A 144,179-nucleotide genomic window follows, 5' to 3' on the forward strand; every position below is an offset into this window, starting at 1 on the left:
TTGTTGCTTTAGTTTTGGGGGATATTTTTATTCATTGTGGTGGGGAGCATTTTCTATTCTATAATTTGCTTCAGAATCAGACCCTTCTACTTCCATCTTTTATTTCTCTCAATGTTGGATCCTTCTATGATCTAGTTCATGCCACACAACTATCACACCTAGAAGACATAGATGACCAAGCTTCTCATGTCAAGAGGCTTATGGTCCTACCTCGATGCGAACCAACTAGCTCTTATGCACCCTTATGAGGTTCTTTAGCATAGAAACAAAATGGATGAAGCCATGGGATTGATTACACTGAACATCTCTAATAGTCTACTATTTCATTTGGATGGTTTGACCACTCCACGGGCTATTTGGACCAAATTCCACCCGTTGTTTGGCATAGTGAATGAGTTCTGTGCACTACAACTTGATGCAGAGTTGACTTCTTTAACACCAGCCAACTTTCCCACTATTGAAGACTTCTTGATGAAGTTGAAATCTTTGCGTATAGTCTTGCAGGGATGTGGTAAAAAAAAATTGATGATGAGTGTATTTTTTTGATACTCTCAAAGTTGTGAGGATAGTATCAGATCTTTTCTTCCACGTTCTACTCCACCATGGATGCCTTGGGTAACATACATCAGATGCCCTCATTTGAGACATTTTGTGATTGATTGGCATGGGAATAGGCTAAGATCCAACAAGTGGATGCCTTTGGCTCTTCTAGCCAAGCATTGGTTGCTCAGATTTCTCAGGGGAAACCAAAATAGAAAACCAAACCAAAGAAAGATGCACCAAAAAATGATGCCAATCCTCCAGCTAACCTGTCCAAGGGTAAATCTACTTCAAATTCTACTGAGTCTACCTCCAAGACTAAGAAGAAATCAATTGAGACCTGAAATTTTTGTGGAAATGATGGACATCCCATTTCTAGGTGTTGGAAATGTTTGGAGGCTTTAGAGGAAGCCATGTAGGAGCATCACATTTCAGCTCCTAAGTCTGCATCCCCCCCTGTAGGGAAAGTTCATGCTCTTACTGCATGAGCTATGACTTTTGGGCCTACTTGGATTCTTGATTCTAATGCCTCTCACCATATGAAAAACACTCAACAGTTGGTCACCTCACTTACCCCTTCTCCTACAACCCAGATTGCTATTGGGAACTCATCACATCTTTCCATCATGGGTTCTGGTTCTATTGCATTAGCTGGGGGCTCTCTTTAGGATGTTCTTCTTATCCCTAAAATTTCAACAAATCTATTGTCTATATATCAAATTTTCCACTCTAGCTCTGGTAAGATAGTTGAGTTCTCACCATATGATTTGGTTATCTGAGACTTACATGATTCTGAGATGATTGTGGCTACTGGGAGTGTTGATTCTGCATCTCACCTCTATAGATTTGATGGATTTGAGTCTTCTAATGACATATGTTCATGTCTTGTTGCACATGCAAATTCAGTAAGCAGACTTTGGCATGAGTGTTTTGGTCACGTAAATTATAGATATCTTCAGCAGATGAGCACATAGGCACTTGTTCTTGGGCTTCCCCGGATTTCCTGTATAGATGGTGTTTGTCAAGGTTGTGCTCTTGGCAAAAAGCATAGGGATCCTTTTCTACATGGATGAGCCACTCATGCTTTGGCATGACTGGAGTTGATTCATAGTGACCTCATGTCATTTATCACTCCTTCTTTTTTAGGTGCTAGATATCTACTTACTTTCATTGATGACTTCTCCAGATGTGTATGGGTGTAATTTTTAAAGTACAAGTCTGATGTCTTCAAGACATTTGTTGAGAAGTAATTTGGTCTTTCTATTCGATGGATACACACAGATAATGGGGGGGGAGTATGTGAACCAAGCTTTCAAGGATTTTTTCTTTGAATATGGTCTTCAACATCAGTTTTCAATGCCCTACACCCCTCAGCAAAATTGTGTGGCCAAGAGGAAGAATAGAACCCTTCAGGATATGGCTAATTGTATGATTCAGTCTAGGTCCATGGATTCATATTTTTGGGCAAAGGCTATCAATTGTGCTAACTACATTCAGAATCAAACTCCTCATAAGGTTGTTTTAAATATGACTCCTGAGGAGGCTTGGTCTCATGTCAAGCGTGATGTATCTTCATTCCAAGTTTTTGGTAGTGAAGCATGGACATTTATACCTAATGCTCAGAGGAGAGAAATGGAGTGGAAGAGCTAACACCTCATTTTTTTTGGCTACTATGAGGATGTTAAGGCCTACATATTGTTTGATCCTGATTCTCATGAGGTCCTATTTCAACAGGATGTCCAGTTTGATGAGCGCCTTCCTGCAGTAGATACCCCACATTTAGAGTCTACTTCACTACCACCACTCCCTCATCTCTTCCAGTCTCTTTTTTGAATGATGAGGATGATGATCATGTTGATCTCCATTTACCTCCACCACAAGATCCTCCCCAGATGCCTAAATGGGCTCAAGCTATAGTTGAGGCTGCAGGATCACTAGCTAGTGACCCTACCACTTCCCATCGCACCTGTTCACATATTGCAGGTTCTTGTCTTCTTAGTCATGCTATTTGTGATGATCCTCAAAATTTTGTAGCAGCGAAAAGAAATCTTGAGTGGGATAGTGCAATGGAGAAGTATTCTTCATTGATGAAGAATCATACTTGGGATCTTTGTTCTCTTCCTAAGGGAAGAAAGGTTGTTTGATGCAAATGGTTGTATCGTACTAATTTTGCTACTAATAGTTCCATTGATAAGTGCAAGGCCCATCTTGTTGTGAAGGGTTTTTCACAAGTTGAGGTTATTGATTACATTGAGACATTTGCCCCTATCGCCAAGATGAACTCTATTCGCCTTGTCTTATCCCTCATAACTTCACTAGGATGGCCCATTTTTTAGATGGATGTGAAGAGTGCATTCTTGCATGGTGATCTTACTGAGGAGATTTACATGGAGCAACCTTAGGGATTTGTACATGATTCCACCTTGGTTTGCAAAATTTTCCACTCATTGTATGGTCTCAAATAGGCCCCTCAGGCTTGGTATGAGAAGATGAACTATTTTCTACTTTCTATAGGCTTCACTCATTGCCATTCTGATCCTACAATCTACATTCAGTGTCTTGAGGCTAAGGTTTTGATCCTTGTGCTATATGTTGATGATCTTCTTCTCATAGGTAGCTCATCCTCTATGATTAAGGATTTTCAAATAGCATTGATGAACCAGTTTGAGATGACCAATCTTGGCCTACTACACTATTTTCTTGGTCTCCAGATTGTTTAGTCCCCTATTGGAATCTTTGTTTACCAGCAGAAGTATGCTCTTGACATGCTTCAACACTTTGACATGCTTCATTGCAAGCCTGCTCCTACACCTTTTCATTCAGGTGTTACTTTGTCTATCTCTTGCACTTTTCCTTTAGTGGATCCCACTTTGTACCAACAGTTGGTTGGCAGCTTGTTGTACCTGACACACACTCATCCTGATCTCTCCTTTGTAGTGGGTCTTGTCTCTCGATTCTCCCATGAGCCTCATGAGAGTCATTGGCAAGCTGCCAAGCATATCTTGAGATAAATTCAGGGCACCTTGATGTATGGCATTCATTACATAGTAGGGACTCCTCACATTTTTGTCTACACTAATTCAAATTGGGTCGGTGATGTCAATGATCAAAAGTCTACTTCTGGCTTTGTTTTCTATCTTGGCTCTGGTCCTATCACATGGTCATGCAAGAAGCAGAGGCTCATACACTTTTATCTATAGAGGTTGAGTATCAAGCCCTAGTGCTTGCTAGTTAGGAGATTTTATGGCTTCAGTAGTTGATGACTGAGTTTTCTTTTCCTCCTGATCATCCCACTATTTTGTGGTGTGATAATCAGAGTTCTATTCATATTTTCCACAACTTGATGGAGCATCAATGTACTAAACACATTGAGCTTCATATTCATTTCATTAATCATTTGATACAGGATAATTTTCTCTCATTGGAGTACATTTCCACTGATTCACAGGTTGCCGACATCTTCACGAAGTCATTTGCATCGTCTCACTATCTTTAGTTGCAGTCTATGCTTGGGATTAGGAAAGTTGTCCTTGGGGGGTCTTCTTGAGGCCTTCTGATGCAGAGCATCTTTTAAATCAACCAAATAATAGGATCCATGCTGATCCCTTCAAAATCCATTAAATAAACTCCATAATTAGAGGCATCTTACAAGGTAGAACAAAACATTTTCCAACACAAAAATATCAACCTTCCTCCATTCACATATCCTGATTTCTATATCAGATTTCATCTTTCATAACTTTCAATATATAATATTTCTTTCCAAACCCTTTGAAGGAATTGTTAAAAACTAGGTATAGTCAAACATATTCAAATATGGTATCATCCAATAAACCAATTACAAGTTATGGTCTTTGTATCAAGACCCATTTTCTCTGTCATAAACTAGAACCAAAACTGGTAACCCTTCCTAGAGCATCACATAAAATTCACAAAAAAAATTCAAATAAGCCCAAACCAATTCCACATCATCCATTTGTGAGTCTAGTTTCCAAATCTGTAAGCTATTAATTTATCCAATACATAAATCAATGTATAAGCACAAATCTTTGCCTGCAACACCATTGAAGGCATTTAAAAACCAGTTTTCACTCAAATCTTCATAACTTTCACAAATCTATATAAAAACAACCCAAACCAAAAGGAAATTAAAGTTAATTCATGTATATTTCTAATGAATATTTTTATAGGTCTTTATTTTCCAAAATATTCCTGTACCAAACATTTCAATCTGACTGTAGTTGGGCATTCTCAAATCTGCAATTTATAAGCTTTGCCAAAACTTGCATAACTTCTTCATTTCTAAATGAAAAAAATCAAAAACAAAGCCAAAATAAATTTTATTCACTTCTCTATCCAAATATACAAAATTTACATGGTTTCCAGGCTGTACATGGTCGTACAAGACCTGGAACCAACACTAAAACATAAAACAAATCAAAATAACAACTCAAAATATTACCAAATTTGTTTCAAAATGTATCTATTCCTTTAATTAATGCTTTGGTTCGACCTTACATCTATTTTTATAGATTTTTTAGTTGGTTATAACTTCCAAACCACCCTTTAAACTAACCCTTCACATTCTTTTGACCCTTTTGCATTCTTGACAATGTTATATGCATTTTATGCATTTTTACATTTCAACTTTCATACAAACCCAACCTAGACCAACATTATGACCCAAATGACTTTAGATGGATGTCAATAGATCCATTCACCAATTAAATAAACATTTTTACATTATTTATCATATTAAGACCTCCTTTGACAACTTATTACAAATGGCTTCTCTAGCTTTTATATCTTTGTCTTCTTGAAATTTAGGTGCCTCTGCACCACCTTCCTTCCTTCATGTTTGTTTCAGCATGTTTATTCTAACTCTTTTTGGAGAGGGGTTTTTACCATTAGGTTTTCTCTTTTGTCTCTGGTTCACAGAGATTTCCTTGTATTAGGTACCTAATCAGGCTTTGTTGTCAGGACCCATTTTTTCTACTTTCATAGCTTTTCTAGGTTAGCTTCCTCCTAAGCTTCACTTAAGGGGGGGTGTTGGAGTATATTATTTATTACTCTAGGTGCTTAAGCTCTCTTAGGTGCATATAATTAATATTTTATATTAATTATATTGTGAAAATCTAGCTTTCTTTCCTTTAGGGTTTTGTTCACCTTAAAAGGTTGAACTTTTGTATTTTGTTTTCATAACTTAGAATACATTTTTTGCTCTCACATTTCTGAGAGCTTCTAAGCTTTACTTTTTCCATTTTCTAGCTTCTCTTCATTGCAGGATATTTGCATGTAGGTGTTCTTAAGGGTCTGTGAAGTTGGATTTCTCAGCTTCTACAATAATGTCAAAACTTCTGATCTAATAAAAACATATTCATTAGATGCCATTAAAAATCATAGGTTGTTGTACCTAATAATTTAGAGGGTAGTGATAGAATACATACACTAACCCATTTATTGGTAAACATCTTTTTTTCTCTCTCCAAATATTGGGTATTAAAGAGTCAGGTTATAAAATATAATAGGAGGACAAATTGTTAACCAACAAGAGATTTTTGTATATATCTCTTTGTATTGAAGAACTATATATTGCATTGCATTTTTGGGCAATGGGTTCATCTTACATACATTTTGTATTTTTATATATCAACTCCTAATAGGTTGCAGACTTCTAACAAGGCATAGTCCCCTAACAAAGATTGAGACACTATAAGGATGTAATAGACCCCTAACAGGGTCAATATATTTCACAAGATACTTGTGATTAGTGGAATATTTTGTGGGTACCATCCCCACTAGGGTTTTCCCTTGGTCAGGGTTTTCCTAGTTTAAAAAATATGGTTTTATGATTTCTCTTATTACATGGTTATGTTTAGTTTTTAGCATAGTCAATTTGCTTTCTTATGCATGTTATAAAGTTGTTAAAGATATCTAGTTTTGGGCTAAAGTTTGTGAAATACTAATTTACCCTCCCTCCTCCTCCTAGTATTTCATATTTCTAAGAATTGGTAGTAGAGCACAATTACTCATAGAAGGCTTAACAACTCGAGTAGGATCCCTATGGATGTGGAGCAGTTAAAAAAGGACCTAGATTCTTCTCTTGAGTAGATTGCTATTCTTACTAAAGAAAGAGATGGTTTGTAATAAAGATATGAAGATGCTAAAGACTACATTGGAAAATTGAAAGATAAGATAGATCATCTGAAATCAAAGAAAGAGCCTAAATATCATATCAAGGAAAATGATGAAGTTTCAATACTAAATTAATAAAATGAGATCCTAAAGCATGAACTTAAGATTACAAATCTAAATTTGAGCCTAAAAAATAATGATAGTAAAGTTGAGTCAAATTTGAAATCTGAGAATGCAAACCTAAGATCCAACCTTACCAAAATGATATATGAGTTTGATTCTACCAAGTTCTAGTATGCAAAACTTATGAAGTATAAATTATTGTGAAAGGAGAGTTAACCCAATCTAAGCAACAACTTAAGAAATTATGTTCTAGCAGTAAGAAGATTAATGAATGAATGTCTTTTTAGAAACCTTCTTATGATAAGATTGTTCTTGGATATTTATTTGAGAAAATTAAGCTAAGAGATATAAAGAAACAAAGTACCATTCTCTTAAAAAGCATTATCCTATGTTGGTTTAAAAATATCTAAATAAGAATGAGTCAAATCAATCTGATGATGCACCTAAGGAAGTTGAGCAAGTCAAGAAACCTAAACAAGTTGATGAACCTAAACAACCTAAGATAACTAAATATGCTAAAGAAGTGACATATGACCTAAAAGGTATATTTTATGAATGTAATAAAATTGTTCATATGAAAAGGGACAACATAGGAAATTCATTTAAACCAGTTACTAATTAGCATTGTTATAATCCTAATGGATTTGGTCATAGAGAAGATAATTATAAGAAACCTAAATTTGATAATAGACATAGAAATAGTAGAATGTTTGGAGGTACTAACAATACAAGAAGAAGATCTGATGAAGGAAACAATAGAATTAGATGTTGGAAATATAAGATGGGCTAGGTTACTAAGAGGGGAGGGGTGAATTAGGAACCAATAAAACTTATTCTTAATTCACCAATTAATCCTTCATGTGTATTCTAATCTAATTGCATGCATGAAAAATTGAAAGTATTAAAACATTCATAACACTTTAACAAAGATATGGTGACCTAGAAACCATCCAAATAGAAAGTAAAACTAGGTTGGGGATGACACCCACAAGCTTTAGTACTAAGCTATAAAGTTGGTTGATTAAGGCTTACAATTGATCACTTCTGATGATCTACCCTATTAGGAGCAATAATGACTACTAGGTCCACCTTATAAAAGGATTTACAAAACATACAATGAAGTATGCACTCAGTAAAAATATTTGCAAAAGACTATTAAGTCTACCTTGTGAAAGGATTTAACTATTCCACCAATTAGGATGGACTAATGGCCAATCTCTGATCTATAACTTTGATTTGTTGGTTGAGATTCCTTTAAACTGTAATGATCACCTTGTTGTGATAGATAAATCTTTGTTGCTCCTTATACTACTTGTATCCCTCTTTCTTCACACTTACACTTTTACACATATCTTTCCATATTCATATCATAATACTTTGGATGTGATATAATACATTACATATATACCAATCCAATTCATAAATCATCAAATTTAGCTATAATACAAGTTTCACCAAAATAAACAAAGTCAGCCCAGTTGTTGGAACTTAGGTTCTAAAGACTAACTTGGTGAGGTTTTAATACTTGGCAACCATTGTTGACACTTGAGATTGTCATGCTCTTGGTAGATGTAGAATCTTGGTTCATACTAATCACTTTCGAGTAGTCTAAACTTGGCTAGCATTGGTGACTCGATGAACACTACAAAACTTGACATATAAACTAAATCACTTGGTTAACACATCCTGGCTTGATCAACATTAGATTCACATCACTAATGTTTCAAAACACTAGAGAACTTAGTTTTCACTATGCAACTTGGTAAACACTATGAAGCTTGATTTACATTGATAATCATCAACTCGATAGATACTGCTCGGTGTGAATTGAATATTATTTCTTTTAGTTGATAGCAATTAAAGAGCTTGGTAGAACCTAAATTACCTGCTTAATATAGTAAACTAGAATATAAGCTTGGTAGTTGATAACCATTTGATTAAGTGTGTGAACTAATCAAGAAACTTGACCATAATGTCAAAAATCTCCCCCTTTAGCATTAGTGTCAAAAACACTTATCAATTAGAAAAACTAAATTCCCAAAATTTTAAGTTCAAAAAAATCTTTAGTCTGCATCCTATGTGTTTAACTCAGTAACATACTCTATTTTTGAGATTTTTCAAAATTGCTTTTGTAAGAGATGTTTTCTAATTATCTGTATGTGTATATGTACAATATTATGATGCTCCCCCATACATATATATGCATTTTACTTCCTATATATATCATGTCTTTATATTACATCTTCTCCCCCTTTATTCCATCTTCTCATTTTCTTCCCCTTTTTGACATTAATTCCAAAGGTATATGCTACATGGTAACATCAAAATGTGACAAGAAGTCAAAATATACCTTCAAAATCAATGACATTTTCTTCTCCCAATTTTCTTGTAACACCTTGCTTGCATGTAATGCAATCTATACTCCTACTGATAACTCCATCATGTGATCAGCTATGGAAAAGTTATTATCATAGATGAGAGTTTTGGCATGTTCAATGTGTTTCTACAATGCATCCATATTTAGAAGAATAATTCTTTGAATGTATAAAAGTGTGGCCCTAATCTTGGTTTCTTCCCTTAATAATTTGGCCTACATATTAGTCAGAAATCTGATCTTTGAATAATGAGAAGAATTTTAGCTTTGGTCAAGTGACAATTAGTGTACACTTGCCTTTCAATCTTCATTTATCTTAGATAGTTTATCTTTGATTTCCTAAGCAAAGATAGATGTATCACATAATTTTTTGAATAATAAAGTAACATTATTCATAGAGGTTTCCAATGAACTAAGAATAGAAGACAAGTCTACTTGATATATAGAAATTTTCTATGCAACTAGCTCCAATACTTTATTCTCAAATTTCTTGTCTTCTCTCTGTAGAAACTTTTCTTCCCAATTCAAATATTCATTTAATTTCTAAATAATTTGTACTAACTAAACTAAAATAGGTTTTATACTATCAACCTCAGTATTGAGTGCATCTACAACTATGTTATTTGCATCTTCTAGCACTTGATTTTCTCTTATTTTCTCTTTTATAAGCCTCTATTGCTTAGCTTTCTTATACAATAGTTCACCTACTATATGCATTTGATCAAGATTGAAAGTATAGATATCCCAATTTGGGATAACTATATCCTCATCAAGATCAATGTCTTCTTCTTTACCTTTGTCCTTGCTTGAAACTTTGGTACTTGGTTGATGCTTGCTCTCAATTGTCCTTGTACAAACTATTTGTACACTTGGGATTGTAACAATAGTAGAAATAGAAGGACTAGTAAAAAAAGTAGATATTGTACTAATAGTAGGAATACCTGGTTTCTATGTAGCCAAATCTAATGAAGGAGGACTCAGTAGATGAAGTTTTGACCACTTCATTAAATGTAGTACTTAGCTAAATAGGTGCAAACATTGGTTGGGTGCATATAATTGCAGTGGTTGCAACAACCAACTTAGTAGAAGCTTTATTTGAGCTTGATGGCTTTAAATCTTTTCTTAGAAAGTGAGGAAATGCAGCCATAATTGCCACTACAATCTTCTTTAGGTCAGTTTCCTCAGTACTCTAAATCTTATGGAGATTCTCCTTAGTAGCTTCCTATTCTTGCTCCTTATCATCCTAAACATCATCTATTTCTATATCTTCCTCATTATTATTGTCCTTTTCCTTGTTGTCATCTTCATCATAATCTATATCACTGACATGAACAAAAAAATCACTCTTTTGATGAAGATTGTAGATATTTTTCCATGTAGTAGTAGATGACTTCACCACATTCAATGTGTTTCACCAATATCATGCAAGTGTAGAATTTTAAAGTAAATTTTTCTTCATTTTTCTTCATGGAATCTTTTACTTCTTTATCATTAAGCCTTGACATGAGCTACCTCAGAGTCTATTCAAATATATCTTTTGTAGTCCTTTTAGCATGTTCCCATCTAGGCTTGATTCTTTCCATAAGCTCATTGGGAATTTGTTGTACAAGTTGATTAGGTGAATATTTCCATTTACCCAACTTGGACATAATCATGTCTTCAACTTTCTTCCTCTCATATACATTCCTAGTCTCATATTTGAGAGATTTAAATTTTTTCATGCCATCTCCTACATCAATATCTTTTATTTTTTCTTGAAATTTAGGTGAAGTTCTTTTGAAAAGTTTTAATTTCCTTCTAGATTTGGATGCTCTTCTAGTGAATACTATAGTAGATGCCTTGGTAGGTTTGGTTATGATAACCTTACCTATCTTCCTTATTGGCTCTTCTTCTTCTTATTTAGTTTCTTCTACCTCATATTATGCATCATCTTCTTCCACGTTGTCTCCTTTTCCTTATGTCAATAGGAGAGTAGAACTTGTTTGCCTCAATTTTTCTATCCTCTTCTTTCCTTTGCTAACTACTTGATGAAGCTTAATTTCAAGTTCTATTTTGGCTTTAGCTTCATAATAAGTACCAAAATATGTAGCCTTGAGACCTACAAGTTCATTTAGTAGTGCCTCAATCATATCCTTGGTGTCATCAATTTTAACCTCATAGCTTAGAGGCTTAACCCACACCACTCTAGGTTTGACTACTTGAACGAATACCTTATCACTATCTACCATGAAACATACATCATCCTTGTAATCTTTGACAAGTTTCTTAGGAATTCTAAATCTGTTATTCATCTTTTCCTTGAATGAATCAAAATAATTGTCCATGATATTGACAAAGTTCTCACCCATCTCTTCTACATACTCATTAATCTAATTTAATATTGGTACATCTTTTCTCCATATGATTGAACCTTTTGAAGGGAAAAAAATTTACACAAAGAAGAATAAACAAGTTAAGAGTGAATCAAACTTACACAAGTTATTCTTTGAAGTTTTGATGCTCTCCATGTTCTTGTTGAATTGAATTAATATTAGTTTGGCAAGGTCGAAGGACATGTTTTTCTTTACCACCTTGAGAGCTTGATCAACTACCTCACATGACACACTATTGAGATGATTGGAGCTATAGATCTTATGTTCTATCACATAGATTCTAAATTTCAACTCCATGTCAATTACACTATTGATCTTCATACCTCTTCCATCCCATTTGGCAAGATTTTTTCTTTCCAATTCTACCTAACTTAAGGTTTTGGTAGTCTTTAACTTGTTCAACATTGGGAACCCTATGATTTGATGAATCATTTTCTTCACTGTTGGAATAAGCTGCTCTAACCATAGTTGCCCATTGTCTACATGCCTAAGGATAAACCTTCCCCATTTTATCTAGAAGTGTTGATGCTTGGATTTTAATGAACCATTCACATATAAAATTTCTAGAGCCTCATCCATATCTAGGTTTCCAATGTCTTGGATTGAACAGTGAAAATGTGAGCAAATATCATTAATAATTAGTAACTTTGGTGTAATCTATGACTAAGCTCCAATTGGATCAAGTTTTTTTGTAAGTGTTAGACTTAACTTGAAGCCTAGTTCCTTCCAATCAACTCCTCAAACCAACATCTTAGATCCTTTCTTTCTTTTTCTACTGGAGGATGCCATGATTGGTAAGGTTTATGAATAATTTTAGAAATAAAAATGCATATATTTCTTGGAAGAACATAAATCACTCTTTACAAATAGCTCTTCTTAAATTCACAGTGATAAATGAATTTGATTCCATTCCTTTTAACAAATTTCACTTTTTGATCACCATAAATACTTGGTACGATTGCTTATTCAATGATAGACTATCTTCAACTTGGTTTGAGCTTAGTGCTTGGTAGAATCATTCATGACTTGGTGTCCACATAGTGATTTAGTTTATTCAAACCTTGCTTGACAAGGTCTTGTAACCTGACCTAGCTCGGTAAGGCCCAATTTTTCTTTAGACGCTTAGTGATCCCTTTGAATCTTGAATGCTAGTATAGATCTTTCCTTCTAGCTAACTAGAATTGATGTAAGATGTATTCTTTACAATCTTAATTCTAGTTTTCCCTATGGGAGATCAATTAAAAATACTTGAGTCACCCAATTTTTGAGTTACATGTGCTTCATGGCTCGGACTTGCATTCTTAGAAGACTCTGGAATCCATTGCTAACTCATCTATTTCCTAATGTTGTTGGTCTTGGCTTTCTTTTTTTCTTTTTTTCTTAGCAAGGTTTCCAAGTTCTATACAAATAAAACATCTTCTAGTGGTGTCTCTTGTTCGCATGTGTTTTTTTACACAATTTTCTCCAATGTGTCCATATTCTCCATAGTAGTGACATCTACACCATGTCTTGTAGTCCCAACCAAATATAGCATTAACAATTTGTTCTACTAGGTTCAATATCTTGGTTTTGCATTTAGAAGATTTATGCCCATGCTTCTTACATTTGTGACGTTTACCTTCAAATTTTGATTTCTCCTTGCATTCATTAGCTCTATGACCATGCTTATTGCAATTATAACATTTTCCATTGCATTTAGCTTTACCATTACTCCAACATTTTTTTGATGTATGACCTAACTTACTATAGTGATTGCAAGTAGGTCTTTGATTCTTTTGAGCTCCTTTCTTGGATGATTCACCTTCTATGTATCTTAACCCTGCTTTGCATTTCTATCTATATTGACTTTTCTCATTCAATTGATTCATGTTTGCTTGAGATTCTATCATCCTCTCATTGGTTTTCTTTTTAGTGTTCACATCATTTTACAATATTTCATTTTGTAATCTTAGATTCATCATTTCTTCATTTGCATTAGTAAGATGATCAATGAAGTCTATCTATTGAAGGGATAGATGTTGAATTTCATTGTTCTTTTCTTCTATCTCTTCTTTTTCCTTTTCTTTTTCTTCCATGACTTTGCACAATCTTACTTACTAAATTTCTTGTTCTCTTTATAGCTTTCTAACTTCTTTTTGAAGGTTACCATTATTTTCTAATAGTTCTCTGATTGCCTCATTAGCTTCATCTGAATTACTTTATAAATAGATATCTTCAATTGTTTCTTTAGTGTAAAGTTTTTCGTTCATCTGTACTACAAGATTTTTTCTTCTTTTCAAGGATTGAGAGACTTTCTCCTTTTCTTTCTTAAGTTACCCAATAGCCAATTCCAAATCCATCTTTTCATTGTCAGTAGCCTTATCAAGTCTGAATAGCTCCATTGTCTCTGATCTTTGCTCAAGTTGTTAAACTTTTCTTTGAGAACCATAAAGCTCTAACACCAATTGTTGGAAATATATGATAAGCTAGGTTATGGAGAGGGGAGAGGTGAATCAAGAACCAATAAAGATTTTTCTTAATTCACCAATTAATCCTTCATATATATTCTAGTCTAATTTCATGAATGAATTGAAAGTATTAAAACATGCATAACACTTTAACACAAGATATGGTGACATAGAAACCTTTCGAATAGAAAGTAAAATTGGGGTGGGGATGATACCTACAAGCTTTAGTACTATAGTATAAAGTTTGTGGGCTAAGGCTTACAATAGATCACTTCTGGTGATCTTCCCTATTAAGAGCACTAAGGACAATTAGGTCCACCTTGTAAAATGATTAGCAAAACATACAATGAAGTATGCACTCAATAAAGAGACTTGCAAAAGACTGTTAAGTCTACCTTGTGAAAGGATTTAACTATTCCATCTATTAGGATGAACTAGTGGTAGATCTCTCATTTGTAACTTTGATTTGTTGGTTAAGATTCCTTTGGAGTGTAATGATCACCTTGCTATGATAGATAAATATTTGTTACTCCTTATACTACGTGTAGCCTTCTTACTTCACACTCTTGCTCTTATACATAAATTTCCTTATTCATATCATACTACTTTGGATGTGATACAATACATTACATATATACCAATCCAAATCATAAATCATCAAAGTCAACTATAATACAAGTTTTACCAAAATACATAGTTAGGCTAACTACTGGAATTTGGGTTCTAAAGACTAACTCAATGAGGTTATGATACTCAGCAACCATTTTTTTTTACTCAAAATTGTCATGCTCTTGGTAGTTGTAGAAGCTCAATTCCTACTAATCACTTCCAAGTAATTTAAACTTGATGAACACTGGTGACTTGATGAACACTTCAAAACTTGGCATATAAATTGAATCACTTGGTTGTCACATCCTAGATTGGCAAAGACTAGATTCACATTACTAATTTTGTGCACTTGGTAAACACTAGAGAAATTGGTTTGCATTGTGCAACTTTGTAAACATTATGAAGCTCAGTTTACACTAATAATCATCGACTTGGTAGATATTGCTCGGTGCAAACTGAATTCAATTTTTGGAAATTGATAGAAACTGAAGAACTTGGTAGAACCTAAATTCTTGGTTAATAAAATATACTACAAGATAAGCTCAATAGTTACTAACCATTTGATTAAGTGCGTATCACTACTAAAAAAAATTAACCATAATGTCAACATGAGAAGCAACATTATGTGTTACAAGTACAACAACTTTGGATATATTGTTATAAATTATAAAGCACTTGTTAACTAGCCTAGACCTAGATTCAGAAACAATGTACCAATATGCTAGCTATGTAACAACTTTGGTCATATAGAAAGATTTTGTAGAATGGAAATGAGGAAAAATACAAGGAATCCAAATTTAAGAAGGAATGTGAATAGAAAAGGTAGGAGAAATGATATCACTAATGATACCTAGAAAGAAAACCTAAGAGAACATGTAGAAGATTTCAAAAAAGTATTTGGAAAAGAAAAAGATCAATCAAGTTCACATGTGGTTTTGTAAGAGAATTCAAATGAAGTACCTAAAGGAAGATTGAAGTTAGTTTTAGTGATTGATTCATCCTACTTGAATTAAGCACTTTTTTTTTTTTTTTTAAAGCATTAGAAAGGTAGAAGAAATGTTAGAGAAAGAGTAAAGGTATGCATAGTTAGTATGAGGTAAAACATGATGCTTTGAAGCTATGGTTAAGATTACAAATGATTTGGAGTTTAGATGTAGATAATGGAAAGAAACATGTCTCCTAGTAATTAGAAACAACTTTTTTTAAATTATATACTTGCACAAATAATAGAGTAGGTAAATTGAAAGGATTTAAGGATTAGAATCAATATTTTTAGAATAATTTGAATGTGCAAAATATTGAGGAGAAAATTAAGAGTAAATCCAAGGAAATCTACATATATTTGAAGTAAATTCACCATAAAAATCCTACTTCCACAAAAAATGAGGTATTTTATGATTTGTGAAGTTTAAACCATATCTAACCCCTAGAAGGCAATTCTACCATTACATTTTCAAGAATACTAGATGGAGTTTTATATTTGGAGGATATTGGTAGTTATGTTAAAATAAAATTTGATTTTATAGGAGAGGGAAGTATAGAAAATGATTTTGACTTCATATATCAAAAGAACAAAAGTCTTAAAGATGGATTCAAATACCTAGAACACAATGACCTAGTTAAATACACATTCACTTATGAGTTTGACAATGAGGAGTGGACCAAGATCATACTGAGTATAATTTATGATGGAAATTTTTATTAGGAGATAATGTGGTAGAAATCTCAGATAACCTTATTCATGAGGTCACCAGTCTATGTAATGAAGGAGCTATACATGTGAATGAAAAGAATATAAAGAAAGTTATTTTGGAAATCACAAAATTAGTATACAATGGGAGAGGAATTATCATTAGAAAGATAAACCAAGATGATTTTAGATTTGTGAGAAGAATCAAAGCCACTAACATTTTTTCTAGCTCTAGGGAAAATTACATGGCAACAAGATTTATACATGCAACTTACAAAATGTGCATTGAAAGATAAAACATTAATTAAAGAAAGATTCTGATAGTGCAGTTGGTAGAAAACTTGGAGAGATTAAAGAAAGTTAGAAACATTCAATTTAGGTTCTCATCTTTGATTAGACACATGTTTTTTCACCTAATCAAGAGATTTCCATTTAGGCTTGTATCAGAACTCTTGAACAGTGATAATGTTAGCATAAATGTTGATGGTAATCCTTTAGGGGAGTATCCTAAGAATTTATAGAACATGTGGGAGACTTTTAGCATGATTGAAATGTTGCTTCCATGAGTGTATTTATCATTGAGGTCAACATAGTATGGTTTCTATAAAGGTTAGAAAAGTAGCAGACAAAGATTGAGGTCATATAGATAGATAATTGATGATTAGTTCAAGTGTGGTTAAGGATGTGTTATACACTATGTCTCAATTATGTGGTTAAGTGCACATCAATAAAGTCAAATATATGTAGGAGATATGGTTGATTTACAAAAATTAGTACATGAATAGAGTTCTTGAGAAGAAACTTTTTTATGAATGAATTGTATCTCTTAACAGGGGTAGAATCATGATATGTGAGGTTAGACAATGATAGTAGATAGCCTAATGATGATTTTAGTGAGTGCACAAGGTTTGAGGTTGCACATGTGAGAATGTGTAAAGATTGTGAGCTAATAGTATTGTGTAAATATTTTATAATTAATTATATTAATAAGGTCCTATTATAATTAATTAGGACAGCCTCAAGGATGACTCAAGGAATTTTTTTGAGGACATCATATAGAGGAAGGAGATTTTCCTTGTTTGGTAGAGTATCAAGTGTGTAGATTTTGTAAAAAAGAGAAGAGTATTTTGTAAATGCAAGTAAGTGATCCAAGGAATTATTGGATGCAAAGTTGGTGATATAGCATTAAGATAAAAAGGAGAGAATTATGGTTGATAGGACAGATGAAGAGGAAGTAAAAGTATAGTTCATTTCTTTTATTCTAAAAGGAATAATAGAAAGATCATTTGGATAGTGTGTTTAGTCACCTTCCCCTAAAGCTATTTAGATAGTGGGTCCATCTACCTTCTTTAACTACTAACAACATTGACACAACTCCTTATAGCGTTGGAATCCCCTAACAGGGATTCAAAGTCTCCTAACAAGGAATGATATGTACTAAATATATTTCATTAGATCCTAATAGAGTTCATCCTCTAATAAGGAACATTTATATAAGTACATCATTTTGTGGATATCATCCCCACCAAGGTTTTCCCTCTGATCAAGGGTTTCCTTGGTTAACATATATGGTGTCATTATGTATGATTGTCTTGTTATGGTATTTTATTATATTATTCACATGCTTAAAGGTTAATGAGGTAGATAATTATTATAATAGTTGGATAATTGATTCACCCACCCTCCACTTTAAGTTATACTAGTGGACTTTATTTTCTAACAATTAGTATCAAAGCCTCATGTCCTTGAAGAGAAAACTTAATAGCTTTGTGTGATCAATGATGGATACCTTCAGAAAAGAAAGTTCTAAGTCAAATGGAGTTAACTTCAACACTCAAAAGATGAATTTCTTTGGTGATATATAAGAATTATATATAGAATAGAAGATTAAGTTTCTAGATCCATATTTTTGTTATATACAAAAGAATATACCTACTAATGCAAGCACGAGTGAAGATAGATATAGATTTGAAGAAGATGAGAAGATTGAAGAAGGAATTTATCTACTAATGAAAAGAGAGTTAGAAGGTATGAAAAAATTTGTTTGTTGGACATATAAAGAATTTCATCATTTTTCATCCAAATGTCCTAAGAAAGTAAGAAAAACTAGAAATAATTCACTTCCTGAAGATGATGAATAATTTAAAGAAAGTATGGAAATATTCTTGAATGATAGTGATGATGAGGATAATGAGGCTGATTTGGTTAAGGAAGAGGAACTCAAAGAAGAGATAGCTTTAGTGACTATTGTTAATCCAAAGACATTAATCAAGATAATATTGAAATTTTCTTTGAGACTGACAATGTAATGTCCCCTTTTTGGGACATTAAAAATATTTAAGTCTTATTATATATAATATTAAAATTGACTATGAGAGCATAGAATCAAATTATTAAAATAGAAATTTAATGTTATAAAGAGGGAAAAAGGTCAAGGAGGAATAAGACAAAATGCTAGAGTGAAGTTGAAGAGTCACAAGGGAATAGGATGAAAGCCAGAGGGGAGTCGAAGAATCTTAGTTTGTGTATTAAAAAGGGAAAGAAGCTCATTCCTGGACATGCTTGATTTATTATTTCATATTTCAGTTCTCTCTTGTGAGAGTATTTGGAAAGCTTTATCTTTCAACTAGTATGAGGACATAGCCCCTCATGCTGACAGATAGTGGATACAAACCCATTGTCCAAGGAGACATCAGTTTAGGTGTTTCATATGTGCTTACAAGTTCTTATTATATTATTCCAATCTAACCATTAATCTATATTTAAAATTTAATTTGTTAGTGTTGGTTATTGTATTGCTATTCTATAATGCAAAACATGTTTTAAGGAGTTTATGAGTGTTTTTTGATTTTATCATTATGGGTCTATAATGCATTTCTATATGCTTGAAATCATGAATATTATTCTGAAAATCATGGGTTTATATTTAATGGAGAATCTATGAGTTTCTATTGTTGTTTGTAATACATATGCCTATGGTTTAAATCTTGAATTTTAGTTTTAATTGGGTAAATATCTAGGGAATATTTCCTAGGTTTTATATCATTGGTTTTATAATGTAACTTCACAATTTTATGCTCTGAATGTTATTCAGAGAGAAGGGAAATCAAGTAAATATTTGAATAAAGATATTTCAGTGGTATTAGAGCTTCAAAAATACCAACCTGTAAGGTTAAGAAAAATAACTAAAGAAGCTCCAAGTTTGGTAAAATTTCATCAAATAATCAAATTTGGAAGGACTTGGGTTAATCCAGAAATATTATTAAAGAATTTAATATTGTTTTATCTAAGGTTTTGTACTCTAAATATGACTCTCAAAACCTTGAAGGAGTAAATGAAGTTGACAATGCTAGAATGGATATTTTCTATAGATAGTTATGCCAAAGTGTATGTACTGGAAAAACACAAGCCAATGAAGATTTTATAACTGTCCAAACTTTTTGTGTTGTAGCAATTTAGGATTTACTATTTTTGTAAATCATGTATTGTCAAGCTCTAAAAATAGAGGAATCTATTTATGCACAAATAATAAATGAAAAGAAGAGGTAAGAAATAGAGCTATTTCATTAATGGAACGAAAAAGTTGTAGAGCATAATGTTGCTGCAAAATACAAGAAGAGAATAACCAAGAAGAACCTATTTATAACTGCCTTTATAGATATTAGGAATAACTCTAATTAAAAGTAGATTTCAAACCCCAACCAAGTTGGAGTTGAGTTGTAGAGAAGGAAATAACCAAGAATCAAAAAGAAATTTGATCATGAATTGTACTTTCTTGTGGAAGTGATAGGAAGAGTGAAAAATAATGTATTGAGCTATAAGAGATCAAATCACAAAGATCTAGTCATTTCATGCAATAAAGAGGCATGGAGTGCAATGGTGTCATGCAAACAAGGCTGAAAAAGTTTCTCAACATTGAAGAATGGGCCCTGATAGCTTGTCATGGCTACAAGAAGATGATTCACATTTCTATAGAAAATTGTAGGAGTGGATAACATGACATGTTAACCACCTAAAAAAAGTAGGGTTAACTGCATGAGGAAATCTAGTTTTCCCTGGAATGAATGCTAGCCAACAATATAGATATTCCCTTTGAAATGAATGGCCCATATGCAACAAGAATCTCCCTCAACAATAGATTTAAACATAGTCGTCAATCAAGATTCTCCCTTCAAAATGGGTGGCTAAGCTATACCAAGAAGATCCCAAAGATGTGCCAAATCTAATGACTGCCATATTTTCACAAAGGGCCATGGCAACAATGCAAAAATGTGAGAGCCATCAAATCAAATAATCTTAGCAAAGAGGGAAGTAGATAGCATAAAAGGTGGGTTCCTCTACCATGTGGTGTAATTTTGCACTTTAGAGCCTCATAGAAACACTACAGTATGAAGAAATGTCAAAATGGAGACATATGGAAGCATCTTGTGTTCTCATCAAGATGGGCAGATAGCATGCAAAAATATAAGATTCATTGATGCGGTTTTCTATTTGACATAATGGATGTTGATCTTTTAATATTTCATTGAATCACTACCATTGATCTGTGCATGTGCATATTGGGTTGACTTAATTGTCGAAGATGAGACATGACCACCCAAAGACATGTGGCATGATTTCAAGTTTTGGAGCATTGAAAATGTGGATTAAACTAGTATGAATATGCAAAATGCAGCTATGTTAACAAGAATGAGAGTATTTTGTAAAGAAAACTAATTAATATGTGATTTAAGCTATTGCAAAGAAACTAAACTACTATGCAATATGATTCTATGCTAGCATGTGATGGATGAGACAATTAGATGAGAAGTAGAAGTTCTCCATAATAGCTCTTCAAGAATTTGAATGATAGACCTGCAACATAACAGTACTCAAGAGTGTGGATCCTTTGACAAGGGGAGAGCTCTTTCTTTTAAAGTCATATGGATGATAGAGATCAAGGTCAAAATGATAGATGATAAAGGGTGGAGTTTGAAAATAGGAGTGATCCATGTGCACATAGAAGTCAACCAATAAAATAGAAGTTAACTTCCCATATAAGACAAAATTCACAAAGCCTTTTCTTTTAATTTGTAAAATAGAAAAAGGGCTTTATGTGTGCACATTAAATGTGTTAGAAGAATGGGGGCTTTTATTTAATTAAAAGAAGAGATGTTCTTTTAATAAAATCATGAACTTGGGATAGCATAGTCAAAATTATAAGTTATAATTAAATTAATTGATTTTAGCAATTTGGTCTAGGAAAATGGTGAATTAATTTAGCCAAAATACTAAGAAGGGGGCTAATAGAATAGGTGACCATTTTTAGGTGACTAAATTTTTCCTCTTTGAATAATGCATGATTGATCTAGAAACACATTACATCAAAGAAAATGGAAGCCAAGTAGGTAGTAATAGATAGAGATATCTAACTCTAAAGAATGAAATGCAGAAAGAGATGGCAAATCCTAAATGTATAGCTTGATAGAAATAGTACTAAACACTAGGAAAGATATGATGATAGAACTCAAGAATAATGCTAACACCAAGCAAAGTAGATAGATCGAGAGAAAATAAAAAGATCAAACATATGCTCCTAAGAAATAGATAGTTGTAGCAAGTAATGATAGAGTATTTCTACCCCCTCATGATCAAAATTGAAATGAGGTAAGGGTCATGCAAAAATGAGCTAGATATGAGTAAATCAAGATATAAAAAATTACATGATGATAGATAGATGATTAGAATCAAAGAGTGACCATAAAGAAATGATAGAATGCCCCAGTTTGACCAAAGTTGGCCATGAGGGATAAAGTACAAAAATTAGGTCAAATCAAGTAGAAAGGTAATGTGAATTGAAGAAGATATGAAGTGTAGAAATGATGAAGATATGGAGACATGAAGATGCCCTAGCAAAGATTTAGAGATTAGACCTCAAACGGTCAGCTAATTGCATAAAAGAAGGTAGAATTTTAAAATGTGATTTTGACTATCAAGATGAACTTAGATTTTGATTTCAATCCCAAAAATGGATCCAAGACATCAAAATTAGCTAGGAGTGTGCATAAATCTAAGGAGTTTTAAAAATGGGTCAAAATTAGGTCAAAAGGCTATATAAAGTGTCATTTTCAAATCATTTTATCTTTTGCATTTTTTGAGAGCTTGTGAGTGGTTGAGAGATCATTGTGACTTTGGCAAACATTTTGACTCCACCAACACTATTTTAGGCACAACTAGTTACGCAATCAACCAGCCTACTACAAGGCACCAGTAATTTTTTGACTTTTTCCACTTTTTTGAACATTTATGACCTTTTTTTTGCACATTTTAGGGGTTAAATACAGAATATCATATGATATTTTAAAAAGTATCACACAAGTACTTTAAAAATATCATGCAATACTTCACATTCAAAATTTTATACCACATCTCATTTAAGGTTTATTGTATTAGCCATACCCAAACATTGCTCAAACTGATGCAAAATGTTGCCTAGGAAAAATGTATCACACTGATATATTAAAAAATATTGCACCACATTTGATCAGCATATTGTGTCACTTGTATATAGAAAGAAATGTTGCATAGTTTGTTTTTTGTATTATTTTGGTTGAATTTTGCATGTTTGAGCATTGTTTGGCAATGTTACTACTATTATTTTGTCATTGTTCTACAGATGGTGTTTCTAGGACTTCATTTAAGGATTTACCTCAAACAAAATTAACAATTACATGAAAATATAAAAAATATCAGGAAATAATAGATCACATAGAGAAGAGCACAAGACACCAAGACTTAACATGGTTTACCCAATCCCTAGGCTAGATCCACCAAACAATAAGTCCAATATTATTACCATCTAGTGATTACAACCTAATTACAATTTTTAATCCCTTACAACTCAATACCACCACAAGAAGAAATTTTGCATCACTCAACAATAAAAGATACCTAACCCTAAGCCATTTTATTCAAGTATTTATGCCACTTTTGGGTTTACAACATGTCATCCATATGTAGGCCATACATTGGCCACAACATTGGCTATGACCCAAAAATTTATGCAGTATTTACACTACTTTCTAGATCAATCCCCACAAACTAGCAATATCCCACTTGGGGATTGATCAAACTCCACATTAAACAACAATCTTCACTTGGAGACTGATCATATATCTATAGTGCTACTCCATGAGGCTCCCACTGGATCAAACCACCTAGGAATTGGCTATTCTTTTTATTCTGTTAAGTCTAGAAGACCAACCGAAGCTAAAGAGAAGTTTAGCTTCTCCCTTGTCACTACCTTTGTCAACATATTTGTTGGATTGTCATCTTTATGTATCTTGTCTAGCTTTAACTATCCATCATCCAAAACTAAATGAATGAAATTGTGTTACAACTAAATGTGTTGTTTCTCTGAATGCAAAGTAGGATTCTTCATAAGATGAATGGCACTCTAACTATCTATAAAAAAATAATTATCCCTCTAAGGGTGTCCTAATTCTTCAAAAAATAATTGAATTCATATCGTCTCCTTGGCTACCTTTGTAGTGCATAAAGCATTAACCTTTTGCAAATGAGAAACTTAGCTTACTACTACCCCACCAACACTAAATACATAAACTATAGTACTCCACTCAGTATCAATATCTGCTACCAAATTTGAGTCAACATATCACTGTAAATTAGTAGTAGAGCCCCCAAAATGTAGACACTTACTGGATGTTCCTCTCAAATATTTGAGAATCCATTTTACACATCCTAATGCTCAAGCCCTAGATGACTCATATACCTACTAATGACTCCCACTACATGTAAAATATCTAGCCTTGTACATACCATAGCATACATCAAACTTCCTATAGATGAAGCATAAGGTACCTTAGACATCGTATCCTCCTTTTCTTATGTCTTTGGACACATCTCCTTAGTCAACTTCAAATGATCAGGTAAAGATGTGTTAATAACATTAGCATTCTCCATAGAGAAATGTTGCAAGACCTTTGCAATATAATAAACTTGAGATAAAGTCAATATTTTTTTCTTCCTATCTCTTCAAATCTTCATACCAAGGATTTTTTTGCTGCATCCAAATCCTTCATAGAAAATGCATGTGCTAACATTTTAGCCCCTTAATATGATCCATGTTAGACCCAACTACAAGCATATCATCAATATATAAATATAAAATACTATAGTTCTCATCATCCAACCTCTTAAAATAAATGCAATGATCTAAATGACACCTACTATATCCATTTTCATGCATAAAACTATCAAATTTTAGATACCATTGCTGAGGTACTTGCTTCAAGCCATATAAACTTTTCATCAATCTACACACTACGTTCTCCTTACTCTTGACCTCGAATCCCTCTAGCTATGCCATATATATTTGTTCATCCAAATCACCATGAAAGAAGGTTGTTTTAATATCAAGATATTCCAAATACAAATTTTCAATAGCCACAATACTTAAAATAGTATGGATAGAAGTCATTTTTACAACAAGAGAGAATATCTCATCAAAATCAATGCCTTTTTTATGTGCAAATCCTTTTACAACTAGCCTGGCTTTAAATATTTTCTTACCTCCATCCTCTTCTTTCAACCTATAAAGCCATTTATTCTATAAAGCCCATTTACTTGTAGGCAACTAACATAAATCCCAAGTCTTGTTTTTTAGCAAGGAGTTCACTTTGTCTACCTTTGTAGACTCCCACTGAATCTTAGTATCCACCTACATAGCTCCATCATAAAAATTTGATTCACCAACATTAGTAAGTAAAATAAAATAGAAATAGGAAAAAAATATTTTTGGAGGTCTACTTAGCCTTGTTGATTGTCTAAAATTCACTGGTGTGTGTGGTATTTTTTGTTGCAGTTTTTGCACATCATGAGGAAGTGTTGAAGCATCTTCTTTTGGATTATCATCTAGCACTACATAATCATCTTCTCTCTTCTCACGTTGCTGCAAAAACTCTTTAAACAACACTTCCTCATTGAATATGACATCCACGCTTCTTACAAATTTTATGATTTTTAAAATCCCAAAGCCATATAACCGAATTCATCAATGTCATATCCAACAAATATACATTTCTTTGACTTAGCTTCCAACTTGCTTCTATTTTCAGAATCTATATGAACAATTGCTTCACAATTGAAGGTCTTTCAAAAAGAATAACTCACCTTCTTACTAGTCCATGCTTCCTCTGGAATACCATTGATCTATATTAAGAATTTAGATTGCAATACCTACTGTAGAACCTGTAATATTGTGAATTAATTGAAAAATCATTAAAATTCCACAATAGATGATTTGCAAGCCAAAAATGATCCATTCCATTCAAAAATAGAGTTTATACAAGTATGATGGATCCCAAGGATCATCACTATCCCTTGGAAATGAAAATGAAGATTCCACAAGATAATTAATTACAAAATAAATCCAAACAACTATAAAAACTACAAAAATCTAAACTAAAAAATGTGTCTACTTGTAGAAGTCATAACTTTCTACTCATAGCTCAAAAATGCAAACCATTAGAATTTCTAGAAAGGTCTTCTGAAGTTCTACATTTTGGGTTCAAAATCTTAAGTGTAGCACTATGAATTCTTGGCCCTGCTAAAGCTTAGAAATGCCCCAAAGGCCTCTAAAAGTTCAAAATACTAGAGCATAAAAAATACCAAAAAAATAGATTTTAGTATTTTCTCATTTTGCTTGTGCCAACATCTTCTACATTGTCCTGGACTATGTTTTGATCAACATAGCCCAAGGGAGTAGAAGGACCTCTATTAATAAAATATGTAGTAGTATTGACAGCCTCCACTAACATCTTTAAGGGTATCCCAACATGTAACCTCATGCTCCTTGCATGCTCCATTATAGTCTTGTTCATGCATTTAGCCACTCCACTTTTCTGTGGAGTCCTTGGAATAGTTCTATGTCTATGAATACCATTAGTGGAGAAATAATCTTCAAATTCATGACTTCAATACTTACCACCATTATCATATTTGAGACATTTTAATTTCTTACAAGTCTCATTTTCAACCAACAATTTCCATTTCTTAAAAATTTGAAATACATCATATTTATGTCTAAGGAAATAAATCCACATTTCTAGTTTCATCATCAATAAATCTAACATAATAATGAGAGCCACCAAGATAATATACCTAATCTGGTCCCCATACATCTATATGCACAAGCTCTAATCTCTCACTTTTATTTTCCTTCCTAGTCTTCACAAAACTCACTCTTTTTTTTCTATACTCATAACTTTCATAGAAATCCATATTAACACATTTCAGACCTGGTAAAACTTCCTTTTAATGAATTACTTTCTTACCTTTCTCACTCATATGCCCAATTCTAGTTTTTTATATCACTATATCAGAATCTATAGAAATTGTTTGTTCTCCCTACTCAACTACAAAAACTATTCCTAAACATTCATTTTTCTCTAAAAAAATCAAAGTAGAATTAATAGTATTACCTATACAAAGATATAATGTGCCTACTTTCACACCTTTTTCTACTACAAGGGAATCTTTTGAAGTCTTTCAAATTTTATTATTAAAATTAAGTACACAAATGCTCATCATCGAGTTGCCCTATTTAAATTATATTCCTACTCAGCCTTGGAACATGTTTTATCTCATGTCATAGCCAATGATTCCCATTCTGCAACTTAATCTTAACTTTTCCATTTCCAACAATCTGACAAGGTTCATTATCGCCCTAATAAAAAATCCCAAAATCCCCTTGGAAATAATCAATGAATTAAAATCTATGAGGTGTAGCATGAAATGAAGCATTAGAATCTAAAACCCATAAAAAATCAATACTTTCTAAAGATAGAAGCTAAGCATCCTCTTTAGATTTGTTACTTACCACATTTGCATCCTTGTTCCCTTCTATTTTATCTCCTTCATTGTTCTTTTGAGTCCAAAAATCTTTCTTCTTATGCCCTAGTTTCTCATAGTACTAACTATTTCTTGGTCCTCTATATTGAGACCTCTTTTCTTTTGACTTTCCTCTTGATTTCCCATGATTTCTAGAATTATTTCCTCTCTTAGTCATTCCACCTCTACTTTGTGCATTCAAAGAACTTCCTAATGTAGATCCACCTAAGGTTTTCCTACAATCTTCCTCACTCAAAATAACATTTATCACATCATCATATTGTAGGGTATTGGATCTAGAGATAGAATTACTAATAGTCATTACCAAGCCATTCTAGCTTTCAGGTAAAGAACACAAAATCGAGAGAGCCCTAATCTCTTCATCAAAATTAATACCCACAAAAGATAACTGACTAGTAACCATATTAAAATCATTAAAATGATCTACAATAGATACACCTTCTTCCATTTTCATATTAAATAAATGCTTCATGAGAAATACCTTATTTGAAGTAGAGGGCTCTTCATACAATGTCACTAGGGTTTTCATCAGCTCTTTCATCATCTTCACTTGTGTAATGCTAAATGTCACTAATGGTGCAAAGAATAAACAAATTCTTCCAAGTTATTTTCTATCTAAAAGATCTTAGTCCTCATTTTTCATAGTTCCTTGGTTCTTAGTTTTTCCTTCCAATGGCTTCTATAAATCCTTCTAATAAAGATAATCCTCCATTTGCATTTTCTATAACTGAAAGTTTTTCCCATTAAACTTGTCAAAATTCAACTTACCCTCATTTTCCACCACTCCCACTCAATCATGGGACTCCCACTCAACTGTGAGACTTTTCTCCAGAGGATAATTGAAAGACAACCTCACTTTGATACCACTTGTTAGGATTAACCTCAGATAGAAATAATAATTACATGCAAATATAAAGAATATCGAGAAATAATAAATCACACAGAGAAAACACAAGACACCAAGATTTAACATGGTTCACCCAATCCCTAGGCTATATCCACCATACAATAAGTCCAATATTATTATGATCCAATGATTACAACTTGATTACAATCCATAATCCCTTACAGCTCAATACCACCACAAGAACCAATTTTGCATCACACAACAACAAAAGATACCTAACCCTAGGCCCTTTTACACAAGTATTTATGCCACTTTAGGTTTACACCATGTCAGCCATATGTCGGCCATACATTGGCCACAACATTGGCCATGGTATAATACTTCCTTGATTAGTTACCACAAACTAACACTTCATATCAAAGCCCCCAAATTTTTGGGTTGTGGGTTTTATGGTACCTTACTGATGGTGAGAATGTCACCATATCGAGCATGGGATTGAGATGGGTCATTGCGGATGCCCCACATATGGGTGAACCATGGGTTGTTGACTTTGCTAGCTAAGAGATGGAATAGTGAGCATAACACCTTTCACTTGCCTACTAGAGAGGAAATGATCACCATAGTAGCACCCTGCCATGGTGATTTGGTGAGTTCTATGTTTGATTTCTCTTTTATGTTTTTAGTGTTTTGATATTGATGTGAGGTATACTGATGCAAGGTTTGGTTATATGTCACTTCTATATTATGATAAAACCTTGATAAAGGGGAGAGAAGTGATGCAAGAGATGTTCCATGATGTCACCATTTTAGACCTCCATCTGAGTTGGGAGCAACTCATTGATGAGTATGGTGAGGATTACCTACTTCCATGTTTTCTATGTTCTTTAGTTGCTCAGGCTTTGGAGACTGATAGGAGCCAGAAGGGCTTCCCACTGGGATGGTGCATATTAGTGGTAGATCTGATTGCCTAGCCTCAGAGAATAGCATAGGGACTATCCATACTTGTAGATATATATCATGAGTTGCATGAGGTAGTATACCATGGTGGTCACTCTTGGGCATGTGGAGTGGTGCTAGCATAGATATGGGCATGGGAGCACATTGTTGTCATCTAACCACAAGTTTAGCCACAAGAGTGTAGCCAACCCTACATCTTTAGATATACAAGGTTTGTACCATAGACCCATAGAAAAGATACCACATATTATTGATAGATTCTATATGATCTAATAGAATTCATGTGGTGAAAATACTGAGAGTGCTATAGATGGTCTGACTCTGGGAGCTGGACTATATGCAGTGCAGTAAACCACTCTTAGGTAGGCATTTAGAGATAGTGGAGTGTTTCATGATTAGAAAGGTATGGCTATAGTTGGAAAGCTATAGATGGGCTCAGTAGAGATGATGACTTATGCTAAGTTCCATATAGATGAGACACGAGGTTGGCTACCCATGCTAGATTATTAAACAATCATTCAGGAGACAAAAACTTTGATATGGACACCTTGGGATTATCATCCAAATGTAGCAAATGTAGGGGAACACCCAATATATTCATGTGAGATGCAAAGGCATCCATTCCCTTGGTTAACACATCTAGATTCTCTACCTATAGTAGGAGGACATGGAGGAGATGATGGTAGAGGTAGAGGTGAAGGGGTGAGATGGTTGGAGGTCAGGAGTAGTTCCTAATCAAGGGGGAGATTGATGGAGGTCAAGAGTAGGCTATGAAGGAGGAGGAGGACGATGATAGAGAATGGTGTGGGTGGAGGCATAAGAAAAGTAGCTAGCCAAGGGGGATAGTGACTATAATGTTAGGATGGAGATGCTAGAGGTAGAGCTACAAGTAACTCAAGTGACCATTGTTGTGCAGGACTAGTAGCTAGTGGATATACAGGCAGAGACTGAAAGACAAGAGTGATCTCTTGGAGATGATTTAGTAGAGGTCGGACAACAGATTTCATTGCTTGCATGTCATGAATTCTAAGTCAAAGTATAGCTCTAGTACAAGTGTGTTAACAAAGATGTCAATTTTCTTAGCTTCAAGAATTTGTCAAGGGTACCTAGACTATAGGGATCTACATCTCTGAAGGTGTATTGCAAAAAGTTCTCCATGTTTTTTTTTGATCTGACATAAGTCCAATACCACTATAGGATGTTGAGTGTTATAAGATTATTGTTCAATAAAACTTTGTGCAAGCTTGTCAAATGTTTTTAGAGGGGGAGTCAATTTTGTGAACCACTCCATAACTTGTCCTCTTGGAATCCTAGGAAACAAACACATAAGATAGGACTCTACATGCATGAAATCCATGCTAATAGCATAGAAATTCCTCACATGATCACTCCTAGTTTCAAACTCCACCCTTGATCCTCAAACATCTTGATTTTGATCTCTACTATTTGTGCAACTTTAAAAGAAAAAGCTCTCCCCTTTTCAAAGGATCCATACTCTTGAGTATTGTTAAGCTACAGGTTTATCATTCAAATTCTTGAAGACATATCATGGTGAACTTCTACTTCTCATCTCATTCTCTCATCTATCACATGCTATCTTAGAATCATATTGCATAATAGTTTAGTTTCTTCACAATAGTACACTAAATTTGCAAGTATGAAGGATCTCATTTGAAGGATCTCATTTGAGCCTTAGATATACTCTTCTTGCTAGAAAACCATACAATGGGAGGTTTTCTTACAGACAAGATGTAAGAATACAAATGTTCACAAAGAATGCCTCAAGAATGCAATGCAAATATGGATTAAAATAGTATGAATATGAAAAATGTAGCTATGTTAACAAGAATGAGAGTATGACAAACCAAACTAATTACTATGTGATTTAAGCTATTGCAAAGAAACTAAAATACTATGCAATATGATTCTAAGCTAGTATGTAATGGATGAGAGAATGAGATGAGAAGTAGAAGTTCTCTCCACAATAGCTCTTCAAGAATATGAATGATAAACCTATAGCATAACAGTACTTAAGAGTGTGGATCCTTAGACAAGGGGAGAGCTCTTTCTTTTAAAGTTGTATAGATGGTAGAGATGAAGGTCAAAATGATGGATGAAAAGTTTGAAAATATGAATGATCTATGTGGACACACAAGTCAACCAATAAAATAGAAGTTGACTTCCCATATAAGAAAAAAGTCACAAAGCCTTTTCTTTTAATTTGTAAAATAGAAAAGGGGATTTATGTGTGCACATCAAGTGGGTTAGAAGAATGGGGGCTTTTATTTAATTAAAAGGGGACATGTTATTTTAATCAAATAATGAACTTAGGATAACATAGTCAAAACTATAGGTTATAATTAAATTAATTGATTTTAGCAGTTTGGTCTAGGAAAATGATGAATTAATCTAGCCAAAATGTTGAAAAGGGGGTTAATAGTCTAGGTGACCATTTGCAGGTGATTATAGCATGATCCAACTCAAGTAAGAGAAAAACATTTTAACTTAACAAAAGAAGAAAGTGCAACTTAATTAAGGAACAAAATGAGCCAACTCAGTGCCCACGTAATAGAAAGGACCAACCACCCAAGTGTTAGGATTAAACATGGATAGAAATAATAATTACATGAAAATATAAAAAATATCAAAAACTAATAAATCACATAAAAGAGAACACAAGACACCAAGATTCAATGTGGTTCACCCAATCCCTGGGCTATGCCCACCAAAATAGAAAGTCCAGTATTATTATAATCTAGTGATTACAACCTAATTACAATCTATAATCCCTTACAACTCAATACCATTGCAAAAAGAAATTTTCACATCACACATTATGAAAACCCTAACCCTAAGCCTTTTTATAAAATATTTTTGTCACTTTAGGGTTGTAATTAATTACATGTCGGCCCAAAATTCTTGATAAAATAATTATGATGTTTAGTACTCCACTAATAATTCACCACAAATTAACAATCTCCCACTTGGGGACTGATTAGGCTCCACACTAAATAACAATCTCTGAATTGGAGACTGATCTTGTAGCACTATCGCTACTACATGGGACTCCCACTAGATCAAACAACCCTTAACTCTATTGTTCTTTTATACTATTTAGTCTAGAAGGCCAACTAAAGTTGAAGAGGAGTTTAACTTCTCCCTTATCACTACCTTTATAGACACATCTGCTATATTTTCATCTCTATGTATCTTGTCCAACTTTAATTGTTTCATTGTCTATAACTAACTAAATAAAATGGTACTACAACTATATGTGTTTTGTCTTTGAGTTCAAAGTAGATTTTTTTGCAAGATGAATGGCACTCTAACTTTCTATAAATAAATAATTATCCCTCTATGGGTGTCCTAATTCTTAAAAGAAGAAATAAAGCCATATAATCTCCTTGGATTCCTCTATAGCAGCAACATACTCTACATCTGTAGTGTGTAAAACATTAACCTTCTACAATTGAGAAACCCATCTCACTATTGCCCCATCAACAATAACTACATAGCCTATAGTACTCTACCTAGTATCAATATCCCCTACCAAATCTAAGTCAACATATCCCTATAAATCAATAGTAGAGCTCTCAAAATGTAGACACTTATTAGATGTTCCTCTCAAATATATGAGAATTCATTTTACTGTATTCTAATTCTCAATTCTTGGATGACTCATGTACCTATAAATTATTCCCATTGCATGTAGAATATCTAGCTACATACATACCATAGCATACATCAAGCTTCCTATAGTTGAAGCATAAGATATCTTAGAAATCTTATCCTCCTCTTCTTGTGTCTTGGGACACATCTCCTTAGTCAACTTCAAGTGACCAAGTAAAGGTGTGCTAATAGCTTTAGCATTTTTCATAGAGAAGCATTGCAATACCTTCTCAATATAATCAACCTGAGATAATGTCATTTTTTTTTGTTCCTATCTCTACAAATTTTCATGCAAAGGATTTGTTTTTCTACCCCCAAATCCTTAATAGAAAATGAATGTGCTAACTGGCTTTTGAGACCCTTAATGTAATCTATGTTAGACCTAGCTACAAGCATATCATCAACATATAAGCATAAAATAATGTAGTTGTCATATTCCAACCTCTTAAAATAAACACAATGATCTAAATGAAACCTACCATATACATGCTTATGCATAAAAATGTCAAATTTAAGATAATATTGACAAGGTGCTTGTTTCAAGCTATATAAACTTTTCTGCAACCTACACACTAAGTTCTCCTTACCTTTGACTTAAATCTCTACTATTGTTCCATATATATCTCTTCATCCAAATTACCATGATGAAAGGTGTTGAAAATAATTGGTTAATAATGTATAGTCTTTGATGTTACACAAAATGTTATATATTTTCTAGTCATTGCATGTCAAGCTCACTCGGGTGATTATGAAAGTTTCTTATGTCTGTTGAGCATTACAGAGTTTGCAAGTTTATAAGGAAGTAACTACCAAGTTCACTTGGGCGTCGAAGATAAGATCAAAAAAGTTGAGTTTTAACCGAGTTCACTCGGGTAACAAAGGATATGTTAGACGGAACTAGTTTTAATCGAGCTCACTCGATTACCAAAGGAACTTTGTGAAGATGTAGTGTTAACCAAGTTCACTTGGTTAACACAGGACAATCATTTTTGAGTTAGTTTCTACCAAAGGGGGTCATCTATCAAAGGATTTTCTTGCTTTGGCATATTAAGTTCAATGAATTTTTTTATTGGTTCTAGCCGATTGAAGAGATGAATATTAATTATTCTAAGTTATATCCAAGCTGACTTGAAAATGCATAAGGTATAAATATAAGATCAAGTTGAGGATTGAATGTGTGAAAAGTGAATTTAAGAATAGAATATTCTAAGAGAAAGAAAATTAGAAGGACAAGAAAATTATCCATATGGAGCTACAAAGATACATTCAATCAAAAAGGATCAAGTATACAAGCCAGAATTGAGATCTATAATTAGCAATTCAATTGCATTAGAAATCAAGTCATCTTATTGTTACTATCTAACCATTATAGTAGTGATTTAAATCTCTTAACAAAGTTGGCTTAACATCTTTTTGTAAATCATCTAACAAGGTGGCATTTCTAGATTGAAGTGTCTAAAGACCTTTAACAAGGACACTCCTAATAGGGTGATTAAATCCTCTAACAAGGTCACACCTAATAGTGTTTTTTATAATCTTTAACATGGTTGGCTCCTAATAGAGCTCACTTCATAAGCATAAAAATTAGTTACTAGTTGTAGTTGGTGGTATTTCCCAAATTGAATTTCCACGTTAAATCTTAGTGTGACTTATGTTCATACTATTTCTTTCATGTGTATGAAACTAAGTTAAGTAAGGCTAATCATAGATAATATTATAAGATTTTCATGTTAAGCATTTTCCAAGTTAAAACATTTACTAGTGTAAATCAAGTGTCTTTGTTTGCTGAGCATCAATATTTTTAATAAAGTTTTTGTTATGTATTGACATCTAAGGGATCTATGATTTATTTTAGTGGTAACTAGTTCACCCCTCCCCTCTTAGTTACTTCTCTTATATTTCCAATAGAATTTAGTTTTTAATATCAAGCTACTCCAAATGAAAATCTTCAGTAGCCATAATACTTAAAATAGTGCGAATAGAAGTCATTTTTACAATAGGACAAAATATCTCATCAAAATCAATGCCATTTTTTTCTACAAATTATTTTACAACTATGTTGGCTTTAAATCATATCTTACCTCCATCCTCTTCTTTCAACCTATAAACCCATTTATTCTGTAAATCTCATTTACCTATAGGCAACTTGCATAAATCCCAAGTCTTATTTTTCAGCAACGAGTCCATTTCATATGCCATTACTAACTCCCACTGAATCTTAGTATCCACCTACACAACTTCATCATAAAAATAGTATGAATAGAAGTCATTTTTACAACAGGACAAAATATCTCATCAAAATTAATGCCATTTTTTTTCTACAAATTATTTTACAACTATGTTGGCTTTAAATCATATCTTACATCCATCCTTTTCTTTTAACTTTTAAACCCATTTATTCTATAAATCTCGTTTACCTATAGGCAACTTGCATAAATCTCAAGTTTTATTTTTCAGCAAGGAATCCATTTCATCTGCAATTACTAACTCCCACTAAATCTTAGTATCCACCTACACAACTTCATCATAACATTCAAGTTCACCAACATCTCTTAGTAAAATAGAGTACAAAGAAGGAGAAAATATTTATCGAGATCTACTTAGTCTTATTGACCATCTAATATTCATTAGGGTGTGTGGTATTTGTTGTTGTGGTAGTTGTAGATCATGAGGAATTTTTAGAATATCATCTTTTGGAGTATCATCTAGCACTATATAATCATTTTTTTTATTCTCATGCTACTACAATAGATCTTTGTACAACACTTTCTCATTGAATATGACAACCCTGTTTCTTACAATTTTATTATTTTTAAAATCCAAAAGCCTATAACCAAATTCATCAATGCCATATCCAAAAAATACACATATCTTTGACTTAGCTTCCACCTTAGTTCTATTTTCAAAATCTATATGAGTGAATTTTTCACAACCAAAGGTTTTGAGAAAAGAATAACTCACCTTCTTAATAGTCCATGCTTCCTTTGGAATACCACAACCCAAAGGAGTAGGTGAACCTCCATTAATAAAATATATAGTAGTATTGACAACCTCTACCCACATGTTTAAGGGAAACCCTACATGCAACCTCATGCTCCTTGCATGCTCCATTATAATCACATTCATGTGTTCAACCACTCCATTTTCCTATGGAGTCCTTGGAACTATTTCTTGTCTATAAATACCATTAGTGGAGAAATTATCTTCAAATTCATGACTACAATACTCACCACCATAATTAGATCTAAGACATTTTAATTTCTTACCAGTCTCATTTTCAACCAAGCATTCCATTTCTTAAAAGTTTGAAATACATCAAATTTATGTCTAATAAATCCATACTTTTCTAGTTGCATCATCAATAAATGTAACATAATAATGAAAGCCACCAAGGGAAGATACTTGAGCTAGTCCCCATACATCTGTATGCAAAAGCTCTAATCTCTCACTTTTCTTTTCCTTCCTACTCTTCACAAAACTCACTCTCTTTTCTTTTCCATACATAAAACTTTCACAAAAATACATATTAACACATTTTAGTCTTAGTAAAACTTTCTTTGAATGAGGTAATTTCATACCTTTCTCACTCATGTGCCCAAGTTTATTGTGTCATAGCACTTTATCAAAATCTACAACAATTTTTTGTTCTACCTACTTAACTGCAACAACTATTCCTAAACATTCATTTTTCATTGAAATAATCAAAGTAGAAGGAGCAGTATGACCTATACAAAGATATAAGGTTCCTACTTTCACACCTTTTTCTACTACAAGAGAACCTTTTTAAACCTTCTAATTTTTATCATTAAAAGTAATTAGACAACCCTCATCACTGAGTTGCTTGTTGAAATTAAATTCCTACTCAGTCTGCAACTTAATCTTAACTTTTCCCTTTCCAAAAATATGATAGGGTTTACTATCCCCCAAATAAAAAATCCCAAAATTCCCTTGAAAATAATCAATAAAATAACCTCTATGAGGTATAACATGAAATGAAGCTCGAGAATCTAAAACCCAAGAATCGCCAGCACTTTCTAAAGAAAGATGCAAAGCATCCTCTTCAGATTTGTTACTTACCACATTTCCCTCCTTGTTCCCTTCTAGTTTATCTCCTTCATTGTTCTTTTGAGTCCAACAATCTTTCTTCTTATGCCCTAGTTTACCACAATACTAGCAATCTCTTGGTCCTTTGGATTGAAACCCCTTTCCCTTTGACTTTCCTCTTGATTTCCCATAGTTTCCAAAAAAAATTTACTCTCTCCGTCATTCTTCCTCTTTTTTATGTGTTCAAAGAACTTCCTGATATAGATCCACCTAAGGTTTTCCTACAAGTTTCTTCACTTAGAATAACACCAATCACATCATCAAATTTTAGGGCCTTAGATCCAAAAATAGAACTACTCATAGTTGTTACCAAGTCATTCAATCTTTTAGGAAAAGAACGAAAAATCAAGAGTGTCATACTTTCTTCATCAAAATTAATACTCATAGAAGATAAATGACTAGTTATAGTATTAAACTCATTTAAATTATTTGTAATAGATCAACCTTCTATCATATTCATATTAAATAAACACTTCATAAGAAATTTCTTGTTTGAAGTGGAGGGTTTTTCATACAGAACTCTTCCATCATATTCTCTTTTGTAATGTTAAATGTCACTGATGGTGCCAAACATAATTGAATACTTCCAAGTGCCTTTCTATCTAAAATCTCCCAATCCTCACTTGCCATAGTTCTATTTTTCTTGGCTTTTCCTTCCAATGGCTTCCATAAATCCTTTTGATAAAGATATCCTCCATTTTCATCTTTCATAACTACAAATTCTACCCATTAAACTTCTCCAACTTCATCTTAGCCTCACTTTTCATTGCTCCCACTCAACTATGAGACTTTCTTGTAGAGGATAACTAAAAACAACCTGGCTCTTATACCACTGGTTAGGATTAAACATGGACAAAAATAACTATTACATACAAATATAAACAATATCATAAACTAATAAATCACATAGAAGAGAGCGCAAGACACCAAGAGTTAGCATGGTTCACCCAACCCTTGGGCTACGTCTACCAAAATAGTAAGGCTAATATTATTAAAATCTAGTGATTACAGTCTAATTAAAATTTGTAATCCGTTATAGCTCAATACCACCACAAGAAGTAATATTTGCATCATACATTATGAATAACCTAACCCTAAGGCTTTTTATACAATATTTTTTTACTTTAGGGTTATAATTAATTACAACATGTCGGCCCAAATTTCCCAATAAAATAATTGTGTAGTATGTATACTACTTTCCTAATTAGTCACCACAAACTAAAATTGAGAACATGTGGAAGCTTCTCACATTTTCATTAGGATGTCAAGATTTGACATGACTCTATGAGAGTTATTGATCTATGCAAGCTAGACAACTTAGGAGAGAACAATCAAGCTCACATGAAGTGTTAGCTGCCAACAAAAATGTGATGTTAACTTGAAATGGTCATGTTATTCCCTTGCAAAGAATCCAAACCACTAAAGATCTCTGAGATTGATTATTAGTGTTGGGCTAAATGGGGGCAAAAATAGTTTACATTCTTGGCAACTCAGAGGGGATGAGTTCCTACTTAGCATAGATCAATGGCATGAAGCAATCCATTGGGTTTGGAGTTACCAAAAGAATGTGTAGTCCCACCTACAACTTTTTTTAAAAATGCCTCCATAACCAGAAAAATTACAAAAAATGCCTCTATAACCAACAAAATTACAAAAAAAATGTTATATCTAGGAAGGAATAGTTGTGCTCATGCACTTCTTGGAAAGAGGAAAAATACCTAGCCTAATATGTACAAAGATTTACAAAAATGGGAATCAAACAAAGCCATTGATTAGTTCGTTGAAGTAGTTTCCCTTCCTTACAAGCTGATTTTTACTTCCATGTGTATGGGTAGTTCAAAATAATAGCAAGTATAACAAACTCATTGTTTCATGGAACACCTTCTTCCCAATTCTAAAGACAATGAAGCTTTCTAGCACTGGAAAATTGTCTTGTTGAGCAAGATATACTTTCTTTTTCTTTTGATAATCTTCCTCATGCTCTAAAATGGACATGAATGGGGGAAACATGCATTTTTGTAGAGCTAGATTCCTTATGGGGCATCTTGTTGATGGTTCTTGGTCCAAGGAATCATCCTTGACCACATTGTTGTGCTCTACAAAACTCAAATCCTCATGGCTAGTAGGGGTTGACTCTGATGGTATGGCTGGTAGCATGCTCTCCACATGCTATAAAAGGGGAGGAGTGCTATTTCTAAAGTGAGATAATTTCCTCTTTGGGGGCTCTTGCACTTCAGCCACTTGTAATTGGGAAATCTTGAGCCTTGTCTCCTCTACTGCTATAGGAAGCCTTCTATCAAAGTCCTCAACAAATTAGGCCACTCTCACCTTCCACTCCAAAGAGTAGACATAGGCCATAAAATCATTTCATTCTCATAAGATGGAGGGAGAAAATGGATGTCTTTATGAAGTGGGTCCATGTTGAAGCATTTAAATAAAAGACTTCAGAAAAAACCTAAAGAAATAAATAAGATCAAAAGATCTTTACACAAACCAACATTTGGTCTATTGAAACTAGTAGATGCATAGAGTTACCATGGTGTTATATGAATACCTCCAAAGGCTGATTACACTGAGAAAAACACCCAATTTATTAATGAATATGTCACAAATTGGTTAACCAGTAGACTTATGAAGTTGAAATCTATGTCCCACCAAGCATGCCAAAAACTATGGTATGACTAGTGGAAGTTCTAGAAACTGATTTGAATATTTTAATGTTTGTCCCACCAGGCATACCAATAATTATTGACACAAAATCATACACCCTTTCCTAAGGTACAACCATCAAGCAACCTTGTGTAACATGGAAACAACCTTCAAGTGTGGGACTTTCTCTCTTAGGATGAATCTTTGGAGAAGGTCAGCTTCTTTACTATCAAGGTGCACCTAAATTACTGCTTGAGAGAAAAAGGGAGAAGGAGAAAAAAAAATTAAATGTAGAAAAGGAAAGGGTGGTGATGCACGAAGGTAGACCTAGGGTTACAACTCTTCCTATGACTGCACAAAATATCAATGAAAACCCAAAATACACTAAACTCCAATCTATATCCCAAAAATGACATGCAAGTTCAAAACTAATGAAATGTTGAAAGGAAAGATTAATTTCACTATGCAACAATTACCAATAAGTTAAACACAACATGTAAATCTAAAAAAATAGAGGGGAAACATCCACAATAAGGAAATAAATATGCACAAATAATGAATGGAAAGGAGAAGTAAGAAATAGAAATAATTCATTAATGGAAGGAAAAAGTTGCAAAGCATAATGTTGTTGCAAAATAGAAGAAGAGAAGAACTTATTTACAACTACCTTTATAGAGTTCAGGCATAACTATGATTAATACTAGAGTTCAAACCCCAATCAAGATGGATTTGAGTTATAGAGAAGGCAATAACTGAGAATTAGAAAGAAATATGATCATCAAGAGAACTTTCTTGTGGAAGTGACAGGAAGAGCAAAAAATAATGCATATAGTCATAAGAGATCAAATTTCCAAGATTTGATCATTTCGTTCATTAAAGAGGCATGGAGTGCAATGAATCATGCAAACAAGGCCCAAAAATTCTCTCGACATTAAAGAGTAGGCCCTAATAGTGCTTCATGTCCAAGAAGCTAATTTGTGTCACTATAGAGAACCACAAGAAGTGATAACACAACATGTTAACTGCCCACAAATTGTAGGGTTGACTATGGGGGAAATTACTTTCCTTGAAAATGAATTTTGGTCATCGATGTAGATCTTCCATTTAGAATGAATGGCCTATATGGAACAAGAATTTTTTATCTTGAATGGTGATGATACTATATTGGGGGAGTATCCTAAGAATTGTAGAGTATTAATATGTTGTATTCATGACTGTATTTGTCACTAATGTCAACATAGCAGTGATTTTGTTAAGACTGGAAGATTACCAGTCAATAATCTTAGCAAGTGTAGAAGCTAAGAAATTTTTAGATGATGTGCAATGTAGGAGATGTTCCTAAGGTTATCCTAATGATTTGGTTTAAAGGACTAATTTTGATTCGATGTTTTACGCAAGTTACACTTGTTTTACTAGAAGAAGTCTAGAAACAGAGCATCTATTTTATAGTTTCTTATGTTTGCATTATATCATTTAGCCAAGATTTAATTAAGGTGATGCATAGATAAAAATGATAAAGAATAGTCATGTGATGATGTCAACATATGCATAAGGCATGGTTTCACACGTGTGAAGTTTTGTATAAACTATGAGTTGATAGTGTTGTGAATTAATTAATTATCTTATTTTAATTAATTGGGAAAGCCTCAAGGCCAACTCAAGGAATTATTATGAAGATATAGTATAAAGGAAAGTTTTTTTCCTTGTTTGTAAGAGAGACTTGGATTTAGAGGATCAAGTGAAATGTGAAGTATTAGTGCACAGCTTGAGAAGAAGCAGAATGTTTATTGAATGTGTATAAGTGAACCAAGGGATTGTTGGATGCCAGTATGAGATCTGGTTACAAGATCTAAAGGAGCAGAAGTCTAGTTGATAGGATAGAGATAGAAGAAGAAGTAAATTTCAATTATATTATTCTATAAGGAATAATATAGAGATCATTTGGATAGTGGGTTCTTTGATCTTAACCTTGAAGCTATTTGGGTAGTGGGTCTAAATGTCTTCCACAATTTCTAATAGGGATTCAAAGTCTACTAATAGGGATTGATATATATTGAATGTTGTAACAGACTCCTAAAAGGATATATCTTCTAACAAGGAATATTTTGTCAGTACATCATATTTTGGGTACCATCCCCACTAGGGTTTTCCTTCTTATTAGGGGTTTCCCTAGTTAACATGTCTAGTGTTAATTATGCATGAGTATCTTGTTGTGATTTTAGTTTATATTACTCATGTGGTTAATTTTCTTTAAAGTTAATGGTTGTGATGATACGTGTATAATTGATTCACACCCCCCCTCCCCCAACTCTCAGTTATATCAATGGGATATATATTCTAACAATTAGTATCAAAGCATCAAGTCCCTGAAGATAACGCTTAAAAAATTTGGGAGATCAATGGCAAAAATGTTGAGGAAAGATAGTCCAAGATTCAATCATAGTTGGAAGAAAAGATGAAAATTCATCTGCTATGCATGGGTCCAAGATATTGGCTTTTGATGAAAGAAAAGAATGCAATTGTTGAAGAATCAAAGCTAGAGGAATGTGGTGAGGGAGAAAGAGATTTGTTCATGTGTCACATGAGAGCTAGAGAAGCCCTACTATTAGCTCTTCCAAAGAATTAATATAATCAGGTAAAGAAATTTCAAAATTCTCATGAAATTTGGAAAGTATTAGAAGTTACTTTTATAGGTGATGATCATGCAAAAAGAATCAAATTACAAAGTTTTATATGTACATTTCAAGATGCCAAGATGATGCGAGATGAGTCCATCAAAAAATTATGTAGGAATAATATTAGAAATTTTTGCAATTATTTGATCTCTTGGTGGAACTAAACATGATGATGAGGTTGTATGGAAGATCTTGAAAATTCTATCACCGCCATTCAAGTAAACAACTTAGATGATTTAGCTATTAATTCCCTACACCAAAGATTTCACTAAGGAAACTTTTCTTAGAAGATTAGAATCTGTAGAAGCAAAAATGAGATAGTTTAGGGAATTAGCTAGAGTTGATACATCTTTTAGTGCCATGCACATTCAACCTAATCTATCAAGAAGTACAAGTGCAAGAGGAGACTTTTCCAATAGTAGCACTAAAGAAGATAAGAAGATTGAAGAAGGAATAGCCCTTCTAGTAAGAAGAGAAAAAGATGGTAAGAAAATCTTTAAGTGTTGTACTTGTGATAAATATGTCATTTTGCATCTAAATGTTCTAAAAGAGAGAAAAAGTTTAGAGGAAAATTCAAGCCTTGAAGAGATAAGAATAGAAATTTTTTATATGCTAATGAGGATGAAGAATCTTGATGAAAATTTATCAAAGTGAAAGTGATGATGAATTAGGATTTGTGGCTATTAAGGAAGATAACCTTGATAGAGAAATTAGAGAAGAGAGAGCTCTAGTTACCCAAGTTGAGAAGAAAAAAAATTGGATAATTGATAATGGATGCTCACATCACATGACGAGTGATATGAGCAATTTTTTAAAGTTCAAAAACCATTATGGAGGTATTGTTAGAGTTGGTAACAATGTAGCCTATAATATTATAGGGATTGGATCTATTGCTTTTGATGGTAAAGATAACATTGATGATGTTTACTTTTTTGATGGTTGAAACATAATTTGTTAAGTGTTGGACAGTTGGTAGACAAGGGATATCTATTGCAGTTCATAGAGAAGACTTGCATTATTAAAGAAAAAGATGGTAAGATGATTGGTACTAGAACCAAATCCAGAGGTAATGTATTTTAGTTGAGTCCTACTAAAATAACATGTTTGGTTGCAAAGGTTAATAATAGTTGGTTATGGCATAGAATATTTTTTCATATAAACTTTGATAATATTGTCAAAGTTAGCGGTACATTTGTAGTGAGAGATCTGCCTAAGATTATTAAGCCCACTAATGTTATCTACAAGGAGAGTATTTTGGCTAAGTAGAGGAAAGTTTCTTTTCCTAGCAATAAATTCTCTATTATATAGAAATTGGAGATTGTTCACATAGATCTAAGTGGTCCTACAAGAACCAGAGGATTCTATAGTGAAAGGTACTTTATGATTTTTATTGATGATTTCACTAGGATGATGTGGGTAGCATTTCTTAAAGAAAAGTTTGAAGATTTTGAAAAATTTAAGATATTAAAGAATAGAATTGAAAATGAATCTAGTGTTTAAGATCAAATAGAGGATGAGATTTCACCTCTAGAGAGTTTTGCATGTTCAGTGAAGAGAATGGAATCAAAAGATAGTTATCTTCATCTAGAACACCTAAACAAAATGGGATTGCTAAAAGAAGGAATAAGTCAATAGTAGAAGTAGTAAGAGTGATGTTATTTGAGAATGGTTTCTCAAAGACATTTTGGAGAGAAGCAGTTAACATTGTAGTATATACTTTGAATAGAGTAAATATCAGAAAAGGTATGAGCAAGACACCTTATGAGTTATGGTTTGGTCACTCACCATCAATCAAGTATTTCAATTTTTTTGGAAGTGTTACATAAAGAGAGATGATGATATTGGTAAGTTTGATCCTAGAAGCGATGAATGTATTTTTCTTGGTTACTAATCAGTTGAGTATGCAAATGTAAGGATTGATGAAAAGTTTGGTACTAAAGAGAAGATGGTATATTATAATTTTGATGAAGAAGAAGATAATTCTAGAATTGTTAGACATAATGCTAAAATTATTTTTGAGACTAACAATGACTTGTTGAATGATATATCTATTGAATATAGAGAAGATCAAAGATCCAAATGTAGAGAAGAGATAAGAGTTGAGATGTCAACTCCTACTTCCAATAGAAACATGACAAAGAATGACCTTCCAAAGCAGATAATTGGGAGCAAGGATAAAGGTGTGATGACAAGGAATAGTGTGAATGAGGAATTCTATCTAATTTCTCAAGTGGAACCTAAGAGCACAAAAGAAGCATGAAAGGATGATCACTAGATGCAAGCTATGAAAGTAAAACTAGATTAGATGGAGATGAATGATACTTGGGAATTAGTTCCTAGACATAAAGATAAGAATTTTATAGGAACCAAATGGGTATATATAAATAAGATGAATGAGTAAGGAGAGGTTGTGAGAAATAAGGTCAAACTTGTTTGAACAGGTTACTCTCAGCAAGAAGGTATAAATTATGGAGAAACCTATGCACCCATGGCAAGAATGGAAGCAACAAGGATGTTCTTGGCTTATGTAGCAAGCAAGAACTTTAAGGTTTATTAGATTGATGTTAATTCATCTTTTTTGAATGGAGAACTTGAAGAAGAAGTCTACATTGAGCAACCTAATAGATTCCATCTGATAGAAGATAAAGATTTTGTATGCAAACTAAAGAAATCATTGTATGGTCTAAAGCAAACACCTATAACCTAGTATGCAAGGTTTTATAGGTATTTACCAAAGCTTGGATTTATCAAAGGTACAATAGATGGTAATTTGCATTTGAGGAAAACTAATTATGGCTTATTTATCATTGTAATATTTGTGGATGGCATAATATTTAGATGAAATGATGAAGAAAGTGACAAGTTTGTTGAAGAGATGAAAAATGAATTTGAAACGAGCATGATAAAAGAAATGAGTTTTTTCATAGGATTGTCGATTATGCAGAACAAAGATATATTTATTTCACAAACTACATATCTAAAAGATTTGTTGAAAATGTTTGGTTTGAAGAATTACAAATTGGTTGGTACACTCATGATAACTAGTCACAAGTTATCTAGTAAAGATAGGACACCTATAGTTGAGTAAAAGAAGTATAGATCTATGATTGGAGGATTGCAATATCTTACTCACACCAAACCAAATATAGAAAATGTAGTTAAGATTGTGGAAAGATTCCAAGCTAATCCAAAAGAGTATCATTATGCAACAGTAAAGAGGATATTTAGGTATTTGAAAGGTACATCTAATTATGGCATTTGGTATGATAGATCAAGTGATTTCACCTTGTGTGCATATACTGATGTAGATTGGATAGGAAATATAGATGATAGAAAGAGTACCAATGGTGGAGAATTCTTTCTTGGAGGAAGATTGGTTTCTTGGTCGAGCAAGAAACATGAATGTGTATCTCAGAGTACAACTGAGGCAAAGTATGTTGTAGTAGCAAATAGCTATAATCAAGTTATGTGGATGAAACATATGTTAAAAGATATTGAGATTGACTTCACAAAACCTATTATCATTTACTATGATAACACAAGTATAGTAAGTATGTCTAAGAATCTAGTATTTCATTCTATGACTAAGCACATATCCATAAAGTATCATGTTTTGAGAGAAAAGGAAGCAAAGAAATAAATAAGGTTGGAGTATGTAAGCACTAAATATCAAATTGTAGATATCATTACAAAATGATTGCCTAAAGATACTTTTGAGCACCTAAGAGGTATGTTGGGGGTTATGCCCCTACCTACTTTAGAGTAGTTGATGTAAGGAGTGCATCAGTCTAGTGGTACAAAGCACTATGGTTAGACTGGATTGAATGTTGATGCTTCTTGAATGGGGGAGTATCTAATATGTACTGAGTTATGAAGGACTCTAGGTAATTGTTATTGAACAGTGTCTTTTGACACTTAAGCTGGTTGATAATTTGAGTAGCTGATTAACAATTGGTATTATGATTAACACCTATGACATTTATGTCAATAGGGGAGAGAGTGTACATGAAAAACATATTGAGAAAATGTACATAAGAAGTCAAAAGAGAAACACCTATTGAGATGGAAATGGGGGAGAGTTATCTCTTTAGGGAGATTTAGAAAGATTCATGTAAGTGCACACTGTTGTGGTTTTACAACACACACCCCATTTTTCCTAGAAATGGAGACCCCCTCCTTTACATTTTGGCTCTTCAAATCCCTAGCCTAGGCTTTGGGTCTTTTTTAGGGTTTTTTCTAATGTCTTTAGTCAAATATGGGTCCTGGCCTCGCAAAAAAAATAAACAACTTTAAACACCAAAAAAGGTGCATAGCTATGCACCTATCTAGGCACATAGTTGTGCACCTTTTTATTTTCCAAACAATTTATAAACTTAAACAAAAAGATTTAAAAAGCTAGAAATCTAAAAACATAAGGTTCATAGTTGTACACCTATTTGGTGTGCATTTACTGCACCCCATGAGGTGTTCTAAATGTGCACCCTCAGTAATAAAAGTTTCTAAGTATAAAGTAGCACACCTCTAACGTGCACTAGGTGCACCCTTTTTTTCTTCTTCTTCTTTGCATTTAAGGGATAAATTTAGGTTTTTAGATGTTTTTAATAGTTAGGGTTTCTAGGTTTTTTCTAAGTCATTGTTAGGATTGGTATTAATTAATTTTTCTTTGACTCCAGACTAATAGACATTGTTTTGGGTGTAGATTTAATGGCTTCATCATCATCCTCCCTTGCTACAAAGATTGTCCCCAAACTAGTGGTGTTCAAGTTTTAGGGTGTTCTGGTGAAGTCACACTTCCAAAATTATTATTCAAAGATCTACGACACCGAACTTAGTCATACTAATTGGAACATATTCTTGGTGTTATGCAACAAGCCCATAGAAAGGTCCCCATTGATAACTACTCTAATTTGATCAAGACTTGTTAACATAGAATCACATCTAGTATCAATATAATCTTTAGAATTGATCATGGCACTAGTAGAAAACTATATTTCTAAAGAAAGGATCATGAAGAGTATAACTAGAGAGATCATCCTAGATCTTTGACCTAAGAACATAGAGAAGATGTTCCATCTTCCAAGTGAATATCAATTCATCAGATCAACCTATCACCAAGTGGACATATGGTATAGGGAACATGTAGAGGAAACATCCAAAATCATCCAATCCTTACACTGCATCAAGAAAACTTCTCTAGGCATAAAGTAGTAAAAGTGGACATGATGAGAGGTTATATGAAATAAGATATTGGATATTCTATAATACTCTTGAGTAGAGTCATGGGGTTACTAGCATCAAGACATCTGAATATATGGGTGGTGCACTTTATTGAGACTATAAAGATGGCAAAAATGCCAATTGATTGAGCCTCTATTCTTAGTGAGAACTTGGATGAAAAGCTAGTAATGGTTAAGAATAATCACAAGTTTTACATGACATCATATTTGGTGTACTTTCTAGCTACAAGGGCAATAGATTATCTGAGACTCTTCAAAAAGGGTAGCATGCAAGATGCAAATGTATGGCCCTATGTAGTACCTCTCATGTTTTTAGTTTGTACCTTGTCTATTTTTTATTCGAAAGATACTTGTTAATCTTTTTATGTTCTTGGAAATGACCTGAGGGTCAGATGTTATACTTTGATTTGGTACCATAGATGCTAGACTTCTATGTTGTTCAGTTTATCATATTTGCATGTTGATGCTATTTTGAGATGATAGTAGATCTATGAGGATATCTAGTTATATGGTTTATTGGACATAATAATTGATCATGTTATGAGATGAATTTTATGCTATGGTTATTTACTTCATTCTTGTATCTTTATGCTTTTTTTGAACATGAGTTATGTAAATAAATTAAATAGGTATTTTAATACATGTTGCTTTGGCTATGATATTATATGCAATTGCACTTGATCGTGTATTTTAGTGTGTAGGAATTATGTCCTTGGCAGTGGCACATGGAGTTAGTAATTCAACTATTCATGTTTACCAATGTCATCCTTGTATGGTCAATGTATCCTTATTTTAGTTATGCTAATTAAAACCTTTCGGCGATTAGTAAATCCAAACTCATCTGCATTATGTGATTAGACTAGTGAGTGTGTCTGTGCATTTAGAGGTTCGCTCTATCACGAAAGTGTTATGTGTTTTTTTTGTGATTTTGGGTTTTGAGGTTTTAAATCTTTTCTAATTTAATTTCTAGCAGCTTTGCCTTAAGTGAATTTCCATTTCAGATAATAACTTGATTTCATTTGGATCAATTTAGAGTTTAGCTACTATAGTTGGCTATTTGTCCTAATCAAGTATTCACTCAAAATGAATAAGTATTGGAAAAGTGAATTCATTATTCACTTCTCACTTTTCAGAAATAGAATTTGGAGAGCAAATTTTGAAATCCTCTTTTCAAGGATTCTTGTTTTGTTCATTTTAGGAGCTATAAGCATGAGATCTACATGAGGTTGGTCTCATTGGATTCGGCTCAAGGAGTTTATGCTTTGCTATCAGTTTTGATAGTTTTGATGGATTATTTATTTTATTCTGCGGGTTTCAATTTTGGCCCCTTTTGCTGCTAGGTAGGACCTTCCCATTTTAATTTTTTTTCTTTGTTTCTACTTTTGTTTCTTGTAGCAGTATGTTAGGAGGTTGAGAACCAGGGTTCCCCTCTATTTCTATTTGCTAGTTCTACCCAGTTGGTTGGGTATGAACATTTTCTCTATTTTTGAAATGGGGGTTTGGGATTTTGAGCCATTATGCTAGCCATTTTTGTATACGATGTCTGATTTCTTTTATTTTTAGATTTTTGGGGTTTTTGCACCCAAAGGCCAAATGGGGTTTAATTTCAAAAAATTTCTAAAATTTGGGATTTTTACCTCATTTTGCATGTTGCCCTGTTTTCTCAAATTTTCTCAACATAATGTGGTTCGTGGACTTGGATGATTTGTTTGGATATTAGTCAGACCACTTTTGCATCTTTTGTTGCATTGGGTTGCATGTTACATCCATCCTCCCAAGTCTATTTTGGTTGAGTGACTTTATGGTTGTGTTCTCATCCAATCCTTGTGTTGATCTTCGTGATGGTGGTGTGCCACACACAAGTACATGCACGTACGATTGTTGGAGGACTTGTGTGTCTCAACCTTTTGTGACTTTTCCAGAAGATTTGATCATTGGGGTTAGGTTGGGAATTTGCATGCCTATGGGCACTCATCATTGGATAAGCATGGGTAGGGTAGGGTGGCATATGGAGGGTGGCTTCTATCTTGCAGCTTGGTGTTCATGGCACTAGAGGTTAGTAGAGGAAGATTTATATAAGTGATAACTAAACAAAACATTGGGTGGTAATAAAATTTAAGATAATGTAAAGTTTCCCAGTCATGTGATGGTTCCAAGTTAGTCCCTTGAGAGTGTTGTCATAGGTGATCTGAGCTTGGAGCATCTTTGATGCCAAGTGACTCTTCATGATGTCAGTCCCTACATAGCAGTCATTGAGATGTCTAACCAAGACTTGTAGTTTATGCATTGTCTATGTCTTGGATCCAGTCATCATACTACCTAGTGTGAGTGTTAGCCATGGATTTTTTTTTTGCATGTGTTTTGGTTGGATCATTATATCCATCAGCATGGTGGGTGTGAACCTACAGGTTCCACGTGGTTGGGAGGCATAGCTACCTTCACCACTACTAGGGACCGATGTACAGAGATGGTCTTGCATCCTAGTGCGACCATTGTTGGATGTGCTCTCTTGGTGCTTTGGTGTATGGAGTATTCTTTCTCATGATTTATGCTTTCCTTGGGATGTCATTTATCATGTTTAGTTGTTGTAGTTTTAACACATTCCTTATTATGATGTTTAGCATGTGGTAGGTGATGTTATCTACTTGCAAGTTTATCTTATGCTTACTACTGGCATGTTAGATTTTCTTGTGTTTATCTTGTAGCATGTTTAGTAGTGACATCCTTATCACGATAGTAACAATGATCTAATTGATGGCTTTGGATGTTACATGCGGGGGGGATGGCTAGGGCTCACGATGGTCTTATGATGCCATTGATGGTTGGGAGGAGCTGCATACCTAGTTTGGTTGTTTTGCGCATCGTGATGTTAATTATGCTTAATGTGATGTTGTTTACTGTTCACTATGATGTTTCCTTTCTATTCTTCCCTTTGCTATTGATTAGATGGCTAGACTTTACTTATAGTTTTTCATCTTTTGGCTTTGATTTGATTGTTCTTGCCTCAAAATGTGGATTTGGTACTCCCTGGTGTGGAGGAACTTTGTTTTGTAGTTTCCTTAGCTTTTTATTACCTTTTATGTGTGTGTGCTAATTTGAGTTCTCATGCGAGATTGCACTTTCTCGCATGAGGATGCACTTTCTTGCGTGAGGATGCAAGTTGTTGCATGAGGCTATGCACTTCTTCACCAGAAATTCTGATATGTAATTTTGTGCAAAAAATAGGGTCTATTTAGGTTTGTCGAGAAAAATTTTGAAAGTTATTTTAGGATATCCTTTTGGGTTTTTCACTTTCCTAATTCAAAAAAAATTTCCTAAGGGCCTTAGTTGTTACACTATTAATTTGATACTCACAACTCGAGATGTCAAGACATTATCTGATGCTTAGAACATATTATATTATTTCATGATGTGTGATGTTACTTCTAGATATTTGATGTTCGTCATTTAAGGTTTTAGGTATATGTATGTTGATGAATTAAGTAAAATGTAGGATTAACACATTGATTTTGGAATATTTATGATTAAGGATATAAGTAGGATGAAAGAAATCCTGATTGATGTATGTTTCAATTTATGTGAATTTTTGATACGTATGTATGTACGTACATGTGATTTTATGAGGCTACTGATGTGTGCCATGAGTGTGTAGGATATTTAGCTGAGAAACTCGATGGAGGAACAAAACTAATCCCTATGTGCTAATTTTGGAAACCTTGTTGTTCGTAATTAAATTGAGATGTATGTATGTATCCTTATGTGATCAGTAAATGTTAATGTTTGTAACTATGTTTTTTTAGTGTTTCTTAACACTCGTGAATTGTTTATGTTCTTCAACGTGCTAGCTAGGGTTAGCTATGTAACCTTTGGACCTAAGTTAGATTAAGTTAGTGTCTTTTTGCTAATTTGTTTCTTAATCGAGTTTAGTCACCCTAATTCAGATTAGTGCTTAATCTGCATTTCTAGAGTTGTTAGATGGTCCTAATTATTTCCTAGCTTTTTTTTGGTTCCAAACCTATTCCTAAGGCTTTAAAACATGAAATATTTATACCCAAGGGGTATGGGTATGGGTTGGGGGTCTTTTCCAACCCTTAAGCCCCTTTTATTGACTTTTGAGGTCACTCAAAAAGTCTCTTTTTGCCTTTGTGCGAAAATTGACTATGGCTACCATGAGTTGTCTCACCTCACCTCCATTTAGTGGTTAACCATAGTATGGGTTGAGTTAGGAGCTTCTTGATTTGTAGGTGGGTGGGAGAAGTTATTGATCCTTTTGGTGGTTGAGTTTGAGGCTTAATTAGAGGCCCTTCTTGGAGTAGTGGAGGTTGTTACCCAATCTCCACATTTAGAGAGGAGTCTTGGAAGATTGAAGCAAGGAAGGAAAAAGCTCTACTCAAACTTTTTCATTTTCCATTACCAAGGTAGGAATTCTCATCTCCTTTGTTCAAATTTTCATGTTTGTTTCATGCTTATGCTACCTTGTTGTTGTTGGAATGCTTGTATGTATGTGGGCATGTTGGGAAGGTTTGAAAACCATGCTTTTTGAATGTTTTCCTTTCATGTTTATGTTTGAATTTTGAGATGTTCTTGCATGGGTATTTTGGTATTACTCACCCTTGAATAGGGAAAAAGTGACCAATTTTGGGAAAGGTCTTTTTAGTTGGACTCCAACCAGTGCAGAGTCTCTTCTTAGGATGAGAAGAGGGAGAGAGGGTAGGGTGTTATGGGTCCCTACCTGTTAGCACAAACCTCGTATAAGTATGGCATGTTAAAATGGAAGAGCAAAAGTTCTTGGTTTATAGCCCTAATTGGGCATCTATTTTGGTGTTGTGCTTGACTTCTCCTATTGGAAGAATCCACCTTTCCCTAGTGTTGATTCATTGTAAATCCTATTGTGAAAACCTTGTATGAATATGTATGTTTATTTTCTCTTGGTCATGCTTGTTGTCACTTGATCAAATTGTGTTTCCTCCACGATTCATAGAAATGTGTTGCAAAAATTGGTATGGAACCCTTGATGAGGATCATGAAAGAAATTCAATTAAATTGTTGTAATTCGGGATTGAAATCCTATGTAATTTGTATTTCAACTTTGTTGTAATGGCAACGACATCAAGTTTTCTTCCTAGTTCTTTCCCAGCTGAGCCTTTGAATCAGGTTTGAAAATAAAAATGGTGATTGAGTATAATTTCTTATCATGTTATTTAATTGTAATTTTTAGTTAGATGGTTGCACATCAAAAATAAGATGATATGATGATGGTTTAATTGAGCAAAATTTTATAATTTCCTTATATATTCAAAATGAAAATTATGTTAAGGAAAGAAAATAATAGCTAAGGTTGATATGTTTCAATTCAAATTTTATAGGAGATCAAATAAATATGGTGTTAATGTGACACAAACTATTGTATCAATGTTTTAATTCTATTCAAAAATATAGACCCAATATATATATATATATATATATATATACATTGCCTTGTAATTCTATACTTAGAAAAAATTTCAAAAAAAAAATGTTCCAAGAGAGTAAAAACTCTCTGGTTTTTGTATGGGAGAGAGTTTAAAATTTTCCCCTTTGGTTACAAAGAATATTCTTTGAATGATCTTTTATTTAAATTTAAATTCAAAAGAAAAATAAAATAAAATATTAAACAATAAAATAATTACTACTAACTAATGAAATAATGCTTGAATATCCTAAATATCTATAATCTTACCTATAAAACTTTATGGGTTTAATGCTTCCCCATATCCCCTTGTTGGACGGAGCTTTTAGAGGAGGTTTGAAAAAGACTTATGTTGCAAAATTTAAAACTAAGTCAACAAAATGTACATGGGGGGGTGATGTCACCCTACCCCCGTGTCCCATCTCCATTTGTTTTGAGTGCTCACTTGCTTTTTCATTTATGGTGGACTTAGCAAAGTGGGCAATGTTTGTTTTTTTATAAAAAAATTGGGGCTTGCATTTTTTGTTTGGGCAGCCCCTTGGTCCTCACCCTTGACAAGATGGGTTGGGGGGGGGGGGGAGGATAGTGCTGATGCAGGGTTAGCATCGAGGGACAACGCGCAGGCCTAGGAAGAGCTAGGGATAGGGTGGGGTGTAGGGAGAGTAGGGGTGTAGGGGTAGTGTTAGGTGTTAGTTTAGTTTAGTTTTTTATATATATATTGTTATTTATTAATAATTTTAAATAGTTAGTTTAAAATGAAATTTTAATTTGATAGTATAATTAGTTTCATTTATTAAAGTTTTAAGTCAATTATTGTTTTGTTATTTGTTAATTATTGATAATTTTAGTTAATTATTAAATATGTTTGATTTCTTGTTAATTGTTTTAAGTATTTGTTTTTAAATTTTATTAAATATTTAGTAGTAAATTTTATACATTTAAAAGTTTTAGTAAATTTATTGTGAGCTATTATCCTGTTTGATTATGTGAGTATATGTTAGACTAATAGAAAATGTTAAACTGATTTCTTTATCCACTAGTCAGATTTAAGTGTGATTTACATTGTTAATATCTTCATAAATGTTTTATTCTAAATAGCATTATGGGTTAAAATTACAATTAAAATTTGAGTAAAACTAAATAAAGTATATATATTTATGTAGGGGTAGATGTGTAAATTCTTTTAATTAGTTCTTGATTTGATATACTCAAATTAATTTAAAATGAACTCATTTATATTGTTATTTAAATAATTTTCACAAATTTTGTATAAGAAATGAAATAACATAACTTGGTCGATATTAGCTTAATAATGAGAGTATTAATTTTATCGATGTATTCCTCCACAAGTTTAAAAGAACTTTAGATGTGTGTAGAGACCCTTTACTTTATCAGAGTTCAACCATATCAAACCTAGAGCATCTTAATTATTAAGTTAAAGAAAAAAAAAATTGTGTGCTTTTGCCTCGTAGTTTGGGCATGACAAGGAGGATTGGAGTGAGTTTCCATGTAAGCCACAAGAGCCCAAAGTAGCTCCAGCATTTCCATTTCAAGTCACATTTTGTATAGATAAACGTTTAACTACTCCTCTTCCTCCAAGCAATGAAGAAGAAAAGGTTCAAGTAGAACAAGAGCAATAGCCACAACAAGTATCCATCAATGAAGTGTTGGAGGAAAGGAAAAATAAGTGAGCAACCTCAAAAAACTTCAGAAGACACATAGAAAAGCACTATGGACTCCATAGATACAAAGACTCCTAGTGTGGATCTCTCACAAAAGGAGAAGACTTTAGAGAGGAGTGATAAGGGGAAGAGCATAGCAAAGAAAACTCCTTCATCTTGAAAAGGTAAATCTCTAATGGAGCATATCCCAAGATGTCTAAGAAAAGAGGTGATAAGAAAAAAAGGGTGACACTCTACTGAGGAGGAGGATATAAGAGAATTGATTGAAGTTCTCAAAAAACCTATGTCACCACCAAAAGATACATGGGCATTGGCATTCATCATGAGTGATCAAAATTAGGATTTATTTTCTCACATTGCTATCCCTCCTCAACATATAGATGTTGAAGAATTAAATCCAAAGGATTATCAAATTAGGGAGGTTATGCTTGGGAAAACCACATTGGACACTACCAAATTGATGGTGACAATTGGGATTCAAGAAATGTTTAGGCACTTAGAATAGGATGACACAAAATTGATAGCACTTTGGAAAAAAAAATGAGATCCTAAAAGGATATCTAAATAAATTTGTTGGTCCCTTAGATCCTAAAAATACTAAGAAAACTTTGAATGCAACACTCGAGAAAAGGGACAGGGAGATAGTGCAATTTGATCCATTTTTGAAAGCTTGTCAGCAATGGCAAGAAAGTTTTGAAGAGAAGGGTGTGTAGATTATACAAGGAAATCTTAAGCTATTGTGCCATATGTAGGATAATGTGGATAAGTTGGTAGCCATTTTGGATCAAGATTTTGGTTTGATGGATGAAGTATATACCTAGGGCAAGGACTTGCAAGCACTACAATCAATCAAAGGCCAAAGGTATTAGATGTTAATGGAGGTATATATAGTGGAAGAGTTAGATAAAATTGATGATTAGATAGAGAAGATTGTGGATGACAATAAATTAATGGAGACATTTCATGTGGAGATTCATAAGCTCAAGGATCAAGCCCAAGGAAAAAATTTGGAGGTAGAGAAACATTATAGTGACACATGCTTAGATATTTTTGAGAATGATACAAGGGACAAATTGATATCTATGGGAGTAGTTGTCGATAAGTTTTGAAGGACTTTTGAAGAAGCTTCTAATGATTATGATATTAGAAAATAATTCAAAATGGAAGAAGCATTACTAGATTTAGATGTGAATCTTGGAGATTTTATGGAGACTAGCATCAAGGTGGGAAACTATAGGTAGAAAGTGAAGGACAAGTATGAAGCCTTAGATTTTCTAGATGCAACTCAACCCACCAAGATTATTGATAAAATCAAGGGAAAATACCTAGACATAGCTCTAGTATAAAGGGGAACAAAACCTAAAAGCTAGAATTTTAGTTTTGACACTTGGTGGTATTTTGCATTTTTTGAACCTACTTCCAAGGTACATAGTTGCACTACTTTTGAGGTGTGCTTTTTGGAGGCGCGCCAAAGTTTTTTGAAGAAGTCAAAGATGCACCGATACTTAGCTGCCATTTCTAAATTTAGAGCTTTCCATACATCAAAAATGCATTATGATGGTAGTTTAACTCCTACAGACACCTAGTGAAGATGGAGCTTTTATTTTTGGCACCTCTAGAAACTCTTGCATCATCTAATGGCTTTCTTCTTCTTATTTTCTCATGCTTTCTTTTTTTTAAAGACATGTAAAGGCTAATGAATCCATTTATTGATATAAATATGGACGGAGTTTGCTAAGCACCAGTTAGAGAGTTAGTTTGTACATAATTAGATTTGTTTTATTAGTTTAGAAGCATATGTTTGCATAAAGATATCTCTCACTCTCAACACAATTTTAGGAGAAGATTTTGTATAAATTTAAGAATGTAATATGTATTCTAGGCCACCATTATTTTGATGCAATAATATATGCTATTGGTGCTCGAATTTGGAGTGTAGTGATTATTGCCTAAATGTGTTGTATTTTGTGAATGTATGATCATGGAATGTAATTGAGCCAATAGTTTTATTGTGTTAATTTGGTTGTGTGAACTTTTAATTCTAGTGTTTTCTATGAGTCTACAAATTCTACTAACGTACTTAGTTTGAGAAGAGATCACCATATTGTTCCTACATAGCTTTTCATCTTACATGAGCACACTTTCTGGCCATGTGATTTGATGGAAAGTGAAACATTTTACTGTTACTAAATCCCCATCAATGATTGCATCAATTGAATTAAGGAAGCACTACTCCTATTTTCATTGGTTACCCACTGATCTTTTCAAAGGCTTAACTCACAGACACTTTGTTTGTGTGGCTTATGTCCATTAGGATTTTACTTTTCATGTTATTTGCTTCAATTTCTTGTTACCCTATCTTCATTATTTTCTTTACTAACCCCTTGGTTAAATTAGGAATTCATATAGTTGCATTTTTAGATTTCATTCATCATGAAACAAAAACAAAAATACAAAAAAAAATATTTCTTTTTTGTGTGTTTGTTATTTTGAGACAGTAAGCAGATTCAAAATCTAATTCAGATTGTTTAAGAACAAGCAAAGGCCTCCTCATGAACACTCACATTTATCTTTAATTGAGTGGATTCCAATACATTGCAAGATCACCTAGAACCTTGGAGTTGATCCCAAACTAAATTTTCAAGAGAGGAGTTTGAAAGGAATCCTATCATTAAGCATCATGCAAAATGTCAGCTCAACACATAGTCAGAAATATAAGTGCATAGAAGGAAGTGAAATTGTGCAAATGCAGCTAGAGAGTATTGGGAGTTGTTTACTATGAACAAATATTTCTAGTCCTAAAGAAGAATAAGAATAGTACAGTATTCTAGAAGATTTTAGATTAATGAAGAGGATTTGAGAAGATGACAAAAGCATAATACAGTTTGGTATTCTTGGAACTTAGATGTTTTTCATCTATGTTTCCATCAATGCCAAAGGGGCATATTGTTAGCATGAATTCTATTGATACTACATTGGGGGAGTATCCTAAGCATTATAGAGTATCGATATGTTGCATTTGTGATTGTATTTGTCATTAATGTCAACATAGCAATGATTTTGTTAAGACTGGAAGATTAGCAGTTAGTAATCTTAGTATGCATAGAAGCTAAAGAATTTTTAGATGATGCAAAGTGTAGGAAATATTCCTAAGGTTTTCCTGATGATGTGGTTTAAAGGAATAAATTTGATTTGATGTTGTATGGAAGTTACACTTGTTTTACTAGAAGTAGTGTAGAAATAAAGCATATGTTTGGCAGTTTCTGATGTTTGCATTATATCTTTTAGCCGAGATGTAATGAAGGTGATGGATAGATAACAGTGATAAATAAAAGTCGTGTGATGATGCCAACATGTACATAAGATGTGGTTTCACATGTATAAAGTTTTGTACAGACTATGAGCTGACAATGTTGTGAATTAATTAATTGTCTTATTTTAATTAATTGGGAAAGCCTCAAGCTGACTCAAGGAATTATTATGAAGATATGGTATAAAGGAAAGTTATTTTCCTTGTTTGTAAGAGATACTTGGATTTAGAGGATCAAGTGGAATGTGAATTATTAGTGTGCAACTTGAGAAGGAATAGAATGTTTATTGAATGCATGTAAGTGGTCTAAGTGATCTTTGGATGCATAGTATGAGATCTAGTTAAAAGATCTAAAGGAGAAGAAGTTTGGTTGACAGGAAAAAGATAGAGAAAGAAGTACATTTCAGTTCTATTATTTGACAAGGAATAATACAGATATCATTTGGACAGTGGGTTCTTTGATCTTAACCTTGAAGTTGTTTGGGGAGTGGGTCCAACTATCTTTCACAACTCCTAAAAGGGTTGGCACAACTCTTAATAGGGTTGGCATCTCCTAAAAAGGACTCATATGTACTAAATGTTGTAACAAACTCCTAATAAGGTATATCCTCTAACAAGGAATATTTATCTTAGTACATCATCTTGTGGGTACCATCCCACCGAGCTTTTCCCTCTGATCAAGGTTTTCCCTAGTTAACATATCTAGTGTTAATTATGCATGAGTATCTTGTTTTGGTTTTAGTTTATATTACTCACGTGGTTAAGTTTGTTTAAGGTTAATGTTTGTGATGATACTTGTATAAATGGTTCACCTCGCCTCTAAGCTATATCTATGGACTATATGTTCTAATAGAATCTCCCCCAATGATAGATTAAACACAGTGTTCAATCAAGGTTCTCCCTTCAAAACAAATGGTTCATCTACAACAAGAAGATCTCAAGGATGTGCCAGATCCAATGGCTATCATATCTTTGCAAAGGGCCAAGGGAGCAATACAAAAATGTGAGAGCCTTCAGATCAAAGGATCTTAGTAAAGAGAGAAGAAAATAGCACAAAAGGTGGGACCCTTTACCATGTAGCACAATTCTAGGCTTTGGAGTCTTGCAAAGACATTGCATTATGAAGAAATTATGGAATGGATACATGTGGCAAAATCTCATGTTCTCATGGGGATAGGTAGATAACATGTGAGAAAACAAGAGTTTTTGATGTTTTTTTTTGTTTGATAGAACAGAAAATGATCTTTTAATCTTTTGTTGAGTCTCCATCATCAATCTGTGCATGTGCATATTGGGTCAAATTAAACATTGGAGATGGGACATAATCACCCAAATACATGCACTACAATTCTAGGTTCGGGAGCATTGAAGCTTGAAAAATGTCAGAATGAAGATGCATGGAAGCATGATATAATTTCAAGCTTTGGAGCCTTGAGGAAGAAATATAGTATGAGGAAACACTAGAATGGGGATGCGTGGTAGCATAATAAAGGACAACATGTTGAGTCAATTACCTACACAAACAACATAGACTGACCAACCCAAGATCGAACACATGGTAGTATCTAATGTTTTTGTGACTTGATGGGTAGATGTATCATAAAAATACAAGAGTTGTTAGATCAATGCAACATGAGCCAACTTGAGAAAGAGAAAACTAAGTTAATTCAACAAAAGAAGAAACTACGATCAATTAAGGAACAAACCAAGCCAACTTTTTTCCAAGTAACAGAAAGAACCAACCACTTGAGGACATGTGGAAACATCTCACATTTTCATAAGGATGTTGAGCTTTCATGCAATAGTGTGAAGGTTGTTGATTTTTGCAAACTAGTCAACTCAGTAGAAGAAGAACTAGGCTAACACAAAATGTTAGCCACCAATAAAGCATGCAATTTTAACCCAAAATAGTTGTGGTATCCCTTTGCAAAGAACTCATTCCACTAAAGATCTCTCAGATCAATTATTAATGCTAGGTTGAATGGGGGCAAAAATATCAACAATGTTGTCTCTTAAAGATGAAAAAAGGAGTCATACCTCTCACTAGGTATCATCCCAATCTCATCCTTAGCCTATGCAAGCACTCAAGACATGGGTGAGGGAAAATATCTAACTTATCTTTTTAATATATCTCAATATATGGGAAAGGCACAAGTTTTAATTAGTATGTTATCACTTGTTAGACAACTTACAATGGGTTACCCTAGTAGCCACTCTAGGCCCCGATCCCTATTACAAGCCACTCCCATAGGATGCATCTAAACTACTTTCCCAAAACTCATAAATCAAAATTTTGTAACATACCATAAAAGTACTAATAATCAAATTCAATTCCATGATAGGAAACTTGAAATTCCTTGGTTGTCAAGACTCAAGTCATAATAAATACTCATCAAAATAAATCTCATAAAATAAATCTAAATTTATATCATAAAATACATGATGACATATATTTGAATAATCATCATAATAAAAAATCTCAAAGGCCTTTGGTGCACATTCTAGTTTGGCCAACTATACAAGTAGCATAGAACCATCATGAAAACAATATCATAAGACTTTAAATCAAACATAAGAAACACATAGTTTTCAACCATATGGTTTAATTTTATCATTTTCTATGTTTAGATTGAGCCATAAGGATTTGTTTAGCAATAAAGTGAGAATATACATAGTTACAAAAATTGTTAGAGTAATATACTTATTTAAAAGAATAAGTATTTAAATATCAAATATCTATGTACATATAAAATGTCAAGAAATATTATCATGTTATTAATTTAATAATATTAAATCATAAATGACTCAATTAATAACATAAATATACATCATCAGATTAAACATTAATATCAATTTCACTTCAAAAATATTAATTTGACTTCTATTTAATCTAATATCAATATTTTCTTTCCCTTTAATTCATAATGCAACAAGTTATAACTTTAACTTGAAATTATAATTATAATTAAATTATTTATAAATTTTCTTTAGTGGGTGATGATATAGTGAACTCCTCTATAACTTCTCTTAAAATATAACTAAATCATAAATATGCATAAATACTAGCACTTGTGCCATAGGAGGTGCAATGAAATAGTCGATAGACAATTTAATGCTTGTTTTAACTTAACTACCTATATGCCCGACTGTGTAAAATTGAATAGATTATCTAGGTAATCCCTGCTATGTACATCATTTTTCCCAATAAAAGAGCTTTTTTTGGCTCTTGTACTCATGACATGAAAAATAGAGTTCTCCAATAGATAGATTACTCTACCACACATTATTGGCATGGAAAATGGACCCAATAACTCAAGAAACAACTAAATGAAAGGTGTCTCAACTTGTTTGACTAGTGAAAATTTCAATGAAAACCACTATGCAGTATCTTGCTTCTCAAATTAATAGGGAGCATCAAATTCACTCTCCTTCATTGTCACATTGGAGGATGCCTCTAAGACAAAGCCTTCTTGTCTCCCTTTCAATTTTTTATGGTTGTATTAAGAAAAGAATGATTTTCCTTTCTAAATCTTCAACACTCTTTACTTTGTTCATAGGAAACCTACTAATCATAAGTGAAAAACTATCGGGTTCAAAAAAATTAATTTAGAGCATAACCCTAAGCGTCATTTCATGTTTACTAGTTTTCTACTTGATGATTTAATATTTTAAGAACTGTCTTTTGAACCCTTCCCACATGTAGCTCTCCAATCTTAGACATAGAAGTCCCCTTCATCCCAAAGGAGTTATGAAAAAAAATTGATGATCGACTACCAGAATCTCTCCATATTATTGCAAACCTATAGATGTAATAAGAAGAGAAAATTAGGGTAACACTTATTAAAGTCTCTCACTTGTAGGAAAATAATTCTTATCAAAGTTAGCTCAAATAAATCAAGTGTCTATCACAATCTACTTTAATATCAATCATAGAGATGCTAATGAAATATTTTGCATACAAAGCTATTAAATCTTGATCAAAAAGTTCAAAAAGAAAGGAAAGTAAATGTTGGTACACTCAAAAAAACAACCATCCATCTAATAATTACTTAGTAAAACTAAATTCAAAATAATTACAAGATTTTTCAGAGGACTAATTTAAACCTAAATTCACACCACACAGTAAACCAAAAAATTATTATAATCTAAAACACATGTAGATATTACAAGGTGACAAGTTGTCTCTAACAAAATATCTTGAGTGTAATCAAAGGGCCTTGAAAAACAAACTTGCAAATCCTAAATATTAGTGCTTGCAATAGTTGTTCCATTTTAGCACTAATCAATATATTGAATGGACAATTGATACTTAACACTATACAAAATAGATGACTCCCAAATTACTAACAATTAAAAATCTAATTTGAAATTCATTCATAAAAATATGTCAATTACCTTTCAATATGTGAATCTTCTCAAATTTATGTTTATTTAAAATATTATGACCCTATATTTATAAGCAGAATTTCAACACATGACAAAATTTATGCATAGTTTTTAGGAAATATTAAAATAATAAAAAATAGATGATTTATTTATTTACTTATTATTTTAGAAATTTATGAGTCTTATATTATTTAATCTAATTTTGATATTCTTATTTAATAAAATAGACAGTTTATATTGATTATTTTAATTATTAAAAAGAAAGATAATGTTTTATTAGTTTTATTGCCAAAATCAAAACTAAAAAAATATTTTTTCAATTAATACAAATCTCCTTTATTTCATACAATTCTATTTTATTTAGTATTATAGATATTTAGATATATTTTTTATTATTATTTTATTTAATAAAAAAGATACTTTATTTGATTATTTTATTTATCAATAAATAAATGGAAAAATGTATATTGATAAAAGAATATATTAAGAAAATATTTATTTACTTTTTAATATTAAAAAATATTAAATTTAATTTTGTTTAAATTAATTAAATAGATGATAGTTGTTTTTTATAAAAATTAAATATTGAGAAACTATTTATTTAATTGTCTTATTAAAAGTAATCTTAAATTTAGTATGTATAGTTTTTAAAATATTTTTATAATTTATTTTTTTAAATGTGAAGATATTATCATTTTATTTAAATTTTTTCTATGTTATTCATTCAAGGATGTTATTTTAATTAGAATGAGTTTTTCTTTTGCAATTTTGATATTTTATTTGTTTGGTAGAATTGTTCTTGTTTGCTATCGTTTCCTGCTTGTGAGAAAATTGTTTGTAGAGTGACAACTATTGTGAATTGATCCCAAAATAATTTATCATTTGAATGTTATGTATATATTGGTTTTTCCACCACAAGTGGCAATTGGGCTAAGTCACCAAATAGTACCATTGAAATATCACCAAAATATGCATGTTGCCGATGGGGAAAGGCTTCACGTAGCTTTTTATGCACTTGGGAAAGTAGCTTTGGCCCTATGAAGTTCATCTCATCTATAGGGATATATTTAATATATTTCATTTCTTCCTAGAATGTTTTTAATGCCTAGTTTTGTAATGGTTTCATCTCCTTAATAGGTATTTTTAGCCTTGATGTATTGTCAATGAATGTATATTAAATACAGCAGCCCCTATTGGTGCTAGTGTGAGTATTTGGATCTCACTTTGTGATGTAGGGTTTCTCAATACCTCTCTAATATATGAAATCAAGTACAATTTCCATGTACCTATAGTATCCTATACAATCATGTACAATGGTTTGTTAGAGTGATATTTTTATGATCATCAATAATTTGGAGTGCTAGTCTTTGCCATAGTGATAACATTGACATATCATGCTTGGTTCTTGTTGGTATAGCTTTAGCATATATATTCATTTTCCTATCATGTATAAAATGTGTAGCAAGTTTATATAGATTTGTTGATATTTTACTATGATCCAATTTACAGCTTTTATCAAAATCACAATTCCCAGGCATATCAAGGTCATTTAGTGATATAGTACTTGTTGGGCCCATTTGGGAGAAGAGTTCCCATTCATTTATGTTCATTATTCCATCTACATTATTATCAACTACTTGGTGCTCTATAATCTTGTCTTCTTTTTGTGAACTAATTTCTCCTTCAATATTGTGATTTATGTCTCATATATTATATCCCTCTGTGTATAATTGTATCCAATTTGTGATTATCAAGTCTCTTGTGAGGCCTATCTCTCTTCCTATATTATGAAATTATTTTTATAATAATAGCTTGCTCTAGAATAATGTTTCAAATTATTCTGAAGTATGTGTTGGGATTGTGTAAAACTTTGGATATACATTAAAAACTACCTTTATTGTTCTTTTCTTCCACATGCATCTCTTGCAATTTGTCACATATAAATATGCCTTTGCAGATTCAAGTAGTGTGATATTTTCTAACTCCAACAAGGGAGATTGTTAGACATTGAGATGAGAATTAGAATGAAACTAGGGATATTAATGAAAATATTCTATTGAAGATAGAGGGGGATGCTCAAAGGAATTAGATGTTTTGGATTGCATGGTAACTAGAGGTGTTGCCATCAATGCCAAAGTGGGAGATTGTTGGAAATTACAATTGGAACAATTATTATGTTACCATTGATGTCAAACCTTATTGGTAAGACAACTTTCTATTTGAGAAGAAGTACATAACCAATGGAACTAGAGGAAAGTTTGAGTTATGAGGAACTATAATGGGTACTTGATTAGTTATACTTTGACAAGATAAAGTGATTATTTAATCATTATACAAGTGAAGAAGATAGTTGTATTGAAGCCTAGAAGAACTGATCAAAGAATGACCAAATGCATAGGCTTGACCAAGAAAAATAGAAGAATATTAAGGACCTTGAAGCTTAAGCTAAGTGATAGTAGAATTGACTAAGTGACATATAAGTCAAGCATTAATATTGACCGACTATCAATAAATGTGTTGAACAAAACAGTTAGTAGAGACTGAGTAACATAGTGTTTGTCGAGGGACAACATTTGATAAATTATGAGGAAATCACGATTTTCAATTGACCCAACATCATGTTAATAATCCCTCAACCAAAAAATATATAAAATATTTGATGTCTTTATTTTATTAGTAAATAAAATCTGGCTATATCTTAGCTTAATAAACAAGGTATGATAAACAAGATGTAGAATGTTTGATTCCAATATATATTCATTAAAAAATATTATTTTTATTAAATTAAGTTACATTTATTTACATTTTTTCTTTTTTCTTTATTTTAAAAATTGTCATGCCCAAAATTCAAGGTAAAAACACACCAACAATTTTATTTATTAAAGATAAATAATCCACTATGTTAATACATGCTACATTGAATAGGTTATGTAAATTTGAGAAGAGATTAATATGATTTTTGATTACATATCATTAGGATGCAGAGTTGACATCTCAACATACTGTACAGGTTTGGAACACTCAAGCCAAGTGCTACTAGGACACCTTTTTTGGGTTAACCACCTTGGTTGACTAAACCCTAATTGAGTGATGATATCATGTTTTGAGGATATTTAATTTTCCTTAGTTCTTTGGTTGAATTTTGGATTAAAATTCTTTAGATTTGAGTTAGGTTAAGTCTGTGTAATTCATGTTTTGGCAACATCTCAAAATTTCACCTTTAATGGGTGCATTCAAGTTCAAACCCTAATCATTGACTAAATCAAACTTAATTTTACCATTTCATAAGTAACATTATTCATTTCATAAATTTTCATAAGTTATATTAGGTTGTCAAGTTATTTCATATTCATTTGGTGTGTCGGTTCAACCTCCTAGGTGAACCAGTTTCAAATCTTTAATAAGTTCATCAAATACCTTAATACTTAAATCCTATTATCAAAATGAGCTATTATAATTATTAAAATCATTAAATATTTATTATTTAATTATTCACAATTTCTATTTCACTTCTAAATCATGTTCCACATCTTTTTTAGAAAATCATCATGTGATTCTTACAATAACCCTTAAATCCTATAACCCTAGCAACTTGATTTGAATGAACTTTTGAGTAAAAGTATAAAAATATTAAAATAAAATATTTAATTAATTTTCAAATAATATAATTTCATTTCATATGTTAATACTATGTTTAATATCGAATCAAACTTTAAACCTAAACACCTAACATTAGCACTATCTCAATTTAGCTCTAACATTAACCCTAAGGACTAATGTTTGTAATCCCTTAATAAATATAATTAAATCTATTATAATTAAGAATGAAATTCAATTTCCAAAATATTAAAATATTTAAGAAAAAATAATAATAATACTAACTTTAAACAATAAACTTCTAATTCATTCCCTTATCATTACCAAAACTATCCATTCTCTTTATGGAAGCACACGTAATAAATATCCTTTAAATAAAACATGACATGAATACCTATTGAAAAATTTAAAATAAACTTAAGTAATAATAATAAATTAAAACTAAAACTAACTAACATGTCCTAATCCTATCCTAACCCTAAGCGATTACCACTAAACTCTAACACTTTTTCTAACCCCTTCCACACCTTCCTATCCTACCTAGGCCCCCTTTACCACTTCTCCATACTCCTTGCACATTGGAATATCTTAGGGAATATTTTTTGGTTATAATTTTTGAAGAAAAAATATTTTCCCATGCATTTTCTAGAGAGCAATTGTGCTCTTCCAAGAAATTTATGGGTAACATGCATTTTGAGGGGATTTCTTATTTCCTTCCCTAGGAAGCATTACATGATTATTTTTTTATTAGGTGAGTATTGAGAAAATATAAGGATAGCATAATTTTGAAATGCAAAATTAAATTTCCAGGGGGTTTAGAAAACCAATTTAACAACTTAGAAAATTAATAGATTAAATGTATTAGTACTTTTAGGTCTTCATTCTCTTAGAGACTTATTAAGGGGCTCTATTCATCCAAATTTAAAATGAACAATGAAATAGATGTATTAAATTGAGTATTGAAGTAATCATGAACCTTAGGATCCTATCTTTATTTGGTTTTAATACCTTTATGTACAAACCATGAACTTACTAATGTTGATATTTTATTTTTGTTGTAGTAATTCAAAATTACAAGGAGTTGAGTGAAGAGTAAATTCAACATGTAGCTATTTGTGTTTTTTTAAACAACAGTGGGCTAGCCACTATATATATATTATTAAAAACCTAATTCAAAGACTCAATCGGGAAAGAATCAAGGAAGAAAATTTGATATAATTTTCATTACATATATAGAGTTAGAAATGAATTGTGAAACACTATATTTTTGCATTCATCCTATAACAATTAGTTTTCAAGGGATTTCTATGAAATATGTTTAACATGTTCTCACTTCTACTATCGAATTTTATACATCAAGATCATATTTTCCCTTATTACAATAAAAAATACATTAGGAATATTTAAATCCAATAGATCCAATATAAATCCAATTTTATTTTTAGCATATAAGAAGATTCAATGGAAATCACTATGATGAGAAGTCTCCATAACAATGGACTCAAGAACACTGTTACAATTCTGAATTCAATTTTGCTCCTTTTCAAGGTACCATCCAAGAAAATCTAAAATTACATAAAGGAAACCACGGACATCTCACCTCCCAACCAAGGCCTCAATGTGAGGCCACTCCCCAATCTTAGGAGAACCAAAATTGACTAGGTGACAATCAGATACAATCACATAACACACTCAACAAATAAATTGCATCCAAGGTATGGCACAATAGGTTCCATATTGAGCTAAGACTAAGGAGAAGGTGGATTTTCCCAAGTAGGAGATTTCAATCATGAACAAAAATCATATGCCTCTTCTGAGGCTAACAAATCACAATGAACTTTCATTCTTTCTCTCCTTATTTTGCAAAAAAAAATCAATTTGTATTGACAATAAGGGCCCATAACACCTTACTTCCTCCCTCTCCTCATCATGAGAAGAGACTTTGAACTGACCCAAAGTCCAAATAAATCCCTTCTCCTATACATAGCCACTTCTACCCTATATCAAGGTGAATAATGCCAACACACCCTTCATATATTTCCCAACAAAACCAAAAGAAAAACATGAAAGGAAAGAAAATAGAAAACTCAAAAATACCTATCCCTCACATGCAAGAGATTTACATTAAAAAGTAATGAACAATGCATGAAAAAAATTCCATAGAGAATCCTACCTTCACAAAGGTTGTGGAAATCAAGTTTTGAGATGAACTAAATCCTTCTTCATCTTCAATTCCAAGCTCGACTTTCTCTAAATGTAGAGAATGGGTGAACAACCTTCAACTCTCAAAATGGCCACTAAATAGGCTTCTAAACTCACCCACCTAAAATGGCAATAACTACATTACTTGACTTAAACCTTCTAGAGTCTTCCCACTTGTTCCTACTATCAATACAACCTTTAAGGAGAAGTGTAAACTTGACTAACCTCATGGAGATGTTCAATTTTTGCACTAAATGGAAAATGGGATATTTAATGAGTCATAAATGCTATTATAAAGTTCTAGAATGATGGAAAATTTTCCCAACACATACACATACCCCTTAAGAATGTGAATTACACTAAATTTGGCCTTTAGGATCATTTTAGGACTTATATAATTGGCTTGAAATATTTGAACTTTTCAAATTCTAAGGATGTAATTATTGGAAGCATGAATGTTGATGATATTCCTATGGGGGAGTATTGCAGAAACATGATTAGATCATTATAATGATGATATGTTATACTCATGATTGTGGTTTTCATTGATGTCAACATAGCAGGATTCTATGGTATTTGACAAAAGAACATTAGAGAGATCAAGTTGGTATAGATAGACAGTTGAACATTTTCACTAAGAGATGTTAAAGGGAGATACTAATAAGTATCTTGTGTATGTAGCTAACCTTGGAAACATAAGATATTAAGTCTGGAAGAAGTTATGCAAGTTTTGGTGAAGACTATTCTGAGGTAGAGTTTATAGAGGCATGTTCTAGTAAACTTGTTATATCTGTCAACAAATTTGCTATTATAAGAAGCCAAAGTTAAAGATGTGAAAAAGACATTTTAGAGATGATATGGCCAAGTTTTCTCATCAAAATGTTATGTGTATGGAAAGTTATTTAAGTTGCAAGGTGAAATATTAATGTTATCGCTAAGTGTGACATGTTCTTAATGTGGTCCTATACTAATTAATTGAGAGGGTATAATAGCCAACTCAAGAATTATTTTATGGATTCAATATAAAGGAAAGATAGTTTCCTTTATCATGTATGATAAATGTATGAGATTTATGAATGATTGTAAGCAACACAAAGAGCAGAATGTGATGTTGAGCAAAGTAGAGTGATGGTGAAGGAAACTTTATTTCTAAGGTTTTATTGTGTGATCCAAATATGGATACTTGGATCTGAGGTTCATGACCTAGTCTACAAGGTTTGACAGTGATTGGTTGAGTCGATAGGATAGAGGAAAGAAGTTAAATTATAGTACATACAATTATTCTACAAGGAATAGTTGAGAGATTAGTTGGACAATGAGTTTGGTGATCTTGCCTCAGAAGCTATTCAGAAAATAGGTCCTTCTATCTTCTACAACTCCTAACAAGGTTGGTAGAACTCCTAATAGGGTTAGAATTTTCTAACAAGGATTGAAAGTCTCCTCATAGGGACTCATATGTACTAAATGTTGTAATAGACTCCTAACAAGGTCCATCCTCTAATAAGGAATATTTATATTAGTGCATCATCTTATGGGCATCATTCCCACCGGGGTTTTCCCTCTGATCAAGGGTTTCCCTAGTTAACATATCTAGTGTAATTGTGTATGTGCATCTTTGTATGGTTGTTTTTTACTTTGGTTAAATGGTAAAGTTTATTTAAAGTGGATAAAGGTTTTAATCATTGGATAACTAATTCACCCGCCCGCACCTCTCAATTATCTTGGTGGAATATTGTTTCTAACAATTGGTATCAAACCTTCAAGTCTTTGAAGATAAAGTTTAACAACTTTGGGAGATCCATGGAAAAAAAATTTAGAAAGGATAGTCTAAAGTTTGATGGAACAAATTATGATAGTTGGAAGGAAAAGATGAAGACACATCTACTATGTATGGGTCTTGGATATTGGATTTTCACAAAATTAGAAAGGACAATCATTGAAAGATTTTGATACTTGTACCAAGGAAGAAAGGGAACTTTTCATGTATGACATAAGAGCTAGAGAAGCATTATTATATGCACTTTCTAAAATTAAGTATGACTAGGTAAAGTCACTTGTTACTTCTCAAATTTGGAAAGCTTTGGGAAATAGTTTTGAAGGAGATGAACATTCTAAGAAATTGAGGTTACAAAGTTGGATTTGTGCATTTCAAGATGCTAAAATGATGGAAGATGAATCTATAAGAATATTTGTAGGCATAACATTAGAAATTATTGTAGGTATTAGATCTCAAGAAGGAACCAAGAAAGATGATGATGTGGTATGGAAGATATTGAAGATCTTAACACCACCATTTAAGCTAGTAGTTCAAATGATACTATTGTCAATACTTTGTACCAAAGATTTCTCAAAGGAAACATTGCTTGGAAGACTTGAAGTAGTTGAGAATGAGCTTAGACACTATGAAGAATTGACTAGAATAGAAATAACTTTTAGTGCTTTGAATATTTGACCTAATTGATCAAGGAGCACAAGTGCTAGAGGAGATTTTGCTAGAAGCAATAGATCTGATGAGGATAGAAAGATTGAAGAAATAATAGCCCTTTTGATAAGAAGAGAAAAGATGATAAGAAAATCTTTAAATATTGAACTTGTAATCAATTTGGTCAATATGCATCTAAGTGTCCTAAAAGAGAGAAAAATTATAGAGGTAATTTCAAACCTAGAAGAGATATAGAATATTTGTATGCAAATGAAGAAGATGATTATTATTAAAAAATAGTAATTGCTAGTGATGATGAAATTGGATTTGTATCTATTAAAGAAAAAAGTCCAGAGAAAGTGGCTTCGGTGTCACATGTTGAAAAGAAATCTGATTAGATAATTGACAGTGGTTGTTCACATCATATGATTGGTGATATGGACAAGTTTGTTGACTTCAAAGTTTATGATGGAGGCATTGTTAGAGTTGGAAATAATGCAGCATGCCAAGGTATTGGATCTACAACTCTTGATGGTAAGACAAACATTAAGGCTATATATTTTGTTGATGGTTTGAAGCATAATCTTTTGAGTGTTGGATAACTGGTAGACAAACTTCATCAATTATAGTTCATAGAGAAGACATGCATGATCAAAGACAAAGATGGAAAGGTAATTGGAATAGGAACTAGATCTAGAGGTAATATATTTCAATTGAATACTAGTGAAATGAGATTTTTGGTTGCAAAGATAGATGATAGCTAGTTATGGCATAAGATATTTTGTCATATAAACTTTGACAGTATTGTGAAGAATAGTAGTATGTTTCCAGTTAGAGATTTTCCTAAGATTCTAAAACCTACTAACACAATTTGCAAGGAGTGTTTTGGCAAAGCATAACAGAACTTCTCTTCCCAAAAAGAAGTTTACTACTATAAAAAAATTGGAGATTATACATACAGACCTTAGTGTTCCTACGAAGACTAAAGGATTTTATGGTGAAAGGTATTTAATGATTTTAGTTGATGACTTTTCTAGAATGATGTGGGTTACATTCTTAAAGAAAAATCTAAGGCATTTGATAAGTTCAAGATGTTCAAGAATAGAGTTGAGAATGAATCAGGTGTGAAGATTAAATTTTTAAGATCATATAGAGGAGGAGAATTTACTTCAAATGAGTGTAACATCTTTTGTGAAACTAATGGAATCAAAGGACATTTATTTTCTCTAAGAACCCCTAAATAGAATGCTATAGCAAAGAGAAGAAATAGATCAATAAAAAAAGAAACAAGAGCTATTTTAGCTGAAAATGATGTATCCAAGATGTTTTGGAGAGAAGTGGTAAATACAACAATCTACAATATGAATAGAGTATAAGTCAAGAAAGATACAAAAAAGACCCCTTATGAACTGTGGTTTGGTCACTTACCTATAGTTAAGTATTTCAAAAAATTTAGCAGTAACTGTTATATAAAAAGAGATGATGATATTGGTAAGTTTGATGCTAGAAGCAATGAAGGTGTGTTTCTTGGTTATTTATTAAAAAGAAAGGCTTGTAGATGTTATAATCTAAGAGCTAAGACCATTATGGAAAGTAAAAATGTAAGAGTTGATGAGAAATTTAGGATATAAGAAAGAATAGTTGATTACAATTTAGATGATGAGAATGTTGTTACTAAACCAAGGAATGATGAAGTATTCTTTGAGACTAACAATGATTTGCAAAATAAAGGAGAGCCAAGGTAGGAATAAAGCTCAGAACCTTCAACAAAAGTAAGAGTTGAGATAGAAACCTCTACTTTAGGTAAGAATATGCCAAACAATCATCTACTGAAGAAGATCATCAAAAGTAGAGATAAAGGTGTGATGACAAGAAGTAGAATCAATGAAGAACTATGTTTGATATCTCAAGTTTAACCAAAGAATGCAAATGAAGCATGTAAAGATGACTATTGAAAACAAGCTATGAAAGAGGAATTGGATCATATAGTAAAGAATGAGACATGGGAATTGGTCCCAAGACTAGCAAACAAGAATGTGATAGGAACTAAATGGCTATTTAGGAACAAGATGAATGAATAAGGTGAAGTTCTAAGGAACAAAGAAAGACTAGTATGTAAAGGTTACTCATAGCAAGAGGGAATAGAATATGATGAGACCTATGCTCTTGTGACAAGAATAGAAGTAGTAAGGTTATTCTTAGCATATACAACATATAAGAAATTCAAAGTATATCATATGGATGTCAAGTTAGCATTTCCGAATGGAGAACTTGAAGAAGAGGTATACATAGAATAACATAAAGGTTGTCCTTTGACAGATGACAAGGACATAGTATGCAAATTGAAGAAAGCATTGTATGGCTTGAAACAAGTGCCCAGAACCTGGTATGCAATGTTGGACAAGAATTTGACAAATCCTAGATATAGCAAAGGTATGGCAAATAGTAATCTCTATTGGAAAGAAATTGATGATGGATTGATGATTTTAGTAATATTTGTTGATGATATCATATTTGGAGAAAATGATAATGAAAGTGACAATTTTGTAGAAAAAATGATGAAGGAATTTGAAATGAGCATGATAGGAGAAATGAAATATTTTCTAGGATTACAAGTTGTGTAAGAAAATGAAGGAATCTTTATTTCTTACACTAAGTATTTGAAAGATTTACTAAAAAGGTTTGGTTTGGAAACATGTAAACTCATTGGCACAACTATGGTAACTAGACATAAGTTATCTACAAAGGATGAGATACCTATTGTTGAGAAAAAGAAGTATAGATCTATGATTGAAGGATTACAATATCTGACCCACACAAGGTTGAATATAGAAAATGCAGTTGGAATTGTTGCAAGATTTCAAGATGACCTCAGAGAAGCACATTATGTAGCAATCAAAAGGATATTTAGATATCTGAAAGGAACATTAGAGTTAAAAATTTTGTATGATAGATCTAATGATTTCACTCCATATGCTTATATTAATGTTGATTGGGCAGGTAGTATGGATGACAAAAAGAGTACTAGTGGTGGAGCTTTCTTTCTTGGAGGAAGATTGGTTTCTTTGCTAAGCAAGTAGGATTGTACCTCACAAATTATAGCAGAAGTAGAATATGTTGGAGTAGCAACCAATCATAATCAATTTGTTTCGATGAAGCATATGCTAAAGGATATAAGGATAGAATTTAGTGAGCCTATATAAGACTAAGCGTATTTCTATCAAGTATCACATGTTGAGAGAGAAAGTTGCAAAAAAAGAAATTAGATTGGAGTATGTAAGCACTAAAAAGAAGATTGTAGATATTTTTACTAACCCTCTTCCCAAAGAGACTTATGAGTATTTGTGAGGTATGCTAGGGGTTATGCCCCTTCCTACATTAGAGTAGATGATACAAGAGTGCACAGTGTAACAAAGCACTATTGTTTGTATAGACTAAATGCTAATGCTTCCTATATGGGGGAGTATCTGTGACGGATAGAGTTATCTAGGACTCTTGTTGGATGTTTTTTTAACAGTGTATTTGGACACTTGATCTAGTCAGAAATAGTTATTGTAGACTTTGATGGTTATTGAAACCTTTGACATTGATGTCAATGGGGGAGAAGTACAACATGAAAAACAAGAACAACATGAAACATAGTTTGGAAAGCATGGAAAATTACAACATGGAAGAATGATTTATGAAGAGGATTTGAAAAGAAAGGTTAACAATCTTTTTCAATTGGTATTCTTGGAATGGCTATCATTCTTTTGCAGTTGGTATTCTTGGAACTAGATGTTTCTCATCTATGTTGTCATCAATGCCAAAGGGGGAGGTTATTGGAAGCATGAATGCTGATCATATTCCTATGGGGGATTATTTTAGAAACATGATTAGATTTTTATCATGATGATATGGTACACTCATGATTGTGTTTATCATTGATGTCAACATAGAAATTTTCTATGGTATCTAACAGAAGAACAACGAAGAGATCAAGTTGGTACAGATAGACAATTGAACATCTTCACTAAAGGGGGTTAAAGGGAGATACTACTAAGTGTCTAGTATATGAAGCTAACCTTAGAAGAATAAGATAGTAAGTCTGGAAGAAGTTATGCAAGTTTTGGAGAAGAATGTTCTAAGATAGAGTTTACAAGGACATGCTCTAGTAAACTTGTTATATCTCTCAGCAGATTTTTTATTCTAAGAAGCCAAAGTTAAATATGTGAAGAAGACATTCTAGAGATGACATGGCCAATTTCTCTCATCATAATGTTACATGTACAAAAGGTTATTTAAGTTGCAAGGTGAAAGATTAATGGTATCACTAAGTGTAACGTGTTTTTAATGTGGTCCTATAATAATTAATTGAGAAGGTATAATAGCAAACTCAAGAATTTTTTTATGGATTTGATATGAAGGAAGGACATTTTCCTTTATCATGTATGATGAATGTATGAGATGTATGAATGATTGTAAGGAACATAAAGAATAGAATGTGATGTTGAACAGAAAAGAGCGAAGGTAAAGGAAACTTCATTGCCGAGGTTTTAATGTATGACCCAAAGTTGGGTACTTGGATCTGAGGTTCATGAACTAGTCTACGAGGTCTGATAGTGATTGGTCCAACTGACAAGATAGAGAAAAGAAGTTAAATTATAGTACATACAATTATTCAGCAAGGAATATTTTAAAGATCAGCTAGACAGTGAGTTTGGTGATCTTGCCCCAAAATTTGTTTGGATAGTGGCTCCTTCTATCTTCTACAACTCCTGACAGGATTGGTACAACTCTTAATGGGGTTGGGATCCTCTAACAAGGATTCATAGTCTCCTAATAGAAACTCATGTAGTGCCTCTCCCATTTGACTTCTATAAGTCATCACAATGGATGCAACCTTGTTGATCTCACCTTGAGAAGGGATCATGATTGTGACCATGAGTGGTCTACACCATTGAGGTGATTGGATTTATGTTACTATATCAGTTGCTTTGTTTATGCTTATGGCTGATTTATGAGATTATGATGTGATTTATGCTTCATTAAGGTTTGTGCTAGTGGTTACCAAGATCTATGAGGTATCATGATGTTGTTCTATGATTACCCATAGATGTGTGCAAAGTTTTCACTATCTATTATTACCCCACTACAATGGACTAGGTTCCTATAGCAGTGGTTAGTCATGTTTACGACTGTGTTCACTTATGTGTTTTAGGTGCCTTTTGTGTTGTTTAAACAACTATTTTTAAATTCTTAAATAATTAGAAATGGATTATCCATGTTGGATTCATTGGTTATGTGTTGTGTATATTTACCTTATCATATTTTGATCTAAGAGATACTTGTTACTCATGTTATGTTTTACATTTGAGATGACCTAAGGGTCAAATGTTATACTTTGATTTTAGTATCTTAGATGTTAGACTACTATGTTGTTTAGTTAATAATATTGCATGATGATGCCATTTTGAGATGACAGTGTGTTTTCTGATGATATTTTCTTATTTGGTACTTGGACATATCCCTAATTATGTTATGCGATGGATTTAATGCTATGGTTATTTACTTCATTTTTGCTTCATTATGCTATATACGAATGTGAGTGATGTAAATAGATTATTCCAATATAATTGAATAAATTGTTAAAGTAGGTGATTTAATGAATTTATTTCTTCGACTATGTTATTATATGCAATTACACTTGATCATGTGTTTTATTATATAGGATTTATATCCCTGGTAGTGGCACATGGAGTTAGTGATTCAACCATTCATATTTTACCAATGTCATCCATGTATGGTCAATGTATCCTTATATTAATTAATTAATTAATCTTTTTGGTGATTGTTAAATCCAATCTCATTTGCATTATGTGATTAGACTAGTGAGTGTGTCTATGCATTTAAAGGTTTGCATTGTCACAAAAGTTGTTAAGGAAATTTCTATGTTTTTGGATTTTTGGGATTTTATTTTTATTAAATTTAATTTCTAGAATCTTTTCCATAGATAAATTCCTATTACTAGGAATAACCTATTTTCATTCGTATCAATTTGAGATTTAACTAGGTTGGCTGGTTATTTGCTCTAATTGATTATTCACTCAAAAAGTGAATAAGTATCCAAAAATGAATTTAATTCCTCACTTCTCACTTTTGAATTAGAAATTTGGAGAGCAAAACCTAAAATTCTCTTAATGAGGATTTACTATTTTGTTCATTGTGGAAGCTATGAGCATGGGATTATCATGAGATCAGGCTCATTGGATCTAGCTCAGGGAGACCTTGGATTGTCTTTTTCTTTTAGTTACTTATGCTGGATTTTTATTTTATGGTTTAGATTCTCATTTTTCCCTTTTGGTTGTGAGGTTGGGCTCTCTTATTTTATTGTTTTGCTCCATTTTAGCTTCTATTTTTGGTAGGCATTTGTTAGGGAGGCTAAGATCTAGTGTTCCCCTCTATTTGTGTTTGTTGGTTTTACCCAGTTGGTCGGGTATGAACATTTTCCCTATTTTTGGGATGGGGGTTTGAAGTTTCACACTATTATGCTAGCCATTTTTGAATACGGTGTTCGAACCCAAATTTTACTAGGTTTTCATGGTTTTTGTGCCCAAAGACCAAATGGGTTTTAATTTCAATTTTTTCCAATTTTTAAGGTCTTTACCTCGGTTTGCATGCCACCTTGTTTTCTCAAGTTTTATTGGCATGAGTTTGGTCATGTACCTGGATCATCCATTTACATGTTAGTTAAACCATTGTTGCACTTTTTATGTTGCATTAAGATGCATGCCACATCTATACTCCTGACTTTGCATTCGATTGAGTAATTTTATACCTAGTGTTATAGTTTCTTCTGGACCTTTGTTATTTTTTAATGGACACTAGGATTTGTGTAGAATACATATAACTAGATTGAGGTTAGTTGAGTTCATTCATGATTATTGGTCTTGTTACATCATTGGGATTCATGTAGAATTCTTTCTCCCAGATTAAGGCTAGTTGACTAATTTTATGATGTATGGTTTTATTGTCCTTGAGATTCATGTAGAATCTGTCCTCCTGAGTTGTTTTTAGTTGAGTGATATTTTTCTTGTGTTCTCATCCAATACTTTTTTTATGATCTCTGTGATGGTGGTGTGCCACACACAAGTATGTGCACGTATATTTTTCAGGTGACTTGTGAGGCCCAATCTTCCATGGTACTTCTAGAAGTTATGATCATTTGGGCTGGGTTAGGTATTTTCATGCCTATGAGTGATCATCATTGGATGAGCATGGGTAGGGTAGGGTAGCATATGGTGGGGGCTTCTATCTTTGCAACCCAATGTCTATTTCCTAAGGGTTGGTGTGTAAAAGCTTTGTAATCAAGTGATAACTAAATAAAATGTGTGAGGGGTAATACAACTTAAGATAATAAAATGTGTGAGCACCCAATTAAGTTTGAGGGCACAATGTGTGAGCACATGTTTAATTTTAAGGATACATGACCTAAGCTTGGACTTGTCAATTCCAAGTGACTCTCCATAATGTCATCCCCTACTTAGTAGCCCATTGAGTGTCTGACCAGAACCTCTAGTTTATGCATTGTCTATGTCTTGGTTTCAATCATCATACTATCTAGTGTGAGTGTTAGCCATGGACATTGTACTTTATGTATGTTTGTGGTTGGATCATTATCTCCATCAGCATGGAAGGAGTGGACCTATAGGTTCCATGTGGTTGGGAGGCATAGCTACCCATGCCACTATTGGGGACCGATGTATAGAGATAGTCTTTTGTCCTATGATGTTAGTTTATTTTACACATTCCTATATTATGATGTTTAGCATATGATTAGATGGTGTAAATTGCTTTGTTAGAGTATGTATTGCTTTGGTTTAGCATGTTATATTTCCTATTTGTATGATGTTTAGCATACGATAGATGATGTGATTGATTTATTGGATTATCTTATGCTTTACTTCTAGCATGTTAGATTTCCTTATTCTTATGTTGTAGCATGTTTTAGTAGTGATGTCCTCATAAGATAGCTCTAATGAACTGGTTGGTAGTTTGGGATGTTATGTGCAAGGATGGCTAGGACCCATGATGGTCTTATGATGCTATTAATGGTTGGGAGGAATTGCATACTTAGTTTGGTTGTTTAGTTATTGTGATATTATTTTTGTACACTATGATGTTATTTTCAATATGTTCTTTTTACTGCTATAGTTTAGTTATTGTGATATTATTTTTGTACACTATGATGTTACTTAAAATATGTCCTTTTTACTACTATAGTTTAGATGGATAGATATTCATCTTTCTTGTTTCATGGAATCTTCTTGTTTATGGACTCGAGTGTTCAATCTTCGATCTACCTAGATCTAGTACTCCCTAATGTGGAGGAAATTTATTTCCTATCCTTTTCCCTTTATGTTTTCTAGCTTGTTGATTTGTATCCTCATGTGAAATTGTACTTTCTTGCATGAGAATGCAAATTTTCGCATGGTGTGTTGGGCTTTCTTGCATGGCCTTGGCATTTTCTCATCTAAAACCCTACACCAATGCAATGCTTTTGACTATTGATCCTAGCATGTCCTCATGCAAGATGGTGTTTTCTCACATGGTTTGGTGTACTTTCTCATGTGAAGAGGTGCTTCCTCACATGAGATTTTTAGTTGTTATCCTCTCACACAAAAGATAGGGGGCATCTCTACTATTTTTCAGAGAATTTAATTTGGACTTTTGAGTACCCTTTAGGAATGCTATGGTTCCATGATTTTAAAAATTGGAGATTTTGTGTTCTAATGTTGTCTTTACTTTTTGTTCTTGAAAATTTATTGGTTTTCAAGATTGTTGGCGAAGTCTTCCATTGTGATCTTTTTGATCCCTAAATGATGTTTTCATGTGCATTCATACTTGAAAAAAAAAAATCTTAGCTTGAATTGAATTCTTATTCCAAGGATCTCCGGGTGGGGCATTATAACTCATATGTACTAAATGTTTTAATAGACTCCTAACAGGGTCCATCCTCTAACAAGGAATATTTATATTAGTACATCATCTTGTAGGAATCATTACCACTGGGGTTTTCCCTCTAATCAAGGTTTTCCCTAGTTAACATATCTTATGTAATTGTGTATGTGCATCTTTATATGGTAGTTGTTTACTTTGGTTGAATGGTTAAGTTTATTTAAGGTGGATAAATTTTTTAATCATTAGATAATTGATTCACTCCCCCTCTCTCAATTATCTTGGTGGACTATTGATTCTAATAGTAACCTTTCCACTAAACCCTAATTAGGGTAATTAATCTAGGCTACCAACTAATTAGTCAAGTATATTAGTAACTTAATCAATATTTGGGTAATGGGCTACATTGCTAATCCTAATCAACATGTTGATACACATATACATATTACAAGTGTCAAGTGATACTGATGGGGGCACAACCCAAGCACAGAATGGACAGAATAGGAAAGGGAAAATTTTATTAACTATAAAAATATGCTAGTACACTTAATGCAGAGAAACAGACTCCATAACATGCCCTATGGGCTTACAATAGCATAAATTTGGAGATAAATTCTTCTCCCAGTACCTTCTCTCAAACTCCACTCCTAACATCCTTTCACAATGCCAGAAATGTTCTTAAATAGACCCTGAAGGGTTAAGGATTAGGAATAAATTCTAGAAAGTGCTAGTTAGCATCCAATGACCAAATAGAAGGCTCTAGAAGTCACATTAGAAGTCGGCACAAAATTAGAAGAATCTAGAAATGGTAACCAAACTTCCAGGAGGCATAACTTTTGAACCGTAGCTCTGATTGACGAACTGTTTACATTTTTGGAAAGCTTTTGAAGCACTCTATAGCCCTATAGACTAGCTTCACTCATACCCCATTTTTCAGCCCTATTCAAAGTCATTTAATGCCCCTAACCTAACTTTGAAGCATTCTTAGGAGGTCTCCAAAAATTGAAAAATTGGGATAACTTTCAAACCGTGGCGCCTTTTGACCTGATTATTTTTTTGGAATGCTCTAAATTACAATGAAAATCATCTGACCAATTTACACCTTCTAGTTCACCAAAATGATGGCTCAATTACATACTCCTATTTTTTGGCATTTACATGTAGCCCAAGGTGTTCAAATACTCTATCCTAGAACACTGATAGTGGAGCTGTGAGAGTTGGAGCCTTTATTTGACCCAAATGGGTATCCAGAAATGAAAACACATGAAATAGAAACTAAGTCTAAGTATTTTTTTTTTGGTGACACAGGATTGCCCTTATACCTCTAGATGCTCCTGCATCAGACACCCAAGGTAGATTGAAAAGTGACCCTATCACTTTATGAATGGTAGAGGAAATCTCAAATGGGAAACCTCAGTTGCTGAAATCCAAGTTGAGTCCTCTATCGACCATCCTTTCCACTTGACCAAATACTCTTCATACTGCCTATTTTTGGTACTCTTGCCCACACGATGATCTAGAATGTCTTCTATTTCCTCCTTCTTAGAAGCAAGAATTGGACATGGCTCTAACATTGGCTCCTCATCTGCACCATCATCATGATACTTTGTTAAGTATATAATATTGAAAATAGGAGAAATGTGAATACCATCTGGAAACTCCACCTCATATGCATTTCTTGAGTCATGTTTCTTCAGAATTTTGCAAGGGCCAAATTTCTTCATTTTCATCTTGCTGTAAGTACCAGTTGGAAATCTTTTTTTTCGTAAGTGTACCACGACTGGATCCCCTACTTCAAATTCCTTATGTCTTCTCCTTTGATCAGCCCTAGCTTTATACTCTTGATTCATCTTGGTAATGTGTGCCTGAACCTCCTCATGTAGATGCTTGTTATGTTCAGCAAATTCTTCAGCTTTAGCACTTGTCCTCTCTCCTTGCTCTATCTTCCTCAATTCTGGTGCAGTCCTTGGGCTACTTCCATATACAATTTGGAATGGTGATCTACCAGCACTCCTTCTTATAGAGTTATTGTAAGAAAACTCTGCTTGTGGTAGAATCAAATCCCACCCCTTGGGCTTATCCCCAACTAAACATCTCAGCAAATTGCCCAGACTTCTATTTACCACTTCTGTTTGGCCATCATTCTACGGGTGATGTGTGGAACTAAATTTCAAGTCTGTTCTCAACTTCTTCCACAATGTTCTCCAAAAATACCCCACAAATTTAGTATCTCTATTAGAAACTATACTCCTTGGGAGACCATGTAGTCTTACCACCTCTTTGAAAAACAAGTCTGCAATATGGACATCATCATGAGTTTTATGGCATGGAATGAAATGTGCCATTTTGGAGAATCTATCAACCACCACAAATACTGAGTCATTACCCCTTTGTGTCCTCGGTAATCCAAGAACAAAATCCATACTTATGTCCTCCCATGGCTTTGATGGAATAGGCAATGGCTGATATACTCTAGTATTGTGACTAAATCCCTTGGTAACTTGACAAATCTGACAACTCTGTACAAAAATTCTTCACATCCTGTGAAATCTGAGGCCAAAAATAATGTTCTCTAAGAATGGCAATGGTCTTATCTCGACCAAAATGTCCTGCCATCCCTCCATTGTGTTTCTCCTTAATTAGATTTTCCCTCATGGAACTCCTTGGAATGCATAATTGACTGCCCTTGAATAACATACCATCCTGAATCAGATAGTCTAACCACTTAGTTTTGTCTATAGCAACAGGCTCTTTACAAGCTTTCCATTATTTAGCAAAATTAGGATCCTCAGGGTATAGATTCTTGAGTTCATCAAACCCAACTACTTCAACCTGCATTACTATAAGCAACAACTGTCTCCTACTTAGTGCATCTACAACCCTGTTAGATTTTTCACTTCTATGCTTCAACAAAAATGTATAGCTCTGCAAGAACTCTACCCACTTCATATGCCTCTAATTCAATTTACCTTGGCTATTTAGGTATTGTAATGCCTGGCGATTAGTATATAAAACAAATTCCTTTGGCAACAAATAATGCCTCCATTTCTTTAAGGCTTGAACTATTGCATAGAACTCTTGATCATAAATAGAATACTTCTTTTTCACATCGTTCAATTTTTGACTAAAATATGCAATAGGCTTACATTCTTGGCTTAATACAACCCCAATAGTGCTGCCACTAGCATCACAATCCACCTGGAACACCTTTCTAAAATCTGGAAGTGCCAACATAGGTTGTTCTGGTACCTTCTTTTTCGGGAATTCAAAACTTCTCACAGTTGTCACAGTCCATTTGAACTCTTTTCTATCCCCTCTTATTGTGTCAGTCAGGGGTGTACATATGCCACTAAAATTCTTAATGAACTTTCTATAAAAACTAACCAGACCATGGAATGATCTTACCTTAGTAGTAGACTTTGGAGTAGGCCATTCCAAGATGGCTTTTACCTTCTCTAGATCCATTTTGAGACCTTTAGGTGATATAACAAATCCCAAGTAGACTAACTCCCTTTTTGCAAAGATAAACTTCTTCAAATTAATTAACAGTTTCTCTTCCATTAACCTTTCAAGGAAACTACAAATATGCAATAAATTTTCTTCCAAAGTCTTGCTGAAAATTAAAATATCATCCAAATAGACAATAACAAATTTTCCAAATAACTTCTTAAGTACCTCATTCATAAGCCACATGAAGGTGCTTGGGGCATTCATCAATCCAAAGGGCATGACTAACCACTCATAAAGACCTTCCTTGGTCTTGAAGGCTATTTTCTACTCATCTCCCTCTCGTATATGTATTTGATGATAGCAACTCTTGAGATCTATCTTTGTGAAGTACTGAGCTCCACTCAAGCAGTCCATAAGATCATCCATTCTTGGCAAAGGAAACTGATACTTGATGGTTATCCTATTTATAGCTCGAGAGTTCATACACATCCTCCACTCTCCATCGTTATTTGGTGCCAATACTATAGGTACTACACATGGACTTAGGCTCTCCCAAATCAAGCCCTTCCTTAATAGCACCTGAACCTATCTATTTAGCTCCTCAATTTCAGTAGGAGTCATCCTGTGAGTAGCCTTGTTAGGCAAACTAGCTCCTAGGATTAAATCTATCTGATGACTAATTTGCCTTACCGGTGGCAATCCTTATGGAACATTATTAGAGATGATATCTCCAAACTCACCTAGTAAATCTAAAACTTCAAGTGGTATTTCACTACTACCTTCTTTATCTTTCCTAGGGATAAAAGCATAGCACATACGCTGATGTTTCAAGCCATCTAAAAACTTCCTTCCATCAACAAGATAAATCCTAGCACTGCTACATACCTTTTTGCCTTCCTTTTTCATGGCCTTCATTTTGTGGTGAACTCCATCATTTGTTAGAGAGAATATGTTTGCATGACCATCATGTAGTGCATGCCTATCAAACTGCCACGGTCTACCCAACAATAGATGGCAAACATCCATTGGAATAACATCATAGAGAACTTCATCATGGTAACTCCCAATTTTGAATTTCACTAAACATTGTTCACTTACCAGGACCTTATGATCATCTTTCACCCAAGCAATTCGATAAGGCTGGGGGTGTTTCTCCCTCTTGAGCTTCAACTTAGAGACCATCTCCTATGATACCAAGTTATCAATGCTACCACCATCAATGATCACATCACAAAATTTATCCTCACGCTTGCACTTGGTATGGAATAAACTCCTCCTTTGTTCAATTTTAATCTCACCATTTAGTAGGACCCTTTCATTTACTAAAGTCTCTCCTCTTTCAGCATCCTCTGAATGTGATGATTGTGCATCCTCATCCACATGAGCAACCCTAGCTTGACCCTCAACTCTCCTATCTATCCTCCTTTTTCATTGAGGGCATTCAAAGGCATGATGACCTTCTTCATTACAATGGAAATAGGTACCATGGAAGCCTCCTCTTCCTTGTCCATGTCCTCTACCTCTTCCTCTTTGATTTCCAAAGTCTTGATCACAGGAGCGGTTGAAACCCTCGTTCCTTTGGTTCCTGCTAGTACCCACATCTTCATTTTTATTTTGGGTTTCATTTCAGCCTCCAGATGACCTACCACTACCCCTTCCTCCTTGACCATGCCCTCTTTTTCTCCCTTCAAACCTCTTATTTATCTTCTCTTAAACTCGTAGGGCAAACTGGTATGCCTCTTCAACGTCGATCATTCTTACCAGACTTAATTCCTCCTAGATGCTAGGTCACAACCCACTGATATAACAAGCAACCTTCTCCTTATTTTCTTTTGCATGCCTTGCTCTAATTAGAAGTCGATAAAACTCCTTTGTATATTCCTGGACTGATTTTCCTGCTTGCTTTAACCCATGCATCTTCTTAAATAAATCAAGCTCGTAGTCAACAGGAATGAACTACTTATTCAATTTGTCCACCATGTGATCCCACCGTGTGATCTTATCCTTTCCTCTTCTATTTCTTTCCAATTGAACCTCTTGCCACTAGATTTTGGCATGGCCTTTCAGTTTGGCTTTTGCAAACTTAACCCTATCTAGATCCCTCATATCCTTTTGACCTGATTCTTTTTCTGGAATGCTCTAAATTATAATGGCAATCATCCGACCAATTTACACCTTCTAGTTCACCAAAATGATGGATCAATTACATACTCCTATTTTTTTGATATTTACATGTATCCCAAAGTGTTCAAATACTCTATCCTAGAACATATATAGTGGAATTGTGAGAGTTGGAACCTTTATTTGACCCAAATGGGTATCCAAAAATGAAAACACATGAAACAGAAGCTAAGTCTAAGTACATTTTTTTTTGGTGACATAGGATTGCCCTTATACCTCTGGATGCTCCTGCATCAGATACCGTAAGATACATTTTTATGTAACATTCAACACATTATAAAATAAATAATGCTCGACACATTCAGATTATGATAGAAATAAAACACATGAATATGACATTCAATTCACTTTATTGGATTCAACCTTAGCCTTACAATTTGCACATAGGGTCATTACCAATTCTCTGATAAATTCTATGGTTAATTATCATAAACACACAATTCAAATATTAGTAGCTTGATAACATCACATTAATATATTTAAACTAATTTTGCATAATCACTTTGATCAAGATATTAAAACTTTCATTTAAATAATATTTTTCATTTCTACACAAATTTGATCATCCCTAATTGCATAATCAATATAACATAACATATTCATCAATTCAAATTAAAATACTAGAATAATCATCATTAGGCATGCATATACCTAAACATCATAACATCATCAATAAAGTGTACTAAACTATTAGAATACCTATAACCTAATCATCAAGTGTCATAATTAACATCATCATCATAAGATGAAACATCTCATATCACTGTTAGTACAAATTAGTATTTAAATAGTCAATATAATGTAGTAAGTCTCAAATCATGAAGTATTAAAAAATGAACGTATCAACTGATCTCAGTTTCCACTAGGACACATAAACCATAAAACATTAATGCATATCTGTCATCATCATTATTATACATAAGATAGCCATAATTTATCGTGATGTCCTCTACAAGGTTTTTAGCAAGAACAACAACATTTCCCCATACCATTGTCTTGTCATGCACATACATCTATTCAAATCTCCTATAAGATTTTAACAGAGAATTTTATATTTAAATAGTTACATATGAGGAGGCATCTTACAAAAACACTATGTATATTGGTGTAGATTTTTTTTAAATACATATTTTTTTAAAAATAATATTAAGTTAAGTTTCATTCACACACACTTATACTCTTATATCCAAAATAATCTATTTATATTTTAAATAATAATAACCACAATGAAAGTAGTCGACTAATATTATAACTTAAGATGTACTTGAAATTCTTAAATTAAATTTCTTGAAAATCAAAATAATTTATCATTTTTAAAGAAAAAACATTACTAAATGTAGATTATTTTTAAAATTATCTTTTACTTTTCAAAAAGAGAATACAAGGGAGCTTGGAATTGGTTAGAATGTTTTAGTTGTTAGATATAATTTTTCATAAAATATTATAAACAAAAGGAGTAGAGTTTGAAGTATAATGTAAAGAAAAAGAAAGAACATAAAGGAAGAGAAGGAAATATTGAAGGGGAAGGAATAGGAGTGGGTGGATAAGAGGTATTGCTGGAGATATTCACAATAGATTGACATTGGAATAGATAAGGGAAAATTTATAACCCATTTGGATGGTTTCCTTGCTTTTGCACATGTGCCTCTTAAAAGGAGTTTATGTATTTGAGAAAGAAATGAAGATAGAAAGGGAGTGTAAAGGAAAAAAGTTGCAAGTACAATTATGGAGTATTCATATGTCATGGGAGATAATAGATGCTAGCTTTGTGAGGTTTTATGGATACTTTACCTCTAAGATGAGAGCATATTTATCTCCTGAAAACCAATGGATTCCCAAGGTATTGTTGGAACTAATTAAACCAAAGGATTTTTCTACAAGTTTGAAGGTAAGCCAAAATTGGGGAGATATTATCCCATACCCAATTTCTATAGTGTTCATAGTTTATGGTTTTCAAGGAAATCCTCATGTGTTTCCCTTCCAATTCCCATTCAAGGTTGGAGTTATAAAATTCTTATGGTAGGTTGGAGGATTGGAAGAGGAGTTGACAAACAGATCAAGGGGAAAATTTTTTCCTAGTTTCACTATTGCACATCAGTTTGTAATAAATACAAGGGGATGGAAACATTTGAATTTTTTTTGAAAAAGTATAACATAGAAAAATACCATTCTATGTTCATATATCCTAAGGGTTTCTATGAAATGTTTAAAATAAGAATTAGGTCAAAAGGTCATACTCATAACTTCTACTACCCTAAGGATATCATCACGAATGAGTTATTTTTATAGGAGAAGGAAATACAGAGAGATAAGTGGAGGGTATGCAAGAAAATCATGGATTTTATTAATGCTCTTGATAAAAATTATGAAGCTTTGAAAGATGCAAGGCTATGGGATGACAAATTGAATAAATTAATGACACATTTTGCTGAAATTATTCAAGTTTTGAATGAAAAGAAGAATGCCTTGATAAATATTTATCCTCATAAGGAAAATGAGTTTATGAAAAGACTCTCTAATACCTCTTAAATGAATCCAAGATGATATACTCTCAAGAGGAAAACTAGATATGCCATTATGAGGAAAATAGATACTCATTTTGCCCCAGTTTGTAAAAGACATTATTCTGGAAGTCCCTTTGCCAAGCCTTCTTCAAAAAGAAAAAAATGAGAAGAAGGGACATCATCAAGGAATAAGGAATATTCACCTTCCCAAACCCATATGTCAAAAAAAAATGACTACTTTAGACATCATTTTAGCCTCCAACTCTTTTTTATAAGCTTCCCTTCCAACAAATTTCATTGATGAGTAACTAGGGCAAGGATTAGGAAAACCAAGACTTATCGTTAATTTTTTTGGTCATCCATCTTGGTGAGCTTTCTCCCAAATGAGTTAAAATATCCCTCTCCTTCCCTTATACTCTATCATTTTTGAATTGTAGATGATGACTTTATTGATGCACTAACATGGTCATGAATTCCATTTCTAGCCAAATACATGTGATGCAATTCAAACCAATCACACAACCTATCAATATTTACCATAATATCCCCCAAAATTCTTTCTTTAATTTTCTTGATTGAATTTTTGATTTTTTCATTTGATTCAATCAATTTATTTTTGTAGGCTGTGATTGTTTTCTTTTCCTTCTATATTTCTTGCACCATTTGTGACAACTGATTTTCACTTTGTTTCTTTGTTTCCTCTGCTTTCTCTTCCAACTATTTTTTATTTTTTTTCTCATTGTCCAATAAGTTATTTAAGTTATTGATTGTATGTCCACTAGATTTCAACTTTTTGAAAATATCTATTGTAGATGATCTTTCATCCTCAATTAGTTTATTAGTTTCTTGCAATTTATCTCTGGGCTCTTTAAATTTTACATCTACATCCATATTAACATGATTCATACTATCCCTAAGCTTTTTATTGCTTTCTTCCAATTTTTCCTTCAACTTCTTGACTTTTTCTTCTCTCTTCCCATTTACATCACTTATCTTTTTGTTGCTTTCGTCCAATTGTTCCTTCAAAATCTTCATTTCTACCTTCATATTTCTTGGCTTTTTAGTTGCTTCTTGAGAGGAATCACTTGTTATCCTTCTCTCTATTTATATTCACCTTTTATATGTTGCTTTCTCCTTTACCTTTGCATTTTATAGGTTTGCTTTTAACTTTTAAATTTCCTTCTCTAGCCCTTTTTTCTCTCTCCATCTTGAACAATGAATTGTAGACCATAGAGTTGGTATTTTGTGCCACTTTGACTTTTTCAACACTTTTACTTTGGAGAAATCCATTAATAGGGTGCTAACATGTAAATCGGGTGCATTTATCTCTCTCTAGTGGATTATTATGTAGTTGAGGAGGCAAAAGAATCATGAACTCCATTTCTTTATTTGGGTTATATGTTGAATATATCCTATTCAATGTAGATTATTTTAGATAAGACACATTAAGTACATCCTTCTTGAATGGCTTATTTTTTTTCTATTGATTTCTTCGTTTATTCAAAAATAATTACAAAATTATTGAATTCAAAATCTAGGTCTATTGACACAATATGATGTTAGAAAGGAGAAAGAGCACTTTCAGTATTGTACTTGTCTCCACCAATGTCCAAGGTTGTAATAATTGCATTTTGAGGATTACCAGCAACATCGCCCCTTCCTACTCATGCCCCACTACCACTAACAATTGAGTCTTTGGACTATTCAGAGGGTTTTATCCTAAGGGAATTGTGACTGGCATTGTATCAATATGAGTATTCATAACCTTTTTCTTCTTTTCACGGTCTTCTTTAGTATTCTGGTCAAGGTGCACTCATAATGTCCTTTTTTAAGATGTACCAATAGTGGGAGTTGAAATTTTAGATGGGATGAACAATTTCATGGGTTCACCTTTTTTGATGAACTTGATGGCTCATGTAACTTATCTCCCATGACTAGTTTATAACTAGGTTTTGGTGGCTCTGCTAGGGGGAGTGGATACCAAGGTCCTTGACCTATTAGCCCCAACACACCATCACTTGGATAACCCATTTTTCTATCATTTTTTCCCCTATAACTTATGTTTCCCTTTTCTTTCGATTGAGTACAATATATTGTCTAGTTGAATCAAATGTACTAGTAGTAGTAGTTTGGGAAGTGGATTCGGTGGAACCAATGAAAGTGCATGTGGTGATGGATATAGGATCTTGAGAAACCTCATACTCATTTTATTCATCCTTAATATTATGTTATTATTATTTTGCATCTAGATGCTTAGTATCCAATAATTTGCTAAATATTTCATCCTTAGGCAAGATCTTCAAAATCTGTAGAGGTCTTAGGGTCCCCAAGATTCTTCCTCATTTCCCAAAAAGAATTATTTTTTTACTACCACCAATGTGAAACTACACATTCTTTATTTATGGTATCTAGAAGAAATTGTTTACTTGGATGATTTTGTAGGATGTCACAAGTTGCATTTTTTCTTTCTGATTGTCTAATTCTTTAATTTGTATTGATAATTCTTCTATTGAAATATTGTTTTCACTGGCACTTTTCTCCATCTCTATTTTGACTACTTCCTAAGAGTCCATGTTTTTAAATTTTTTAATCAATGGAATACTCTCATGGTGAAATTTATTTTTTGACTTCCCATTCCATACAAACTTTGTACCAATTATGTTTAGATCATCATATTGCAAGTGCCTGGCAATATCAAATTTAAAAATTGTAAAAAAATTATGTGTCACTTTAAATTTTTTTCTCTCAAATGTGAACCCTCCACATATGACAAGCAAAGAAGGAAATATGGTTTTCATTCACTGGCCATGAAAGAGTACATCTATACTTTCCATTTAACATACATATTCCAATGCAAATACCCTCTATATCACATGTATTGGAAGTTTATAGGGTTCTATTGTTGAACTATAAAACCTTAATATACTATAGTCTTCCATAAAGTACCAGTCGGCCAATTGAATCTGACTTCCTAGTTGAATTAATTTTTTACAAGACACATGCAATCTAGGCATTGAAGTGCATATAATTTTATGATAAAGGGGTACCAAAAATAAGTCTACAAAGTGTTCATAGTCCCCTTTTGGATCATTCATCCTAATCATTGGTGTCCATTCAAATATTTGTTTATCAAAATTAAGCTAAAAGCTTATTTGTTTCAAATATTTGATGATGCTCTAATAACAAAAGATAGCACAAATAGGTCATTTATCTAAATTTTTTCTATGAGTGTGACTATGAACTTTTTTTAATCATTAACAATTGTTTTTACATGTCATGAACAATGTTCTTAATATAATTATATCTTACTAGACCTCATAGACAATAAATATTGAAAATTATTTCTAGAATGTTGGCAACCACTTTCTAGTTACTTTCCAACCCCAAACACATTGATAGAAGGGATATAGTATCCTAAACCCATTGCAAAAGAATCCAATTCATAAGGTAGTTTATGATCATAGGGAAGATTAGAATTGAAGTCATCTACTAATCATCTAATATATGAGCATTTTCTATTTGGTCGAAAGTTCTCATATGTTTCTGCCAATTTTTCCAAGTCAATGTGGGTAGGGTTTTGTGCTTCATACCATATGTTCAATAAACTAGAAAATCCACTATGTGTTATTGACAGACTTACCTTCTATGTATTTTAATTGACAATTACCTTTATTTTTTCTTCATAGTTTTTGGCACAATCCACTACAAGTTATAGACTAGGGAATACTAGAGGAATCCCCACACATGTTGTTCTGATAGTCCATGTTGTAAATTTATTTACAATGGATCCTATCATTTTGTTTTTTTTAATATATTTTGACACCTTTTGTGGATCTTTCCACTTATTTAGAATTTTATGTCTAATTTCCTTCATATTTCTTCCATAGATAATAGGATCACAAATATTGGAGAATTTATCAATAAAACCTAACATTTAAACCAATTTGTGCAAGTCAAAAAATATTTTCCCTATCCCTTGTATTTTTTTTTATGTTGCACTTGCACTGTCAGTGTTAATCTCATTCCTCTTGTATGTTTTTATCATGATTGAAAGCTTTATTAAACTATACACAATCACAAATTACAAGCATGATCAACAATTAAACCCTAAATTATAAATCTAATATTTTACTTTGCAAGTTACCTAACTACTAGAATGTAAACAATTTAGGCTTACAATGCATGATAAATTAAAAATTAAACCCTATATTCTATGGCTGATAATATACTTACAATAAAAAATTTTAAAATGTGGTGAGAAAAATGTGTCCAAGATCTTACCCAAAAAGTTAAAACTCAAATTTATAACTATAGTCTATGAGTTGTCTTAGAAGATTGGGATTGTGTTGTAACTTGCAAATCATAAGTTCGTAATACCTTTTTGATCAGTGATGCTCAAATTATTTTGTAGAGATCAAAGATTGAACAAAAGAAACAAAACCATATGGTCTAGACTCAACACAAAACAAAATTCTACAAATTGTAGAAGCGGGAGATTCAAGATTGTGTTTGATATTAATTATTACATACATTGTACAATGTAAAGATGGTATGATAAATTATTATAATTTTCTTATGAAATGTGTCATTTTATAGTATAATTTGAGATTAACTTTACTTATTATTGTAAATTTTTATCTCTAAAGAGTCAAAGACTTCTTTCTAAAGACTTCTTTTATGGGCAAATTTTGAAAAAAAAGCTATTGTAGCCAAAATTGACCTGAAGTACATCTCCAACCATTGATCTTTGATGGTCTAATGGTGGTCAACCTATTGACTATCACCTCCTTAGAGGGCTCATTAGTGCATAAATTCATACTAATTTCTCACTTGATATGTGTATGACACATGTCTACTTTCTAGGAAATTTTTGAAAAAACCACTATTGTAGCCAAATAGGCCCGAAGTATATCTCCAATCGTTGATCTTTGATGATATAATGGTGGTTAGTGCATTGACCATCACCACTTGAGAATTCCTATCAGTGCACTACATCATACTCATTTATCACTTGATATGTGTAAAATTTTGAAAAAAATAACTATTGTAGCCAAAATCAACCCGAAGTACATCTCCAACCATTGATCCTTGATGGTCCAATGGTGGTTAGTGCATTGACCATTGCCTCTTTAGAGGTTACATCAGCACACAATGTCATAATCATTTCTTACTTGATACGTGTATGCCACATATCTACTTTCTAGGGTTATTTGAGGAAAGAAGTAAACTATTGCCAAAATTAGCTTGAAATACATTTGGGTTCATTGATCTTTGTTGATTGAATGGTGGTTAGTTTGTCCCCTTTTGAACCTTTCTAGTACAATATAAATGATGTCAATGTTGTGTCACCACATGTCACTATTTATTTACCATGTCTAAATGAATAGAGATTAGCCACATGTGGTACATGTATGCCATGTGTCTTCTCTCGGGGTGATTTGGGAAAACAAGTTGAGTGTTATCCAAATCAACCCAAAATATATCTTGAGTTGTTAATAGTTGTTCATCTAATGGTAGTTAAGGCATCAGCTTTATTATATTAACAGTTTTGACATTATATTAAATTATAATTATAATATTAATTATTATTATATTATTATATTAACAAAATTGTATTAACACTTGTCCAAGACTCCAAAGTGATATAAAGTACATCTAAGATTAAAATTTTATATTTAAATAAGATCTCTTATGATAAAACAAGTGCTACGTAGTGGATTTTATTTTTTGCAATTTGTAATAATTTATTGAGAGTAAAATATATTTTTATTAAAGATAAAAAATTACTAATTAAAAACAAATTGAATAAAGATGTTTTGTGTTTTATTTTAAGAAAAAAATTGACTTATTTTTTTTATTATTTTTAAAATTAGTTTGTGATTGAATAAGAAAATATTCATAACAAACTTAATAGAAATAGGAATTTATGTATTTGTGCATTCAATTTCAAACGGAATCATTTATATTAACAAAATAATTATCTTATTTTATGCTTTTGATGATGATTAAAAATTAAAATGTTGGTATGTTATAATCGAAGGGTTTGTATGAAAATAGAGTAGTTTATAAATATTTAATATATTGACTATTATGTTAGATCTTAGAAAACTACTTCAATAATTATATTAGGCTATTGTAGACAACTAAATTTGATTACACCTTTAGGTAATCTTATTTAGTCATCTTCTAGGACATTATTGATTAAATATTTATTATCTAACTAATTAATCATCATCCCCTAGTTAATTAATTTACTTAATTAACTATAGTCCAATTGATAAAATCAAATGATAACCCAAAATCAATTTATCAATTAAATCCCTATTCCTCTATTAAATTAAATAAATGTCCAAACCTATTTAATTTAATCCCACATCCCTTATTTATTAAATAAATCATTTAACAAATTATCCAAACCCCTAAAACATCCCTAAACCCTATCTTTATCCCTAATCCAACCCATTCACCCATGTTAACCTCACTTAGCATCCTAAACTAACCCATCCCATCAAAGCTAAGCCACTTGCCTCCTAACCCCCATCCTAAGCCAAGTCTAATCCCCCTCCTAAACTTGTACATAACTTTATGCAAGGGTTAAGACTTGCTAACCCAAACCAAAGTCAGCAAGTCTCCCTTGTCCTCTTCCATCCCTATCCAAGAGCATTAATGGCTCTTACATGCCATTAATGCCTCTTATATTCATCTTCCCTATTTACTCCCCTTGACCCTCCATTTTGACCACCCAATCCCCATGTGACACTTGTCACAAGGCTAGAGCCCCAAACAAGAACAATCCATGTACTCCCCTTTCAAAGTATCCTAGCCCTCCCTCACCATTCTTCATCCTTGCATCCTGACCCTCCATCTCACTACCCCTTGGCCTATAAATAAAGCCCTTCCCTCTCACAATCCATATCAAATTTTTCTGAAAACTTATAATTCTCCACTGACCACTACATCATAGCCATTTCACACCATCATAATGCTAAGATCTATCCAAAACTCCATTGTTAAAACCCTCACCCATCTACATGCTTGGTAAAACACCTATCCATTGGAAGATTGAGAAAACCATGAGCATACATCCTCTATCCATTAGGGACATATCTACATCATCATAGGTTACACCCAAGGAGCTTACCATTCTTGGTTTTCCTTCCTTCTTGGTGATAACCTCGTCCTATCATAAGTGTTTTCAATTTTTAGTATTGTGAATGCTTAGTTAATGCTAGTATTCAATATTACACTAATAATTTAGGTGATACATTTTTGGCATGCTTGATGAGAGCCCACATTCAAGTCACTATAATCATGTTTTTTCTTGTTTATGATAGACTAACAAAATTAATGTTTTTTTCTTGTTTGTGCACACAGGTGGTCTTCTAACATTTTTGTAGCCACTAGAGTCTCTTATCAGGAAGCACACTCTTGGCCATACAAAAAAAATCTAGCTTAAACAATGTTGCAGCAACATTTGTTTGTGATCTTGCAGTCATGAAATCATGAACCTGTGGGTGTGAAACCATGATACTTAATAGGTGGGAATGTGAACCTACAAAGACAAGATTACTCTCTATTATGAACCGCACCAACGCATGTCACTTAAAATACCCTCATCATTCCCACTGACCTTACTTCTATGGGAACGCCAGATTTTACTAGCGAGATTGTTGTTAAAACTTGTAGGAATGCCTAACCAAATTAGTCAACTTTAAAACCCACCTTTTCCCTCCTCCATCAAACTTGCAAATGCATCTATCAGTAGGAATGCTTCCCCATAAACCCATGGGATCACACTTTTGTGGGATCACTCTATTACCTTTTTCCTGTAGCCCATTTTTTCTATGTTTTTCACCAATCTCTTGTACCTCGATCTCATATTTTTAAAACTATGTTCCCATGTTGTGGGATCACATATTAAGACCCACAGGTTCACTGGTTTTCCCAACTAGTGACAAACTTTTGATTTTTTCTGATTGCAGGTATTTGTTGGAGCATGATTCTAACATGTGTTTATAGGTTTTCTTACAATGCTTGTTAGAAAATTTGTCTTTAAGTGCTTAAAGTGAAAAATTTTCAATTTTCTTTTTATGATGGAATGAATTTTTAACTCTTAGAAAATTTTCATTGGAATGTCTAAATACATTAATTATAAAATATAATCTTGAATGTGAGTTTTAAAAATAAACCAATGTGATGAACACTGCATTTGATGGTGCAAATGAACATTATGTGAAAATACCTCAATTTTAGGGCTTAAAATGAGTTCATAAAATCTTCAATGATCTAAGGATAAAATTTCCCTTATTCACTCCTTTTTAAGCTTTCTTAATTGATTTCCTTTTGTTGACTCAATTTACTTTGTTGGTCATTACTGTGAAGTTGGAAATGAACAATTGAATGCTAAAAATCATGTTTATTTTCAAAAACTAGTTTGTTAACATACACTAAAGTGTCCAAAATAGAAATGAACCAAGTGCCTTATGTGTTTTGAGATTGTGCTCTCTAGAAAATCTTTGTCTTCTCTATTTTCTACAACTTAAGACTGTAAAGTACATGATGCATGTACCAAAAGTTATTAGCAAGATCATCCACAACACCTAGGAGTGCTTCTAGCGAGTTCACCCACCTCTACAAAGTGCATCCCCTTTGGTGAGAAGCTCAAACTAGTAAAAAATATGGCTGGTATATAAATGAGGGGAAAGGTAAACTTTCTCACTCCATCAAGCAAGTTTGGATGGTATGTTTCTAGGGGTAGCCTGAGGTGGGAAAATTTTCCCATGATTTCAGCATGTCTAGAATAGATCCTTAAGTGGATCACATACGTAAAAACCATTTGATTGATTCCATATACCTAATTATGAACCAACTTAGAAGCTACCATATTATCCTTGGTATGTTATTTCTGATGCAAGGGAAACAACATCCCTCAAGATCACTCACCGTCATGCTTCCCTGATAGAGGCATAAGGCTACTTGGGTTTCATCTCCAAGAGTTGTTCTTCCAAGAAGGGGGACTTCTATTTTCCATGTCTTAAAGATTCTTTGATATGTATCATTTGTCGATTGACTCTTGTATCAACTCACCTCTTTGATTAGAGCAACATATTGCACTAGAATCAAGAGACATTAAGTTGTGGGTTGTTGAATAGCATATTGCAACCAAAATTTGACCTTAGGGATAAAGAGCATGTTTGAATTGTCTTATTTGTGCAAAAGACCCATGCAAAAAATTTGTAAAAACATATGCATTTTCTATGGTTACTATCAAATCCTTTTGCTAAAGAGATCACTTGTTTTTCTTTCTTAAAGTTACTTTGTCCTTTGAGAAACTATTTTCTTATAATTTGTCATCTTAGAAAAGGCCATATCCTTGTTATTTTAAAAATAGTTGTTATCAAGTCCATTCACAACAACTTTAGTCTCATTGGTTCAACTCTACCTTTTTCAAAACTATTCTTGTTATCTCAAAACTACTTATAAACAAAGTCCAGTTGCAAACAATTTTTTTGTCTCCTTGGTCAAAAGTTATATTTTTCTCAAAATATCCTTGTTACCTATCTTAATTTACTGAAAAATTTCTTTTTAAACCTTCACACAAAATATTTTTCTTCAAAATAGGTCATTCTTACCTTTGTTTAAAGGCATTGTTAGCAAATTTATTCGCAACAATCCTAAGCCTAGTTTTCCCCCCTTTTTACCTGAACACACCATTTCTTGAAACTTAGATACTCCTCAACTAATTTATGTTTTCAACCTAAGGTTAAAAGGTATACCTATCATAGTCACTACCTCTAAAAACCCATAGTTGTGATCGAATCTTATAGAGTTGTCTCATGTCAGGCCAAACTAAGACCAAGTTCAAAAAGGCTAAACTTCCACAAATACCAATTTAAAAGGCAATAGAAGTAGAACACATGAAGTATATCCCCAACCAAAGGATCACCAAACTAGACTAAGTTGACAAAGATGGTGTAGACACTGCACTACAAATTGAGTGTGAATACAAAATTTAGAACCTAACTCTCTGACAAGATGTCAACCATAGCCTTATCAATAACTCTAGTGTTACTTACTCTGATTAGGTTCTTCTATTTCCACACACACTTATGCACTTATCTCCCACATAGGCTTAATCTTTCACTTAGATCCCCATCACATTTAGGCATTTGGTAAACTCATCTCCTCCCTTTTTGTCATGAACCTTAGGTTTTTAGAAATCCTCCAACATAAGCATCATTAAGCCCTAGTGCTCCCCATTATTTACTCATCACTTTGAAAAACTTAGCATCACCTCATTAAGCTTTGTTTCCCTAAAAGAAATCTCCATCCATCTCATTATCATAGTTATCCCTAAACTAAGCATTTATTTAGGATAAACTCTCCCTTGTGTCCCACATCACCTTGAGCAAAAGATTGGGCTACACACTTGATCCCCATTTGTCTTCAAAAGGGTCACAAGGCTACCTTAGTATTTAATATAACCATCCCATATCATTTTTCAACCGACTCTTATATCAACTCACCTCTTTGATTAGAGGGACATATTGCACTAGAATCAAGAGACATCAAGTTGTGGGCCATTGAATAGCATATTGCAACAAAAATATTGACCTTAGGGATAAAGAGTGTTTTTGAATTGTCTTATTTGTGCAAAAGACCCATGAAAAGCATTTGTAAAAAAATATACATTTTCTATGGTTACTATCAAATCCTTTTGCTAAAGAGATCACTTGTTTTTTCTTTCTCAAAGTTGGTTTGTCCTTTGAGAAACTATTTTCTTATACTCCCTCACATTAGGAAAGGTCATATGCTTGTTATTTCAAAAATAATTGTTAGCAAGTCCATTCGCAACAACTTTAGTCTTGTTGGTTCAACTCTACCATTTTCAAAACTATCCTTGTTATCTCAAAACCAATTATAAAAAAATTCCTATTGCAAACAAAAAAAAAATCTCCTTGATCCAAAGTTATCTTTTTTTCAAAATATCCTTGTTATGTATCTTACTTGACTAAAAAATTTCTTTTTAAACCTTCACACAAAATATTCATCTTGAAAATAGGTCATCCTTACCTTTGTTCAAAGGGATTGTTAGAAAATTTATTTGCAAAAATCCTAAGCCTAGTTTGCCCCCTATTTTACCTAAACACACCATTTCTTGAAACTTAGATACTCCTCAGCTGATTTATGTTTTCAACCCAAGGTTAAAATATATACTTAGCATAGTCACTACCTCTAAAAACCCATAGTTGTGATCAAATCTCATAGAGTTATCTCATGTCAAGCCAAACCAAGACCAAGTTCAAAAAGGCTAAACTTCCACAAATACTAGTTTACAAGAAAATAGAAGCATAACACACAAAGTATATCCCCAACACAAGAATTTCCAAACTAGAACAAGTTGAGAAAGATAGTGTAGACATTGCACTACAAACTAAGTGGGATTACAAAATTCAGAACCTAACTTTCCAATGAGGTGTCAACCATAGCCTTCTTAATAACTCTAGCATTAGTTACTCTAATTAGGTCCTTCTATTTCCACACACACTTATACACTTATCTCCCACATAGGCTTAATCTTTCATGTAACTCCCCATCATATTTAGACATTTGGTAGACTCATTTCCTCCCTTTTTGTCATCAACCTTAGGTTTTTAGAAATCCTCCAACATAAGCATCATTAAGCCATAGTACTCTCCATTATTTACTCATCACTTAGAAACACTTAGCATCACCTCATTAAGCTCTATTTCCCTAAAATAAATCTCCATCCATCTCATTATCATAGTTATCCCTAGACTAAGAATTTATTTAGGATAAACTATCACTTGTATCCCACATCACCTTGAGAAAAAGGTTGGGCTACACACTTGATCCCAATTTGTCTTCAAAAGGGTCACAAGGCTACCTTAGATTTTAATATCACCATCACATTTTTAAGTTCATACTTAAGGGGAACAAAAATCTCCTTCACTTAGTACCGCATCATTTAAGTTTCCTAGATATCACTAAGAGCATTATCACACACTCACCTTTGCATCTTAGGAAATCCCTACACCCTAGTCACACCTAAACAAATCATCTTGTCACATAAACTTATCATGATCCTTTTTATATTTCATCCTTAGGGAAGTCATCCTTTCATGCCAAACACCACACATTTTGGTAAGAACAAATGGAAAGAGAAGGAGATGGATCCTAGTCTTAGTAGTGGCATGGCTCTGGCTCAACCATACCCCATAGTTTTAGCGACACCATTGGATCGGCCATCAAAAACTCCAAAAGAAAAAGGTTCTTCAATAGATATTGATTCCTTCATGAACCAACCTAGACATGTAACCATAGTTAATATCATCATAGATTGAAATAGGGAAACCATCATGGAAAACTTCTTAAGAGACAATGTTGGTGCCTTTGATTTTGGACAACCATTGCCTACCAACATTATAGATCCTACACACCCTTTATTTGGATGGCAACCACCATTTTTAGGGTCATCTATCCCTCATGATCCTTTCCTCCCACCAAATAGTCAGTACCAACCAACAAAAGTAGAACTAGTAGACCTAAATATCCCCTCGACCCAAGTTAATGCTCCCATTCCATAAAATACTCAACCCATCCTCACTCAGCCCTTAGTTCATACCATATCCCAACCAACCACAAGTTTATCATCTACATCTATTTCCACCACCCATATCCTTGATTCACAATACACTAATTTTTCAATTAGTAACACTACATTTTCTCTTCCATCTCAAAACACATTGAATCCATTTACTAGTACCATAAATATCCAACCTACATCCTAGTACACTACAAGAATTCCTCCATTAGGGTCGAATACCTTATCTTCCATCCCACCCAAAATCACTATCAACCCATTTGTCACTAGCCAAAATACTTTTGCCTCATTTCATTTAGGACCAAAGAGTTTTGGTACAGCTCAAGGGCCTACCACTAGTATCCCCTTCAGCACTACATCCATGTCTATACCTTAGTCACATTCATCATGGTATCCAAGGTTTTCTCTACCAACCTTCAACATCTGCTACATATCTCACACTAGGGGCACCTAGACTAAGCACACTCATTACCCTACCTATAAAATTTGAATGGAAAGTGATGAAAAATTCTCTTAAGGCCCACCAGGATGGGATAGACTCAAAAAAATTAAAATTCAAAAATGATTTTCCATACCCATTTGACAAAATCATCATGATGACACCTTTTCCTAAACATTTTGAGATCCCCAAGTTTCATAAATTTAGAGGGAAAAGTGACCTAGTCACAAAGGTCAAGGAATTCTACATGCACTACCAAGACATGGCCTATAATGATGTGTTCCTCATGTGAATTTTTCCAAAAAGCTCAGGGGGTCCTATCCTTGAATGGTTCTGTTGTATACCCCAGGGTACTATTAAGACCTTTGCTAATCTTGCTAAAGCCTTTGTGGCTCAATATTCTCATCTAGTCAAGACTGAGTTATTTGTAGTGGACCTATTTCATACCAAGAAAAAGGGAGGAGAAATATAGCTAGCAAAATACTTACAACATTGGCAAAATCTCATAACTAGGATCTCATGTACTATCCCCTAATGTCACCTTGTCAAATGGTTCATTAACAATGCCCATCCTAGTATTGTTCATCACATGGTTATGAATTGTTTACAAACATATAAAGATATTAAGGAAATAGGGATGGGACTTGAGCAAGGGCTCATCAAGGATGGTGTCATCAAAATTTACAAGGAAAACATCTAGGACCAAGGTCCAAGAAATAACAAACCACGATATTCGAATAAAAACAAAAACATAGTTTATGGTGTCATCGACACCTGACATGTTCATGTCATCAGGGTAACAACCAACATTCCCATGATATTTTATCAAAAAAACCTTACTAGCAACAACCACCAATCTATCAATAGCCACCTATGCAAAATAATCAACACAATGTCCAAATACCTAGCCATCAAAATTAGACTAATGCTATCACACTTACAGCTAGACCTAAACCATGTGTTCAGAGACAACCCTATGTATAAGCCCCATTAGAGGAGCCCCTTGATGGAATCTTTGAGAAACTAGCCAAGGATAATCTTATTTGACATCCACAAACACAACCCTTAGAACCTAATCATTCTAGGGCATCCTGGTATAAGGATAATGAGTTTTGTAAATTCCATCATGTCTGTTCGTCATTTTTTTCACCATTCTTTCATGAACATTTCCTACTATGAATTACTAGTTTTGTATGCAAATTAGGGTTTGATCTTATCAAATATTGGTTAACCCTAAGAAAGAACGCTACTTTAAGTAAAAGTTGTGCCCTAAATGAGTCCTTTAGGTCATAAGATTGTCACCTCTTAGTTGAGCAGGAGAAAATCATTTGAAAAAATTTACAATTTGCTAGAACCCTTTAAGATTTTTGTTTTGACTCCATAATTCCCCAAAAATTCCTGCACTGTCAAATCTTTTTAAGATCTATGGTGGTTGCCATATCGCAATGAAAAATTTTGGTCACTTTATCAAATGTGACATAGCAACCAAATACAATGTTACACCTAGGACCCAACTGATATTTAATATAATTTTAATGTGTTTCATTTAAGCCATTGGATCCTCTAAAATCAATGGTGGTCACAATGTCACAACTAGAAAATGGGAGGGTTTCATCAGTAATGACATGGCAACCTCCCACCAAAGTGAAACATGGTGGGCCTAAAATGAATATGATGTTAGGATCTTGCTTGTTGTAAATGAACTCTACTAACGTGGTAGGTTATCATATGTGTCAGGCATAGTAAAGGATGAACTAAAATAAGAAAGTGTCAATTTCCTCTTCACGATGATGGTTTTTCTACATAATCATGGGGATCACTATGTCACAATTGGGAAATTCATCCTTTTGGCTAGTAACAACATAGCACCTTCCTGAATAAATAAAAATGGTAGAATCAACACATAGGATGGGTGTCGTAAAGTTTTTTGTCATCAGTGAAGCTGTGTGATTATTATGGAATGTTAGGAGCATTGACTACATTACCAAAAAAGGGAACATATGCATTTAATATGGTTGGATTCCTTCAAAGATATGGTGGTTGCTATGTCATGACCAAAAAACTCTTGGTTCACACCGGTAACGACATAGCACCTTCACATGAAAATAAAACATGGTGGAACCTAAGTCTAAAAAGTAGTGCCAAAAGTTTAGAATGTCTTTCCAGCATGTCAAAATGATGTCATGTCATGAGCTGTGTGGATTTGATCTTAGAAATAGGACACATTTTGTTTGTATGCTATCAGATCAAAGATACATCAATAGTGGGTGCTAAGTGGCTATAAGAAGTTGCTTGATCTTTAGTGGTAGCGATGTGGTGACCAAAGCAAAAATAAAAGGACCCACCATAGTTGCATTAGAGTGCTTTTGAAATATACATCATCAAATCAAGGAAGAATCAAAGATGGTCATTATGTAGCATGCAAAAGTTACTCAATGTTTATGCATAGCGACATAGTGAGAGTGTGACATGTGTCTGCGAGCACTAGTGGGTCCAAAGCAAGTTCCTAGCAGTAGAAGGGAAGGCTTACATGGAGAGATTTTATTGGGTTGACTACCAACTTGGCAATAGGAAAATGAGTCATCCATGATTTTGTTCCTCGATCATCAGATTTTTTGGAATCAATAGTGTGCTTTAAAAATAGAAGGTGATGCCACCCTATTTTTCCTTACATTCATTTATGAAGATTGAAGGCTCCCTATGCGAACTAGAAATAGAGTATATTGCAAAAATTTCACCATTTCTTCTCCATGAAAACAAATTTTAGACCTTTAGAGATCCCAAAGCCATTGAAAAATTGTGCCTTATGTGATTAAAGCATAAGAGAAATTCTAGTATTCATAGTGTGTTGTAGAATTACAGTGAAAGAGTAGCGAAGAGCCACGTAAGTTTCTTAGTTCACCATATATATCAAAATTTTCTAGTATTCTACAAATTTTATCCATCATGCCTCCAAAGAAAGTATTCTTGAGACAAGTAGATTATGCTAACAAAAACATACATGATGACCTTGTTGAATTATTGCCTAAGTCTACAAATGAATCTACCCAGATGAAAAAGTTAATTTCTGTAAACTCTAGGCTCAAGATTGTAGATGGTTTATATGATAGAGGAAATTTTATTAGGGATGCTACTATTACCAAATTAGGGCTTTCTATTTTTAAGAAGTGGTTTTTAGAGAGAAATTTGTTTTCTCCCCATGGAAACATTTAGAATTTTGATTTAGGAAAACTAGTTCTCCCGGTGTATTTTTGGATGTTGACCTTCTCATGGCCATTGCTAGCCAAAGGAGTATGAATATTAGATGGGGAATACTTTATGAGTATAAGTGTTAAATAAATTCAAAAGGTCTTTGGTTTGGAACCCTTTTCAGATTACCATATACCCATTGACCTACCAGGACTAGAAAAGGAATACTTATCAAAGAAGGATAAGGTCAGGTAAGGTGCATTGAGGGCAAATTTGGCCTTAATTGGGAATCTACCATTGTTCACAAAATCTAAAAAGGAGCCTTTTAAGAAGGAATTTTTCACTTCCAGAGTCCTAGAAATATATATGACTTTATGTAGAGTTTTTGGCGAAGATGAGTAGAGTTTTATGCCAGTCAAATTTATGTATATGATGGCTCATATTTCTTCTTTTTGTGTGGATATTATTTTTTGATTTTGCATCCTATATAGTAGAATAAATCCATATAAGGCTAGTTGGAATTACCAAGAGAAAACTAGAAAAGACTTTTGGCCATTACTCATTGTTGATGCATATGTTCTTGTTTAAGGGAGTAACATATTTTGGGAAGGAGATGGTTTTGAATAGAGAACATGAAGGAGAGCCTCTACTAGTCCAATTATGGAGTGTAGATATAATTGGGGATGTAGAAAAGGCCAGTTTTGTTAGGTTTGATCGATATTTTTCCTCTAAGCTGAGAAGCCTCTTATTAAGGGACGATCCTAAAATCCCTTGGGCGTTGATGAATTTTATTAGACCAATGGATAGTCCATTTGATTTAAAAGTGTCACATAATTGGGATGATATCATACCATACTTGTTTCAATAGTTTTTAGGGTTTATGGTTTCCAAGGGAGTTCCCATGTATTGCCTTACCAAGTGCCTTTCAAAGTAGGGATATCTAAGATATTGTGGCAACTAGGTGGATTAAAAGAAACGTATTTGGTTAGAAGAAATAGAGGATCAATTTTCCCCACTTGTAATTTATCCCACCACTTCATAATTACAAAAGGTGGATGCTTGTTTTTGTATAAAGTTTGGGATTAGCACAAGATGGCTATGTCTCATCCCCATTTTTGTGATTCTGAGGGATTTTGTTATTCTGAGGTATCTTGTGATATCTTTAGATTAAGGGCTAAAGTTGGTTCCAAAAAAATGAACCTTATTTCGTGAGGATATAATAAGGAATGAGTTCTCTTTGAAAGAGTAGGAGCTCAAGAAAGAAAAATGGAGAGTTTTTCGAGAGTTCTAGAATTTATTCATTGTTTTGATAAAGATCACAAGCCTCTAGATGATGCAAAAATAGAGGTAGACAGAATAAATAAACTCATGATTACTTTCCCTGAAATCATGGAGGCTATGAATGAAAAGAAACTATATTTTATTAATTCTTTTCTAGAAAAAGCTAGAGAGATCATGAGGAGATTGGCATTTACTCCTATACTAGGAATAGGGCAGTTGGTTGTCTAGAAGAGACCTAGCTATAATGTGATTTAGAATAAAAGGGCCACTATGGATAAAGGAAAATAGATAGTAGGGTCAACTAGTGTTGTCCTAGAAGAAAGATCTGATGAGCTCTTACCCAAGAGACATAAAATAATAAGGGAATAGACACCTCCAATAGAGGAATATTCACTTACATAGTCCCCATTATAGATAGGAGATGAATAGCTCACCAAGGAGAAAATGAAGTAGTTAGGGTCTCAAGGGGGAATATTCATTACAAAGGCCTAATTAGAAGAGGGAAATCTATAGGAACCTCCAATGCCAAGCTTAGAGTTAACAATGGCAAATTATAGAGGAAAGGAGTTGGATCCTGTAATTGAATAAGCTAGTCATGAGTTCATATCTAATGACAATTTTGTTAAAACTAGAGCCTTCTACCAATTTTCTTGGAGAGCAAACATGGGAAAGTTTGAGGAAAGATGTAATAAGCTGGAAGTAGAGTATCCAAGAACGGAGGAAGCAGATGTGCAAAATCAGGTAAAGGAAGAAATAATGCGAGAATTCCAAAGCATGACCCCTAAAGAGGGGAGACAAATGGTAAAGGAATCTGATGTTTTATTGCTATCCAATTGGGATATAGTTTTTTATTTTTTTGTAGATAAGATGAATTTAGAGGATCAAGGGAAGAAAAAAATAAAAGGTGCCAAATTCAATGAGGACTAGGTTGTATTAGTTATTTGGTCATTGAGGAAAGGATCTAGGACTAGCTCTTTATAGCTTGATGATACTGGATTAATAGGCAACCTGATTGTGAAGAGAGTACAAGGAACTGCTAATGTAGAAGCTACACATCTAGGTGTTGGAAAGACCCACTTTACTTTAGCCACTATTGAAAGAGACTAAAAAGAAAAGTTAGAATTGTAGGATAGATATGAGAAACTTTTGGCTATATACAATAAAGAAGTTCAAAGAAGAATTAAACTTGAGAATAAAGTGATGGGACAATCCATTAGGCCACAAATCACTTATCCTCACCCAGTAGTGGAATATTCTAGATCCACTCCCTTTATTGAGATCCCTAATACTCCATAAAGGCCAAAATTTTATATTGTTGAGGAGTTGGAGGAAGAAAAGGATAAGCTGAGGGCCTTGCAAGATGAATTAACTTATCAGTATAGAGAAAAACTCAAAAGAGTAATCTTATATCTGGGATTGATTGGCCAACATTCTATGAATAATTAGTGAACATATTGGATATGTGAAGAGAAATCAAAGATGCTGAGAAAATTTTGAAACCTATAATAAGTAAATGGGATGAAAGAGATAAGGATATCACCCAATTATCCATTTCAATTATTGACTTATATTGTGAACAGATAGAAAAACTTTTGATATAACTAGTAATCTATCTAAATTTGAAAATAAGAGGGAGGTAGTGCAAAAAAGAATAATAATTTGTTTCTCAAAATATTTAGGTGATAAATTTGATCTCTTTCCCTAAGCACTCAAAAAGATTGATATAATAAAAGAGGAAAAAGAGTGAGGAAAAGAATTAAATGATTTATTATGCAAAAGAATAAATGAAGACAGTAATGAATAAGGACATGTGTTATGGGCAAGGAAAAATGAAGAAATTGTTAAAGTGCAACTATTTTACAGTTCCCTCATAAAGGAATTTGTTGAAATAAATGAATTAGGGGATCGAGTGGTTAAAAAGCAACAAGAAATCATGAGCTTTCATTGTCCTAACAATATATTCTTCAACAAATGGATGGATGATTTTGTCCATCCAAACAAATGGAAATAGCAAAAGATGATGTGGATCAAGATGAGGACCAACCAGATGACACATCAATGCATATAGAAGAAGACAAAGAAGAACAACCAGCCCAAGTGGAAATTATAGTGGTCCCAACTGATGATGTGGTAGAAGTAAACTCAGAGATAACTATTATTTGGATAGTACACAATGATGCAAGTGGAGATCCTCGAGTTGAAGTGAACATGTAGAGATCGAAGCTAGACACATCATTGGTAAACCTGATGGCTACATATTTCAAGGATTTAGGATAGTAAAAATGCCAATCATGGAATTTATAGTATTTGGAAGTGTAACAGAAAATAAGCCCACCAAAAGGAATATTATGATATAAATTTTTTATGTTGCACAAACTTTTTTCTTTTATGAAAACAACAAATGTAAATATCTTTTTTTCCTTTAGGGTAGTTGTTAGTTCTCTATGCCTAAAGCTTGTTCCATCTCTTCCTATATAAATGAGATTCTATGGCTAGAGAAAGAGTCTAAGTTATTACATAATTTTAGTTCTTGCTAAGGTTTTTCAGTCCAGTTTCTTGATGTAAACTTTATGATGTCTTTTTCTACAAATATCTGAGAATACATTAATCTTGCAGGATCTTGAGTCATTCTAAGTTTTTTTTTTCAATTGTATATAATTTTCAAAGGAAATTAATACAAAGATGAACTATCCCCAAATGTTTTCTTTCTAAATCTTGTCTTCATTTTTATTACTTGTTTATTTTGAAGTTGTATGAGGAAAGCTTGTTCAATTGACTGCAATTAAATCGAGTTGTATGTCAACTCACTATTTCTTTTAATTCAATGAATTAAGTAAATGATTTAGTGAGATTTATAGGGTTTCCATGGTAATGGGAAGGATGTATGTAAGAATGAATTTTAGTGAGAATTACTAATAATATTGATTGTAATGCAGTCAATTAGATCTAGAAATTGAACAGAATCTGAAACCCAATGGATGAGGCACTGATCTATTGATTTAGTATGCAGATGGAAAGATCATGAACAAGCATCAAGCTTAAATTCAAAATCAATTTTACTTTACTATTTGAAGAATGTCAATGTTGGTCAATGCTTGTTTGCATTTAATTAATATTTTGTACTAAGATACTATTGCTTAGAATTATTTGTAAGTCTAAGAAGAACTGTGACCAAATATGCTAAAAGGGATGTGTGTTGTAAAATGTCATAAAATGAATAAAATATGTATGTAATATTAGTGTGAAAAATATTTCATCCCTTAGGTGCACCCACCTTGGTTTTGCACAGCCTAAAGAGTAGAAAATCTCTTATGATTTTGTTGCAGTTGGATTCAAATTTGAAAAACAAGTAACTATTTATGGGAATTAGCTAATCCTTAGGTTATTGTATTCTTTATTATCTTGATATCAAATATTGTGTTTCTTAATAGTTGAAAAACACCAACAGTGTCAAAGGGCATACCACCCTCAAATGCATGCAACTCAAGGACTATGTCCAAGACCTTATTAATCAAAAAGAGATCACAATGGGGGCAAATGACTCACCCAATGGAAGATTGTTAATATACCAAATTATTTTTCCTCCCCATAACACAAACATAGGTAAAGCACTTGCAAACACTCTTTTCAACAAACCCAACAATGCTCAAAACAAATAAGGTGATAACTGAGATAAGCCTCAAAAATATACCTTAGTATACTTAGACTATGGAAACCTTATTGCATACATATCACCTTTTATCAATGTTATAAACATCAAAGGCCCAAATGCCCATTGTGTGGTTACTACTCGATGAGCTCAACTCAATATAGTTGGCCCATCTATATCTACACCATTGAGATCACTTTCATTAGGACCACCCTCATCAAGACCACAATATAATATCTTGGAACACCTTGGAAATACACTAGCTCAAATTTCCATTCTAAATATTTTACAAACTATTCCACTTTATCAAGTGATCCTCGACAGTACTCTCCATGAGTCATGCATCCCCACTGACATAAATGCCATCGAGTTCAACAACTTGGTCAACCACCTTTCTACATGATGTGTTTTTTCCTTCAAAACCTCTGACATCTCAATTGTTGAACCCAATCATATACTTCCACTTCACATAGCTATCATGGTTTCTGACTTTTTAGTCAAATGGGTCATGATAGATAATGGATCAGCTCTAAATCTATGTACTTGAAAGTTCATGAAACAAGCAAGATACACTGAGGTAGATATCCTTAATGATATCATTACCATCAAATGTATCTTGAAGCAAATATCCTTAATGAGATCATTACCATCAAAGCATATGACAACTTGGAGCACACCACTAAAGGAACCATCTTGCTACCTCTCAGAGTCAACCCAGCCACTCAAGAAATAGTTTGTCACATAGTTTATCTTATCCTTCCATACAACATCCTCCTTGGCCACCCATGGATTCATTTCATGAAGGTCATTCCATCCACATATCATCAGTGCAAAAAAATTTTGCATAATGGCACTGAGGTAACCATCCACACAAATCATGACCCCTTTGCTTATTGAAATGCGGTCAAAGCTTCATACACCAACCATTGTCCTAGAATCAAAATTGGCCACACCATGGCTAGTTATTCTAGCACCTACCACAATTTAGATACCATCTTAGTCTCGACCCTTTCTATGGCTAAGATCAATTACCAAGGTTGCAGAGAGTATAGTCTCATTGATATTTTTGTTGTCAGTGCTTTACCACTTGATCCGCATACTCAAGGGCACCCAACACATCAGAGGCCAAAGCTAGATATGACCCCTCATCTCAGACAACTAGGCCCTACCACTTTTATTACCAAAGGTATCCTCGATGGAGAGGAAACTGCTCCTGACATTAGTGCATGGCTATACAAAGAGCCACCTCTAAAAAGTGAAGAACTTCTCGACCACCTTAAATATAAATACCCCTGGTCACATCACCTTGCTACTAAATAATGGGATTATCAAGGAGGTGGTCTAGTCCATCTAGAGTTAGGCATTAAGAATCTTGTAGAAGCATAGAAAGAAAAGAAAGAGAAGGGCTTAGGATACGAACTCCCTGTAACTAGAGGCACCACGAAAGAAGGCCATACCTTTACAAACATCCAAAACAATCACATTGAGGACAAAGACATTCTTGAGGAAGTAGAAAATAAAGCCTATGAAAATATCTTCCTTGATGAAATTATCGTAGGAGATTATGTGCTCTACTAATTATCCCTAAATCTCATAGACTTACCACTCCCTTACCCCAAACTTATTGATTGGGACCAGCCAAGTGTCATCCATGTTGATGAATTCTCTATTGAGCATGCACTCCTTATATTCATGGGAGCAAAAACATTGCATAAATGACTATCACCACCATAACCATATGTGTAAAAACTAGATCTAGTAGGTTACATTGGGGAGGAGGAAATCCTCAATTGTAATATTGAACCAAAAAATGAAATTAAAAAAAAAGCAAAGCAAAACCATTCTCTAGTGAAAACTCCTCTAGAGCACCATTAAATGATTCAAAAAATGAAAAGAAAAAAAATGACACATCCAACAGTGAAAACCTCTTGGAGGTACCTAAGGATGGAGATTTCATCCTCCCCTCACAAGGTCATAGGCCTACCATATCATCAGTCTTAACAGAAGAAACTAGACCAGTCAATATCAATCTAATCGAGGTACTAAAGATCACATACAATACAACATCTCTACCACCTAAATAGGAAAAACTTCTCATTGAATTCTTATATGAAAATGGTGGTCACTTTGCATGGTCTTATCAAGACATGCTAGGTTTGGACCCCAAGCTAGTAGTACACAATTTGGCCATGGACCCAAAGGCTAAACCTGTCAAGAAAAAACTCTATAAGTTGCACCCCAAAGTTACTTTACTAGTCAAAGCAGAGTTAGAAAAGTTACTAGAGGCAAATATCATTCATCCAATTGAATATTGAGATAGGATCTCCAACATGGTACATGCCACAAAGCCTTCTAGTGATATTAGGATTTGCATAGATTTTTGGGATCTCAACAAAGCCTACCCAAAGGATGATTTCTTGTTACCAAGCATAGACATAATTGTTGATCTCACTATAGGACATGAGCTATTTTCACTCATGGATGGTTTCTCTTGATACAATTAGATTTAGATAGTAGAGGTAGATCAGCATAAGATAAAATTTACCACCCCTTGGGGGATATTTTGTTATAACATGATGTTATTCAAGTTAAAAATCATTAGGGCAACATATCAATGTGCCATGATAGTCATCTTCCATGACCTAATCCATAAGTCTCTTGAGGACTACATGGATGATATTCTAGTCAATTCTCATAATACCCTTGATCACTTATCTCATTTCAAGGAAGTATTTGATCAATTGGCTAAATATTGCCCCATGCTCAACCCTAAGAAATGTGTCTTTGGTGTTACCTCGAGAAAACTCCTAGAATTCATTATATCACAATGTGGTATTGAGATTGATCCTAAAATGGTCAAGTCCATCATGGATATGGCTCCTCCTAAGACACTCAAGTAGCTTTGCTCTCTTCAGGGGAAACTACAATCATTTAGATGATTCATCTCCCATATCAGTAATAAGTGCCAATTGTTTACATACTTACTCAAAAAGGATATTGGGGAAAAGGCCTTTTTGTTCCTGGTAACCTTGACATATCCCTAATATTCCTATATCAAATAAAGTGATTACACTACATGGTGGTACTTCTTTACAAAGTACCCCACCCTCAAGCTTCTAGTGTATCCCCTAACTCTCACCATTTTGTCCCATTGGAAAGATTACTTGTTCATACCACCCTCACACGCACCCATACTATCCCCTTCATACACATTTTCCTCCTACATCACACCTCTCCTCTCTACCCCCATTCCCTTAAAAGCTATTATCTCTAATGTTCTTACATTTTCATGTCATTCTAATCTCTTACCCAATCCCATCCCCCTGAGTATTCTACACATGTTATGTTTAAAGTTGTACACATTGTTCCTTCCTCCTAACCAAGGCCCTAACTAATTAGTGATATGATGCACCATCCTCCTACACCCCACATGTATTTTCCAATCACTCTACTTACCTTTCATATTGTAAATTTCTCATCTTCCCTATATTCCCTTAAATCCTTTCTCCTATTTTCTTCATCACTTGCCTCAGCTACACTCTTTCTTTACATCACCCATCTTTTTCACCCTTTAGATCCTTCCATCATCAAAATCTCTTGATCCAATTTCCTTATCCTCACACATTGAGTTCATCTTCATTATCATACTCTTACAAATCATAAATCTCTAGGATAAGGTTTCACAATTATCAATTGCATTCTTTATCATAGTTCCCCATCCTTGACTTATGTTCATCTATCCTATATCTTATCATCATAGCTAGAGTTCTTCTCACATCATTTTCCATCATCATCCTTTTACATTTAGTTTTACATACTTTTAAAACTCATTATTTGTCCTATGTTCAGCATCATTGAGTGAGTTTGTTTATCATATTCTAACATCATAGTTTTTAAGTCATTTATCATATTTTATCATCATAGCTTGTGTTTATTTTTCATATCCACCATCATAGTGTTAAATTTATTCACCATGTTCCATCATCATAGATTATGTTCATTTATCATGTCCATTATCATAGTTTGGATTTATCTTATCATATTTCACCATCATAGATTAAATTCATTCATCACTTGTTAGATGTATTTCTCATGTTTCACCATCCCAATCTTTAGTTCACTTATCATATGTTCTCATCATAGCTTTGAGTTCATTTATCAAATTTTATCATCATAGTTGGCATTCATTTTAGTTATGTTCCATCATCATAAATCTCATGTTCATTTTAACATAGTTTGTGATCATTTAATCATAATAATTACCATAGTTTATGTTCTTATTATCATATTTTATCATAGTTTAAAATCCATTTTTAGCATATTCATCATCATAAGTTTGTGTTTGTTTTTATCCACATTCACTTCTTGGGTTACATGTTTTTTTACCACATTCATTTCCATGTATCTTTTCCAAACTAGAAGTCAAAATGCATTACATCCATCACATATCTTAGGTTTTTTTTTTTAAATTGTTTTTCTTAGTTTCCCTAAACATCATCATAAACACAATTTTTCAAAATCTCATCATAAACATCAAATCATGCATCACAAACATATCAGCACCACCCAAACAAAAGCATTATAAACATCATATCCTGCATCACAAACATATCAGCACTATCCAAAAAACCCATCATAAACATCATATCCTACATCACAACCTATTAGTACCATCATATATCTCATAAACATCACATCTTGCATAAACCACATCAGTCTCTAGTCTACATCTCCTCATCTATAAACAATACATTTAGTAAAAAAAATCATGACATCATAAGTCCATACATCCATATCCCATCCAAAAGAATGATCTAATCTATATATATCTCATCCATAAAGAATAAAAGAATAAATAACCCATCCTTGCAAAAATACCAAAGTCCATCATAGTCTAGATATCTAGTATCCATATCATACAAATAACCATATCGACACATCGAGTCTGTGCCTACAAAAAAAAAAATCCAAGAGTATATCCAAAACTACTATGTCAAAAATAGCATATCACTAATCTCCCTCATCTATTGCCTCCTCATCATGGGACTCATAGGTGTCCCTCTCTGCCTTTGGCACTACTACCAGTGGAGGTCATGGCCTTATCTATCCTCCTCCAGTGTCTGACCCCTATGCCTCATCTCTCCTCCCACTAATCCCCCTATCTTACCTATAGCTCTACCCTATCATATGGATCTACCCTATGTGCTAATACCCACCCATTTTTTGAAAGCCCTCAGTACTCCATCCACTCTCTCCCCTAGCCATTATGCCTGTATGGGTCCCAGTTGTACCTAACCATGTAGGTTTTCTGTAGTGTTCTATCTAATCTACTAGTACTGCTACATGATATCTCCTCTGGTAGAATCCTATTCTCTACCTTAGCTCCTCTACCTCACTTCACAAAATCCTTAGGTCATCCAAACCTCCACCTACTGCCACCTATGCTCTTAGGGTTGCCACCTCCACCACCAACCTATCCTGATCCTACTAGATGGTGTCCATCCTCACCTATAGCATCTACCTCTCTAGGATAACCATGTCTAACCTCCCCTCCAACTGCCTATCCTCCACCCATAGTATCCCCACCTCTATCCCTACCTTATCTTCCTATCCCTACACAACATTGCACTCATGTCACAACTAATCTCACTCTATCCTAAGTTGATACCTCTCCTACTGAGTATCTCATAGTAACTGGTTGGTCACCTCATGTGTCTATTGTAGGGATAAATTTTAGCCCACTAGTCCATCATCCCCTCCCCTTGATGATGAGCCACTCCTTCCTCCCCTACCTATTGGCCCCTATGACCCTTTCTTAACCTCCCCCCATGGTCTCGTCTCCATTGCTAGCCTCTCCTCTCCTCTCTCTAGCTATGCCCTCACCTCCTAATGTCTCACCTCCCTCCCACCCCTCTACCTTTGCCTCACTAGCCCCTACTCCTATGCCACTACCTCTATCCATTGTTGTAGTCCCTTGGCTACATATCTACCCTGTCTTGCTAATTGAGATATCTCTCCTGCCACCACTACTACTTTGGTCATCTATGCTCAGCCTTTTTGGCCTTGGCTGTTGAAACTAATCTTGGTATTCCTATGTGGAGTGCCTTGTATTGACCACTCCACTAAACCAATCCCACTCCTATAGTGCTAAGTCTCGCCATTCCTGTAATAGTCCATCTCTTTAGAATGATGACCCAAATATCATCACTAGTTCACGTGTAACCTACTGATACAAGTTTGGCTCCCTTGGAGCCACCTATACCCATTCAAATTGTTGCAAGGCCTACTTAGCCAATACTACTCTACAATGTAATCCCATTACCCAAAAATGAAGCATGGTGATATAGTATATGGTAGGTGTTGTCTCTCCTCTTCCCATGGCTCGAGACCCATGTATGGTCTATATGTCACCACCTAGATCTCATATATCTGGACTCACCAGTATTCCACATCCTTAGTATGGTGATATGCCAGTGGCTCCCCCTACCTATATGCCACTAGCTCCTCTTCCTACCTCTCCCTCTGCCCAAGTGGCCTATAGCAATGTAGGGCACCTCACACTCCTCCCCTAACATCCTACCCCCTAATATACTATTTGATGAAGATCCTGGTATAGCTCTACCAACATCAATGACCCCCAGGTTGCAGGAACTCTAGCATCTACAATCCACATGATAGTCAGTATCAAAGATAAAGTGACTCCTGTCCCACCTATATCTAGGGAAATGTACACTTATACTAGCCTACATAGATAGAATTAAATCTACCTCTCCATGGCTACCTGGTCCAAGTGCTCATCTAATGGGAACTACCCACTTTGGATCTAATATGCTACTCTAGGCTCCACTAGTTTTTTTATTGCTTCCTTAGCCTATTATCTCTCTCATTTCCATCACTGGTGTCCCTCACATAGGTAATTTGAAAACCCTATAAACATCCTTCAACATCACTTTCATCTCTCCTATGGGTAGGTGAAATGTGGCCATCTCACTATGCCACCGCTTACATAGGGTAGTCATCATCATCATATATATCTGTGTATGGGAAAATCTTATCAACTACCCTAGGCTAATGTCATCAATCCTAACCTAGTCAACTAACATGAGCTGCTCTCTAGCATGTAGTACAGCTACCAGTTGCTTGTATGATACTAGAGAGTCTAGAGACCACTACACACAAACCAATAGCATGTCAATTTTCCTTTTCATATATATATATATGACCTATAACTTCTAACTACTATCCCCCCATCCCTCTATCCAATTGTTTTTTTTTCTACATAGCTTTACCCTTTTTTTTCCTTTTTTACCCATGTTCCCATAGTCACATTCCTATGAACACTCACACCTAACAATCCCATCGATGCATCTTACCGCTGGATTGTTCTTTGACTTTTTGGTTTCCAAAAACCTAGCCCATGTTCTCACAAGCATGGTCTCATAAATCATGCTTCCCATGGGATCTCACTCACCCCAATTCCTTGCTAGTCAAAACCCTATCTCGTTCCTGCATTAACCCTACCCATTTCAGCTAACACACACTCCTACCATATGGATTGCATTTTCACTAGTGGAATCACTTTCCTACTACCAAATTCACAATCTTGCAAAATTTTCCTAGGAAAATTTGTGATTTCATAAAAGGTGTTTATGATTTCGATTTTACCCTTCCCCTTTAGCCATTTTTGTAGGATCGCGATCTTGTTGGATCTGTGTCCATGGGATTGTGTTTCCTACATGACTCCTCCAACAACCTCCTTTTCCTCTAGCCTTATTTCCTTTTTCCTTTTTATTCTCATTTCCACCCTCTTCTAAATCCTTCTATGTCCCATTGGCTTACTACAACTTTTCAAGAATTCATCGAGCTTTGTTTTCTTTCCCCACCACCTTCTAGAGGGGGAATCACATAGTCCATTCTCTCCTTTGCTACTCAAAACTACCTAACCATGTTTCTTTAAAAAGTCTTATTCACATCATTTATATTTGAACTTCTTTGAAATAGTGTCATTCCAACACTATGTCAAAGAGGGTCATAATATAGACACCCAAATCTGAATACAACATTAGGTAATCTTATTTAGTCATCTTCTATGACATTACTAATTAAATATTTATTATTTAGTTAATTAATCATCATCCCCTAGTTAATTAACTTACTTAATCAACTATAGTCCAATTGATAAAATCAAATGATAACCCAAAATCAATTTACCAATTAAATCTCTATTCTTCTATTAAATTAAATAAATGTTCAAACCTACTTAATTTAATCCCACATCCCTTATTTATTAAATAAGTCATTTAATAAATAATCCAAACCCCTAAAACATCCATAAACCCTATCTTTACCCATAATCCAACTTATTCACCCATACTAACCTCACTTAGCTTCCTAAACTAACCTGTCCCATCAAAGCTAAGTCATTTGCCTCCTAACCCCTTCCTAAGCCAAGTCTAATCCCCCTACTAAAATTGTACACAAATTTAAGCAAGGGTTAAGACTGCCTAACCCAAGCCAAAGTTAACAAGTCTCCCTTGTCCTCTTCCATCCCTATCCAAGAGCATTTATGGCTCTTACATGTCATTAATGCCTCTTACATCCCTCTTCCACACTCATCTTCCCTCATAAATCCTCTTGACCCTCCATTTTGACCACTAGAGCCCCAAACAAGCACCATCCATGTGCTCCCCTTTCAAAGCATCCTAGCCCTCCCTCGCCATTCTTCCATCCTTGCATCCTAACCCTCCATCTCACTAACCCTTGGCCTATAAATAAAGCCCTTCCCTCTCACAATCCATATCAACTTTTTTTCTGAAAACTTATAATTCTCCACTGACCACTACATCATAGTCGTTTCACACCATTATAATGCTAAGATCTATCCACACCTCCATTGTTAAAACCCTCACCCATCTACATGCTTGCTAAAACACCTATCCATTAGAAGCTTGAGCACACTATGAGCATACATCCATTATCCATCAGGGACATATCTACATCATCATAGGTTATACCCAAGGAGCTTACTATTCTTGGTTTTCCTTCCTTCTTGGTGATAACCTTGTCCTATCATAAGTGTTTACTACTTTTAGTATTGTGAATTCTTAGTTAATGTTAGTATTTAATATTACACTACTAATTTAGGTGATACAGCTCTAATTAAGGACCTAATACAATATAATTAAATCATTCTAATTTATATAGCATACTTGAATTTTTAATTAACAATTAATAGTTATTACAATATGAATAATTCAATAATGATACATATTTATTAATTTATTAGTTATTAGAGTTGACTTATGTCTTCTTTCTAGGTGCATTTATAGAAATGATTGAGTGCTCCCTAGATTTTCTCAAAAATCATCTCTAGTCATTGACTTAAGTTGATCAAATGGTACTACTATGAGCATAATAATTTCACACTTGATACATGTTTTCCATGTATCTTCTTTCTGGGGCATTTGGAAAAGCTAGTCAATTGTTGCCAAATTCAACCCAAAAATGATCTGAAGTTGTTGATATTTGTTCATCAAATGCTAATCATGACACCACCTTTATAATATTACTAACATAGTTCTTAAATATATTATTATTTTTTTATTTTTTAATTAAACTAATTTTTTAGTGATACTTTAAATTTGATTGTAAAATAAACTCATCCAATGGAGAACTAATTTTGATTGTAAACGTAACTATCGATTATGTTCCACATGTTCTATTATTTTTTACTAATAAAACCAAACACTAAAGTAAGTGAGTTATTAATTAAATTAATTGTTAAGTATTAAACCTCAACATGTTAATTTTAATTTAATAATAAATTTTATATAGTATTTATTAATAATTTAATGGACAAATTCAAAAATGCCAAAATATTGCATAAGTAAGCATAGCAAAATAATACAATTTTATATTGAGCTCCAAAATTTTCATTGACATTCCTTCAAAATTTCAATCTAAGGAAGACACATGTACAATGATTTTAATTTGATAAAAAAAAGAAAAGAAAGTGAAACCAAACCACAAGGGAAACCTCTAGTAGTACTTTACTAGTCTTTATAGAAAGCACAATACCAAACTAAGCCTGTGAATTCTAGAAGCCATGGGTTGTCTTGTGCCACTTCATCCAGATTGTACCTTTTTTAGAGAAAATATAACCTAATTCATGCTCATTTGTTATGGTGCTTCAACTACACAATAGTTAGGCCCAACAAAAATAGTTGCAGGGCCTTTTTCTACCCAAGTTTGAGAAGCTTGTGGATTTCACCTGCCCAAGGGATCCCCACCCCTAATTCTACATTAGAAAAAAATTAAATATCATCACCCAGGTATTCTTCTTTAAAATTCCTTCTAAGGAGTAGAAAAATGCCGACCCTTGCTTCTCTAAGTTTAAGAAAAGACTCTAGAAAATGAGATTTAATGTATGTGTTGACACAATTGTTGAAAAGAATTATGCAATTGTATGTTGTCCTTGATGTTACATAGAATGCCAAGCCTTACCAAGAAAGTGAGTAATTTTTTAGCTCACTTAGGAATTGAAGAAATTTTCATGTGTATGTCAAGCATTGCAATTATAACCAAGTTCAGAGTTAGTTCTTGTCAAGCTCACTCAGGCATCAAAGGTAGGTCCTATGTAAATTGAGTTTACTCAATTATGAAAGGAAATTTGGCATGGATCTTATGTTGACTATGTTCACTTAATTACCAAAGGAAATTTAGTTTAGAATAAGTATTAACCAAGTCAAGTTAGTTAACAAAGAGTTTCTCTGAGTTGGTTGAGTACTCAATTCCATATTAGCTAACTCATAGCATATTGAGTCTGATAAATTTATTGGTTAATTCAAGCCGACTTAATGGATGAATTTTTTTTTATTAAAAGTATATTCAAGATGACTTGACAAGATTATTCATATAAGTATAAGGTCAAGTTGAGGATTGAAAAGTGTGCAAGCATGGGACTCAAGAAGATGAATTAAGGAAGTGAATTGGAAGGATATTAGATTATTTGAGTTGAATGAGCTGCAAAGAACATTATGATTAAAGAGGATCAAGTAATCAAGCCAGAAAAATATCTAAAATCAACAAAGATAATCACATCAATAATTAGGTCAAGTCATTGTTACTCTCTAATAATTGTTGTAGTGAATCAAATCTCCTAATAGAGTTAGCCTAATAGCTATTCGGTAAATCCTCTAACAAGGTGGCATTTCCATATTGAAGTATCTAAAGACCTCTAATAGGTCAACTCCTAACAATGTGAATTAAATCCTTTAACAAGGTCACAACTAACAGTGTGTTTTGTAACCTTTAACGGGGTTGGCTCTTAACAGGGCTCACATTAGAAGAGTGAAAAATAGTAACTAGTTGTAATTGATGGTTTTCCCAAATTGGGTTTCCAAATTAAATCTTGGTTTCTCTTATGTTCATGTTATTTTCTTTTTTTTTTGCATCTAAGTTAAGTAAGTTTAATCACATTTAAATATCTTAAGATCATTCAGCGTTAACCATGTTACAATAGAATATTTAGTGTTAACCTAGTTACAACTAGTTATTGGTTTTATATTGTATTGACATCTTAAAGGGATTTTTGGATTTGTTTTTGTGGTAGTTGATTGACCCCTCCCCTCTCAATTACTCCCTTCCATTTCCAACAATTGGTATCAAATAATTTGGTGCTTGCAAATAAGATTTCAAGGACCAAAGCCAAAGATCAAGATGTCTTATAGAAGGGAGATTCCTAAGCTAAACAAAGATAACTTCCAAGCATGGCAAGAAACTTATTAAAATACATTTTGAAACCATTAGAGACACATTTTTCAAATATCTAGATAACAAATATGTGGTACCTATTGGACTTTTTTCCATGGACCAAATTCTAGAAAAGAAGAATCACAACATAATGATGATTGCCATGGCCTCTACTCTCAACTATGTTAAATTTGATGAAGTCAAAGATTCTCCTACTACTCATGAAATGTGGAACAAGCCAAAATATATCAATGGAGGAGATGAAAATGTGAGGAGAGCTAAGGCAAAAAGTCTAAGAGGTCAATTTGATCATATGAAGATGAGAGAAGATGAAAACATTGCACAATATAGTGAAAGAATTAAAGCAAGTGTAAGTGCAATCAGAGCCTCAAGAGGGAAAATAGATGATGTAACGGTAGTCAAAAAGGTACTTAGAACTCTTCTTCCTATTTATGTAATTAGAGTTTCATCTATTCAAGAGATGAGATGTGATAATAAATATGATATAACTTTAGATGCACTATTGGGAAGGTTAACAACCTTTGAGTTAGATAACTTTGATAACTATGTTCCTAACTCTAGTATTATTAAGTCTGCATTTCAAGCTAAACTATCACTTAAGAAGAAAGGTGGAAAATCTAAAAGCAAAATGTCTAATAGTGAGGATGACAACAATTTTGATGATAACCTTAAAGTCATTGAAGCCCTTCTTGCAAGAAGATTCCCTAAAGTCAAAGGAGAGTACAAAGGTAAAATACCTCTAATCTATTTTTATTGTGAAGAAGTTGGTCACATTATTGTAAGGTTTCCAAAAAAAGAAGACAAAGAAGAAAAGAAGCATGACAAGTACAAAGGAAAGAAAGATTTCAAAATCTACAAAGACTACAAGGATAAAGGTAAGAAATCTTGTTACATGACTAAAGACTCTGATAGTAGTGATGAAGATGAAATGGTTTACATTGATGTAAAAGATGAATTAGATGATGAAAATCATAAGATGGTCCTCATTTCTCATATTAGAAAAAATGACACATGGATTATTGATAGTGGTTGTTCTCACCACGTGACTAGTGATAAATCTAAATTTGAGCACTTGGAATACTATGATGGTGGGAATGTTAGATTTTGAAATGATGAACCTTGTTATGTAAAAAGAAAAGGTTGCATTACATTGACTGATGAACTTAGGTATGCTAATGCTTACTGGGTTGAAGGACTAAAACACAATCTACTTAGTGTAGCACATTGAACAACATTAGATTCAAGGTAGAATTCATGAATAGAAAGTCCAAGTTGTTGTATGGGAAAGTAAATCTAGTTGAAATTTGCAATCAATCAAAAGATAATCTATTCTACCTAGATCTAACTAAAAGTTCATGTTTCCTAGCTCAAGTAGAGGAATGTTGGTTATGGCATAAAAGGTTATGTCATGTGAATTTTGATAACCTATTCAACATAAGCAAGAATAAAAGAGTGAGAGGCATTCCTAGTCTAAAGAAACTTGATATGCGCATGTACAAAATTTGTCAAATTGGGAAGATGGGAAAGACAAGTTTTAAAAGAAAGAATTATCATTCTAAAGAAGTTATCAAGCAAGATAAATCTAAAGCCTTACAAAAATTCAAGTGGTATTTGACTAGAGTGGAGAAAGAAATAGGAAAGAAACTAAAGTGTCTAAGGTCAGGTAGAGGATGAGGATTTATCTCAAATAAATTCAATGAATTATATAATGAAAGAGGAATAAAAAGATAGGTATTTTCACCTAATAAACCTCATCAGAATGGTGTAGTAGAAAGAAGAAATAGATCCATTATGGATTGTCCAAGAACAATGATGATAGAGATAAATGTTGCAATTAAATACTAGAATGAAGAAATCAACATAGTAGTTCATTACCATAAACCAAGTTCAATTGAAGAAGGACTTAGATCAAACACCTTATGAATTATGGTATGGCTATAAACCTAATGTCTATTATTTCAAAGTATTTGGAAGAAAATTTTATATCTTGAAAGAATCTAGGAAAGGAAAAATTGATGTGAGAAGTGATGAAGGAATATTCTTGGGATACTCCAACAAGAGAAAAGCATATAAGTGTCTAAATCTCTTTACTCACAAAGTCATAGAAAGTGCACATGTGAAAAGTGATGAGTTTGCATAAAAGAGTGAAGAAAAAAGTAGAAAAGAACCTAAAAACTATAGAAACTTTGTCTACTTTGAACCTAATACTATACCTGAGATTCAAGAAAATGCAATTGGAAATCAAAATTCTTCACTAACCAAGTCCCCTAAATCTCTAGTTCAACGTAAGTTACATCTGGTGCAACCTAAGTAATAGTTTGAAGGACCCGAGTCATATTTTGAAGGACCTGAGTCATAGTCTAAAGGACCCAAGTTTTAGCAAGTGGAAGTCAAGTCACATTCTAAAGGACTCAAGTCATGGATAGTAGGACCCATGCATGATTCATAAGATCATTTTGAGCATGGTGAACCAAGTGAATTCATAAAGAAGGAACCTATACTTTCTAGATATGTTAGAAGGCATCATGCACCCAAGAAAATCATTAGAAACCAGTCAAAAGACACAATGACAAGGAACAAATTAAAAGGTACATGTTTTCTTACTAAGTTTGAATCTAGAATTGTTAAATATGCATTAGAAAATGAAAGTTGTATTGAGGCAATGAATGAAGATATTGATCAAATTGAAAGGAATAAAACTTGGACTCTTGTTTCTAGACCCAAGGACAAAAATGTAATTATCACAAAATGGGTATTCAAAGACAAGTTGAATTAAAATGGAGAAGTTTCAAGAAAAAAAGCAAGGTTAGTTTGCAAAGGTTATACTGAAGAAGAAGGTATTGATTATGGAGACACTTTTTATCCTGTTGCAAGACTAGAAGGTGTTAAAACACTACTTTTGTATGCTTCTCATAAAGGATTCAAAGTAATTCATATGGATGTGAATTCAACATTCATGAATGGAATCCTAGAAGAAGAAGTCTACATTGAGAAACCTAAAAGTTTTATAGATCCAAACAAAAGTGATATGGTTTGTGTAGACACCTAAATCTGATTAAATAAATAAGTAATCATATTTAGTCATCTCTTAGGACATTATTGATTAAATATTTACTATTTAATTAATTAATCGTCATCCCCTAGTTAATTAATTAATTTAATTAACTATAGTCCAATTGATAAAATCAAATGATCACCCAAAATTAATTTATCAATTAAATCCCTCTTCACCTATTAAATTGAATAAATCATTAAATCTATTCAATTTAATTCCATACTCCCCATTTTATTAAATAAAATATTTAATAAAATATCAAAAATCCAAAAGCCTTCTTAAACCTTATCCTAACCCCTAATCCAACCCATTCACCCATACTAACCTCACTTAGCCTCCTAACTAACCTAAAGCTAACTCACTCACCACCTAACCCCCCTTCTAAGCTAATCCTAACCCTCTTCTAATCATGTGCATAATCATAAACATGGGTTAAGACTTGCTAACCCAAGCCAAAGTCAAAAAATATCTTCCCCTCACCTTCCAACATAAATGACCCTCAAATATCTCTTACACTCCTCTTAATGGCTCTTACATCCTCACTCATGACTCTTACATACTCAACCACCCTCATCATGCCTTTGACCAACCCTTATCCTATCCTCTCACACTCATCCTCCTTGTGACAAGTGTCACCTCCCTATTGGTACTAAACAAGCACAATCCTTGTGCTCCCTTTTGAGTGCATCCTGACCCTCCCTCACCATCTTGCCATCCTTGCATCTTGGCCTGCCATTCCTCCAACCCTTGGCCTATAAATTGAACCCTCTCCCTTCACTAATATCATCCATCCTCCATGCAATGTTATAATGCTATTTTAAGAGCTCATAAACTACCAAAATACCATTATAATGTTGGAATCACTCCATGACTCCATTTTTGAAACCTTGCCTCATTCACTCCATCCATCCATCTAAGCTTGAGCATAACTTTTGAGCATACATACTTTGAATTAGGGACAAATCCATTGCATCATTGTGTTATACCATTTCGAGCTTACCATTCTTGGTTTGCCTCCATTTGTGGTGATAATAAATCGGTCCTATCTTAAGCGTTAGCTTGCTTAGTATTGTTAATGCTTTCATTTAATGGTTAGTATTCATGTTACACTACTAAACTAGGTGATACATTTTGGCATGCTCAGTGGGACCCCATATTTGGGTTAATCTAATCAATTTTTAAGCTTTTTTGTGATATTTAACCAAATTTAACGTGGTTTGCTTGTGTGTTTTTGCAAAAGGTTTTCTAATATTTTTGCACATATGTAGGTTCCCCTTTCAAAATTGTGCCCTCGACCATATAATCGGTTTTCATTTTTGAGACTTGAAAAATGCGCTATTTTTGCGATCCCACAACCCCAAAATATGATCCCATGACCGTGGGAATGCGAACCTGCAAATTTTTTTCTCGTAGGAATGCAATTATTGACCTATCAAAAGTTTCAAACCTATACTTATCATTGACCTCTCAAACTCACCAACAAATTCTCCTACGAGAATGCTAAAAAAATCTGCCTGTGGGATTGCTCTGTGTCATTTATCTCGCGGCCCATCTTTCTGCATTTTTTTTTACCAATTCTTTGTTTCGTGGGATCACTATCTAAATCTGTGGGAACACTATCTAAACCCATGGGAAGTTGTCAAAACTTGCAGGATCACTATCTCACTTCTTATCCTTGCATTCCATCTGTAGGAACGCGTTCCATAAACCTGCGGGATCGTTGTTTCGTAGGACCGCTTTGCAACCTTTTAACCTGGGGCCTCATTTCCTGCACTTTTTTCACCAATCATGTGTCATGTCCCCATAACTTTTTACCGCATTTCCACACCTGTGGGATTGCTTCTTAAACCCGTGGGTTCGCTATGCTAAGTGCTTTGCTCAAAATTCTAATTATTTTTCATTGCAAGTTTCATGCTAACGTGTTTTCGACAGGTTTTATCATCATATCTTTAAGCTTATAATCAAATCATAATCATATTTAAAATTTAAAATTTTAAAAAAAAGTCAAAAATATAAAAAATAATAATAAAAACACAAAAACAAAAAAAAATCATCCAATGGTGAAAACTTGGCAATTCAGGCGCCTTGGACAAGTACCATGGTGAAAACTTGGCAAACAAGCATCATGCGTAATCCCTTCATCTAACTACTCTATACACTTGGGGGCATGTTCTATCACCCATCATATCTATCTCATCCCACCATACCAACCACATCCTATCCATTTCACCCACCATCCTCCTTTAGATATTGATAGAAATCAAGTCCACCACTAGATACATGCTTTTGGTCATCCCTTTGACATCCATTTTCCATTAAAGTTTGTATCCACCTATCCTTTATCTACCCATTCTTTCATCCATCCAATCCCTCCATTGGCCTCATCTACCCATCCTCCTTATCCTCTACCTCATTAACCTTTCACATCCTAGCTTCCATCTATCTCCCTCATCCGCTTGTTGACCAATATCCAATCCTACGGCATCCCTCATAAAAAATCCTCTTGAATAGCATATTATAACTCGGGCACTCAATTCCTTAGAGACTGTGTCATGTCCATCTTTCCATCAATCCTTATCTTTTTGCATTCCTCTACCCAAATCCCTCTATCCATTGTTCCCTTTTTCATCTATCCTTGCATCTCCTAGTATTACCTCCATCTTTCCATCACTTGGTACATCCCTTGTCATTGGTACCTAGCTCTCCACTATCCCTTAGCTTACACTTTCCATCCACTATCACCTCGTCCTAAGCCTCCATTCACTACCCTCTCATCTTGAGATTTTCTCCACTCTCTTATCATCCTGAGCCTTCTTACTCCCACTATCTTAAGCTTTTCACAAAACATCTTTTCCTTTTGAGCTTTTCATCTCCTCTATCTCCTTATCCCATGATTTTCCTCTATCTTCTCATCCCAAACCTTTCATCCACTATCTCTTAATCTTTATCTTTCCTGTCACTATCCATCATGCTGCACTTTTATCCTGTAATCCCCTATAAATTCTTTGGATTTTTTAGCTATCTATTCCTTGTGCATTAGTCCTTATCTTGGTCCCATTGTATACCTCTCATCTCTTCGTGTCAGTTCCTGCTTGATCGTAACTTGCAGTTCTCTTGGTTAGGTGCTTTAGTGAATCCTCGTACAAGATCTCTTGTCATCAAAATGTTTTCCTAAAGAGCTCTACTTGCCTAGCTCATCTTGGTCCTCGATATTATCGATAGATCCTTGCAAGATGCATCCTTCCTCTCATCTGATCTTGGTCTATCAGTATCCAGTCCTATCGATCTCTTTGGCAAAAGGTTAACTTTTTCTGGTTTTACATTTTCTTTCGATTTATTTTCTTTTTAGGATTTCAAGCATGATTCTTAGAGTATCTCTTCCAAGTGATTTGGATTGTTCCCTCCTCAAGGTCACCATGATCTTTTATATCATGGTGTGCTATGAATGGGGCACTTCGAGTGCAAGGTCTTGATCAAGTCTTTCATCTTTTCTTTTTTCTGCTTGTGGGTTACCCAGTATCGTTCCCACTTTTATTCTCCTTTGATTCATGCGGGATGTTGGGGCAACCCTTGCATGTTTATTTTGTGTCAGTCTTATGAAATATTGGTACAAAGGCCTTGATGTTATTAGTAACCTTAGCATCTCTCCAATATTCCTATATCAAAATAAATGCTCAATTACATGGTGGTGCTCCCCTTTGGAACACCCCCACGCTCAAGCTTAAATAGATTAATTCACACTTACATCCTATCAAAGTCTCATATCCTATCCAAACATCCCATCCTATCCATGCATCATGCAGTCCATTCTCTCCTCTTCTACTCAAAACTGGGCCAACTATGTTTCTTTAAAAAGTCTTCTTCATGTTGTTTATGTTTGAACTTCTTTGAAATAGTGTTGTTTCAACACTATGTAAAAGAGGGGCAAAATGTAGACACCTAAATATAATTACATCAATAAGTAATCATATTTAGTCATCTCCTAGGACATTATTGATTTAATATTTAATATTTAATTAATTAATCATCATCCCCTAGTTAATTAATTAATTTAATTAACTATAGTCCAATTGATAAAATCAAATGATCACCCAAAATTAATTTATCAATTAAATCCCTCTTCACCTATTAAATTGAATAAATTATTAAATCTATTCAATTTAATTCCATACTCCCCATTTTATTAAATAAAACATTTAATAAAATATCTAAAATCCAAAAGCCTTCTTAAACCTTATCCTAACCCCTAATCCAACCCATTCGCCCATACTAACCTCACTTAGCCTCCTAACTAACCTAAAGCTAACTCACTCACCACCTAACTCCCCTTCTAAGCTAATCCTAACCCTCTTCTAATCATGTGCATAATCATCAACATGGGTTAAGACTTGCTAACCCAAGCCAAAGTCAAAAAATATCTTCCCCTCACCCTCCAACATAAATGACCCTCAAATATCTCTTACACTCCTCTTAATGGCTCTTACATCCTCACTCATGACTCTTACATACTCAACCACCCTCATCAAGCCTTTGACCAACCCTTATCCTATCCTCTCACACTCATCCTCCTTGTGACAAGTGTCACCTCCCTATTGGTGCTAAACAAGCACAATCCTTGTGCTCCCTTTTGAGTGCATCCTGACCCTCCCTCACCATCTTGCCATCCTTGCATCTTGGCCCTCCATTCCTCTAACCCATGGCCTATAACTTGAATCCTCTCCCTTCACTAAAATCATCCATCCTCCATGCAAAGTTATAATGCTATTTTGAGAGCTCATAAACTACCAAAATACCATTATAATATTGGAATCACTCCATGACTCCATTGTTGAAACCTTTCCTCATTCACTCCATCCATCCATCTAAGCTCAAGCATAACTTGTGAGCATACATACCTTAAATCAGGGACAAATCCATTGCATCATTGTGTTATACCATTTGGAGTTTACTATTCTTGGTTTGCCTCCATTTGTGGTGATAACAAATTTGTCCTATCTTAAGTGTTAGTTTGCTTAGTATTGTTAATGCTTTCATTTAATGGCTAGTATTCATGTTACACTAATAAACTAGGTGATATATTTTGTAGACTACACAAATTTTTATATGTTCTCAAACAAGCCACTAGAGCCTGGTATAAAAGATTGCACAGTCATCTAGTAAAGATTGGTTTTCAAAGGACAAATGACAATAGCAGCCTATACATCAAGGAAGGACTAGATAAAAAGATAGTGCTAGCATAAATCTTTCTAGATGATATATTATTCACTAGACCTGATGATTTATGCAAATATTTTTATGAGGAAATGAGAAAAAAATTTGAAATTTCAATGTTTGGATAGATTAAATTCAATGTTGTCTTGCAAATTCAATAGAAAAAAGATGGTGTCTACATTACTCAATCAAAGTACATCAAGGGGATATTGAAGAAATTGGGAATGGAAGACTCCAAACTAATTGGAACACTTATGTCTACTGGATAGAAGCTTTCCAAAAATGATGATTCTAGACAAGTAGATCAGACTACATACAAATCAATAATTGAAAAACTTCAATATGTGGTACACACAAGACCTGATATTGCATTAGCAATTGGTATGGTTGCAAGATTCTCTGCTAATGCAAAGGAAAATCATATCATGGCAATAAAAATAATTATGAGGTATCTAAAAGGTACTAAATATTATGGTTTATGGTATAAGAAAGGAGGCAACTTTGAATTTTAAGCCTTCACTAATGTTGATTGGGCAAGAAGTATTAATGACAGGAAAAAGCACTACTGGTGGAGAATTCTTTCTTGGAAAGAGACTAGTGCCTTGGAAAAGAAAGAAATAGAATCGCATCTCTCAGTTTATAGCATAAGTAAAATATATTGTAGCAACAGTTAATTGTTCCAACATCATTTGGTTCAAAAAATTGTTGTCACGTATGAAGAAAGAAATCAAGGATCCAATAGTTATCTTCTGTGATAACACTAGTGCAATCAACATTTCCAAGAATCTAGTGATGCATACCAAAACTAATCACATTTCAATAAAATATCATTTTCTAGGAGAATTAGTGCAAGAAAAAGAGGCAAGATCAAAATATGTGAATACAAAGGAACAAATTGCAGACATATTCACTAAGTCATTACCTAAGGGTGTATTTTTGTATCTAAGAGGTAAGCTAGGGGTCATTCCCCTATCTGAAACTCACTAATCAAATTTTAGTGATGCATTAACCAAGAATTTTGAAGATGAGACAAGTTGATGCATTATTATCAGAGTAGATTGCATATGAATCAATACATTGGGTACATGGAAAATATATTGATTGTTGTCTTTAGCATGAGATGTCAAATATGAAGAGTTTGATGCCATATCAGATTAGAAATTTTGTATCAGTAAAGAAGGAGAGTTTGTTGTCAGTGGGAGAAATTGCAGTCAAAGATCTAAGAATCATTCTAGAGGAAGGGATTCATGTCAAAGGGAGTTCTCATTGATAAGAATCAAAATGAAACTAAGGATATTATCCTTAGTTCTATTTTTCTCTAAAATTTCATTATACTATGGCATGTTGTGTTTCCATCAATGCCAAAGAGGGATATTGTTCAAAAAACATTTGCAATTGTATGTTGTCTTTGATGTTACACAAAATGTCAAGCCTTACCAAGAAAGTCAGTGATTTTTGAGCTCACTTGGGCATTAAAGGCAGTTTTCTATGTATGTTGAGTATTCCAGTTATAACCAAGTTAAAATTTAGTTCTTTTTGAGCTCACATGGGCATCAAAGGCAAATCCTATGTTAACCAAGTTTACTCAGTTACCAAAGGAAAGTTGACATGTATCCTATGTTGACCGATGTCACTCAGTTACCAAAGGAAATTTAGTTAAAAATCAATATTGACCAAGTTGGGTCATTTAACCAAGAGTTTCTCTAAGTTGGCCAAGTACTCAATTCCATATTAGTTGACTAACAGAATATTGAATTTGATAAATTTATTGGTTAATTCAAGATGACTTAAGGGATTGAAAATTGTTTTATTAAAAGTATATTCAAGCTGACTTGACAAGATTATTCATATAAGTATAAGGTCAAGTTGAAGATTGAAAAGTGTGCAAGAATGGGATTTAAGAAGATGAATTAAGGAAAAAAATTGGAAGGATATCTGAGTATCTAAGTTGATTAAGCTACAAAGAACATTTTGATCAAAGATGATCAAGTAATCAAGCCATAACAGAGATCTAAATCAACAAGGATAGTTGCATCAACAATCAAGTCAAGGCATTGTTAATCTCTAATAATTGTAATGCTAAATAGTGTGTTTTATAACCTGTAATTGAGTTGGCTCCTAATAGCACTCACTTCAGAAGAGTGCAAAATAGTAACTAGTTGTAATTGGTGGTTTTCCCAAATTGGATTTCCACCTTCAATCTTGGCATATCTTGTGTTAGTGTTATTTTCTTTATGTTTCTACAACTAAGTTAAGTAAGGTTAATGACATTTAAATATCTTAAGATTTTCATGTTCAATGTTAATTGAGTTACAATAGAATATTCAGTGTTAACCATGTTATAGCTAGTTATTGATTTTATATTATGTTGATAGCTTAAAGGGACTTTTGGATTTGTTTTTGTGGTAACTGATTCACCCCTCCCCTCTCAATTACTCCTTTCCATTTCCAACAATAGTGCATATTCTTAGTCTCCAAAAACTCATGCCCAAGAACCACTTTCATAGCATGAATAATGAAATTTACAATGAGAACAGCTTCATTAAAAATTGACAAGAGGTTTTCATCATGGATGTTACCTAAAAAGGCCATCTATTCCTCTTTCAATTCTTATGTTAGGACAATTGGAGTGTCCATCTTGATTCATAATTTATGAAATAATTAACTATTAACTACCAAAACCTATATGAGAAATGATGAAAGACGAAGATCAATTTCTTATAAATAATTTGAGTGGTTGAGTGATGGTCCCTACACATTTTTTTTTTTTTAACTTCTAGTTTAATTGTTTTAAATGATTAATTATTTGCAAATCTTCCACATCAATGCAAGTTTGTGTCAAAAAAATTGTAATGCACACAGAGCCAATGGAAGAGGGAATCTCATTAATAGTGAAAATATATCTATTTAATGTCCATTGCAAGTGGTACATGGTGGAAGGAGACATGTTACTATTCTAGAGACTTGAACAAGGTTGAGGCTTTGTTTGAGAAATTTAGCCTAAAATAAACCTTCATTTGTTGATATATTATTATTGGATGGTATTATATAGATGGATGTTACCAGTTATGCACACATTTTGGAGATATGACATGTTATTTGAAACATTCCCCAAAAAGCCATCACTTGAGACATCAATTTCTGATTGCATGTGGTATATGTATTGTATGTAATACTACTAACTAGTAAACACTTACTAGAAAATTAAATTATAATTCACACAAATTTGGAAAGTAATAATTAAATACATCATCTAATTACTATAAAATAACTAGAGCCCAAAATAAAACACCATGTCACTGAAATATCAAAAATTAACAAAAATGGGTTTACTTTGTATCATATTCTTTGTATCTACTTTACATACATACATACATACATACATACATACATACATACATACATATATATATATATATATATATCAAAAACAGTTTTGGTTTCCCTCAAAAAGGGAAGCGACAAGCTTCAAACCATTACATTTCAAATTGATACACTTTTTGATTATATATTATACAAAATAAAACATAACTAAATTGATGATTCTTTGTGTAACACTTCTTTTATCCTTCAAAACATCCCAAAAGAACTGAAGTTCTAGTTTTTCTATTCCACCAAATTTATAAATTCTTCTTCAAAATTAGTAGGGTCAAGACACATTGCTCAAAGGTATGCCTTTTCCTTCTCCTTTTTGAGCTCTTTGATGGCATCCTTGAGATTAGTAGAGAGAACCTACGAAGCTACAATAAACCTAGTAGTAAGATCACTTTGTTCCTCATCCTCCTCCATAGTCAAATATGGGTTGACGATAGGGCTTGGATTTTCATTCGACAATCCCTCTTCCACAAGAATTCCCATTTTTAGCAATCAACTACATTTCAGATAATGATAACCACTAACTAGGATGTCTACAATTTAAAGAATGTCTTTTTTACCAGATTCATCTCTGCCATAAGTGCAATAGGACATTCCACATATGTGTCATCCTATAGACACATCACTTTCTTATCACTCTTTGATTTAATATTGAGTGTAATCTTTTTATAATTTAAAAAAAAATTTTAAAAACATACAACTAATTTCTAATCATTGATTCATTGACTAATCACATCATTGTCTAGCACATTTGCCAATGCATTATATATGTTTTTCCACTAGATGAGAAAATTTTCCTAATAATATATATATTTTTTCCAATAAATGAGGAAAATCACCTAGATAGTTTTTTTCCAATAAATAAGGAAAAAATACCTAATACAATATATATATATATATATTTTTCCAATAAATGAAAAAATTGCTTATACAATATATACCATTTCCATTAAAAGGGACAAAATCACCTCAATTTTATGAAATTTTGTAATTCCCGGAGAAGAATTGTATCTAAAATTAAACTTTTCCTAGCATCAAAAAAAAATTGCCAATAGAAATTATTTTTTCCCACGAAACTAATGTTGGATTCACCATGAATTTATATATTTTTCAAGGAGGGGGTTTCTTAAAGTTAAGTAGATTGAGGGCATAATGAAGAAAATATTGAAGGACACTCAAATAAAACAAGAAGAGTTTACAAAGGCAAAGCAGACTCACCAAGTTCTCTACTAAGTTCTCCAACTATTGCATTTACCATGTACCTACCCCTACAACATGAAGTTCTACTAGTGTCATACCATGAGTAGAAGAAGTACAACTAGATGTTGTAGACTCCTAAAATCTTTTAGAAAATAAAGTATTTTTATTTCCTGAAAAATTCCTGATGACATCATCATTTATTAATTAATTAATTATTTAATTTATTTATTTATTTTGATGCCATTAAATCCCTTTATCTTAATTAAAAATATTTAATTAATAAATCACTCCAAAAAATGTTTAAATCTTATTTAAACATTATTTCCTTATTTATTAATTATTTAATTAATAAATCACTCCAAAAAATGTTTAAATCTTATTTAAACATTATTTCCTTATTTATTAATTATTTAATTAATAAATTGACCAAAAATTCCAAAATAAATATTTAATTTATTTTTTGCCCAAAAAAAGGCCAATTTCCTTAAGACCACTAACCTCTTCCAAAATCTCCTAATCCTTCTTTAATTTCGATTAAAGGCTAATACCATCATTTTCTACCTTTAATCCCAACTCAAAATATTTAACTAATGTTAAATATCAATCCTCATGTTTATTAAAAATGTTTTAATAAATATTTCCTCAACCCAAACCCTTGAGATAAATAAACTTTATTTATCCTCAAAACCTTATGAAGTTCTAGACTCTTCTAGAAAGACTTTATCCTCTTCCTAAGCCTATCTCTAAACTCCCTTTTTAGCTTAATCCACCCCATCCACCCTTACTAACCAAGCTTATCCACTCACTCACCCACCCTCATTGAATGCCATCCACTTGCATATCTCTAACATCCCTAATCTAAATCCTAAATCACCTCTAATCCCACCCCTAACCTTGTCACATTCCCTAAGCAAGCTTAAGACTTTCCTAAACCAAGAAAAGTCAACAATCTCAACTCCCTCCAAAATATCCCAACCACCCAACCATGAATGCTCTTACAAGGCCATAAAGACTCTTACAAGCTCATTCATTTCTCTTACAAGCCATTTATGAAGGGTCTTTATGAAGATATTATCGCTTGAGCCTCCTTTGTTGACTCATCCTTGCCCTTTCCTCGATCCACTCACCCTGTGACATGTGTCACTCCTTGACTGACTGTAAGGAAGCACAATCCATGTGCTCTTCTCTCATGCAATCCTAGCCCTCCTTAACCATTTCTCCATCCTTGCATCTTAGCCCTCAAACCCTCAAGCCCTTAGCCTATAAATTGGATCCCCTCCCAAGCCATATCATCACAATCCTTGAGTTAAAGTTATAATGTTAGTTTGAGAAACAAAGCCTTTAACCATACCCTTATAATGCCAAATTGAGATCTCACAAAGCTATCAATTTGCCATTTTTCATCTCCATTGAAGCATAGTTTGAGAATCTTGAGCACACATCCTAAATCCATATCCAAATTAGACTCATCCCCAAATCAAGAGAATAATCTCATTGAGAGAGCCCCTTAATGGCTCACATTCTCATTTGTGTTTGTTTCCTCTTTTTCTCTCTTAAAGGTTATATTAGTGTTGTTAGTTAATGCTTTGTTCTCTTAATATATTAGTGTTTCTTGCTAACATATTAGCATACACATTTTGGCACGTACAGTGGGACCCCACTATGGGTCATTCATTCATCCATTTCAATCCATATTTTATTGTTATAAACTAACAATCTAACATTTTTTGTTGTTTGAGTGGGTTGTAGGGTGTTTCTCTTATTTTTGCAGGTTGAAGAATGCACTTGGGAAGAAGACATACCCTTTAAAACTTGAAAATAATAATAATAAATCAAAAAAAATTAGAAAAACCTATGCATTTCAGTTCTATTCACGCAGTGTCATCTCCGTTGTTCAGCATCTCCGCAGATTAGCATCTACGCTTGGTGAATAGTCATCTGCACCTGGTAAATTGTCATCTCCGCAATCTCAACCGTCGTCTCCATAGATTGTCATCTGCACCTGGTGAACTATCATTTGCACCTGGTAAACTATTGTCTTCGCAACCTCAACTGTCGTCTCTGCAGATTGGTGTTTGCACCTGCAAACTATCATCTCCACCAGATACTCTATCGTCTCTACCACTACCTCTAATCTTCTGTCATCTCCGCTACCACCAAATTGAACTATCATCTCTGCAGTTCAGTGTCTTTGCCTAGTTTCTTATTTTTTGCACTGTTGAATTGAATTTTCATCTTCTCCTTTTTCTCTATCATATCTGCAAATTGGCATCTCTGCAGTTCAGCATCTCCGCAGATTAGCATCTACGCAGTTTAGCATCTCTGCAATTTGGTGTCTCTGCATGATGAATTATCATCTCCGCAGGTAGATTTTACTTTCCTCATAGTTAAACTTGAAATTTTTGAGATTTTGGATTACTAATCAAATTGGCTTGTGTAGCTTTATAGGTTGGAGCATCTACGAAACCACTAACTATATTTCTTGCAGGTTATCCTTACATGGTTTAATGCTCTTGAAAAATGAACTTGAATGTTTAAACACTTGTCTTTGAATGCATTTTGCTAAAATAAACTTGAATGTTTAAACATTTTTCTTTGAATGAATGTTTCTTAAACACAATCTTGAATGCCATGGATTAAAATCAAATTTTTTCTTGGAATGCATACTTAAAACAAACAAACACAATCTTGAATGCAAAAGATCAATTCACTATTACAATATCTCACACTTCAATTTTTGAGCATAAAAAAAACCTAAATCCACATTTTTGTAATCTTCTAAGTTATAAAAACTAATAAAGATGCTTTGAGTAAGTTTTTAGTTGCACTCACCCTCTTTAATCACCCATCAATTTAACCATTGGTTGCAATCTCAGTGCCATCTATGGGGATGGGTCTACCTAAGAGGGTTTTAAGTGCTCCACGCAAATCAAACTCCACTCACTTGAGTTTTTAGTGGTTTTTCTAAGTTAGAAAATCTCTTGAATAAGCATTAGTCTTGCTAACACTTTATTTGGGCATAAAAAATTAAACAAATCTTAACGTGGAGGGCCTCCGAGTGTGTGCTTGACAATAAAGTTTCACACATCTTTGTTTTGGGCTTAAAACAAAATCACACCAACTCTTGAATGCCTTAAAAGAAATTAATCGATACTTGACATGGAGGGCCTCGGGGCGCACGTTTTTACTTTCTTATTGACCCTAACTCTTCTTCTTGTTCGCATTCTTCAATCAATTTTTCTTTGTTGGCACATTTCAAAGTTGGAATTGAACATTTGCATCTTAAACATGAGTGCTTGCAAAGTCTAGATCAGCACACATAAGAGTCAATTGGTAAAAGAAAAAATGTGTTTTTTAGTCCAAGATCATCCAAGTCTTCTCTCCCCTTGTCATCTTTTGAAGCCATCTTGGGTGCATAAGATTAGGATCCAAAATCTTGTTTAAGTTTTAGGAGGCCTGCTTAGGGATTTCATCACCCCTTGGACGACCTCAACTCCAACGTTCCAGCAGAGTATAAAAATTGGGAGTTGAATCCAAAGACACCTCTCTTGAAATCAAGATTTTTTCACTTGGGCTAAGCCTCAAGGAACTTTATACCCTTGAGAAGTGAAAGAGGAGAAGTGGGTTACTGCTCCTCTCAGTTGTGTAACATTATTTTGGTTTCATCTACAAATTTGGGCCTCACGTACCTTGGGTATATCGAGGACTCCCTAGCTAAACTAACTGTCAGCCTTGCAGACAACCATCTAGGGTGTTAATGTGTTTGAAGTGACTAATCGAAACATTTGTAGAACATAAACACTCCTTGGCACAAGTATCACATTCTGAGAATCAAAAACTTCTATCTAGTTGTTCCTATCTATTGCTTGATTTTTTATTTGTTGAATGAATGTTTGCCAAACTTGATTAATCCTAGTTGAGGGTATACTTAGCGTAGTCACTGCCTATCCCAAAAGTCAAAAGAGTTGAAGCAAAACAACTAAGATCTCTCAAATCCAAGCAGATTCAAGAAATCATGTCAGAACAACCCAAACCTAAACAAAAGTTTCACAAAGCCAAACTCAAGCCATCTTAGGCATACCAAGAACTTTTAGCCAAGAGAAAGAAAATAACACCAAGCCCTCGAATTGCCAAACTCCAAAAAGTAGAGGACAAAGCTGCTGACGAAGCCCTTCAAGACACTTGGTTAGATCACACCATCCAACTTAACCAACATCCAGGAGTTAACCCTGCTTATGCATTACCAACTAGGCATGATTTCTATGATTAGACCCCCTTGTTTCTCCACATCTTCTTACATAAGCTCCACTTTAGAGTCATCCTTGTAGGTAAGCCAACCATCTTTAGTCCTCCCCTTAAGCATTTTAGCTCATCCATCTCATTTAGAACTAAACCATGTAGCTAGCAATCCAAAAAAAAATTCACATCCAAGCCTTCAAAATTGTTGTCACCTTGCCAAAAGTTTTCCATTCCTAATATCTTCCAAATCCACCAATCTCACCAAGGTTATCCCTTTGATAGAGCTTTTTCTAGGGTAATCTAGCTTTGTCCCTTGTTATCCCTCATCACCTTGAGCTAAAGGTTGGGATCCACAAGTGGTCAATCTCGTGTTCTTCCTAAAGGATCATTAGTCTATCCTTAAGTTGACACAATCACCACTAAGCTTGCACATAGGAAAGTAGACCTTTCATGCTTTGGAAACATATCTTTGAAGTTAGAATCCCCAACCCAATCCTCCTTAGGTTTTTTCATATAGCTTTGCCTCAACCTAGGAAATCATTTTCATAGAAAAGCCTTCTCCCTTTGCATCCATCAACATTGTTGCATCTCATCCCTAGGAAACATTCTGCATTTTCATGCCACCTATCACTTGCTTAGCCAAGAAGAAGGAAACAATGGAGCCCTATCATTTGGATCAAATAGCATCACTCCCCTTGAGTACCCAACCATCCTTCAACACAGAGAAAGCTATACCATCACCTACTGACATTGAAGCTTTCATGAACCAACCAAAAAATGTAGTATTGGTGAATGCCATTATAGACAAGAACAAAGAAACAATCATGGCTAATTTTCGAAGGGACAACATTGGAGCCTTTGACTTTGGAAGACCTCCTCCCCTATCAAAGCTATCTCACCCATTATTTGGGCAACTCCCACCACCCATACACTCTTATGATTTGAATTATCCTCAAAATGTGTCAAAAGAAGAGCCTCAACCCACCCCATATGATCCAACAGACCCAAACATACCAACCTCCACTCAAGTTGAAATCTCCCTTCCACAAGCCAATCCAGCCACCACCACTCCACCATTGGTCCATACCACTCCATCCCAAACCCCCTTTGCCCAAAACACCTCATCATTCACTCCCTTCACTATTGTTGTTGTTGCTCTCCCACCTAGCCTTCCAAATCCACCCATCTCCCAAATTAGTAATAGCATCATTGGCCAACCTCAGCAATATACAATCGGGATGCCACCCATGGGGTCAAGTAATCAACCTTTCATCACCCCCAGCTTGTTTACCTCAGCTCAAAACACAATTCCATCATTTCCACTAAGTCCTTGGAGCTCAGCACCATCAGCCACAAATCCACAAGCTCCTACCCTCACTCCACAAAGCTATCAAACCCCACAAGCTACTACCAATGTTCTGCCTAGCTCTCAAGTGACCCAAGCTCCTGCCACCACTCTACCAAGCTTTCAAATCCAGCCACCAAGCTATCAAACCCCATCAATTCCATTTCTAAGCTTTCAATTCCCACCACCTCCACCACCAACTAATCCATTACCTCCTATTACTAACTATTTTTCTATGCCACTTCTAGGAGGAAATCCACCACCACCAACCACCAATTACTTGGCCTCTTTTTCCATGAAAATACCTTCCCAAATGGGGGCACAACCCACATATATTGGTCAAACTCTTGAAATCCAAAGTCAAGTTCCACAAGCTCCCTGATCCTTTCCCCAAGCTTCACAACTATCTTACACCTTGCCTCCACAAAGCAATCCATTTATCCCATAGCCAACCTACATCCCTCAATCCCTATCCCAAATCAAATATCAATAGCAAGCCTCACAACACATGCAGCAATATGTGCCACCTCCACCCTAGCAGCCCATCATCCACCATTCAGTTGCCCAAATAATATACAATCCCTATTAGCAAGTCCCCCAAATCCATCCCTATTCATTAGCCCCATCTAGCACATACCAACCTCAGAGTGCTCCTACATTGGGGGCACCCTAGCCATCATCCATCAATTTAGAATGGGAAGAAATGAAGACAGCTCTGAAAGCCATCCAAGAAGGGAATGATCCAAAGACATTCAAGTTTGAGACACTGTGTCCTTATCCATTTGATAGAGCCATTACTATGACTCCATTTCCCAAACACTTTGAGATACCTAAGTTTGACAAATTCAGAGGAAAAGGAGACCCTGTCACACATATCAAATAATTTTACATGCACTGCCAAGAAGTGGCATACGATGACATCTTTCTCTTGTGTCTCTTTCCCAAAAGCTTGGTTAGACCGGCTCTTGAATGGTTTTATAGAATCCCCTATGGCACAATTAAATTTTTTGCTGAATTATCTTAGGCATTTGTATCCCAATATGCCCATCTTGTTGAAACAGAGCTATCAGTAGTTGATCTTGTCCACACTGAGAAAAAAAGTGGAGAAAGCCTTCCCGAATATCTGTAAAGATGGAAAACCCTTACCACCTGCATATCTTGCACCTTGCCAGAGTGCCATTTGGTGAAATTTTTTATTGATAATGCCCATTCTAGCTTGGCTCACCACATGACCATGAACTATTGGCAGACCTACAAAGATATCAAAGAGAAAGGAATGATCCTTGAGCAAGGACTCATTAAAGATGGTGTGGTCAAGATTTACAAGGAAGCCAACCAAAATCAAACACATTCAAATGACAAGTCTAGGTATTGGAACAAAAACAAGCAAATTGCAACAGACAACATCACTGACACCAGACATGTGAATATTGTTGGTCCTTCTCAAAACTAGTCCAACCCACCATATCAACCAAACAATCAACAAGCTATCAACTACCAATAGTAGAATAACCAAACCTATCAAAACCACAATCTAAGACCCAACTTCCAAGGGTCTAGCAATCAAGTTAATGCCATCAATGTAGCTACAGGGCAAAGGCCCAGATTCCAACCTGCACCTAGAAATTATACACCCCTTAGTGAGCCATTGGATGTCATTTTTGAGAAATTGACTAAGGAAAACCTCATCAAATTTCCTCCTACCCAACAAATTGACCCAGGCCAATCTAAAGCTGCATGGTACAAAGATAATGAGTACTACAAATTTCATAGGGTAAAAGGTCACACTACTCCCAGATGCATGAAACTGAAAGATTATGTGCAAGACCTCATTGATCAAAAAGAAATCACCGTTGGTGCCCAAACCTCTCCCAATGTAGGCTTACAGATATATCAAAATGCTTTTCCTCCTCACAACAACCAAAATCTTGGAAAAGCACCTATCCAAACCAACAAAAACAACACCAACAACCGCCAGCCAAACCAATAGCATGGGAAGAACAATGACCACACTTCATCCTACATAGACTATGGTAGCCTCATCAGTTGTATATCTGAAAAAGAGCCTTCTATCAATGTTATTAATATCCAAGGCCAAAACAATGAGTGTGCAGTCACCACTAGAAGAGCACGATTTAACATCACAGGTCCACCAGTGTCACCAGCACCATCAGCTCCATCAAAAAGCTAGTACAATATCTTGGAACACCTTGGGAACATGCTAGCCCAAATCTCCATTTTAGACCTTCTCCGCACCAGTCCTGTGTACAAAAGCATCCTTAACAATGCTCTCATAGAATCCCATGTCCCTTCAAATATCAACGCTACTAATTTTCATAATCTTGTTGGACACCTTTCATCCTCATGTGCCATATCTTTCAAACCCACCGACATACCCATGGTCGAGCCAGATCACACCCTTCCGCTTCACATAGCCATCATGGTATCCAATTTTTTCATAAAAAGATTAATGATAGATAATGGATCAGCCTTGAATATTTGGACCCTAAAATTCATAAAACAAGATGGGTATACTGAGGTAGATATCATCAGTGAGGTTATCACCATCAAAGCTTATGACAACTTGGAAAGAACCATAGAAGGAACTATTTTGCTGCCAATCAAGGTTGGGCCAGTCATCCAAGAAACACTCTACCATGTTAATGATCTAAACCTACCATTCAACATCCTCCTCATTCGCCCATGGATTCATGCCATGAAAGCCGTTCCATCCACTTACCATTAGTGCATCAAATTTTTGCATCAAGGCACTGAGGTAACCATCCATGTTGATCCAGAACCCTTTGCTTACTACAATGCAGTTGAAGCTTCATATGCAAACCATTTCCCTGGAATTGATATCAGCACAGCCATCACCATTTCATCCCATACTTGTAATGACCTAGAAACCATCCTCGCCTCCACCCTATCTACCATGAAGATCAATAACAAAGGTTGTGGAGAGTATAGTCTATCAAATGCATTCTTTGTTGGGGCAATCCCACTTGATCGACATGCCCATGGATGACCAACATATCACAAAGCTAAGGATATTCCACCTCCTTGATACAAATAGTTTGGCCCAACAACCTTTGTATCCTCAAAAATTGGGACCAACCAAGCATCATACACATTGATGAGTTCACATCAGAGGAAGTGCTTCTGAGATTCATGGGAGTTGAAACACCTCACAAGAAAACAAAGCCAAATTCTGCCTATATCTATAAGCTAGATCCCAAGGGGTATTTTGGAGAAAATTCACAACCTAGTTCCAATACACCTAAAACTGGAACTAAGGTGAATTCGGGACTAGCTAAGGTGGCGAAGAGAGCCCCTCAGCAAGAAAATCCAGAGTCACAAGCAAAACATGAGGATTTAGCATTGCCTCCTCAACATAATCAACTAGAGGTTTCTTCTATTCTAATTGAGGATACTAGAGAAGTCAACATTCGTTCTTCAAAGATCCCCAAACTTGTTCATATTGTTGCATCCCTATCACAAGACCAAGCTAACCTCCTCTTTGAGGTCTTAAGAGAGAACATTGGCCAATTTGCATGGTCATATCAAGACATGCCAGGACTTGATCCAAAGCTTATAGTTCATCATCTTGCAGTCAATCCAAAGATCAAGCTTGTCAAAAAAATGCTTAGAAAAATGCACCCCAAGGTGGCATTACTGGTCAAAGCTAAATTAGAAAGAATGTTAGCTGCTAAGGTTATCTGACCTATCGACTACTCAAAGTGGATCTCCAACACGGTCCCCATCACTAAACCTTCTGGTGACATCAAAATCTGCACTAATTTCAAAGATCTTAACAAAGCTTGTCCAAAAGATGATTTTCCCTTACCCAACATAGATATGATTATAGACCTTACAGCTGGACATGAAATTCTATCCCTCATGGATGGATTTTTTGGGTATAATCAAATCAAGATTGTAGAAGAGGATCAGCATAAGACATCATTCACTACCCCTTAGGGAACCTTTTGTTACAACATGATGCCTTTTGGCCTAAAGAATGTTGGGGCTATCTATCAAAGAGCTATGACAACCATTTTTCATGATATCATCCATAGCATTTTGGAGAATTATGTGCATGATATCTTGGTTAAATCTCACACCTTCATGGATCATCTTGCTGACATGGAGAAAGTCTTTGATAGGTTAACCAAATATCATCTCATGCTAAATCCCAAGAAGTGTTTCTTTGGGGTCACATTTGGCAAGCTTCTAGGCTTTATAGTTTATAAACAAGGTATAGAGATCAACCCCAAGAAGGTCAAGGCCATCTTAGACATGCCTCCTCCCTAGACACTAGGACAGCTTCGCTCTCTTCAGGGAAAGCTTCAATTAGTTTGGCACTTCATCTCCCAACTTGCAGATAAGTGTACACCATTTGCACATTTACTGAAGAAGGATGAGAACTTCAAGTGGGATCCTTTATGTCAGCGTAGCTTTGATCAGCTCAAGTAGTGTCTCACCAATCCCCCTATCTTGGTTCCACCAGCTCCTAGTCATCCCCTAATTTTGTACATATCAGCAACACCTACTACTCTAGGGGCACTTTTGGCATAGCTCGATGACTACGATAGAGAAAGAGCCATCTACTACATCAGTAGAACCCTAGTTGGTTATGAACTCAATTATACTCCTATGGAAAAAGCTTGTTTGGCAGTTGTTTTCTCAACTCAAAAGCTTCGCCACTACATGCTAAGTCATACCATCCAACTAGTCTCCAAGATCGACCCTTTCAAGTATATGCTCTCTAAAACAACACTTATAGGCCGTTTGGCCAAATGGGTTATGCTCCTTAGCGAATTTGACATCTAGTATGTGGACAGAAAAGCAATCAAAGGGAAAGCTATAGCAGATCACCTAATTGATGCACCTCTAATAGATGCACATCCTTTGATCATAGAATTTCTAGATGAACATATCTGTCCAATTGAAGAACAGCCCCCATGGAAACTTTATTTTGATGGCTCACACACATCTCATGGATCAGGGGTAGGAATATTTTTGGTCACACCTCAAGGAGATTACATTCTGAAGGCTTTTAAGCTTCAATTCTCTAGCACCAACAATATAGCTGAACATGAGGCTCTCATAGTAGGATTAAAGATAGCCGCAGAATGGAACATTACTGAGTTACAAATCTTTGGTGATTCTCATCTCATCATCAAGCAAGTCCTTAATGAATATCAAACCAAAGATGAAAAGATATTACCCTACAAAGAGCTAGTTGATCAGCTAACCCAGCATTTTACAAAACTTTAGTTTACACAAGTGCCTCGAATGTAGAACAAAGCAGCAGATGCTATGGCTACTATTGGCTTGCTC

Source organism: Cupressus sempervirens, chromosome 11 (assembly GCF_028749045.1).
Source record: "Cupressus sempervirens isolate cs-2001-9-10 chromosome 11, ASM2874904v1, whole genome shotgun sequence".
Lineage (NCBI taxonomy): Eukaryota > Viridiplantae > Streptophyta > Pinopsida > Cupressales > Cupressaceae > Cupressus > Cupressus sempervirens.